The sequence below is a fragment of the Nyctereutes procyonoides genome, unplaced genomic scaffold (assembly GCF_905146905.1).
Source record: "Nyctereutes procyonoides isolate TBG_1078 unplaced genomic scaffold, NYPRO_anot_genome, whole genome shotgun sequence".
In the NCBI taxonomy this organism is placed as follows: Eukaryota; Metazoa; Chordata; class Mammalia; order Carnivora; family Canidae; genus Nyctereutes; species Nyctereutes procyonoides.
Window position 1 is genome coordinate 10,715,014 of NW_026575052.1, and position 141,106 is coordinate 10,856,119.

A 141,106-nucleotide genomic window follows, 5' to 3' on the forward strand; every position below is an offset into this window, starting at 1 on the left:
TGTCCTCTCCAATGGGGAAAGATGGGCTGAGGGTGGTCACCAGAGGGTGCAGGGACATGGATTTCCATCTTTCGATGGAAAGACCCTTTCAATGGACCCAGAGAGGCAGACACATCATTCTCAGAAGCAGAGAAAGGGCCATAAAGCCTTGTGTCCGTTCTGCTGCTGCTTTTTAAAAGAAAAGACCAAAAATTAAAAAATGATTTCTTTTTCCTTTCTTTTCCCCCCTCTGATGAGCAGTCTTGATGCCAGTATAAGCCGTGGGGACATACTCAGGTGTGCAGGAAATAGCATGTTTTCCCTGAAGCCAGTTCTGACTTTGAGTCTCCAATACCTTCAGCTGATGAGAAGCAAACAACCTTTTCAGGTGTGGCTCTGCCCTCATTAGGATTGGGAGGGATTTCTGTTCTTGGTCCTCAGTTTCCTCATCTGTAAAATGGGGATAGTGACAGGACACATCTCAACGAGCTGAGTTAAAAATGGCAAAATAGGGGATCCCTGGGTGGCTCAGCGGTTTGGCGCCCGCCTTCGGCCCAGGGCCCGATCCTGGAGCCCCGGGATCGAGTCCCGCGTCAGGCTCCCAGCATGGACCCTGCTTCTCCCTCTGCCTGTGTCTCTGCCTCTCTCTCTCTCTCTCTCACTCTCATAAATAAATAAAAATAAAATCTTTTAAAAAATGGCAAAATATTTACAATACTGTCTGGCTGGCAGTATTAGCTATTGTTGTTGTTGCTATTATTATTTCAAAGGTAGATGCACAGAGAAGCCACAAAACCTAGCAGGGGGTTATCAAGGAAGGTTTCCTGGAAGAGGTGATGCCTCTAATGTCAAAAAACATCCAACCAGATGATGTTATGCTGAACGAAATCAGTCAATCAGAGGAAGACATTTATATGATCTCACTCATAGGTGGAATTTAAGAATTCAAACAGAGGACCATAGGGGAAGAGAGGGAAAAATAAAACAAAATGAAATCAGAGAGGGAGACAAACCATAAGAGACTTTTTTTAAAGGTTTTATTTATTCATGAGAGACAGAGAGAGAGAGGCAGAGGCACAGGCAGAGGGAGAAGCAGACTCCCTGCGGGGAGCCTGACGCAGGATTTGATCCCAGGATCCCCGGACCACGCCCTGAGCCGAACGCAGATGCTCAACCGCTGAGCCACCCAGGTGTCCCAAGAGACTCTTAACCATAGCAAACAAACTGAGGGGTGCTGGAGGGGAGGGGTGGGGGTGGGTCGGGGGTAACTGAGGGATGGGCATTCAGGAGGGCACGTGATATAATGAGCAGTGGCTGTTATATAAGATTGATGAATCACTGATCTCTACCTCTGAAACCAATAATACTTTGTATATTAATTAATTGAATTTAAATTAAAAAATTGGTCCAGATCCAAACTCCTCTGCTTGTATATTTATCAAGGTCTAGAAGTTTAATATATGATCCCCTTGACAAATGTGCTCATTTTGGAGAACTTCAGAAAACACTAAAAAATATAAAGAACATGGAAAACAGTTATAACCCCAACTTCCAGTGATTTCTTTCTAGATTACTTTTATTTCTATCTTTAAAATGCATTAATTGATATACTGTTAAACAATGTATACTTGGCCAGAAAAATGTTTATTTCTAGAAAAGTATTTATGTGTTTATAGAAAATAGAGTTCTAAATGGGAAAAAAAAGCACTGAAAATACTAACAGTGGTTATCTTTGGAGGGGTGGGATTATAGATGCTTCTTCTTGTGTTCCTTTTTGGTGATCTGTATTATCTTTTTCTCCCACGACTATGTATTATTTTGTGTAATTTTTTATTTTACTTTATTGTTATTATTATTATTTTGCAAGAATCAACATCTTCAGCAGGCTCCATGCCCAGGGCAGAGTCCAACACAGGGCTCGATCTCACGACCCTGCGGTCATAACCTGAGCTGAAATCAAGAGTCATACGCTTAACCGACTGAGCCACTCAGGTGCCCCATTATAGTGTAATTTTAAAATGTGATTTTACATTTTAATACAACTTGGGAACCTCAAACTCAGGGTCTTCTCATTATTACATCTTTGGGCCATGGCGGAGAACGAGGTGGCTGGACCAGACTCTGAAGCCTGAATGCTGTAGTCTGAGAGGCTGTGTGTGGCCTTGGGTGTGGCGGTCAGGGGGTTGTCATGAGGCAGGACACCCTGTGGGGTGGGGGGTCAGGGAGACGGCAGGGCGGTTGTTTCTGCACAGCTGGCAATAACAAAAACTATTCTTGCAAACTCTTATTTGCAACTGTTTGTCCGGTGGTTCCATCAGATGCTGCAAATCCTGAGAAATGGAGAACAAAGCTGAGGTTCGGGGTGTGGGGTCCCTCCTGTGACTTCAGTGCTAGAGCTGCCTTAGGAATGCTTTGCTCCTCCTCCCACCATTTCACACAGGCTTTGCCCTCCTTTGCCCCGACTATTGCAGTGGCCTGGGAACAGGTCTGTGCACCTGCATGCAGCCCACATTTCACAACACCACAGCGATATCCCCTCCAACACGCACCTGTGTGAATGCTTTGCCGCACCTCAGCTTGGCTCCCCTGTGTCCGCAGAACCAAATCCCCTCCAGTTGGCCTCTGGCCCCTATGATCCGGGCCCACCTCTCTCCCCATCCTGTCGCTGTTATCCTTCCTTCCCCACTGCCACGCTCCTGTCCTTCGGGCCTGGGCACGTGCGGTGCCCTCTGCTTCGGGAGCCTAGCTGCCACATCTCTGCTGAATACCTGATCTTGCCATCTTGTCTCATCCAAACCATGTATCCCATGGGTCAGCTCACCTGTTTTCCTGCCAGCCCTATGCACTCCTCCAGAGCATGGCTCGGACTTATTTTTCTTTCTTTCTTTCTTTCTTTCTTTCTTTCTTTTCTTTTCTTTTCTTTCTTTTCTTTCTTTTCTTTCTTTCTTCTTCTAAAGATTGTATTTATTCATTAGAGAGAGAGCACGAGCTGGGGAGGTGCAGAGGGAGAGGGAAAAGCAGACTTCCCCTATGTGAGGAGCCTGATGGACGTGGGGCTTGATCCCGGGACTCTGGGATCGTGACCTGAGCCAAAGGCAGAAGCTTAACCGCCTGAGACACCCAGGAGCCCCTTATTTGTCTTTTCTTCTTGCTGTCTGGCAGCTGGTGGTACGGTGGGGCTTGGGTCTCTGTTTGGTGAATGGTGAACAAAGCCTGGCCAAGGCCTTGCTGACATCAGGCCGAAAGAGCAGAGTGGGGTGGTGTGGCCCAAACAGCTGCCACCCATTAGGACACCAACGAGGCCACAACCGTTTCCAGCAGTCGGCGTGGGCACAAAGGCCGGGTGGCTCCAGAAAGCTGGCTCTGGGGCTGTTCCACTCCCCTTCCCCTGAAGGCTTCCTCCTGGCTGGGCTCAGGGAAGGCTTTCTCTGCGGGTGAATATAAATATATAAAACAGCACGAGTTTAGCTGCAAAACTAAAAATAGGAAGCCTGGAATCCGGCCCCCCAGGCTCCTCTAGCCGCTGGACCACACAGGTATGGATGCGGATATTGGGGGGTGCGGCCCCTCCCCCTTGCAGCTCCCCGGCCCTCGTGGGGAGGAATGGGGGGCATTCTGGGTTTCCGCAAGGAACAGTTCATTCTTTCACTCTGGCTGCCCCCACCCCCATATGTTTGACAGCTCATTTCATTTACGACCCCCAAATGAACTGACCCACTGAGGTGCCATTCCCTGCTCACATGGCCAAGCGGGTGTCTGGTGCGGCTGAGAGCCGCCCCCAGACCATGCCAAGGGGACCTAGGTGCCTACGTTTATGGGGTCTGCATCCGGCCCTGCCCCCTCCCCAGAATACCCCCAGGTGGTCCCCAGGAGTCTTCTAAGAGCCTCACAATCTTCCCCTTGGGCACGTGTCACTATCTCAGGCCATGAAACCATGCCAGGATGTCCATCTCAGAATAAAGGCCAGAGCCATCCCCATGGCCTGAAGCCGTTGCAGGGCTGCTCTGAGGTGGGTGGTGCTCCGTCTGGGGGCCATGTCACCTCTCAGGAGGTGCCAAGCACAGCCCCGTGCCCAGGAGGCCACCTCTGGGAACCCCAAGGCCTGCACTGCCGCTCTCAGCCTATGGTCTGGCCAGCCACACACAGGCTGTGGGGCAGGCGTGGGGCTGGTGAGGCTGTGGGCACCGCCCAGCCCAGAGCAACCCCTGGAGCCTCCAAAACAGAATTCTGGAGGCCAAGGGGCTCCCAGACTCTGCGACAAAATGGCTCCTGTATCCTGGATGGGCTGCTTCATGTCCTCAGCTCCTGATGACTCTGGGGTTGCTGAACTGGGGAGGTCAACCTAGCCTTCAAGCCCCATACACGGCTGTCCCAAAGCAGGGCCTTCGGGGATCACGGGACCTGTGATTCCACTGTGCACACTCGCACACGGGGCTGGACACAGTGTGTGCTCAGGTACTACTTGAATAAAAAAGGAAGCTCGGAGAGGGACAGGGACCACCCACTGCCACACAGCTACAGGGGAAAGCAAAGCCTTCTTCCAACCAAGGCGTTCGAAGTTCCTCTGCACGACCACCTTGAGGGGCTCGCGCACGCGCCCCATCTGCTGCCACCTGCAGGCCTCCGTGGTTACGGCAGCGCTGTCCCCACGCCCGGAAGCTCCGAGACCCTGGATGGAGCCGGGGCCAAGTCAGGGACTGCTTCCCCCCTGGCCTGTCCCCTTGGCTGCGCTGGGCGCGCCCGTCTGTGCCTGCTGGGTGGAGGCTCTCGGCCGCAGCTCCTCTTCCATCGACTGTGGCACCGAAGCGTGGCCGGGGAGGGGCTCGAGCTGTGGTCCCCTCCCAATTTCCACCATTGCCTACAGTGTGACCCCGACGCATCTATGGAAGCAGAGTGTTGGCCTGGTGAGGACCAGCCCTGCTCACCCTGGCGGACGCCACCCAGGGCACACTCGGGGAGTTCTGCAGCTGTGTCTGGGGGCTCGCTGGGAGACAACCTGCCCGCCTGGGACCCTCGGGGTGCTGCCGGGCCGTGCGGGGCCTGGATCAAGGGTTTAGGCCGAGGAAATGGAAACTTCCTGTCGGTGTTGGGTTTCAGGCAGACCAGCCTAACGGAAAGGGGCAAAGTCTTGGGATTAGTTTTGAAGTATTTTCATTAGAGAATAAGGTTGTTCTGTGAAAATTCCCCTCCTCAAGTCCCACCTGGACAGGCAGGGAGGGGTGCGTGGGGCCAGGCCTCGTGGCTGGCAGTTCCCCACCAAGTCACACACACAGCTCCTGTCGCCAGCCACAAACAACTCCGGGGCGATGTGGGGCCAGATAACACCCCCACTTTGCACCTTCGCTGCCTCATCTGCAAACTGGGGGAGCTGATGTAGCTGCTAAACTACCCCTGTTCCAGCAAGCACAGGCCCCAGAGGGGCTCCGCCCGGGGGCCGGTCCGCCCCTACCCACCCCTACCCACCTCTGCCCCTGCCCCACTCCCAGCCTCGGCACCAGAGCTGGGTGGCGTACATCGCTCCTGTGTACGTGTAAAGAGTCACAGGCCGCTCGGGAGGGGTGGCGGCACCTCAGAGATCTGTCTGTTTGTCTGGGGTTTCGGCCACACCAGGAGGAGGCTCTGCGGGCTGCACTTGCCCAGAGTGGCCTCTGTGGTCACTACTGATGGAGCTGGATGCAGGGAGGCCAAAGGGCTGGAGTCTCTGAAGCAGTGGGTTTAGTCCTATTCCTGTCCCCAGGCCCTGCCCTGTTCCTCCTGGGCCATGGTGGGAGGTCCCCTCCGGCCCCCGCTCCCTTCCGCCCCCCACCCCTGCACACAGCCCTAGAAGTCTGGCATTGGGATCCTTCAACACATCTCAGTTATATTATTGTAACAAATCAGTCAAAATTCCATTTTACAGTTAAATATTACAGAAGACAGACAGTTTACTGTACAGCAAGTTGTGCATTGAAAACAAACACACCAAGCAAATTATAGTGCAAAGCAGTTTCCACCCCACCCCCTCCCTCTTGCCAGCTCTGGGCCGTTTTACTGAAAGATGTGTGCGTGGCAGGTATTAACACCTCGACGTGACAATATGTCACAGAGGATCCGAACCCGCCACCAACAGGCTTACAGTAAAATGGTTGTTTCCTTGTGCTTTCTAGATCAGTGTGGTCGCCTAGGACGACCTTAAAGCAGCCTTGTAAGTAAGGACCCACTTCCCAGCAGCCCAGGCCGTCTGTACCCACTGTGGGCCTTAACAGACGTGGCGTGGCTGTCATCACTTCTAGTTGGGGGTGGCGGTGGGGGGGCATTTCTCTCCTGACTCTGCCCCTACCAGGGCTCGGCTATCGGGCAGGGTGAACCGACTGGAGCTACAAAGTGCTGGGCCCTGGGAACCCCGGGGCACCTCCCACGCAGGCCTGGGGCCGGGCGGCGGCGGGCACAGAGGACAGGAGCGGAGAAGGGAGGACGGCAGTGGATCTGTAGCTGCTTCCTGAGAAGGGGTGGAGAGCCCCCCCGGCGCGGGGGCTCAGCAGGACACCCCAGCAGCTATCTTGACGAGATGGGAGACTGCTTTTTCCAGTGAGGACAGGACCAGAGAGACTGCAGCAGGAGGGGTTTGGGTAAGATCACCAGCAGGGCTTCCGAACTCGGGGTGGGGTTTGGGGGTGCATCATCTGGCCGCTGCTGCAGGCTGGGGGTGGCGCGGCAGGCCGGGAGCTAGCACAGAGGCGACGACGACGACGACCACGAAGATGAGGGAGGGCAGATTGTCACATCCACAGAGGATGTGGCTGAAACGATGACTGAAAACCACACGCCGTCTAGCCCTTACAGGTTTTCTGGTCCTTTTCCACTTATGCCTTTTTAGAACTAAATTCAGACACGAGAACCCATGTCGCCCGAACCCCTGGGCAAGTCCCGCTTTCCCATCTGCGGACCAAAGTGGGGGCCGCTCACCCGAGTACAGGGGTACAGCCGAGAGGAGGCTGGTGAGCCCTTCGCAGCTCTGTACCACCGCGCGGCCCTCTGCCTCTGCACTTCCTCCGGGGCGGCGGGCTGAGAGCCACAGATGTGAGTCCCGGCGTCGCCTGGGGTTCCCTGAGTCCCCACCAGCCCGCGCCTCCGGTGGGAGACGGTGGGGCGCCGGAGGGCCTGAGCACGCCACCTTCTCAGGAGGCAGAGGGGCTGCTGTTTGCTACTGCAGGGCTTCACCTCTAAGAGACTGTGTGTTTGAAAATGCTTCCCGCTCCTTATTCTAAAATCAGCTTTAAAACCTGGTTTTTGTTCAAGACTGCTTTCGGAGCACAGACTAGTTAAAGACAGAGCGGTCTGAGGCCCGAAGAGCCGCTGGGCCTGCCCGCAAGGCTGGGGGTGGGGGTGGGCACGGCTTGGCTGGACCCAGCTGGGACAGGGGTGCTGAAAGCTCCCCCCACGGCCTCTCACCCCAATGCCTTCTGCTAGGGCCTATCCGGTCCCTGGGGCTCTCTCCAAAAATGGCAATTCTGAGACCAGCCTAGGGGGCAGGGGATTCCCTGGCCCTCCACCCCGAGAACAGAGGGTGAACGCCTTGGGCTGGTAAAGTGCACGGAGGACCGGTCTGCGGGTGTCTTTCCTGGTTTTAGGGACCTGCTGCCATTGGCTAGTCTCCTCTGGGGCCTGGGACCCACAGACAGCTGGGACGGGGTGGGAGCTTTGAGCTGTTAGGAACTATAGGGAAGCAGAGCTGGGGCGGGGACTGGCGTGCGGGTGTTCTCATCCCATCTCTGGGGCCTCTGGATGGGTCCCGTCCCCATCTGTACAACGAGGGGAAACCCTCTCAGGGGTGGGGAGACCTTCCAGTTCTGACCCAATTTGTATAAATGCTGAGGGAGGGCTAGGCCCATGGGATACAGGGTCTCCAGGGAAGGTGAGGGGCTGGGGAGGTCTTGCCAGGGCCCCGGGGGGAGGAGGCCAAGCCACGTGGGCAAGTGCCACCTCTCTCTGGAACGGAGATGGTCTGTGCCCCAGGGGCCCTGGGCCCTGTGATGGCACCGGGCACGGCTGGGGACAGCCAGGTCATTCCAGGGGAGGCGGCAGGAGGATGCTTTCCCACAGGAACGTGGGATGAGATGACGAGGATCTGGGCTGGGGCAGTGTCCTGAGGGAGGTCCCTATCTGTACAACGACGTGGCTGGGCTAGACGCTCTCAGAGCCCCCCACCAGCTCCGGGCCCCAGGACTCGGGGTCCCTGGGCCCGTGATCGGCCTGGAGCTAAGTCCCACTGCTGCCTGGGCCTCAGAGCGGGGCCAGCCGCCTGCCGGGAAGGTCCGCGGGGTCCCCGCCTCCGTGGGGAGCCGTCCACCGTGCCCCGGGCGGTCAGTAGGGCCGCCACACGGCCTCGTCCATGCGGCCCGGCGTGCTCAGGGCAGTGGGCGAGTTGCTGTGGCTGCCGTCCGCCTCCACGCTGTCGCTCTGGCCGCCCAGGCTGGGGTTCATGAGGTTGCCGGCGGCTGCGGCGCTGCTGGTGCAGGAGGCCAGCATGCGCGTGGGGGAGCGCTCGCCTCCGCTGCTGCTGCCGGCCACCATGGAGAACTGGTAGGAGCCCGACGACGCGCCGTAGTACAGGTGGTAGGGGGACGGGTTGGCCTGGAAGGGGCCGCTCTGGTTCTGCGGGGCGCCCGGGTAGGGCGGCGGGAGGTAGGTGTGGTGGAAGCGGCTGGTGGCGGGCACGCTGGCCACGCTGAGGCCGCCCGACGGCGTGGCGCTGTAGGGGAAGGCGGCCGACATGGCCCCGGGGTAGTGCATCCTGGGGTCCGGGAAGCGGCTCTCCGTGAACGTCTGCAGCGCCGGGAAGGAGCGGTCAAACTGGCGGGGGTCGGAGAAGGGGTTCAGGTCCGAGGTGCCTGGGGGACGGCAAGGGGCACGGTCAGTCGCGGCCCGACACCGCCTCCGGGGGCTTCTCTAAGGACGACCTTGGCAGGGGCGCCCCCTCGGTGTGGGCTCAGGTCTGGGGTTGTGAGATCGCGCCCCGCGTGGGGCCCCGCGTTCAGCGGGGAGTCTGCTTGGGACCCTCTCAAATAAATAAATAAATAAATAGTGATTAAAAAGAACCGCCCAGGGCTCTGGTTCACAGGCCGTTTGCGGGAGTCCCTGCTTCTCTATCTGCCTCTGCTCTTGCTGCCCCGGGGCTGCTTGAGGCTGGAGCCTGCCGGGCTCAGAATCCGGCCCCACCTGGGAGGCAGGTGAGAGCAAGCGCCTGGGCCACAGGTGGCCATGGGACGTCCTTGGGCCGGTGGACAAGGGGGAGGACTTGTCTTTCTCCTCCTGGAGTCCTCTTCACAGCCTGGCAGTGCAGAGGCCTGTCCAGGGCACCAAGGTGGGCCCACCTGGGCTGCTGGGGGTACAAGGAGCAGCTTCTGCCTTCCCGCCTCCCCATTCATAGCGGGTAAGACCCTGGGGAGGAAGAGAGTCTCTGATGGTGCTCCGAGCTTCGGAGTCGGTGCTTGCTTTTACAGGTAAGGAAAATGAGGCCCAGCGAGAGAGATCCATTCTTCCTGATGTGGCACAGGAAGGGCTGGAGCTCTCACCAGGCCCCTGCCGTCTGCTCCCTGATGCTGGGTGTGCGCACCTCTCCTGCCCAGGTGGGGCTCAGGTAGCTCATATGAGCTCCTGCCGGTGCCGTGGGGACTGGTTCACAGCAGCCCCGTCTGTCCCCCAGCCTCCCATCCCTCACCCACGGCTGTCCTGTGGGCTGGAGCCCATTGGTGGCCAGACAGCCATGAGATGCCACCTTCACTTGTCTCAGCAGCAAAGTGAGATGGCAGCCGGAGGGGTTCAGTGGCCCAGACCCTGCCGTCACCCGGAGGGGCCCAGTGTCCAGCCCAGGCCCTGCCCCGGCTCCCTCATGTATGGCTCCTCACTGGACTCCGAGACAAGAGCATCTCAGCCTCTGCCCCCTACTCTTGTAGTCACAGACCCCCAAAACCTCAGCATTTAAAGGGGTTTCAGGATTGAGTCTAACCCCTTCAGTAGGAAAACTCAGGCCCAGAGAGGACTTGGCTAAGGGTCACACGGCACCCTGGACCTGGCACAAAATCCTAGGGTTCAGGTTCTGAGCCCTGACCTGTGCCTGATAGGTAGCTGTCCCATCTCTGAGGCAGCCCGGCGCAGCACTAATCCTAGGTCTGCACTTACTGGCTGTGTGTCCTTGGGCAAGTCACCTAACCTCTCTGTGCATCTGTCTTCCCACATGAAAAACAGATACAGTAACAGTTCCTAGGAATTAAATTAGTTAATACATGTGAGGTCCTTAGACGACAGACGGGAGGCTATTGAGGATTTGCAAGCTGCCCTGGCTCTGACACCTCTTGCTCTGAGCACCCAGGAGCACTGGCCCATTCAGGGCCCGGCAAAGATGAGTCCCTGATCCGGGCCCTCCTTGTACCCTGGCCAAGAGGCTGACTCTGGGCAGCAGTAGAGAGGTGGGCAAACCCCCAGCAGTGGTCCTGAGGGCAAGGCTGCTGGGCCCTAAGCCCTTTGTGCCACCCCACCGAACAGGACGCAGAGGGAGACCCGTCTGTCACATGGCCAGCTCTAGGCGGGCACGACCTCCTCGGACTGAGGCTGGGCTGAGGATGGGGGGCAGGTACCCTCAGGCCTCTTGTTTCCCCAGATGTGCCTGCGGTGCTGTGTGATCTCAGGGGAAACCTGTGACTTCTCAGGGCTTTGGGATCCTCCTGACTCCCCCAGGGTGGGGGTGGGGGGTTGCTTAGCAGTGGGCTCTGGTTCTGGTCCTGGCCGTGAATCAGAATGGAACAACGCTCCCAGGCTCAAGGTGGGTGGATGTGAGGACAAGGGGCTGGACGACTGGGGCCTTCTGGGACACGCAGCCTTCTCTCTAACAAGTCCCTTGGCTGGTCAGTGCTGCCCTGAAGCATAAGGGATCAGAGGTGCCCGGCTCCCCACCATCATCTCAGGACACCAGGGCAGAAGGCCTTGTTGGCAGTGCCTGGCACCCCGAGCAGAGCCAGGCATGAGGCTGACACCTCCACTCTGAGTGAAGCGAATTGAGCCCCATGCTCCAAACAAAGGAAACCCAAACTGGGCCCCCAGGATGTGACAGCAGGGCTGCAGCCCATGAAGCACAGGCCATGCATGGTGGGCCTGGGCCTGGGGTGTGTGGCCCTTGGAGTTCCCACGGGTTGTGGGCTCTGAGCTGGGCTAGCCGGGACAGCCACTGTCCTCTCCTGCCTCGCGGCCAGGGTGGGGGGGAAGCGTCTGCCTTGAGCACCCCTGTGGCAGCTGCCTGCCCCCCTCCGCCCCCCACCCCTAGCCCAGTAGCCCCAGGAAACCCGAGCTGGTCGGCTGAGGAGCAGCCAATCCCAACACTGGAAGGAAATGTTTATTTTCTTCTCGAAATTGCCTCAGCTGCTGCATGGTGGCTGAATGAGCCCTTTGAACGGTCAGAAGCCCCCACTGTGGGCAGCCACAGCTGAGGGGGCTGGGGGCTGGGGGCTGGAGGGGTCGGGGCCTCAGCACTGCTTACTAGTGACCAAAACTATGAAGGGGCATCAAGAGAAGTGACGGTGGGATGCCCCGAGGGGATCCCCAGGATAGAGCCTGAGAGCAGAGGCTCATCCTACCACGGTGGGAAGGCCAAGGAAGGGGGCCCAAACCCGGCCCTGCCCACACCCCCCTGCAGCAGGTACCTTCTTCCCACATTACAGATGAGAATACTGAGGTTCAGAGAGGTGGAGTAATCTGCCTGAGATCACAGCTGAAGGGGAAGGACTGGGTCAGCCACGCCCCATACAGATCCAACCTCCCCTCCTGGCTGCCCCAGAGTGGAGGGAGGGGCTCTGGCCCTTCAGGGCTGGACAGGGGGAGGCTTGCCTCAGGCTCCTGGGGGCACTGATTTCTAAGCCAAGTTCATGCAACTGTGCTTCCATGGGAGCTGTGGGGCAGGAAGCCACTGTTTACTTTCACCTTCTAGGTTTTGGGGCTCCCTGGCTGGGCCCCGATACCCACCGGGCCCCAGCTCTGCCCACGGCAGGGAAAGGCCTGGAGTGTTAGACTACTGTCCCTTGACAAGTGCTGGCCTGTGAGAGACTAAAGCATAGACAGCTTTTGGGCAGGAGTGGGCAGGACCCCCGGGAGCAGAGTACCTCCCACTGTCTCTGGGGGTCAGACCCTATGCTGCAGGCCCCGGGGCTCAAGAACCACCGAATGTCTCAAACTCACTAGCCCATGGGTCTCTCTCGACCCTGGGGGCTCAGCAAGGCCAAGAATGGAAGCTTCCCACACCAGAAAAGAAGGGACCCCCTCTTCATACTGAGGGGCCGTAACAAGTCCCCCCACCACTGGATCGTGCCTGGCACACACGGCAAGGGCTAAAGGCAAGGCCTCCCATAGCGGAGAGCCCCAGTGAGCCCCGAGCTCAGCCTGGAGTGTGAAGGGGAGAAGGGAGTCAGCTTGCACCCTCACCCTGGGCTCTTCCTGTTTGTGATGCCCTCATCTGCATTCTCAGAAGTGCAGGGACTAGGGGCTGGGGGGACATTGGACCTGGTCATCGATGGGCTCTGCGACCCAAGAGTGGCTCTTAATCTCTTAAGCCTCAATTCACTCATCTGCCAGATGGGTTGTAAGCAGGCCCTGCAGGACCGGGAAAGAGGGGCCACCCACCGTCCATGGCGGCAGCCGGCCCTGCTGCCTCTGTCCAGCACTCTGGACGAGAGCTCTGTGCCCCAGGGCCCGCCTCACCCCGGCTCCTGCGCCCCAACCCACCGGCTGAGAGGGCCCGGGGAACAGGGTAGATACTCCTCACCCGGCCATTCACGGGCCTGCCCTGTGCCAGGCGTGTCTCCGCAGCCCGGCCTCGCTGTGCCTGTCGTGTCCATCCAAGCAGGAGGGACAAGGACACCTAGAGGCCTCCCTTGTCTTTTCTGTTTGTAAGAAGTCTCTGGGCCAAGAGGGGACTTTTCCCAGGCGCCACTGTGTGTCTCCAGGGCCGTGACATCACTTTGCTGTTTACGAGGGTCACCTGGGGGCAGTTATGGCATCTGAATGTCTCCCCAGGGTTGGGCAGAGGCATCCACCCCTGCCCCTCTTTCGGAAACCACAGTTGAGGCTCAGGTGGGGGGCACAAGGTATCTCTGGCAGGGGGAGGTCTGTCACGCGCTCCTTAGACAAGTCACGCCCCAATTTTAACGGGTACACTATGGGATGAATGCCCACATCCCTCAGGAGACGGCGGGTTCCTGGACGCAGGGACTGTGTCATGCTGACCCCTGGGGCCAGGCACCTTGCGCGTGGCACATGGTGGGTGTCGGTGAGTGTTTGCTGAGTGAATGAATGGAGGAGCATCCCTAAGGACACATCCGTAGGAGCCAGTGGGCAGGAGCATCCTCCTTCACAAGGCGGCGCAGCGCCTGCTCCTCCAAGGGCGCCCTCATCTGGGGCCCCGTCCCGGTCCCCGCCCGCTCCCGCTGGGCCGTACCTTGGATGGGGGTCTGGGCCTGGCTGCTATAGTGGCTGGTGGTGCTGATGGAGCCGCGGGGGCTGGGCGTGCTCGGCGTCACCCGCATGCGCAGCCGTTCCAGCTCCCCGAAGCGGTCGGGGAACGCCTTGGTCTGGTCCTCCAGCTTCTGCCGGTGTCCTGCAGAGCATGGGGAGCCCGTCAGCAGCTGGTTCCCGAGAGTCTCAGGGGGACAGAAATGCCTCACTCTGCTGGGAGGTTCTCCCGGAGGTCCAGCCCGAGACCTCTCCAGGGCAATCCTCAGCTTACTCCCAACCTCCATCCTGAGTTCCCCAAAGACTTTCTGGACAGAGGATGGCCATGACGTGCTGCCTTGGGGCTGCCGTGATGGCCCGTCTCAGCCCTGCCTGCCTGAGTGGGAACAGACATCCTTCTACCTGAACTTCTACAACCCACTGTGCAGAAGGGGAAACTGAGGCAGTGGGCCTGTGAAGGTGGCTCATGGGGGCTCCCATGGTAGCGAGGGAGACAACCCAGGAGTGCTGCCACCCTCTGCCTCCAGGTGTCCCAGACGTCACACTCCCCACATCTACAAGAATAATAGGTGGTGCCGGAGTGGGACAAGTGGCTGCTCCAGCCCTGGGCCAGCCTGGGAACCCCCAGCACATGCTGCTTCTCTCCTGGCCTCAGACAGGGGAGGAAGATTCACCGAGACGTGCACAAGACGCATGGGGCACTTCAGGGAGGGGCTGAACTCGCACCTCTGACTGGAAGCTGGGGACAGAGGGCCAGTGCCCTGGCCTGGGGCGTCACCCCTGGAGAAACTGTTAGCATTTCCTATTACTTCCAAGCCATGGCCCACACAGGAGGGCCCCAGCTTTGTCTCCTGGTCCCCGAGGAGATGGGCAGGGGCGGGATGGTCATGCCCCTGCCTCTGTGCAGCTAGCTGAGGCTACCCTCACAGCTTCTGGAATGACATCAACTTGCGGGAACCACCCCCCACCTCCCACTTTTTCAATTATTCACTTTACATTTCACAAGCAACACACGAATCTCTATAAAAATAAAAGCATTACCGAACTATAGGTAAGGCCAATGGTTCCTCTGACCCGCTCTAAACCCCTCCCCAGAAGCCCCCACGTGGTCAGTTGGGTGGTCTCTCTTTCCAGCCTTTTTTGGTGTCACATGCATGGAAAACACAGAACCAGTTTCTCACGGAACTTCTTGAATGGTCTCAGGTTTATAATTCTCTAGCTCGCTTTTCCAGTAGCACATCCCAGAGTACCACCTCAGTCTCCTGATCTGTAAAATGGGGGGAGGAACCCAGCACCATAGAAACAATGAGCTCCCGCTACACCTGGGGAGCCCTCCCGGGTGGCACAGGCAGGGCTCAGCACTGGCCAGCAGCTGTCCCTCCTCCTGCCCTGGCACGGCCCCTGGAGGCCGCAGCTCACTCAGCCGGCCCTCTGGGACGGATGATTAGGTTGTTTTCACATTTCCTCCACTATTCACGGGCAGTACACCCAGGAGCAACGCTGTTCACACCTCATTGTGTCTGGGGATCTCTCCAGTGCAGACACCAGCCACGAGCCTAACACCCGAGGCTGGTGGCTGGTCCGTTCCACTCCACTGGACCCCACCCCAATCCCGATCCCGACAGAGGCAGGAGGCCAGACAGGCAGGGTGGCCGGGTTCTCTTTTTACAAAGAGAATTACAGCTCAGAGAGGTGAACAGGCTTGCCCTCAGTCACACAGCGAGGAAGAGCAGGATGTCCTCGGAGAAGAAGCAAGGGGAGCGGCTAAGGGCCTTGCCTGAGTCCTCGGATCTGCTGACCTGCCGAATTTTCTAGACTGGCAAGGAGAGAAGAGAGAAGTAGATGGGATGTAAAACAGAACCCCTCGCTGTTCTTCCTGAGGCCGCGACACGTGCTGGGGGCCTAGAAAAGTGTGAAATGACTAGTGAGGGTCCCTGGGAATGAGGAAACAGAGGTAGAGGCCTCAGAAAGGGTTGGATTTCTGATTTTCAAACTGGGGATGCAGTGGATCCTGGCACCCTAGATGCACCCAGGCTCCCTGCACACCCCTGCCTCAGATGGGCACCTGGAGGTTCTTAGAGATGAACAGGGAGTCCTGGGAGCCACAGTAGGCTCAGCAAGTCAGCAAGAAGCAGGGAACCCACTTTCTCCTCGGAGGAGGCCCCAGTCCTAGAGGCCAGGGGACACCGTCGGATACCGTCAGCTAAGATGAGACCACTCGGCTTCCAGCCAGGCCCCTGTGCTGCCTCCTAGGACCGTTGGTAAGGGGGCAAATGAAGGCTGGGGGTGACCTGAGCTGGAGCTGGGGCTACAGACTCTGACACCTGTGGGCACCAGGCAAGTCACGTCCATGCGGCACACGGGATGGGTGGGGAGTGGGGCAGAGTGGAGGGGGTGTGCTTTGCAGAAGGGCCAGTTGCCACGCAGTCCAGCTGGCCGGTGCCCTGATGAGGGTGGGCCCAGTGTTGCCAGAGCCTCCAGGTTACCAGGAGAACCCCACTTCTATGTGAACTCTTTATATGCCGGCCATTAATTCCAATACTGAAAACGAAAACAAAAACAAAAAGAAAACAAAACCCTCTAAAAACCCCAAACCAACCTGTAGGATGTGTCCTGCCTACCCGCTGCCAGTTGGCAACCTCAGAGTTCGAGATTTCATTTTCTGGTTGGTTGGGTAACCTTAGCCACTGAGGCCTGCTTAGCAGAGACCCTCAGGAGGTGGTCTCTAGGGGAGTGTCGCAGCGCAGCCCTCAAGGACCTGGGGAGAAACGCCTCGACGCAGCTGTTGCAGCCACCGAGGGTGGCAGGGTGACGTGTGGCCAAGCTGGACGACACATGAATTCAGGACGATCCCAACAGGGAGGAAGTCGGCCGCGTAGACGCGGGGCTGCAGCCTGACCTGACAGCAGCTGGGTGCAAAGATTCTGGGTGCCTCGGTCAACCACAAGTTTGAAGTGAGCCAATGGGGCCCACACAAAAACTGGTGCAGAACGTCAGGCCTTGTAATTATCGTCACCGCGGAACGAAGTCCTGTTTCTGAGTCACACTGTGTACGAGGTGTTTACGGTTACTCCTGCAGCCCAGCGGAAGGAGGGCAGAGTTCACAGCAGCCTGGGCTCAAGGATGGGCCTGCCACTTGTGCAGCCTGGTGGCCTCACTCGAGTCACACTCCCCTCCACCCCCCTGCCCCCGCCAAGCTGCAGCATCCCTGTCCTGGCCAAACAAGGTCTAGGAATGCGCTCCATCTACATGGGTCGCTGATATCTTGACTGTCACTTCTATACCGGCTCACACGGAGGGGGGCAGGATTAGCATCCTCACCCCGAAGCCGAAGCCACAATGGTTGAGTCTGAGACACAGAGCTGGGGTGGTGGTGGGGGGGGGGAGGGGGGGGAGCCTGCACTGGCAGGCAGACCCCTGAGGCCAAGTCCGGTGCGTGTTCTCTCTCCTGACACTTTCCGTTTTGCTCCCACTGTACAGGTGGGACTACTGAGGCTTCCAGAGGGGACCGACGCTGCGTGCTTGGCCTGGGACGGACACCAGGCGGTCAGGCCCGAGAGCACGTGCTCCACCATCTGCTGCTCTCTGCCTTCGCCAGGGCCACACTGGAGCAGGGCAGTTCTAACAGTACTTGGGGAGTCGCCTCCTTGCTGCCGCGGGACTCCGGAGCCGCTGCCAGGGAGGGGCGAGGGGAGGCTGAGGTGCCTCCGCGTGGCCCGGGCGCCAGAGAGTCTTGGAGCCACAGGGCCCGGCCGTCACATTTGGAGCAGAACGGAACTTCCTGTGCCTGAGGATAGATGGGCCTACAGAATAGACCTCTTTCATTTGGCCACCCACCGTGGGAGCTGGGTGGGGCGCGCTGGCCTCGCTTACTCGGTCACCTGGGGCCCGGCCCTGTCACGTTGTGCCTCAGTTTCCCCGCTGCGCCGCTTGCTCCCTGAGGCCCCTCTAGCTTTGAAAGTCTCTGGCATAAGATTACAAAGCTCAGCCTCTGGCCGTAGGAGGGCCTCCAGGAAGAAAGAAGGCAGGGCTGCTCACGCAGGGTTCACCCCCTACCACCCGCCTCCTCTTGATGCTGCTGTTCTCGGCCTTTCTCTAGCACTCTCCACCTCTCACACTTCAGAGCCCCAGCTCAGCTCCAGCGCAGCCCCTGCCAGGAGGCTTCCGGGTCCTTTCGGGCTCAGCCCAGAGCCCCTCCCCTTCAGGCGGACCCCGTCTCCGTGCCCAGCCCACCCGGCAGCACCCTGCAGGCTCAGAGCAGTAGGAGCACGAGCCGAGCCGAGCACAGAGTAAGAGCTGCAGCCAAAGCTTAGCTCGCTGAAAGCTTCCTCCACTCCAGCGTCTATGTCGTCACTGACATGCCCGCCTGGCTTCACCCCGCATCATCCCCACTGTCCCTATTTTACAGGTGAAGAAACGGAGGCTGGCTACGGGTCAATGACATGCTCGAGGTCACACAGACAGCTTGAGGCCACCTTCTCTTCCTGGAGGCCTTCCTGCAAGAAAGGGGCCTGGGTTTTGATCATCAGGGGGCCTCAGACAAGGGTGTTAGGGCCCGGCCCAGGCTCAGGGCCCAGACTGGCTCTCTGTGGGCCCAGGAGGGTGGGCCATGGGGAGGAGAGGGTCTCGGTGGACCCACCAGAAGCTCTGCCCTGCTCCGAAGCTAGAGCCTCACTTTGCTCTAACCTCCAAGTCCCTCTCCCGCTCTGGGCCTCAGCTGCTACTCCTGTAATGTGGTTTTTACACCGTCTAGCCCCCCGAGGTGAAGATGAGCTGCAGGACAGACCCCCCCATGGGTCTAAAGGTAAGGCACTTTGCTGGGAGGATGGGGGCCACCTGGGTAAGGCCCCACCTTGGCCCGCCACACCTGGCTCAGGCGACCTGTCAGCCTCCAGTAGCTGGGCTCAGGTCACTGACAGCCCCTGCAACACTGTCTCCCTTAGAGCTGCGACCCCATTTGTGGGAGGGCAGGTCCCAGTGGCCCAGGCCTGTAGGAGACAGCTCTCCCTGACTGGTGACGGGGGGGGGGGGGGGGGGGGGGCAGGTCCCTTTCTCCCCTGGGGCTTCAGCTGTCTCATCTGTAAAATGGAGATCACAATCTAACTCCCAAGGGCAGGAACAGGCTGCAGGAATGAAACCAGCAGTCTGGCCTGGAGCCTCAGGGAAGGCGTCCTGGGGTCCGCAGTTCTTCCTTAATGTGTCTACAAAGTGGGGGTGCCCAGCCTCGCAGACGTAGGAGAAGGGTCAGAAGGGGGGGAATGAACACTGGGGCCCAGCCAGACCGCTGATTCACCCAGGGTCATGCAGTGCTGGTGGCAGAGGACAGGGCTGGGTTCTGGGCTGGGGGCTCCCTTATCCGCAGTCCCAGGGCATCCTTCATCACTACCAGCTGGGCCAGCATGGGGCCCCCGCACCTACCAGGTACCTGGTACTTCTGGGGAAACCGTCGGAGCCATCGCCCTGCCTTCACGCTGGCCCAACGCAGGCCCCCATGATGAGAGTGCAACCACTTCTGTGGGCATAGACGATGGGCCACGCACTGTGCTAGGTGGGCCACGTGTGTCACCTACAAGGGCCACAGCCCTCTGTGAGGCTGCTACCGTTGTCCCCATTTTACAGACGGCAAAGTGGAGGCACAGGGTCAAGGTCACACCTGGAAATGGTCAGCACCTTGCATGAAGCGTGACAGCTAAGGTCTTGGCCTCCTGAGACCTCCGAGAGGGGAGTGCTGTGTTGACGGGCGGTGAGGCTCCACTGGCCAGAGGCCAGCTCATCATTCTGCCTCAGCTGGTGGGAGACAGGAGGCCACGGGGGCCGGGGGCCAGGGGCCAGGGGCCAGGGAGAAGCCGAGCTGGGCAGGGCTCAGGAACAGCATCGGCTGCCGGGAACAATGTGGGCCCCAGTGACGGGGCCTTCACCCATCTGAAGCCACTCGGCTGCCTCCTCGGCTGCCAGGCCCAGCCCTGGTGCGGTCACAACCCAGACACAGCCTCCACTGTCCGCCCAGCCGCGGGGTGGGGCACCCGGGCCCAAGGCCCGCTCTGTGGCCTGTCAGGAGATTTACACCCGACTCTTAACAACCGCGCGCGGAATCGCAGGCGGGTGCTGGGCCCCGGGTGGTCTGCCTTGAATCGGCCCCCTGTGAGCAGATGAAAGCTGGTCGGTGGCTGGGCAGGGAAATGGGCTGGCGGGGGGCCAGCGGGCAGGGAGGCAAGCTGCTCCCTCCCAGGGCTGCAAGTGGGGCTTCCAGCGGCCTGGGGTTGATTAGGGGAAGCCGGGAGGTCTGAGGTTAACCCCTTCCCTCCTGCTGGGTGCACTCCCCTGGGGATCTAGGGGATCCTGGGAGCCAGGGGCCAGGAGCAGTTGCCTCTCCTCAACCCAGGCACCCCTCTGCCTCCCCGTACCTGGAGCTGAAAGCGAAACTGTGGCACCTTGAGGACCCTTGAAGGTCCAGAGACAGGCTTAGGGTCACTTCTCCTGCCCATGCTGTCTGGGGGCCCCCAGCAGCCACAGTGGCTCTGTGCTTACTTCCTTCAGACCTCTCTGGCCAAATGTCACCTCTTCAACCGGCCCCCCTGGATCCACTCCCTGCCCACGTCCTATCCCTGTACTCCCTACCCCTTCACCCAGCTCTGTTTTTCTTCATTAAGACTTCTCGCTACCGGGGCACTTGGGTGGCTCAGGGATTGAGCGTCTGGCTTTGGCTCAGGTCATGATCCAGGGTTCTAGAATCGAGTCCCGCATTGGGCTCCCTGCAGGGAGCCTGCTTCTCGCTCTGCCTGTGTCTCTGCCCCTCTCTCTGTGTCTCTCTTGAATAAATAAATAAAATCTTAAAAAAAAAAGACTTCTCACTACCTGAAATTAAATCAGCTAATCATTTGTTTACTTCATTTACTCCACAAACATTTACTGAGCGCCTCCTAAGTGCTCACATCTGCATTTCGGGCTCTAGGCCAGTGCCTAGCAAAGCAGAGGAGAGAACCTCTGCCCCATGGAGCACAGACACTGGTGAGGAGAGATGAGAAATAAATGAAATAAATGTATGAACTCTATAGCATCTTGGAAAGTAACCAGGGCTCCAAGCAAAATCCAGGCTGGTAAGTATGGGTGGCGGTGGGTGAGTGTGTGATCTGAAGCAGCATGTCAGGGGAGGCGGCTCACTGAGAAGTTAGGGTAAAGACTTCAATTAGGGTGGAAAAGAGTCAGCCGTGATTCTAGGGGTGTCTGGGGAGGAGTGTTCCAGAGAGAGAGAATAGCAGTGCAAAGGCCCCGCGGCAGGGACGTGGCCGCCCAATTCGAGGACCAGCCAGGAGGCCGGTGTGGCCAGAGTGGGGTGAGTGAGGAGGAAGATGTCAGAGAAGAAGGCAGGGGTAAGGAGCACAGATCAGGGAGGGCAGTGTGGGCCACGGTGACAAGAGAACTATTTACCATCTTTCCCCACTGCTAGCGTGTAAGACCTGAAAGGGATGGAGCCTGTCTATTGGATTCACTGTGGCATCCTCAGCTTCTAGAACAGTGCCAGACACCTGAAAGGTGCCCAGGAAAATATTTGTTGAAATCATTCTGTGTGCATTTTTGGGAAGAAAGGGCCCACAGGCAAGATGCCAGAACCGCCCCCCTCTACCTCAGGCAGGATTAAGAACTTGGGTCCTACGCTTTCAGGTACCAGCACCTGCTAAGCTTGGAAGATGGGGCGAGCAGTTCTTAAACCATGGTCCATGCCAGAATTGCCAGGCACTGGACTGCCTCCTGCCTGAATCCTGGATTCTGCTCAGCCACCTGCTTTTTTAACCAGCCCCCGGTGACTATGAGGGACACCAGCATTGAGAACCTCAGAAACCAAGGCCACACAGGCAGGAAGCCACCAAGCCAGCCTTCAAACCCAGCCAGCCACCTGGCTGCAGATCGGGCATGCTCTGCAGGGCACCAGAGGGGAACGACCCAGCCACAGAACCCACAGCTGGGCCTCAGGGATCTGCAGACTCCCACTCCTTGGCTCCCAGGACCAGCCCCTACTCCCACCCCACCCAACCCCACAGAAGGCTCAGCCCTCACATGGGGCTGGGAGTCACAAAGCAGGAGAAAAGCCCAGAAAGGAAATCCTGTGATAATCCATGAGGGTTTGGGTACTTCCTGTGGGCTGGGCAGCTGCAAGCTCCTTTAATGCTCAGACAACTCCCCAGAGCAGAGGCTAATTATTAGCTAATATCATCCCCATTTTACAGATGAGCACAGTGAGGGAGGAAAGGCCCTTCTAAGTGGCCCCCACTTCCCTGAGTCCCAGATCAGAGCCCATGGGGTGCACTGAAGCTCACCCTCGGGCAAGTGGCTCTGCCTCCTGGCCTGTCTCCTCTTGGGCCGGCTGAGGACCCGTTAACGGGGACTCTGCACCAGGTATGTAGGAGACACCTGGTGACCAACAGCACTGAGCTGGTCCCTTCCTTCTTCTAGGAGGGGAAACAGAGGCCAAGAAAGGAAGACGATTTGACCAAGCTCACAGACTGAAGGCCAGGTTGAGGTCAGAAGCCCGGATGCTGGTCAGACCTGACTTGAGGGCTGGGTGGGCAGGGGCAGGAACAAGCAGGTCCTCGGGATGCGAGGCTGGAGAACTGCCCCCTCCCACAGCTGCTCTTCTCTATAAATAAGCTGCTGTTAAGATTATGTTTGAACAAGTCGCTTTAAAGCCACAGGTCTGGCCCATGCCAAGGCCCAGAGAGGGGTGCCGTCTGCCTCAGGTCCCAGGGCTAGATGGGCCTCTGACTCCAGCCTATTTCCTGGCCTCCAGCTCCTTCTCCTTCCTCTTCCTGCCTTGTCTCCCTCTGGCCTCTGTTGCCTTGTCCTGTGCCACCCCTTCCTCTGTCAGCTTCCCCCCCAGAAGGGCTGTCTCAGGTCTGTGGGACCCTGGGAGAGAAGAGCAACCAAGGGATTCTAACTGGGGGCGCCTAAAGCCAGGGCTGAGCCTCTACTGTCACCCAAGGGACTCCAGGGGGAAGGTGGGCAGCTCTGGGAGGAGCAGGGCTGGACAGAAAGGGCCCTGAGGGATTCCAGGCATTGCTGGGCCCTCGGAACGTTCCTAGCAAGCTCCAGGGCCCCTGCTCACATGCCTCCACGGACTGGGTGCTTTGTGGAGTGGTTCCTAAGTGCTTTCTCATCACACTGAGCCTGACTGTAGCTTTTGTCCATTCCCATCCTGCCCCTGGAGAACAGAGTGGCACATCACCTCCTTTATACCTCTATGGCCATGGTGTGGGTTTGTCAGCAGCCGCGTGGGTCACCAGAGAGGGTCACCATTCCCTAATGGTGGTGGTGGCGGTGGGAATGCATGGCAGTGGCCAGGTACTGGGGATAACAGAACACCACGGATCCAGTGACTCAGCAGGACCCTCCCACTGCCACAGCCAGATGCTATCCACATGCTGTCACTGATCTCTAGGCCTGCAGTGTGGGTGGTATCACCGCACTTCCGGGAGGAGGGGCTGAGGCCCGGAGAGGCTAGCAACTTGCCCAAGGTCCCTCTACCAGGCAGGCTGGCTCAGAATCTGTTCTCTGCACCATGGGGGCCTATGGTTCACAAGGGCTTCCCAACCATCACCACCTTGAGACTCTTGGGATCATTGACCCAGTTCACAGATGACAAACGGAGGCTAAAAAGAAGATACAACCTATCCGGGGCTGTGAAGCCCAAAGCCAGGGGCATGGACCCATCCAAGTCCAATCCCAACAGGAATCTGGCCAGAGCAGATGCCCACCTGTGGGCCTGATGGCCATGCGTGGGAGCTCAGGGGGGCTGGAGGAGGAGGCCCCGAGAGCCTGCAGGGAGGACTTCCCATGTGGCCAGACACTGGAGTGGGCCCAGGAACTGGACAGATGGGGAGCCAGGCCGGCCTGATTCCCAAGAAGGAAGGGGCCAGCCCAGAACCTGGTCTGGGTGGCCCTCACTAACGACACCCTGGCATAGCCAAGCCTTGTTCTGAGCCTCCCAGGCTCAAGTCTCCATTCTGTCTTCCTGTCCCAAGTCCACCCAGCTTGGAATGGAAATTGAAGACCGGTCTCTGGATGGCAAGGCAGCTCCCAGCAGACCGTGGGAGGCCCTGGCAGGTTCTCAACATCCCCTGGCCTGGATTCTCTTCTCACTGGGATGACCCTTTGGCTCCGCTGTCACAAGGATCCCATGAGATAATAAACACAAGAGGGTTTCTAAACGCAAAGGGCCACTATCACAAAGAGAAAGACAGGGCAGCTCTCCGTACCCCACACTTGCATGCTGCAAGTAGGGGTGGGGGGCTCCAGACAAGCACTCTGGGCAGGGTCCAGAAAGCAGCCAGTCCAGAGGTGGCCAGCTGGTTCTCAGTTCCATTAATTCATGAAAGCACAGTCATTCATTCATTTGGTGAACACAGGCCTCTGGCCCACCCTGTGGCAGCTGCCCCTCCCACCCCCCCTAATCTAAATCTGCAAACTCTGGGTCCTTTGGAAGACAGAAGCAATTAAACACAAATTCTCTCTGATGCTAAACTGCACACATCAGGACTCCCTGCACATAGTAGGTGCTCAATAAACATTTGCAGAATCCAATCTGCATTCCTGAGTATGGGTTTTGGGGTCAGATGGCCTGGGCTCTGTGTGACTTAAGTCATATACTGAGATCCAAAGAAAGTTTCCAAGGAGGGGATCTGGCCTCGTAGCCAGACCAGCTCCTGTTTTTGATGGCTCCCTCCCTCAGCCACTGGCAGAGGAAGCTGGGGTGGAGCAGAGCAAACCTGGCTCCACCCCGCCCCCCTCACAAATACCCTATCTGAAGCTTTTTCCATCCTATTCCTTTCCTTAACAAATGCAAATTGCAAATCCATACTCCTTTAGCTGCGCCCCGCCCCTTCGTGGGCAGTCATCCCACAGGGAAGGAGGTCAGGCCAGGGCTAAGCACCCAGGGTTTAGGGTTTGCGGGCAGGCACACAGTGTGTTGGGAGGTAGAGCCCAGGACTGGGATCCTCCACAGGGGCACTCCAGGGACCCAGTGCCATCTATCTGACCCTGGCTGCTGCCCCTCACGCCCCCCGCTGGACTCTTCTCCCCCACACCCAGGGGATCAGGGACTCTGGCACTTACGTCTGGGTTCCCGGGGTCCATCCACAGTCACCTTGATGGCTCGGTGGTAGGTGGCCACTTGGGTGGGGTTGGTGAACACGGTGATGGTCAGTGTAAAACTCTTCCCTGGGGGGAGTGGAGAATAAAGGCAGAAGGTTGGCACCTGGAGCTATTAACATAATTAGCTTCACCCTGTTCTCCCTTCCCGAAGGCACAGATCTCTCTCCTTTGAAACTGGGCAAAGGGGCTCTAATTCTAGGGTGAAGTTCTAATTGCTGGCCTTGGCATTCAAGGTCTCAGGAGATCTTGCACCAATTTTATCATCTAACCCCACCCCATGCTCTGGGCACCCTGCTATTTCCTCCTGCTCCCCGCAACCTTTGTGCCATTCCTTCTAACCAGAGACCCTCATGATTTTGGGGTGTGGAGCATCTCAAGTATATCTTTAAAATATGTATAAAAATACATATTTTGGGGCCACCTGGGTGGCTCAGTGGGTGAAGCATCTGCCTTTGGCTCTGGTCATGATGCCGGGGTTCTGGGATTGAGCCCTGCATTGGGCTCCCTGTTCAGCAGGGAGCCTGCTTCTCCCTCGCCCTCTGCCCCTCCCCCCAACTTGTGCTCTTTCTTCCTCAAATAAATAAATAAAATCTTTCCAAAAATACGTTATTTTTTTCCTGAAAGTAATTATGACCTTTGTAGAAAATTTGGGGAACACAGAAAAATCACCTGCAGTCCCACTAGCCAGAGAAAGTTCGGGTGTTGCCTTCCCTAATCCCTTTTGTGTGGGTACGTGTGTTTACAGAGTGGCAAGGATACCAGAATACGCATCTTCAGATTTTGTTTTTCTTCATTTAACTTCACATCGTAACCACTTTCTGATGTCATTAAAAATCCTTCATAAACTTCATTTTTAAAGGCTGCAAGAATGCTTCAATGCACAGAAGCCTCGTCTTTTCCTTCTCTGCCCCCTTACTCTGGGGGGCTGCCCCCCTGCGGCCCCCTCACTGCTGAGCGGAGGGGGCGCTGAGAGAGGGCTGACTGGGGAGCTGCCGACATTTCATTTGTAGACGCAACTGTTATTTCCAGAACTCTGTTCTATTTTTAGATAGACATTTGGCTCCAAAGTCTCCATTCAAAATTCCTAAGAGAGGAAAAACTTTTAAAATAATAATTTTTTTTTACCATTTAAAATAAAACGAAAATGACCTTTTGTTTATAAGAAATCTTTGTCTCCGTCTCTGCTTATTTCCTTAGAATGGGTTCCAAGAAGCGGTGAGTGATTTCATCGCATCAGAGGGTTGGGATGTATTCAGGGACATTGATCTCGAGTGAGAGGATGCTCCAGAGAGTCACCGTGACCGCTGCGAGGCTCCCCCACCCGGCGCAGGGCTGCCTGTCGAGGTGGGAGACGCTACTGGCTCCTGCCTCCATCCGCTCCCTGCCGCGCCCTGGGGAGACTGGAACTTTTCATAGGCTTATTGTCTGTCCTAACCCAACACAGATGATTGCTTCGTGGTCCTTATTAGCATCCTCTTGCCTTTTAGAAATCACCCAGTGATAACCTGCTAGCACTTTCCCTAACCTCTTTGTGGCGACCAGTTTCTCAGTTCAGTGGCCTTTACGTTTTGCCTTCTGACACCGAGCTGCTTTGCATTTTCAGTTCTTCCTCTTGTTGGGTGATTTCTCCTAGTGTTTTACGTTTAGGCACGTTTCCCCAGGTGACAAGCAGGTAAAGCTGACCTTCAGTGAACAGGGTCCTCTCTACCTCCTACCTTCAAGTCTTTGATTCTTCTGGGGGTTTAACTGGTGGGTGCAGTGAAAGGTAGAGTTTTTCCTCAAAGGGCAACCCAATTTTCCCATCACCTTCACTGAAGTAGGCGTCCTCCCTCTCCTGCCCTCCTCTCTGTTCGCATCAAAGCCCCCACGCTGTGAGACTGGGGAGGCTGTGGGAGGAGCTTCGCTGATATCCTAAGCTTGACCTCCTCCTTCTCTGCCTCTGAGCATCCCTATCTGCGGGACCCAGTTAGGATCCAGGGGCTCCCTAAGGGCAGGGCCCATGGCCTGGTGCACCTGTGTCTGCCAGGGCTGGCCCAGGGTGGGCAATTGAGAGAGACCACCTGTGTGGACCACTGTGCTGCCCTGTGCTCCCGGCATCTCTCCAAGGCAGCCGGGTGGTCTTGACGTCCCCCCTTCACAAGTGGGAGATGAAAACTCAGAGTGGGGGACGGTAGCTTGAGGTCCTCTTTGCACAGCCGGGTCCACTGTGATCAAATGAAAACTTGAGCCTCAGAAACAGGAGAGTCCAGAACCAAAGTAAACCAGCTCAGGCTCCCAGGGCCACACCAAGGAACCCTAGGGCGTCTGAGACACCAGGGGGTGGTTTTAAATTGAGGTGTGACTCAAACTGGGGCAGAGTGGGGGCCTCTCTGGAAGGATTTTCCTGAGCCAGCCCACTGGTGGCCGGGATGGAAATGCACACAGCACCTGTCCTTGGAGTCCCGTGTCAGAGGAAATCGAACCCCTTACCCAGACCACAGGGGCACTTTCCATGGTTTCTGGAAACCGAAAGTGCAGAAGGTCTAGGGAAATGCCAGGCAGATGGCCTCAGGCTCCCTGCCCACCTACCCCCCTTCCTGGGATTTGCTTTCCCATCCCTCTCTGGTCATTTTTGTCCTGGATTCCTCCCTCCCCTGCCAGCTGGGCACTTTCCCAAGGGGTGTGTGTGTGGGGGCTGTCCCTGGGCCTTAGCCGCTTCCATCACCTCCTTGACACTGCAGGGTGCCGGGCCAGATGGGTCTCAATTACAGAAGTGCTCCTGTGTCTCCCTCATTTCCTTCAGGTCTCTACTGAAAAGTCACCACCTCACTGAGGCCCCCTCTGGTCCCTTTATCCAGAACTGGGTGATGGGCACTAAGGAGGGCACTTGATCGGATGAGCCCCGGGTGTTATACTATATTTGGGAAATTGAACTTAAATAAAAAATAATAAATAAAAAATAAAGCAGGCATTTTAAACTCGGCATCTGGCAGGGCTCCTTTTTAGGATTAAGTGGGCCCATGAACAAGGACAGGAAAAAAAAGAGGACTGTATTGTGTCTAACCTCTAGCTGCAATTTAGCATCTCCCTCAAGTATGACCATGGGCAACAAACCACAGAGGTATTACAGAAGTCCCTGTGACCTTGTCACCAATAGACGTCACAGATATTTACATATCATATTACAGACGTTGCAAACTTCTCTAAATATCTTCTATGCTCGTCACAACTTCAAAATCATGGTCGTCATCAGACCCATTGCCACATCTTATTATTTAATATCCTAATAAAGCAGCACATTTATCCCAATTTTTTAGACATTTTGCTAACTATGTTTTATTATAATTGGTTTCCATTATAATCCTTTGTATTTTATTCTTTAAAACACATTATTCTCAAACTGTCAAGTGGCCCATGGGGTAAAAAAAGGTTAAGAAACTCAATTTGAAGCGTCAGACCCTCCTGCTCCCACCCTACCTGCTCAAACTTCCCCATGATGCTTACTACTTTTGGCAATTCATCTATTTATTTTCTCTTGTCTCCTTCTACTAGGTGGTAACCTCCCTGGGCACCAGAACTTTTGTCTTGTTCACTGCTATGTCCCCAGCCCCCCAGAACAGCATCCAGCACACGGCAGGTGCTCAAGAAATGTTTGTTAAATGTATTAAGGGAGAGATGACTGTTTCCATTTTACAGATGAGAAAACTGAGACCCATAGAGGGGCAATGAATGAGTCATTCAGGTCAACAGTTATCTAGGTAGGGCTAGAAAGGTTAGAATGTGCTGGAGCCTGCCCAAACCCCCACCCCATATTAAAGATCTGCTCCTGGGGAGTGAGAATCCCCCACTCTCACCAGGCAGCAAACCACAGGCTACCCCTGAGGTAGGTCAACAGCTTCCTCTCACTTTCCAAGCCCGGGACCACCCCTCCCAGGTACCCAAAGAGAGAAGGGAGGAAGGAGGACAAATGGGAGAGGCTGGGACCTGGCAGCAGGAGTGGAAGGGAGGGGCATGTGTCAGGTGCCATGGGAGGCAGGGGCCCCGGTCAACGAGGGGTCGGGAAAGCCGTCTCCCCGAGTGCCCCTCACTTCTCTCTCTCTGCCTCATGGCAAACCCATCTTTCCATCTCTCCCCGTCTCAGCACAGGAAGCAGAGATGAACGAGAAGGTGGACGATTTTGTGCAGGAACCTCAGGCAAACTTGCAACCAGTCATTAGTCCAAGGGCTGGCCTCGGCTGGAGGGCAGAAGTCCTAGTCTGGAAATGGCTGCCCCTCAGGGCCCTGAGCAACCCCAGGCAATCTTGGGGACCCGGGGCTCTGGACCAATCAACACGTCCAGCCAGCTCTGGTGGTGGTGTGGCTTTGGGCAAGTCCCTGTCCCTCTCAGCCTGGGCTCTTGTGTCATAAACCCCCATCACAGGGGCTTCACGGACATCAGGAGCGGACATGTCTCAGGGGACCTCTGGGTTTTCTAAACATCCACCTAGAAGCTTGTAAGCTGCACCCACACGTCTCATCCCAAATCTCTCTCCACCTACTCTCATTTCTTTTAAACCAGCTAATGACAGTTCAGGAACTCAGGCTTTTTTCATTTTCCCCTAGGCCTGTGGCCGCCTCCTAGAGGAGATTTTGGGAATTTGTGGTATGTGGTCCTGGAGAGGGGACGTGGAGGTGTGGTGGGGAAGGACACTTACATCCATCCGTTCCTCCATCAGGGCACTGCACAGGGTACTGAGGTAGTCATTCTTCCCGTGTGTGCGACACTTGTTACAAAGATTCTCTGAGCCATGAACCTAACTCAGTTTTACACGAAATAAAGCAAAGTTTTTTGCACACTTCATAACAACTGAATTTCCCAGAAGATAATCCATCTTTCCTTTCCTTTCCTTTTCCTTTCCTTTCTCCTTTCCTTTCCTTCCTTCTTTCCTTCCTCCCTCCCTCTTCTTTCCTTTCTTTCTTAAATTTTGTTCAGAATTGTTCACAACCCCAGAAAACCATGTCATTGACAGCAGAGGACTTGGAGTCCTGGGCTGCGTATGCCGTGGGCTGGCAGTCTGCCGTGGTGGTCCCAGGGCTTCTGCAAGCACCCACTCACCTCAGCATAGCCTTGTCCAACATTTACACATTCAAATGGATATTTTACCGTAAATCACTTGCCCATTTTTTCTCCGTTATAGCTATGGACTTATATAGATTCTGAAACTGCAGGTAAGTAGGTAGGTTCCATCAGCTACACGTTTCACTGTAGGACAATGAAGGGTGTGTTATGTAATATTTGTTGGAAGAAGGTCACTGCGTCTGGTGGGCTGGGATCCTCAGCCCTAATCACTGCAGGAGGCATCAGTGACTTGGTTTCTTTCTCTCCCTTTTCTTGGGTCCACCTTCAGGTTTATCATGAGGGCTCTGGGGTGGTGGTGTGTCTATGCATCCATGGAAACCTATCTTCCTAGAACTAAGACAGAATCAAGGACTAAAAGGTCAGGAAAACAAACAGGAGTTCCTACTTGGCTTCTCGGTCTTGGCAGAAGTCGGAGGGCCAGGGAAAGGCTCTGGGTCCCAAATTCCAACCTGCCCCAACTCCTCAAATGCCCTGTGGTTTGTGTCAATCACTGATGGGTCCTCTCAGTGGGACTTTCCCGATGGGCAGCATGGGCACAGCAGATGCGCTGCTGCATGCCACAGGACCCCGGAGCCCTCCTTCTCACTGCTACCCGCCTCCACTTCTCCCACTCAACAATTCACACCTTCTGGGTTTCCCCCACCCCCGCCCAAACCGCACCATAATCACAGAATCAGTGACTATACCACTCAAAGGGACTTCAAAGATCTCTTCCACTCGCAAGCATTTGAAGTAACAAAATCTGTAACGTGTATCCAACCCTCGATATGGGCCAAGTGATACACTGTGCCAATTTCCTTAATCCTTATAAAATCTCACCAGAGAGGTGTCATTATCTTCTCTAGTATACAGACGGGGAAACTGAGGCACAGAGTGGTCAAGCCATTTGCCCCATGTCATCAAGCCAGTCAGCGGGAGAGCTGGGGCTGAAATCCAGGTGGGGTGATTGTGGCACCCAGGCGGTTGGATATCATGAGCCTCTGAGGTCTGAAAGTCTTGTCAAGTCCCCAGGTACTGGAACTCCCACTCGGGCCCCTTCCTGCCCCCCCCCCCAGGATCAATGAGACTGATGGGAGAAGGGTGGTGAGAATGGTTTGTAAACTCAGCCTCCTGCATCTCTCAGAGCCACAACCCCAGCCTCGGCCTTGCCTGCTTCAAGAGCACCGGCTAAATGATGTTCCGCAAACCCACCTGTCTCCCCCCAGGCCCCGCAGGGTGAGGTACAGGTCCCTGGGCCTAAATGCCACAAAGAAATCACTTTTTGAGGCAGAATGGCCAGCCGGCCAGCCATGCTCTTGGTAACTCAGGGAATCACCGTGTCTTCTCTTTCTCGATCTCACCTGCTAGGACAAGGAGTAAGGTGCAACGCTCCTGACGCCTTGCTGGGCTCCCGGCATGGGCCTCCCCTTCTGCCTGCCTCACCAGGGCTTTGGCTACAGCGGGACCTCCCTGTGCCTCCCCTGCGCATCCTCACATCCTCATGCCACCGGGCCCTGCACACCTGGCCACCGCCCCAAAGGCAAGCTGCAATCCCAGTGAGCCGCCACCGGACCAGTGGCCAGTGGTTCTCCACTCAGGGCTGCAGCTGGGATTAAGCTGCAAAAGGCTTGAGAGATTGGGGATGACAAAAGGGGCTTGGAGACTAATTAGGAGCAGCAATGAAAGCTTAATTCATAAAAGCAAACATTTTCCATCCATCAACCTGCAACCAGTTAAGGGCAACGTTTGAAAAGAAATCTGTGCGTGGGGAAGGGAGCCAACAGGAACAGGAAATGTTTGAAAGAATGTAAACTATTTCGGTTTCATAAAAAGTAACAAGTAAACAGTTATTACATGCAAATAATGCCCTGGTTTTAATTAATGCTGAAAAGTCAAAATATGTTTGACATTTGTATGTATACACTGAACGGTTGGAGAGGAAAAAATGGTGCCCAGATGCCCGTTTCTGAGCAGGGCTGGCGGCTCAGAGGAATCTCAAACCTTGAGAAGGTCTTGTTTATTGGTGATGAAAAGTACAATGCTGCCTCCGCCTCTGTGGAGACTGGGGGCAGAGGGAACCTAGCTTACTTTCTTAACAAAGCTGGAGGGGCAGGCTGGGTCTGGGCAAGGGCACTCCCCACTTTTTAGCAGGCTAGTCTTAAAGGGCCAGTGAGTCCTCAAACCTCCATTTCGCTGGGGCAGGGTTTTCTAGGACTTCTCCACCCAGAAGTGATGATGGGTTTCAGGTCCCAGCAGCCTCCCACTCAAGAGCCCCGGGGCCGGCAGCCACAGCAGCGGCGGCTGGTCCTGCCTTCCTTCATGCTGCCAGAGGCAGCTCACACACAGGCAGGGGGTGCACTGGCCTTGGTTCTGGGGCGGGGGATGGCAGCCTTCAGGCTGTGCTTTCCAGCATTCGGCATCCTGCGAGGCATTCTTGTCTCTTCTAAACCACCTTAAGGCTCAGGGTGCCGGGGAAACAGGCTCGGGGAGACCACAACTGGGGAGAGGCAGCCTGGAAGCTTGAAGCTCAAGCTCCGGGAGATCCCAGCCCCCTGCGGAGAGTGGCTGGGGTGCCAACCGCCCCCCCCACCCGCAGACCAGCCGTTTGTCTAAGCCAGCCTAGCCACTAAACCCGCTTGCCACAAAAGACCTATGAGGTCCCCTTTAGAGCTCCTTAATCCATGATCTCCCCCCAGCATCTTTTATGAGGCCAGAATACTCCATCAGGAAAGAGGGGTGACACGGGCAGCTTCGAGAGTCAGTAAACCTCAGAAGCTGGGAGCAAACTGCTGTCTTGTACTGGCGAAGGACCCATATCCTCAAAGAGCTCTGTAACTCCCCCATGGGGCTCCAAGTGGCTGTTTGAGACCAAGCCAGGCCTAGGGACCTGTTTCTGGGGCTCCCACTGGGACCCCCCGGGCTTGCTCTCAGTTTCCTTCCCCGACCTTTGCCATTGCTGGTGTTAGGGTTCGCAGACTCCCTGCCGCTCACCTCGCCCACTGCGGCCCACGAAGCGGAGGTCATTGAACCTGGCCACCTGGTTCTTCATGACTGCCGAGGCATTCCGCAGTTCTGCAGAGTAATTCTCATCATTGCCGGCCATCACAGTCACCACCGTTCCATCGGGCACATCTCCCAGCGCCACCACCTGAGGGCACAGGGGCAGGGGAACAGCTTAGAATGGCAGGGGAGGCCAGGGAGAGGCAGGGAGGGGCCGCGCAGCTCCCCTAGGTCCCAGGCGCACTGCAGGATTTCTCAAAGGCAGAGCGGAGAAGAGGCTTAAGGGCAATGGACACCTTCCCCCCAGAGAACAAACACAAGAAGCCAAAATCGTTGCCTTCCACTCCCAAATCCTAGATTAGCTGGTGAAGCCATGTCCTGAGAAACTATCCTTTCAGGGAATCTAAGCGGGAGCTGTGAATGAGCTTCATCAGTGTGGTGTGGGGTGCAGTTTTCCTCTTTTCCTTCGGCCTGAGCAAAAGAGGAATCAACGTGCTCCTAGCAACCAAGTCTCTAAGTAAAAATAATATCAACAACAATAATAACGGGACTGCTCCCCACGCTCAATTAATGCAAGAGCCGTTTGGGGTATGAAATTTGGCCCTGAAATGCGGCGCGGGCCCAGTCTGCTGGGCTCTGCAGAGCCTGAATTCGTTATGCAGGGAAAATGCAAAAATGCAAAACAAGCCAGTGTTTTGAGAGGCGTTGTACAGAAAACCCCCTTTAAAGTGAGAGAGGGGCTTTCGATAGCAGGAGGATGCACCTGCTGGGAACTGCAGGATGGCGGTGGAGATGCCCCCCCTAATACGGTCTCCCCCACCCCTCACCCCAAGCAGCGCGCAGAAGCAGATGCCTTTTGAAAAGGAATCACGCTGCAAATGTAGTCACAGCCATTTAAACGTGGCCACCGCGTGCAGGGACTAGGGATCCAGATGGTAAAAATTTCAAGGAGAAAATGTTTGGGGTCTGATTAAAAAGGCCAGATTTCCTGTCAACATCCTGTCTTCTTTTAATTTCAAAGATTCCTTTTAAGCTCCAAGTGACAGTAAAACCTCCGATCTGAGGATTAAAGTCACACGGGCCTCCCCCTTCTCCCCCTCCCGGGGAGATTTTCCCCACTGGCATTTTAAGATGTCACCCCGGAGACCTCCAAGAGCCACTCATCCTTTTTTTTTTTTTTTTTTTTCCAATTTGGGAGTCATCTTAATGGGGGAGCAAGGACGGCCTCAGCTGCCAGAAGTCGCTGTTTCCAGGCACCTCGGGCACCCGCCACCCCCAGCCGCTGGCCCTTCCTGCCCTGCCCTTTCTCACGGCAGCTGTGAGAGGTTTAGGGGAAAACCAAGGCGTTTTCGTTTCATCTCGCTGCCCCCTTAAAAAAATGAAAATGAAACAGTCGCCTACTCCCTAGCAGAGAGAAAAAGATCCTCTGAATGACTGGGGGCTGCCAGGGGTGGGAGCGCCCCCCACTTGTGCCCGACGTTCGGGATTCCCGCTGCAAACGTTTAGGGTTCGGTGCACCCCCCCCCAAGCCCTAGAGTCGCCCGGTGTAAAATTTCAGAAGCCAGTGGCTGAGGGCGTGAGCAGGAAGTGTCTCTGAAGCGGTGCAGGAGGAGGGGTGCCGGCAGGGGGGAGGCCCTATGCATGCACCCCGCGCACCCCGCCGCCCGCGTCCTCGCCCTGCGCCCCGGGCTCTTCCGCCCCTCTGCCCGCCGGGCTGTGTCGGGGGGATGCGGAGCCCAGAGGCGCGGAGCCCGGGCGCCCGCCTCCTCATCAACGTCCCTCAGCAGGGCTCCCGGCCGCGGGGGGGCGAGCCCCTGGGAGCGCGGCGCGCCCGGTGCAGCGGGAGGGACGCCGGGGTCCCCGGGCGGGGCGCCCGGGGCCGGGCCGCGGGGTCGTCCCCTCCCTCCCCGCGCCGGGGCCCGCCCGACCCCGGGCCCCGCACTCACCTTGAAGGCGACGGGCAGCGTCTTGTTGCAGCGCCAGTGCGAGGGCAGCACGGAGCAGAGGAAGTTGGGGCTGTCGGTGCGCACGAGCTCGCCCGCGTGGTCCGCCAGCACGTCCACCATCGAGCGCACCTCCGGCCGGGCGCGCCCTCCCGGCCCCACGGCCGCCTGCGCGCTCAGCGCGCCGCTGTTCTCGCCCATCTTGCCGCCGCCGCCGCCGCCGCCGCCGCCGCCGCCGCCGCCGCCGCAGGGGAAGGCCGTGGAGGGAGGTGTGAAGCGGCGGCTGGTGCTCGGGTCTACAGGAATACGCATAACAGCGGCCGTCAGCGCGCCGGGCGGGCGGCGGCGGCGCGGCTCCCCGGGGGCGGCCGGCGCAGCGGGAAAGCAGAAGCGGCCGGGCCGGGGCCTCGCGGCGAGGGGGCGGCGCCCGGGGACGCCCCGCCGGGGCCCGCCCGCAGCGAGGCCTCGCTGCCCCGACGGCGGCGCGCAGCCCGGCCCGCTAGCCCCGCATCCTGCGCCCGCGACCCGCGCGGAGGGACGAGGGTCTCGGCCGCGGCGGGGCCCGTGCGCGCTGTGCCGCCGCCGCCGCCGCCGCCGCCGCCCCCGCAGCCCGCGCGCAGCCGCCCCGCCGACCGCGCGGCCGCAGCCCCGGAGCAAACCCTCGAGAATCAAGTGGCGGCGCCGCGCCGCGCCGCGCGGGGTTAGTACCCCGGGGCCCGCGGGGGCGGGGCCGGCCCGAGCGACGCGTCGCGCAGCCAATCGGAGCCCCCCTCGCCGGCACCCGGCCGCGCTCGTGGGGGAGGACCGGGGACCGCCGGGGGCCGCCCAGAGGGCTGGGGCGGCAGGCCCCGCCCCGGGAGGACGCCCGAGCGGGGGCCGGCGCGTGAGCCCGGGGCTCCTCGAAAGTTCGGGGGCGCGGGGCCGACGCTGACGATTTGGCTGAGCCGCCCAGGCCCTGCGGAGGGCTCCTTGGCCGCTGGCCCCGGGCCGCGCGGTGCCCCCACGCGGGGGCCGCCGCTCCCCTCGTCGCGCCCCTTCCCTGCAGCCCGTGGCCCGGCCTTCCCCGCCTCCAGCTCCCTCGGCCTCTGGTGCCTGCGCTCTGAGCTCGGGGACCCCGGGGGGAGCCTCCAAGGCCGGCGGCACGGAGCGGGGAGCGGCCCCGTGGAGGTTTTCCACCCTCCCCCGCTCCCCCCGCCCTGCGCGGTCCCACAAATTATTTTGGCCCAAGAGCTTCCACCGCACACGAGATTCCACGACCACCAGCCGCTTCCGCAGCTCCCGGCCCACGGCGGCTTTGGGCCCGGCCTCCTGGGCCCCGGTGCCAACCCGGGACCGACGGGTGTCCCCCGGGCCCCCGGAATCTGCCTTGGGGGCTGACAAGCGCCGTTCCTCTCCGCGCTCCCCGCAAAACAACTCTCAGGACCGGGCAGGCCTCGCTTCGTCGTACTTCGTTGCGGCGGCGGCCTGCGAGTCTGAGACACACGGCGGGGCCTGCAAACGGGCGTGTTTTCCCCCGGATTTTTGCCCGGCGCGCGGAGCCAGGGTCCGGCGTCGAGCAAGAGGACGCGGGTCCAGGGCAGGAGGACAAGCGTGCGGAGAACGCGGGTCGGGCTGCGCAGCTAAGGGCCCCGGCTTCGGGAGGAGGCAGCTTTCCTCCGCCGCGTGGCTGCAAACGGGCCCCACGAGGGCCTGTGCCCCCGCCTCCCCGGGCGCTGTGCTCCGGCCGCGGGCGTGCGGCTGCTCTGCGGAGGCGCCGCCGCTCTCACTCCGGCCCGCGCGGCCCAGCGACTCCCAGGGCTTCCCGGCGAACAGTCCTGGCCTCTCCCGCCGCGCAGGCCAAAGGGTCCGGCCTAGGGAAAGGCTACAGCGCGGAGGGGAAGTGCAGAGACCGAGCCCCCAGGCCTTCGGAATTATCGCCCCACATGGGCTCCCTGGAGCCTAGGGAGCGAACGAACGAACGGAGCGCGCGCCGACTCTCCCCGCCGCCGCCGTTTTGGAGACTGAGCCGAGTATTCGTTGTTCCCGGCTCGGCAGGTGCAACCTCACGAATTCCAAGGCTCGGACGCGAAGGAGCACAGGATCCGAAGGGGGCCGCGGGATCGCGCCCCGGATCTGACCCCGGCCCAGGGCGCGCCGCTTAAGTCGTTGCGGAACGAATTCAAGCGCCGCGTGCGCTCCAGGGCGGGCAGGCTTTGGCCCAGCCTCGGCCACCTGGAGAGCTGGTCCCTGCCTCTGCCGTAGCCTCACGTCAGCCCCTGGGGCCATTCGGAGGCGGGGACCGCGAGGGACCCTCCCGGGATCTTAGGGAGCCCGCGTCTCGGGGTTGCAGGGCCCCTGGGCCAAGGGCCTCGCGCTCCCGGGGGCGCGGGCAGTAGCGGCAGAACCAGAAGAAAGCGAGGGACCCGAGCTTAGGCGCCCCCAGCCTCTGGGAGCTTCCCGTCAAAAGGCCTTGCAAGTTGTGGCCAGTTAGGGCCCGGGGCCGGGGCGGGCGGGCGACGCGTGTGGCCCGGGAGCGGCCGTGGGGCCAGGACCCGCTGCGTCTGGGGTTTGTAAATTCGTTGCGTCTAGTGGTTTCGGTTTGCACCCGTGCCCTTTCTTGTCCCTCCGCCTGATTTCTCCCTCATTTTACGGCGGCTTCGCAAACGGACATCCTGAAAAGGCGGTTCCTGTGGGTCTCAGCACCCGGCACAGGACCCGGCTGCCTGCAGCCCTCGGGAGGGTGCTCGCTGCGCGTGGGCGCGGGAACCCGGGGACGCTTGGGTCTCCAGCCTGAGGTCGCCGGGGGCCCGCCGGCCCGGGAGCAGTTCCGGGAGCCACCGCTAGTTGGCGCCTGCACTCTGCCCGCCGCGGGGTTGCCCGGCCCGCCCTGCCCACAGATGTGAGCCAGCTGCGCCCGGGCCAGGCCCAGCGGCCCGCCTCCTACGAGCTGCACTTTCTGGACAGACGTCCCTACGATTCCTCACCATCTTTGCGGCCAGGCTCTGTGTCCGACCGGAGGCTTCCCTGCGCCCTGCCTGCCTCTGATGGGCGCAGATGCCTACTGACTGGGCCTATCTGGGACCCCACAGTCCCTGTGCCCTCCCACCTGCAGAACATTCTCCCTGCCTGAAATGAGTCCTCTCCTGTCCCATTCTGAGGGGCCAGAGGGTGAGGAGGACACGCAGAAGAAGGGGCCGGCTCATTCCCAGTTTTTCCCTGTGGCTGGCTAATCTACCTCCTCCCCATCCCTGACCAACAGAGATCTACAGTCGCCCCCTCCCTGTTTTCTTTTGTACTGTTTCGAGAGACAGTTGGACAGCTCCCACTCCCTTACATGGGACAAGTGGATACCCTCTCCCTTCCCCATTTTGTATGGCTAGCCACCTCCTTTCCCTCTTCCAGTGAGTGGACTGGTGTACAAGTCTCCTGCTTTCTCTTGAAGGACTCCACATAGGAGCACCCCAGATTGTCTGCAGCAGGGTGGGGAAGCCAGGAGGTCTGGGCCTACCTTGGCCCAGAGTTGGGGGTTGGCAAACCTGAAGCCCACAGAACTCAGGATCTGGGGGCCACTCCTCCCACCAGCATCCTTTGACCTTGGGAGTGGAATTCATGGCATCAAAATGACCCTGCGTCAGGGCACCCTCCTCCGGCCACCTGAGAGTGTCTAGGAGTGCGCTCTAAAGGCGTTGGTGGTAATGAGGTGCCTGCATGTGTCTCCCCACAAGCCAGAGAGCTTACAAGGGCAGGTCTGATTTCTCGAGAGTCTAGTAGCAGGGGAGGGTGAGGATCCCCCAAGGGTGCCACGACGCTGGACAGACCTGATGTGGAAAATCTTCCAGGATGTTCAGAAGGGACTGTGGAAGGGGCCTGGGCCTGCAGTCCCGCGGCTTCAGTTTGTCTTCTCCCACCACCTACCATGATCTAGGTAAAATTGCCTAAACGTTCTCTGACCCTTATCTATTTCATCTGTAAAGCAGGGCTGATAGTGGCCTCCTCACAGAGACGGGTGTAAGGTGCTTAGCACAGGCCTGGCACGTAGGGGGTGCTCCATCCATGCAAGCTGTCACTGTCATCACACTGAAAAAATAAGGCTTGATTGCCCCTTATTGGGGGCCTTTGGCAAGTCTCTTCCTCTTTGGGGGCCTCACATTTCCCATTGGTGAAATATGTTATGTTCAGAGCTTGTCAGGACTCAGAGCCTAGTCCATGGCTATCCTGTCCCTTGCTCCCCCACACCTTGGTTCGCCTAGGGGCTGCCTGGGGGAGGTAAGGAATGTCTCTAACCTGCTTCCAGGCAGAGGAGACTTGCAGGAGGGTTTTTCCAACAACCTTCACAGGGCTGCCTGAGTTAAGACTCACCTTCGTTCCCCTGAGCTCTTAGACCCTCACTCTGGAAACTCACTGGCCCCTACTCCCTATCCCCCTATAGGCAGACATTCTCTTGACTAGGAACTGGGTCTCAGCTGACACTGCTAGCCACCTCCCTGTCCCCAAGGAGGCTTGCGTTCCCAAGTCTCATAGGAGCCCCAGTCCCGTTACTAGCAGAGGACTGTCTTCTAGACGTTAATGATTTCTCCCAGCCTGGCGTCCACATTCCCCCTCTGGTGAAGCCCTCCTTCCTGGTGGCCTGGAACTTAAGGTAGGACACTTCTGTCCCTCAGCGAGCCTTGGTTTCCCCTTCAGTGAATGGAGGTGGTTCTCATCGCTCCATTTCACAATCCAGAGGATTAAAGACTCCCTCTAGGAGGGGAGGAGCATTGCGTTTCACCACATCTAAAATGCCATCACTGTTCCATGCGAAAGAAAGAGAAAGAAAATACTGCTAGTTAAACCAAGACTTGCCTGCATCCCAATTTCAAATATATATGTTTATGCATATATATTATTATACACACACATAAAAATCAGTGAGAAAGGGGCATGAAAAACAACAATAATATGGTCAACGGATTGTTGCTGGCAGGGTTGGGGGCCCTTACCCCAGAGAATTCTTTCTGGGCAGGCTCTCTGGAAGGCTCCCTAATGTGCAGAAGGACAAGTGTGCTTCTCAAATTACAGGGTGGCTTTTTTTTTTTTTTTGGAAAGGGCCAGACTGTGAGGGGAGGGAGAGGGAGCTGGAGAGAGCCCTGTGGTTAGGACGCAGCTACTGGCTCTGCCACTGACTGCCTGTGTCACTTTGGCACCCCCCTGAGCCATGGTCCCCTGGCAGGGGCGGGGAAGAGGGGAAAAGGCAATAGCGTGGATGGCTGAGGGATTACGGTGCCCAGGCCCCTGTGTTTGGGCTGCAAGTACATGCTTTCATTCCACTCCAGTAATGGTGTGGGGTAGGTGTCATGCCCATTTAAACAAAGAGAAACATTGCGCAATATTTTCTGGGTTAGGGAGAACCAGAGTGGGGTGAAAAGTCTGCCCTGACTCAGAATTTGGGGATCAGAGGCACCACCTGATTATGCACCCCCTCGCTGGTTGAATAAAATACTGGGAAGAGCCGGCATATAGATATTGGAAGCACTTGATAAACGTTAACTATCACCGTGGTGTTGGAATAGCCTTAGGGAAACAGCCATAGGTGTGGAACCAGCAGACCCTTCCAACCCCAACTCCCCTGTAGGTCCTCCTGAGAGGGCACTCAGCTTGGGAAATTAGAGAGACAAGAGGGAAAGATGGAGAGAGATGGTCTCAGCATGAGCCTGGCCAGGTGAGGGGAGGGAGGCCCCATCAGTAGCAGGGGACGTGGGCTCTGGTGTTGGCTCCTGTCAAGGGGTCTGGTCTTCCTACTGCCCTCCTTGTTCCTCGCTTTGGTCATCTGTGAAACAGGGAAATAATTCTGGTAAAGCCCTTGGGTGTATGACTAATAATTGCCCTACTTAGTTGGAATCCTGTGTGCTGGGAGTTTTACCTTGATTATTGCTAACCCTCACGATGCCTCTGCAGGGTATTTTATAGTCTCCATTTTACAGATGGGGAAGTTGAGGCTCAGGGAGTGAAGAGCTGCCCACCCTGGGCCCCAGAGCCAGAGGGTCCTTCTTTCAACAGCGCTTCTTGGTCCAGACTCTATCTCTGCTCAGCTGGCTGGTCAGAGCGCCTTAGACTCTCGATCCACATCAATGAGTGGGTGCAGAGCTCCCTGCTGGCAGAGTCATCAAACCAGAGGATTCTCCATGGAGTGCGGGGTGGGGGTGGGGTGGGGAACAGAGTCTGGTGAGAGGTTGACCTGGGTAACTCAGAGCCCAGGAGCGTTCTGGGAAGGGCATACTCTTTACCCAGCCCAGGATGGGGCTTCAGCTCTGGCAGTCAGGCAGGGAAAGAGCTCCTCTGAGCGGCTGTCATCTCTTGTACTCCCTATCACGGAGGAAAGACGGGAGGATTTTCAGGTTCAAAATGTCTCCAAACCTTAATCAGATGGCAAGAATGGGAGCCAGTCAGAAACCAAATTTTGGAATTGAATTGGAACCACGGGATTAGAATCTTGAGCTCTGCTAACCATTACTGACAACAACAGTTAAGCTCTTCCGGCATGCCGGGCATGATCCCACACTTTCTGCTCATTTGTGCCTCCCGGTACTCTTATCGGGGACATCCAGTCATCATCCACATTTTATAGGTGAGAGAAGGGAAGACGTAAACCTGCCCAAGGTCACTCAGCTGGGCAGCTAGGAGCTGGGATTCCAACCAGGCAGCCTGGCCCCACACTCTGTTCTCATCGACCAGAGTCCGATGCTTGAAGTTATGGTCGTGGAAAAGAATTAGAATCCTGGCATGAGAATTGTGGGCAGGATTCAGAATTTTATAATGTCAGATGATGCCCCTCAACTGGACTCTGCAATTTCATTTCCAAATCTCCCATTTGTCAGGCTGCAGAGCTGAGGCCCAGGGAAGGAAAGGGTCTTGTTCAGAGTCACAGCCTAGGCCAGGGGCAGAGTCTGGAACCCCCTCCCATCACTTACCCTTGACTCTGGTCCAAGGTGCCTTCCTCTCCGTGGCGGGCCCTGCTCACCCCACCGCCCACCCAGTGGCTCCCCAGCCCAGCCAGTCCCATTAGGGATTTTCCACCTCCCCAAAAAGATCCTAATGACAGTCAGTCCTTGTGAAGCCCTAATTAATCTCAGAGGCTGATGGCTCGGAGGAGACCGGGGGCTTTGGCCTTACGCAGATGAAGATTACGGCTCCATTTCATGTGGTGGTAAAGGAACGCCTCAGACATTCCTGCCAGCAATAAAAGCCACATGGCTTTCCAGCGTCGCCCTTGGAAAAGAAGAAAAGCGCGGCCCTTTGCGGAAAGAAATCAACTATGTGCTGTATGCATGGCATGAGATAAAAACGGGGCATAACGAGGTGGAGAACAGTTGGTCTTTTATGCTGCTTCCAGTGGCCACCGAGTGGCAGGGCTCAGCAGTCGTGATCCCAGCTGCGGCCCTGGGGAGAGGCGGTGGCCCTCAGCCCCTCCACCTGAGCTGGGTTTGAGCTGCCCTAGCCTGTCCCATTGGCAGGGCTGGCTTCCCGGGCCCGTGACCCGTGCGGTTGTATAGCGTCCCGCTTGCAGAAGCGCCCCCTGCTCACTCTCATGCTCTGCCCTCACTGCCACAAAATTATCTTGACTTTTCGAACAAAGGGCCTGCATTTTCATTTTGCTCTGGGCAACCCCCCCCCCCCCCGCCAATTATGTAACTGGTCCTGCCCACAAGCCACCCCATCAGCCAATTGCAACACCTCCCTTGGCCTGGGGAGGGGTGTTTTTCCGAGCACCTATTTTGCCCACATTATCTGAGATAGACTTCAAAACAATCCCGCGAATTGCACAGATGTGGAAGCTGGGGCTCAGAGAATCTTTTACGTGGCAAGGAAGCCTAGATTGAGAGTAAGGTCCCTCTTACTCCAAAGCAAATGGCTTAACCACTCCACATTCTGCGATATTTCATCTTCACATGCTCCAATGGAGGTGGCAATACAAGTGGTTAAGCTTTTTTTTTTTTTTTTAATTTTCATATAACAGAAGGAAAAACAGAGGCCAGAGAAGTGAGGGTGCTCACAGGTGTGCCCAGTGGCTAGTAGAACACTCAGTACCAGGCTGTACGGTAGTGATGGGGGCCTGGATCCACCCAGAGGGCCGGGGCCGGGGGCAGGGGGCGGTGCCCCGGGTTTTATGGTTATTTCTTCCACTCGTAAATATATTAGCTCTCAGTGGGTCACTGCCTCGAGTCTGGCCTGGGATGTAGCCGGAGTCCCGGCTTCCTCTACTCGTTTATGCTCCAGTCCTTCCTCTGCCACCCTTACTGGTTGGGGAAACAGTTGCACCTTGTAACTTGATCAACTCAAAGGAGTCCCAGTCCTCAATGAGTTCTAGAAAATTGGGGCTGAAAAGAGCCTAAAGACTGTCACGACCTATAACCTGGGTAAGGCCCAAGGCTCATGGACATGGCTGCTGGCTCCAGAGGAGTCGTCCCCTTATTTCTTGATGGGTGACCCTGGGTAAGTCCCTTCCCTATCTGGGCATCAGACACCTCATCAGGGAGATAAGTGCATTGGGCCACACTTGATCCTCAGGAGGATGGTCCATCATCAGTGTTCTAGAATTCCATGTTTTTTTTTTTTTTTTAAAGATTTTGTTTATTTATGAGAGACACAGAGAGAGAGTCAGAGGCACAGGCAGAGGGAGAAGCAGGCTCCATGCAGGGAGCCTGACGTGGGACTCGATCCCAGGACTCCAGGATCATGCCCTGGGCTGAAGGCAGCACTAAACCGCTGAGCCACTCGGGCTGCCTTAGAATTCCATGTTAATATATGACAGTTCTGGGGCTACTGACATCCAGGAGAGATCAGAGACTTGCTCAGGGTCACACAGGAGGCTCCCTGGCAGCTGGATTTGACTCTGAGGTCCCTGCCTGCCAGCCCAGCTCTCCCCTACACAAGTCTTGGTTTTGTACCCCTGTTCTCACTCCCTAGTCCACCTTAGCCTGTCAGGTACCCTGGGTGTCCTGGTCTGGAAGCCACAGCTACGGTGGCTTCTGTTCTATTATTTATTCTGGACGTCTGTTTATTATTATTCTTTAAACAATATATTTTATAGCCTCTTCCTTTACTATATTTTGCAATAAAACATCCTAAAAGAAAGGCAAAAGGTAAAAAATAGAAAAAGCTCTGCTCACCCAAAGTTTCTCTAAAAAAGAAACGGAGAAAAATGTCTACATTTGTATACAGTTGCAAAACTGCCCATGGTGTGTCAAAACTGAGCAGTGTTTATTCTCAGCCAGATCACTGTTTCAACCAGATTGTCCCATCTATCAGTTCAATCTCAGCCGAGTGATCTGCTGGACCTAGAAGCCATCCTCCTCATGGCAGTACCCCAAATGGGGCATTTCTGGGTACCCAGACCCTGCTGAGCACGCTCCCTACTAAGCTACTTAAATCTTACCGGTAGTCCTCCAGATGCGTGTCAGTGGGCCTACTTTATGGACGAGGAACTAGACTTCCCTGAGGAAGCCGCCTGGACCGAGCCAAGGAAGCAGCAGAGCTGGGATTTGAATCAAGATCTGTTGACTCTGAAATTGTGCTTTGCTCACCCCAGGAGCTTCATCCCAGGGCCTTGGGCCCCTCAATTATAGTAACTAATGCTATCTATGCTTTGCGTGCATTATATCATTTAATTCTCATGGCCACCTTATGTGTTCGGCCCCCATCATCATCCCCATTATAACACTAGAACAACTGAGGCACAGGATGGTTAGTAACTCACTCCAGTTCACACTGAGGGTAAACATGGGAGCTGAACTTGGCACCCAGCACCCGGTGCTGCCTGGCCTGGCTGCGTGGAAAGCAGACACCATGGAAGCAAGACAGAGCAGCAGCCTTGGGACTATAGGTGACCCCGAGAGACCAGAGGCCAGGAGGGCTGGATGGCTGGGGCTGGGGGGTGTGGCCTGGGAGATCAGCCTCCTGGTCTACCAGGCCCATGGCCCTCGGGGAGGTGCTGAGGATGTGGGCAGAGCCAAATAGAGACTTGCACAGGCTTATAAACCCCTACTGGCATGTCTAGGCCACAGGCTCAGACACTGAGCATTCTTTGTCATTTGCTGTTGGCCTGAGTTTGTCATTGGCAAGAATGTGGCATTTGTCACCTGTGTGTCTCTGGCTGCACCTGAGGGGGCTTCTACAAGGGGATTGTAGACGGTACAGAGATCTAGGGTCAGGGCTGGGCCCTCTTACTGCCCCATCTTCAGGCCACAGTTAAATCAGGGATGGGCCTGATGATGTGAAGCTCCTTTAGCTCACAGAGGCCTGGGCCCATCCCCAGGAGTGCAGGGGACGATGTTCCAGGTCCTATGCCCAGGGAGCCCTGTGCTCTATGGGGGGAGCTGGGATGGAAAGGAAGAGGAGGAATGAGCAGCAGACGGGGAAGAGGCATAGATTCGTTAGCTCAGCAAACACTCATTGAGCACCTACAGCCTATGCCCTAGTGGCTGTTTGGACAAGACCAGCATGGAGGTCCACGCAGCTCTGATTCCAGCAGGAAAGGCAGGAGATGAACAAGGAGGTAAACAAATAAATGCACCAATATTTGAGAGTGTCTTGGGATGTTGGAGAAAACAGACGAAGGCCAAGGTGCAAAAGATGACTGGGCTGGTGGGTAGGGCGAGGGGGTGGTCATCAGCACTTTAGAGCAGGTGCTTAGTAAAGGTCTGTCAGAGGAGGTGACATCTGAGCCGAGAGCTGGAGGCTGAGAGGGACCCAGACAGATGAAGGGAGAACTGGCTTCTCCTACCTGCTTTCTCCCCCCTCCTTTGTACTGGGCATGTCCACAGTTTTTAAAACATTTCCTGCCTCTGTCTCTTCTGCTTTGCTCACAATGGGCCCTGAAAACCAGGAGGGGTGAATTGAGGTAGCCCCAGGTGCAGCTGAGGAAACTGAGGCTGGGGGCGGAGGGGCTCATACGGCTTGATGCCCGAATGCCAGGAGCAGAGCCGGCCCCTGCCCCGGGCCTGGTGTTCCTCCGGCTGCCCCGTCGTCCAGCTTGTCCTTCCAATGCCCAGGTCTGGGCAGGCTGCAGCCAGGGGGAGTCAGGCAGTGGGCACCGTTTCTCAGGGGTCACGGGGCTGGAAACGTGGGCTGCTGGGCAGGGCTGGGGAGGGGCAGCAGCTCGGGGCTGGGCGGGGGGTCGGGGGGGAGTGGGGGGGTCCAGAGCGGAAGGCGCCCAGCCCTGATTGGAACAAGGTGGCTGCACTGGGAGCCCAGCCTGGTTCATTGATCTTGCCCGGTGTTCCAGCCACCAGGCGGGGCCAGCGCCGGGCAGGCTGCCGGTTTTCCCAGGTGTGGGGACACCCTGGGGGAATGGCTTTTCATGTGGTCCTGGGGTAGGCATGCCACCCAGCACGTGGGGGAGGCCAGGGCGTTGGGGGCACGCTGGCCGTCGGGGCGGGGGTGGGGTGTCCTGGAGACTTGAAATCCCATAGCCGGCAAATGTCAGGCTCCTGGCGACAGGGTCACAGACTTGAGCTCCAAGACTGACAACGTTAGAATCCTTGTCACTGGAGCTCACGTTAATCGGGTGCTCCCCGTGTGCTCGGCCTGGTCACTGTCACCATCACCCCGCCCGCAGAGGTAGGTTTTGCAGTTGTCCCCACCTCCAGTTGCCCAGACTGAGGCTCGGCAGGGGAAAGTAACCTGTCTGTGGCCACACAGTTATGAGGGCTTTGTCCTAGAATATACAATCCCTAGAATCAGAGGGCCTTAGGGTGCGGGGATCACAGCTGGTCAACACTGGGAGGACCTTGAAGATCCTGGAGTCCAACTCCCTTATGTGGGAGAAACAGGTCTGGGGAGGGGACGTGGCTTCCTGAGGTCACAGCATGGCCAGTGGCTGAGGTCAGGACTCACCACTCCCCTCAGGAGCTTGGCTGGTCCTCGAATGCAGGGTCCCTGGGGCCACCTGGGCCCTCTGACCCTCAGTTAAGACCTCTTCTCTCCTGTTTTCAACCTTTCTGGTAGGTAACCAACAGTTTCCTGGTAGCCCACAGGAGGTTATTTTAAATAGTTACTTGAATCCCTCATATTGCAGGGAAACTTTCCTTCTAATCTTGTAGGACTTCTGGGAGGAAGTCTGCTCTCGGATGCAGGTATTCTTGGAGCAACTGCCAGCTAGGCAGAACAGATGGCATTAGGGACAGGGCTTGGGGAATTGAGGGCCAGGAGGTGGGTCATCAATCAGCCCTTTGGGATTCTGCATGACCAGCACCATCCTCATCCCCTTCCACTTGCCCCCTCCAGCCACACTAGCTTCCTTGCTGGTCCTTAAATACCAATCGTACCCACACTGCAGGGCATTTGCACATACAGTTCCCTCTCCTCGGAGAGCAACTCACATTCTGTCTGCCTGGCTCCACTCACCACTTCATTCAGGTTCCTGCCACCCTGTGAAAGGCCTCCTCGGAGCCCCTGTGGGTCAATAACGGTCCTGCAAAATGTCCACATCTCAACCCCCATAATCTATGAATATTCGACCTTACACAGTAAAGTGGACTTTGCAGATGCGATGAGGGTTAAGGACTTCGAGATGGGGAGCTTACTCTGGGTTAGCTGGGTGGGCCTAGTTTTTCACAAGGGTCCTCGTGAAAGTGGAAGGAGGAGGCAGGAGATGATGGTCAGTGGATGATGTGATACGGAAAACTGACAGAGGAAAGCGGGTGACCTTTGGAAGCCAAACAAGGCGAGGAAATGGGTTGTCCCACGGCCTCCAGAAAGAAACGCGGCCCAACCTGCATCTGATCTTAGCCCGGTGAGTTGCACACAGGACTTGTGACCCCCAGAACTGTAAGATAATACATGCGCATTGTGTTAAGCCATGAAATTTGTGGTAATTTGGTTTAGCAGCACGAGGGAATCAATATATCCCTGTTCCTTGATTTATACTTCTTCGGCACCTTCATCATTGCCTGATAAATTATGCCTCTACTTATGAACTGTCTCTTTTCCCCTGTGGAATGTCAACTTTGGGAGGGTAGGGTTTTTGTTTTTTTTTTTTTTTACTTGATGCAGCACTCCCAGTTAGAGTTGCCAGATTTAGCAAATAAAAATACAGAGAAAAAAAAATACAGAGCATCCAGTTAAGTTGGAGTTCAGACCAACGACAGACAATTTTTTTTGGCATAAAGGTATCCCAAATATTGCAAAATTCAGATGAGGGTCTCAATAAGCATCTGTCGAATGAATGAAATGCATACAAGAATGAATTAACATTAATTTCTAGCTTAAGAATACTTTTGGTTTCCAGAATGCCTCCTGGGTAAAGTGTAAATAATAGCAAATAATCAAAGCAAAGTATGTTATGGCCCTGCCTACACACCTGGTGCTGCTCTGAGTACATTGCAGTTGTTGCCTTGCTGGGTTCTTGCAATGACCCGATGAGGTCATTAGCTCATTTTCCAGGAAACTGAGGCCCAGGAGGTTTTGCAGCTTGCTCAGAGTCCCATGACCATTGAGTGGCACAGCCAGGCTACTCAAAGCCCTTGAAGAACCTGGCTCGCAGAACATTCTAGTTTTATTTCCTGACACACTTCCCCACACACAGTAGATCCTCTCTAACAGCCCGTGATACCTTTGCAAGTGGTACCTGCCTCCATTCTGGGGCTCCAGAACTCCTCCTTGTGCTCCGAAGCCCTGTCCTAATTTCCCCTCATCGTGAAGGGAGTGATGATCAGACATGATGCTCCTGGGAGGCCTCGGCCCCTCTCTCTTCACTATTCCTGTGGCCCCTCGTCTGAAGGCATCATAAAGACTTACCATCATGCCCTTTTCTCCCCCAGACTGTGATGTCCCTGAGGTCAGAGACAGATCACTTTCAGCTCCGGCTGTGAGGCTTGGAGCCTGGCTCTAGGGAGGTATCTAGAAGCATTTGAGAATGAATGGATGCATGGATACACGGATGCATGGATGGGTGGTTGGATGAATGGGTGGATGGATAGATAAATGGATGGATGAATGAGTGAATGAGTGAGTGAGGGAATGAATGGATGGATGAGTGAATGAATGAATATCCATCTTTTTCACACTGGGCCTCAGTTTTAAAGTCTATGAAAGGACAAGAGCAATTTTTAATCCCCCTGCCCCATCTCTTAAAAACACATTTTTTTTATTATAAGAATAATACACATTCATTAAAGAAAAATTGGAAAATAATACAATTATGAAGAAGAAAATTAAAACCACCCATAATCCTGCCACCCAGAACAATTGTTAACATTTTGGTTTTTGGTCCTCTGGTACTCCTACTGTATGTACAGATTTAATTTTTTCTCACCTCCCCCCACCTCCTTCTTTTCTTTTCTAACATTGGAAACACATAATACATGCTGCTTTCAACCTGCTTTTGAAGCGCACCAACACATTGTGTGCGTTTCCTGCCCCGCTTGTTGAATCCTCTCCCCATCGGCAGGGCATGTGTCTGTGCTGTCCGGCATGGGGTGGCACGAGAGGTAGGGGGAGTGTGAAGACACCCCCACTCCCCCAGCTGGACCACCGTAGTGTTCCCTCCTGGCCAGCCTTCTCGGGTGTTTCTGCATTTGTTATGAAGACACTGCTGGGAACACCCCGGTATCCACTGCCTAGCCCCATCCTAGCTTCCTCCCTTAGGACCAGTTCTGAGCCAGTCTGTTCCACTGGGCTGAAATACCCATCTATTCAGCCATTTGTCTACATTATGGTCTAAGGCTTATGGTTTCCATCCCAGATAATCAGTTCCAACCAGAATAGCCTCACAGATGACCACGATCTGAGGGTGCTTGTGACCTCGGGCGTGTGTAGACCTCATGCTTGTTAATAATTCGCTACCTGAGCTCACCTTGTACCAGGCCTGTGCATCTCAGTGTGTCCTCACAATCACTCTCGAGGGCAGAGGATGGCTGTGTCTCCTCTTACAGATGAGGATCCTGAGGGTCTGAGAGCTAAGTGGCTTGGCTGAGGTCACAGAGCAGGGAAACAGGGCACCTGGGATCCGCTTGAGGTGAGCCTGACTGCCCCACCCGCCAGGAGCCACACTCATGTAGACTGCAGATTCTGCTCCAGGGAACTGTGGGCTTTGTAATCTGGGGATGTGAAGACCCTGCACCACTATTTCTGCTGCTTGCTCCCCGAGGGTGGCACAGTCCAGCATCACTGGGAAGCAAGCTGTGGCCTAAAAGCTGGTGGCCAGATCCTGTCCTATGTCCTGACTCCACTGTGCCTGGTCTCACTCCATCTGTAAAATGGGCGAGCAGAGACTCATATGACAGCCCCCTGGGCTTGAGGCTGCTTCAGCAGAGTGATGGTGATGCTCAGTGCTGAGTCAAAGGGAGAAAGAACTGGTCAGATGGGCCACCTCACCAGACAGCCAAGCCTAGTCTTGGGGATGGGGGGTGGTGTTGGAGTGAGCAGGTCTGAGTACTAGGCTGGGCTAGGGGGACCTGACAGGCCCAGATGGAGCCTGCCCCCCTAACCCCCCCAGCCCTGGCAGATGGGAGGCTATTTTTTAACTGACCCCACAGGAAGAACAGGCCAGAAATGAGTTCAGGGGGTTAACCCAGGTCCCTAGGGCCCCTTCCTATTTGCATCCTCTTTCCCCTACCACCCAGGGAGCTGTGTGGACTTCACCTGGAGCTCCCTGAAACCTTCCAGAGCTCCCAGAAGATCAGAGTGCTGGAGCTGTAAGATCCCCACATGGCCCTAGTGAGATGCGTGGGAAACTGAAATGCCCAGAGCCAGCCCTCCTTGTTGCTACCTCTGCTGTGTGCTTCCACAGAGCTGGGCCACCTCCTCCACTGCCACCTTCCTGGGGACCCTGGGCAGCACCTCTCTCTCTCAGCTTCAGTTTCCCCACCTGTCAATTAATGGGTCCCCTGTTGGCATCTCTGAGGCCTCTCCTAGGCGGGAAACCTTGTTCCGGGCCAGAGCCTGTACCCTGTCCCATCGGTCCCAGGTTCCGTGAGGCCTCATCCCTCAAGCACCAGCCCAGGGGACTGGGGCCATTGGCAGGTGTCTGGGGACTCCCAGGAAGAGGAGGGACTTCCTGGCCAGAGAAGCAAGACCAGTCTGGGTAGGGGTGAAGCAGCTTCCCCCTGCGGCCTCCCTCAGACCACATTACCAGGTGTCCCTTGGTCCCCATGGGCAAGGGTTCCTGAAAAGTCGGGGTGTCTGTTGTAGTGGGTGTGGCCCCTCTTGTATGTCTGCCTGTGTGAGCATGTGCATGTTCCTGTGTGCACAGTGGGGGTAAGCGAGGGTGGGGTGGGGGTCGGGCACACAGGCGTGGGTGCCTAAGGTGGAGGCGGGGCTTTGCTGAGCTGTGACAGGGGCCCCACCACACCCACGCGTCCGACCAGGAACCCATACCAGTGCTGGTCTGACCTGAAGGCTGAATGCCTGTGGGGGAGGGGGAGGGGCCCAGGGCAGGGCTGCATGCCCTGGAGGGCACAGGGCCCAAATGCTCTTAGGGCCTCTGTAGGCTGGGACCCCAGGGAATATTTGCCAGAAGCTGACTCTGACTTGCCTCCATTCATTTATTGTCTTTAAAACAGTGCTGTTCACACACAGCATTGATTGGATCCCTCATACAACACACCTCTACCCCCGTGATACAGCTGGTTTGACCCTTGAACAATGGTGAGGGGTGGGGGTGTTGACCCCTGTGCAGTACATAAAAATCTACGTATAAATTTTGACTCCCCCAAAATTCAGTTACTATCGACCGGAAGCCTTACTGATAGCATAAACTGTCAACTAACTTTTTATATGTCACGTGTATTCTATACGATAAAATAAGCTGGAGGAAAGAAAATGTTATCCAGAAAATCATAAGGAAGAGATAATATTTTTACAGTGCTGTATTGTGTCTATGGGAGAAAAAAATCCATATATAGGTGGATCGTCGAAGTTCCAACCTATGTTGTTCAAGGGCCAGCTATGACATGGCCACCCTGGAAACAATTAGGAAATATAGAAAAATACTCAAAAAATGTTGAAGCCTGAAATCTGAGAGCCAGAGGGAATACTTTGAGCATCTTTGAGGAGGTAGAGGTCTGCAGGCTTCTTAATAGAGTATTAATTCTCACACGCTGAGCGTTTCACATGGGCTGCAAGCAGAGCTGAGCACTTGAGATACTGTCTTAGTAAATTCTCTGTCCTGTCATTCTCCCCATTGAGCAGATGAAGAAACTGAGCAAGAGGGAGAGTAACTAGCCATAGGGTAGGGGAGTGAGCGGCGGAGCAAAGATGCCAGATCTGGCTGATTGGAAAGTGCAGGTCCTCTTAGGGTCCATGGTTCGGCTCCCTGAGCAGACTGTGTTTGCTCATTCATTCCTTCAGCTCTATTTCCTGAGCCCATCCTATGAGTTAGATCTAGGCCTAGCATGGGGGGCTCGTGGTGAACAAGACAGACAACGCCCTAATCTGAACCTCCTAAATGGTCCCAAACCGAGCCCCAACCATGATCAGAGCTTGATCACAAGTTCAGGTGGTCACTGACTAAGCCAGAGTCCTGCCTCCCCCAAGTCAGTAGGGGCCCTATGAGCTTTTATCAGCCACCATGTGTCTAAATGCCCAGGTGAGGTGCCTGTCTGACCAGCCCACTGTCCACTATTCTGGGCCAAGGGCTCGGGCTCGAGTGTCTCCTGGGGCCTCGGGCTGAGTATTGTCCTGGGGCCTGACCCAACCAGGGAGGGCATAGAAGCCCAGGTCTCCTCTTACACTTGGTTAGGAGGCAAGTCTCTGCTCAGGCAATGGGGCCACCCTGGGAGTCTGAGCTGGTGTGTACCTCTGAGCAGCCCCACGCGGCGTTTCCCAACTCAGGTCAGCCACTGGAGGGGCTTGCGTGTCCCCAGGCCCTTGAACTGGGTCTTCTCTTCCTGATAAAGCCCAGGACGCCCCAGGAGACACTATCATTCCTCCTCTCCCGTGGACAAAAAGCAACGTGGTAGGTCTAGTCTGGGCTCCCTTGCCACGTGTGCTCTATTTTTGGGGGCCCCACATGTCCCCCCAATCCTCAGGCAGGGCCAGCTACCTATTCTATGGCATTCAGTGGAAAATGAAAATATAGGGCCCCTGTTGAAAAAGCAGAAAAAAAAAAAAAACCTTTTGGCTTTCTTCCATGATGTCTCTGACTTGTCATGATGTCTGTATTTTCTATTTATTGTTGCAGTCCCTTGGACATGGGGACCCTCACAGACATCGGGTCCCCCCAAACCTTGATGTATGTATGGGTCATGTGCACCTGCCCTCCCCATACCCACATCACTGCCCACAGGGTGGGCAGCACTGAGCCTAGGTGCCAAGTCCCCACACGCACCTCTGTCTCATCCAACTTCACTTACAAAGCACAAATCCAAAGATAAAATTATTAAGAACTTCAAGATGGCAGCTGCAGAGCATTAACCCAAGTGTGGGGTCCCCTTCTGATCTTGGAGCCCTATGTCCCCGTCTTGGGTTGCAGCCTGAGAAGCTGGCCCTGCTTGCGGGAGGGACCCAGCTCAGACATGAGGGTTAGCCACTCACCAGCAACAAAGCCCCTGCCTGCAGGGGTGCAGAGGAAGTGTGGGGTGTGTAGTACATCACATGTATTCAGGAACTGCCTTTTCTGCCCCAGGCTGTGCCTGTGGAAGGGCTGGGCAGAGCCTGGGTTTGAACCTGAGCTATACCGCTTCTAAGATACGTGAATTTAGACAAGTGCCTTCACTTCTCTAGGCCTCGCGGTCCTCCTCCACAAAACACAGACGAACACTCTGAGTCCATAGCGTTGTGAACGTTTGCAGGGACGTATGTAAAGTGTCGAGCCCTGTTCTGGCACAGTCAATTTCAGAGGTGACTCAGGGCAGAGGAATGTACCACCAGGCAAGCGTGGGGGTCTGTAAACAGGGGAAGAGGCCTGTCTGTGTGCCTGTGCCCCCACCCCACCCCGCATGGGGCACCTGAGAGGGGAATTCCAGGGGACTTCTGCAAGATGCCCAGGCCAGTAGGCTTGGACATGATGCTGGATCAAGTGATGCTGCACTGGGTGGGAGGGACCCCTAGGAGGGCTAGGGGCCCAGGGAGAGGAACCCAGAGGGAGAGGCCCCCACCAAAGTGCTCGTAATGCCATTATGGGAAGGATAACCCAAGGCCCCGGCCAGATGAGAAAGAAGCCGTTTGCTTGGGCCATGTGTGGACTGGGCTAGCCACGTGACTTGGGCCTGGCTTGTTGGAGTGCTTTCCAAGCTCAGCTTCGGCCATCTGTGGGGAGCCAGAGTCCAGGCTCCCTCTGGGCCTCAGTTCCCCATCTATGCACTGGTGGGAGCCAGGGCCACCGTACATCAAGTGCTTTCTGAGTGGACTCCGCAACTGTGCTTTACGAACCTCCCCTCTTTGGTCCTCGCGTGACAACTGGCCCATTTCTCAGATGAGAAAACTGAAGCCCAGTTTTGACTCACCCAGCAAGAATGTGGCAGAGCTGGTTCTGATCAGCGGGGCTTGTGGAAGTGCCACCAGCCCTTCCCAGGAAGGGGACCAATGGAAACAAAGGAATGTTCCTCGATGGAGGAAACCTTGGTGAGCTCATAGCTATGGTGCTGTGGTGAGGTGCACTGGCTCTAGATGCCTGCGGGTGGAACCCCAGCTGGGTGAATCTGGGCAGGTGGTTTAACCTCTCTGGCCTTCAGTTTCTTCATCTATAAAGCTGACTTAATTATAGCATTTATCTCATAGGGTTGTGAGGATTTAATGAACAGAGATATGTAAAGCATGTCGTGCCCGGCATCAGGAAGAGCTGTGTGTAAGTGCTTGCTGCTAATATTCTAACTATTTAGGAGTTGAGAATTGTTATAATTCCATCTTCTAGACAATTATGCATTTATTAATTCCAATTTTGTACTTTTCTTTTTTGCATTGAGGACCCAGCTAATTTCTCTTTCAAGTCTTAAACAATTTCCTCTGTCCTTGAAAAAATAATCCCTGCCCCCCCCCCAGCCCGTGGGGCCTGTAGCCAGGGTAGATGCAAAATCTCCCTTGGAGCAGTTTACCCCAAAGTGGGCTCCTCAGCACACCAGACTGAGGAGGAGCCTGTGTTCATTAGCATATTAAAGGCTCTGAAAAGTCCTGCAAAATCCTCTGTTGAACATTGTTTGATACAGCCCAGTCTTGTTTGGTCACAGAGCCCCTTTATTTCTGCTCAACACCTGACAACATCTGCTGAACACACGGTGGGAGATGCCCCCCTCATTTCCTGGTTTCTAGGAAATGGCAGGCAGAGCCGAGCGAGAACTGTGAGTAATGCCCCTCACAGAGACGCGTGGTTACAGCCCTGCAGAAATCATCTGCACTAAAGCTCTTCCCTGATCCGCTGGTCCCCTGTGCCCTCACCTTCACTGCCCGATTCAGTCCCCACAGCAGCCAGGGGAGGTCAGAAGCATCAATATCCCCATCTTACAGACGAGGAAATTGAGGCTCAGGGAGGTTAAGTGGCCAGTAAGTGGCGGATCCCGGAGATAAGCCCACAGCTTCTGATTCTAAACCCCACGTTCTTTTTCTGAACATTGATAGGAAAAGTAAAAATAGATCTCATTCTGCCAGAATCAATCTTCCCCAGTGATTTGCTTTTAAAAATCTAAAGTGTTTCCCCCCCCCATACATTGAATGTATTACAAACTTAAAAATCTTTAGTAGCTTTTTTCTGATGACAAAAGCAATCCATGCTAGCGGAGTATAAGATTGTTCAAACATGTTGGGAAAAGAAAAAGTCCATAATCTGATTCCAAGAGATAAGCTGGGTTAGCAGTCGGGCATCCGCTCCTCTACATCTGCGTGGTCCAACAGGGTAGCTGCGGTCCCCACGGGGCTATTTAAACTAAAATGATTAAAGCGAAATAAGATTAAAAATTCAGTCCCTCAGTTGTGCTACTTGTGAACTAGGCGAGCACATTTTCAGTACGGCCTGTGCAGGCATTCATGCCGCAATGAGCGGCACACACATAGAACATTTCCAACATCAGAGAAAGTTCTGTTGGACAGAGCTACTCTAGACTCTTCCTAGACAGAGCCTGATGTACACGCATACTGATTATTAACATTCCTGATGAGGTTCCTGGATGTGTGGCATGGGTTTGCATGGCCTCAACCCATGGAGGGAAGAGAGACTCCAGAGGCAAAAACCAGACACAGGGAAAAATAGTCTGGAAGGAAGTAGACCAAATGAGAGTGGTTTTCTTTGGGTGTTGAGATTATAGTGTTTTTGTTTTTTTTTTTAATTTCCTAGGAGATATACAACATAAGAGGCAGGTGGGGTGGGGATGTTGATGAATTCATGTTTTCCCTAATGCTCTTGCTGCTTTTAAAATCTTTAAGGTATGGGGGCACCGGGGTGGCTCAGTGGTTGAGTGTCTGCCTTTGGCTCAGGTCGTGATCCTGGGGTCCTGGGATCGAGTCCCACATCAGGCTCCCCTCAGGGAGCCTGCTTCTCCCTCTGCCTGTGTCTCTGCCTCTCTTTCTGTGTCTCTTATGACAAATATAATCTTTAAAAAAAAATCTTTAAGGTATGATCTTACCCTAGGCTTAATTTATTATTGTTATTTCTGATAGTAGACTCATGAAGAGTGGAAGGCTGCACAAGTCCAAGGAATAAAAGACATAAGAAGAAAAGGCAGACAGAGGTTTATTCTTAGGCCCAGGGCCCTCCCAGCCTAGGACTGTTGTAGGCGGGACTGGCTTCTTGGGCCCATAAGCCATGCAGTCGCTCATCGAGCCTTGCTTAGGAGAACCCCACGCTGGGTTTAATGTTCTGTGATTGCCATCCTGAAATCCCTAATGAATTTTGCAAGGGGTCCTGCGTTTTCCTTTTGGGCCCGTGCCCTGCAAATTGTGTCGCCAGCATGAGTGCTGGGATTCTCCCCCAGATGGGTTGCATTTTGACTGCTCTGAACCATGGCCCTTGTCCTCATCAGACCACAGACATGCCCACCCATGGAGCACTCACGTTACGTGCCTGAGAACAAGCATGATTTGGTCTCTCAGATGTGTGTCTAGAGAGTGACAAAAATAGGGCTTATGAGTGGGTGCGGGAGGGCCCCTGTGGTCTCTGTTCACACACGTACATGGGCTCAAGGAGCACGTCTACACTGGCCTATTTCAGAGGCGGCCCAGTGCATCATGGGATGTCCTATCCCACATCACTGCCTAGCTTGGATCCTGCCTAAACTCCTTGCACGCCAAATGCCATACCCGACCTTTGGGCCCAGTCTACACCTCCCCTCTAGTCTCTTGTCCTACAACCTCTCCTCAAGACCCTAAGCACTCCCATCTCTAAGAAACCCTTTCTATGTGGTCCTTCTTCCATCCCTTAGCCTATACCATTAAGTCTGTCTGGACCACCAATGTTCCTTCCTTCTCAGACCTGCTCATCTCAGACTCCACCCATACTGCGAAGTATTCTAGAAGTATTTGAGAAGGACCTAGAGGTGCATTGGCTGCATAGAAGAGGATATGAATCACTGCCTGGGGTGTCAAGGAGGGCTCCATAGAGATGGTGAGTCCTTGCCTTGAGGAAGAATAGATGCCTGCCAGGTAGAAGGAAGAGCTTTGTTGGGCTGGCTTTGACGTCAGACGGAATCTACATGCATTTGAGCTTCACCAGCTACCAGCTACAGGTCCTTGGGTGAGTCCTGTCCCTTTCCTGGGCCTAGTTTTCCCATTTATAATAACAACCCCTACCACATGGATTATTGTAGAGATGAAGTGAAATGAGACACTCTTGCAAAGGAACCACCACAGTGCCTGGCACACAGTAAGTCATCAACAGATGTGGCTCCCATATCCCTTCCTCATTGCCTTCTCCTCCTAAATACTACTTTCAGCAGGCCATCGCTGAGTCTGTTCATTTACTCATTTTTGCAACAGAGGTGGGGATAGCTTTGATGAAGATTTAATGGTGTCATGGGACCATTTACGGAAATCCTAGGCTGACATTGATAGGAAGGGCATAGGCCAGAGGGGTGCTGGCCTATCTCACTGGGGCATTTTGCAGAGGCGAACTCTTTGCCCTCATCACTGGGACATTGGGTCCAGGAGGATAGGTATCTTTGCCTCTTTTTTTTTTTTTTTTTTTTTGGTATCTTTGCCTCTTATTGGCTCCTATATCCTCAGTTCCTAGAACAATATGTGGCATGCATGCAATCGATACTCAGTAAATGTCCATTGGGAGATCAACACCACCGACTGGTCCACATCCCATCCCAAGTCCTGGGCATTCCGGGAAAACTGCAGATTGGGACCACAACAAAGGCCACAAGCATTTCCTGAGCACCTGCTGTATGCACAGCTCTGCTCAGCCCAGGGCAGACCCTTCCTCTATACCCTATAGAGGTAGGACCCTGGAGTAAGATGACAGACACTGTGATTTTAGAGAGGAAGAGAGAAGGGGGGTGGCCAGTGAGGCCTTGGCTAGCAGGAGGCCCAGGTCAGTGTTTAAAGGTTTAGAAAACACGCAATCACCAAATGATTAGTGACAAAGGCTCCCTGCCATAATTGTGCCATGTAGCATTAACTATGACATTTTAGTGGTTTACTTCCAGTCTTTTTTTCTAAAAGCTGCCTGGTTCTCAGAGGTGGCTTCCTTTCCTCTTTGGAAGGAATTTGGCTGCTCTATAGGAGGAACCAGGCTCTCCCCGGGGCCCCCTACTGCCCCTAACGTGGGGCTCCTCTCTTGAACTTTCCTGGACCTGACACAGCTTCCTAAGATATGAGGGTGTGCAGAACCATGGGAAGGGCTTTGAAGGCCTCCCCTCCATGGGCAGGGACAGGACTCAGGTCCACTGAGGGAAATCCTCAGGGTGGCGGGACCTTCTTGGGGCTGTGGGATACTGGTGCTGAGCCACAGAGCACCCAAGCAAGTTGAGTTTCAGGCCACCAAAATGGACCTTTCTTCTCCCCACCACCTAACATTTCACCCTGTTTTCCATTTGCGTTCCCTTAATACTCTCCACTTGCTCTGCACCTGCCACCTCTCTCCTCTAAAGCAAAAGTGAGTACCTGGCTGGCTCAGGCAGTGGAGCATAACACTCTTGATGTCTGGGTTGTGAGTTCGAGCCCCACATTGGGTGCAGAGACTTTCTAAATAAATAAAAACATAAAAAATAAAGTACAATAAACAAAGGTGAGCAGACCAGGTGGACTCACTGCTGCTAAAGTATGGTGACTATAGGGACCCAGATGGGCACCCCGGCTGAGTGCTCAAGGTGGAATTTTAGTCACCAGGTCACACAGTGAAGGATGTTTTGAGGGGGGCCGACTTTGGTCACCCTGCAAATTGTAAGTTATGGGCATCCACCCTTTCCGCCCACACGTAAGTCTGAACCTTTTGCCAAAAACACTTCCCAGACGCAAAAGAAAACCCCAAAGAGGAACCTAAAACTTCACGCTGGGGTGCGATTGGACGGGAGTGCTCAGGCTCCCACCAAGCAAGCGTTTCAAAGAATGAGCCAGACGGCAAAGGGGGAAGTGAGGAGGCCCCTTGGAAACCTCCCAGGCTGGTCAGTCCTGGTTCATTCAATCACTTGCCCATTCATCCTCCCTTTCCTCCACCCATTTAGCAAGAAACGCTGGGTGGTCCTTCTCCGCAAGTGGGGGGTGAGTGAGGGTGGAGCAGGGTACTCCCAAGGCCTGGAGGGGACAGGGGAAGGACCCAGAGAGGCACCCCAGGGGGGCAGCCAGGAAGCTGAGCCTTGAGAGGAGACAAGCAGCTGTCTCACTTTCCCTATTCTGCTTAGAGTCAGACAGGCTCTCGCCCAGGATGGATAGGGGTGGGGAGTGGGGATTGAAGAGCAATAATTTCTAGCATTTATGGACGGCTTGATTCTGCACCAGACCCTGCGTTAAGCACGTAACATATGTTCTCATTGAATCCACCCAGCAAACTTTGAATTGGCTACTGCTTGCTCTCCCCATTTTAAAGATGAGGAAACTGAGCTTAGAGGGGTGAAGCACTTCGTCTAAGGCCACACAGCGAGGAAGTGGCAGTGCCTGGCTGCGGCCTGGGCTGGTCACCACATGTCATGTTGCCCTGTCCTGAAAGAACGTCCCCTTCCCACCACCTTCCCAGAGAGCCCTTGACAAGGGGCCTCATAGTCCTCTCCTCCTCCTTACCCCTCTCTAGCACTGAGAAAACCAGACGTCAGAACATCTACCTTGGAGGCGCAGCGAGTGGCCAAGCCCAGCCGGAGACAGACTCTAAGTGAGCCCTGCTGCCCACCAGCCGCACGCAGGGCTCCAGGGCCCGTCCCATTCACTCTGTGGAAGCCCCCCTGGAGGGCAGTGCTCCCAGCCCCAGCCCACAGAGGAGGAACCTGGGCTCAGAGAGGTGCGTTAACATGTTCCTTACAGAACAGCTCACACCTGGTCAGTCGGACTCCTCAGCTACGTGCCAGGCGGAAGGTTTGTCACTGGGTGGACAAGAAAACTTGGCTTCTTGCTGCTGAATCCGACCTTCCACAAGACCAGACGCCCCTTTGGACCTCAGTTCCCCCATCTATAAAATGAGGACGTGGCACTCTCTGTCTGTCAGCTCCAAAATCTGCCTGCATTGGCTCCTGTTTCTGGCTCTTGTGACTTCTCCGGGTACCACCGGAGCTCGCTCCCACCCCGGGCCCCCTATACCCAGCGTCCTCCCTGGCACAGGGTGGGCTGGGGGCTGCTCTGGGGCGGTGCTCAAGGCCAATGTCAGAGGGCCTGAGTTCTGCTGGGAGCTAAAGCTATCCCTCCCTCCCTCCCTCTTGCCTTCCCCTTACTTCCACCAAGGAGGGCAGGATGCTGGGCACCAAGGCTGACCCCGGGGCTGAAAGCTTGGAGGAGGCCAGGGCTCCTTGGTGGTTGCAGGTGGTCCCAGGCGAGACTCCTGGGAGAAGGGGTGTTTGAGCTCAGTTTCAAAGATGGGGTGAGACTCCCCAGTACCCGGGGGCGGGGCACACTCTGAAAGGTAGATTGAGAAGAGGGCCTGCAGACGAGGCATCTCCGGGAGATGGAGACGGGCATAGGGACTCATGTATCAGCTGCCTGCCCTGCTCCAGCCCCCAGGCAAACTCTGAGCCCAGGCCTCAGTTTCCCCACCTATTGAGTAGTCTGAGCTGGCTCAGGGGCCAGGTTGGGATCAGAGTTTGCTGCTCTCTTCTACCTCTCAGAGCCTTCTGGAAGGTCAGGTTTTCAGGGCCTGTTGTCCAGGGGCATCCTTCCCCCTGCTCCCCTCCTCTCCATACACTCCCCCCACTCCCTCAGGTAACCAAGCAAGCCTCAGCTTTGATGCGGCCACTTCAAGCCTCAAGGCCCAGGCGTCAATGGGCCCTCTATGTGACCGGTGGGGCCGCTGGGGGCCGCCCGCTGCCGTAGTGGGCGTGGGTAAGGCCTGGACACACAGTCCCACTGTGTGGGGCCGGCTCATGCCAGCCCAGACCCTGAGGCCGGTGGGGGGCTCCCAGGAATGTCTCCCTGGTGGGCACTTTGGACAGCCAGGGTGGTCTGGGGAGATGGGTGTGTGCAGGGCGGCCTCAGGAGCCACCGTCAAAGGGGCCTAGCAGACGTGGCGCCAGGTAAGCACCCTAGTGGGCGCGGGATGGCTGGCGGTCCGTCTGGTTACCCTGTTCATCTCCCAGGGTTGGGGGGGGCAGTGGGGGAGGCTGCCATGGGCACAGCACTCAGGGTGACCAACTGTCCTGCGGTGCCTGGGGTTTGGGGCTTTCAGTGCAAAAACCAGGAGAATCCCCTGTTGTTGGCTCCTGCCCAGAGCTTAGGAAAGGACGGCGACTGACCTCCCTGGTCTGGGCAGCTTCCTCCCTGTCCGGTGACCTCTGAGTCAGACCATCCGGGCTAGGTCTGCCCGGCGCCATTTTGTCCGCCCCTTGCCTCCACACGGGCCTGCCTCCTGCCCGAGAGGCCATTTTCCGTTTCTCCCAGGCGTCTTCAGGGGAGAAGCTACCCTCCGACTACCCAACCATTGCTAAGATAATCATGGCCAGACTGGAGGCCTGACAGACTGGAGGCCCAACAGACAGGTTGTCCGTCCACTTCAGCACTTCCGCTCGCTCTGGCCATTGGGTGGGTGGGTGGGTGGGGGTGCCCAGGGTCATCTCATTCCTGTCTCCACCTTTGGCCCAGGCTGTTCTCTCTCCTGGGATGTCTTCTCCCCCTTTGTTGTTTCTTCACCCAGCAAGACCCAGCCTGAGTGCCACTTCTCCGGGAGAATTGTGCTTCCTTTCCCCGGGGGTGGGCTAGACCCCTCGTCCCCCCCCCCTTAAAACATTGATCACACCCCAGTACAATTTACAGTTTACTTATCTCTTTCCACACCTTGACCTTGAGCTCTTCAAGGGCCGAGAGCCTGACCCAGTCTCTCTCTTGTATCCAAGATCCCAGCCAAGACCAGGCTCGTGGAACTTCTAAGAATGAGGACATTTATGGGGCGTGGACTCTGTGCCGGGCTCCCTGCTCATTTCATTCTCTCCAGAGCCCCGTGAGTTTGGTGGAATCATCATCCCCGCTTTACTGATGAGAAAACGGGCACAGAGAAGCGAAGGGACTTGCCTGAGGCTACAGAGGGCCAACTTCGGATTCCAGAGCCCCAGCTTGAATCTCCACCTCTACTCCTTGATAAGCCTTTGTGGAATTACCGGTGAATGCAAACCTTTGCCTCCCCAGGGTCTCCTAAATCCCGCATGTTACAGTTCAGGCCCATTTCCTCGGTCTCTTCCCCAGAAGGGAACGCTTCCTCAGTGTCCCCAAGGGGAGTGCTTTTGCCTGCGTGGGTAGGTCAAGGGATGTGCTGCGAGGGGGGTGCCCCAGAGAAGGGCCTCACAGGCAGTTTAGGACAAGGGTGCTGGCCTTCCATGGAGCTACGGATGGGCCCTTGGGCGTCCTCAAGGCCGTTGCCTGTGTTCGCCAGATGGGGAGACCGAGGCCCAAAGAGAGGAAGAGCCTTGCCCATGGTCGTGCCGTATGTCTGAGTCAGAGCCATGAGGCCTCAGAGTCTCCATTTGTCAAAGAGAGGAATAAATACCTTTTGTCCGGGGGCTAGTCCCAGCAGAGGAGGAGGGATGGAGGAGGAGGGATGGAGGAGGAGGAGGAGGAGGAGGAAGAAGAATGGAGAATTGCTGGGGGGCCGGGGGGGCCCCTTTTGTCCTCTTTCCTCCTCACCCTCTACTTCACGGTGGGAATGGAATGGCTCTCCACCCTCTGCCCAGACCTCTTCTCCAGAGTGAACTGAGGTGCGTTTTGGATTTGGGAATCCCTGTGCTTGAAAGCTCCAGGGGTGGGGGTGGCGACATCCTGAGCCCCCCTGCAGAGGGACTGGGGCAGTCGGCCTGGAGTTCCCGCTTGCACTGAATTCAGGACATCTGTGGCCTGGGGTGGGAACACATGACATTGTTCCCACAAGTCGCAGGTGTTCTTCGGTGTCGTTAGGGCTGTCACAGAGTATCTGGAAAAGCCATTTACGCTCCTCACCACTGTGTGGTGGCCGATACCGAGCACCCAAGGTCTCTGCGCTCCCTATGTCACGACAGAGGCACGTGGCCACAACCTCACCACTTGCTTTTTTTTAATAGTTGGATTCCCTCATTGCCATAGATTTGGTTGCCTGCATCATCCTCTGGATTTGGGTTTATGCATCTGAATGTGATTCTGAAAAGAAGTCTAGGGGCTTCCTGAGGCTCTAGAAAGATCTGTGGTTCAGAACAGGGTAAAGACCCTGTGTGGGGCAGTGGGGAGCCCAGTATTTTATCCAACCCAGAGGCTGGACCTCTTTGGGGATAGAATCGGCAGCTGCGGCCTGCAAATCTCGGCGGACAGGTTTGGGAGACAGATCCCCCAAAGCAAGTATGCTGCGAGCAGACACGGCAGACAGAGCGGGGCTGGAGAGAAGGGGTCAGTCAGACAGGGTGTGGACAGACGCCTCAGACCCCGGACCTGGAGCCATCCCTGAGGACCCTGGCTCACAAAGCATATCTGTGTCCCTGTTGGCCTGGAATCAGCCTGCTGTGCCCAGGAGCCTCCTGGCCCTGGGCACACACTGAGCCCAAAGCCACCCGCTCTCCTCTCGCTCCCCCTGTTGCTCCCTCTGCCATCTCTCCGGCCCTGTGGCCTCAGGAACCCATCTTAGGTGGCAGCTCCTTAGGCCCGTCTCCCCAAATTCCTTTGTTTTAAACACTACATTTCCCCATCTTGCTCACGGAGGGAGAAATACAGATTACAAAGACCCAGCAAATGGTTTTTATAAACTCTTATTTTCTTGCCACAGACTGCCTTTAATTAGCTCCGGGGACTACAAAGGGAATAGAGTTATAATAGGAGCAGCTTGAAGGAAGGAGCCACGGCTGTCAGCTCCCAGACCCGAGGCTGCTGCCTGTCACCAGCCACAACCAGGTTTGGCGGGAGTGCATCCGCCTCGGGGACGGCAGCCCCCCTTCCTCCCCCACTCAGTTCCCATCTGCCCCCCGACAGCCTGCCTCAGCTTCCCTCCAGGGAGGAGGAAGACGCCCCACCTCAGAGAAGCCCTCGCAGAAACCTTTAAACAACAAGCGCCTAAACGTGCTCCGGTCCCTGCCCATAGCTGGCCGCCCAAGGACTGGCTCGGAGTCACTCAGTTGGTCAGCGGTGGGACGGGCCGATGGGCAGAAAGGCAGACAGTCGGACCAACTTCTGTGTCTCAGCTGCACACCTCAGCTGAGACAAGGCGACACCAGCCCCCTAACCCTTGGGTTTTAGATCCCATTCGGCCCCTCTATTCTGGAAGAGACCCTGTCTCCGTGTATAACGCAGAGGCACTGCCTTCATACACAGCCCATCCCCAGCCTCAGACAACTCGAATGTCACAGCCTGGGGGGCCTCCGTTTGGAGCACAGAGAGGTGACATTACTTGCCTAAGGCCGCTGGCAAGGTAGCCACTGACCTGGGACTCAAGCTCAGGGCCTCCTGACTCCCAATTTCAGGTGCCACAGCCCCGTCTGGACTCCTGCTGGGGAGCAGGGTGGATGCAGGGGTTGCGGGGGGGAAGGAAGGCAGCAGGGGGTTGTCTGAGGCCAGGGCACATCAGCCCTAAAAGCCAGGCAGAGGCAGGAAAGTTCTCCCCCTGGGTTCCAGCCTCCATCAGAGGTTCCAAGTGGGGGATCCTGGAACCCTATTCTTGTTGAGGGACGTAGCCCAAACCTCTGGGTCACTCTAGGCCATGAATAGAGGCAAAAAAAAGCCACGCAGAAACACTTTCTTACCCCCACCCAAAACCCGTGGCCAAGTCTGTAAACCTTCTGCAGGCCTGCTCCCCCCGCCCCCGATGCTTACCCAGTTTCAGAGCACCCCAGAGCTATGCAAGTTGTCGACAAAAGCCTGTAGCCACCTTCTCCTCCCTCTGCCTCCCTTAGCCCAGGATGACTTTGGAAAGTCTGGGAGAAGTCCTCAGAAAGATCTGCAGATCCATGGCTCTTGACAGAAGCTGGCCTGGCTCTGGGAGAACTGAGCATGTCCCAGAGCCCCCGTCTGCCTGAGCTCAGGTGGAGGGTCTGAGCTCTCCGGGTGGGCCAGGGGCTGGGGCTGCAGGGCCCGAGGGCCCCGTCAGTTAGGCAGGAAGCCTCAGGTCACAGGAAGACTCTCCATGTCCTCTCCACCCCAGGAGCCTTCCAGGTAAGCCTCTGAGGTCTTAGGGCATCCATTCCCCCCCACCACTTACTGTCTCCACCACCTGAGGGTAAAAGTCCCACAAAAGTCCACCCCAGGAGACCACGGAGGCCACCAACCCCTCTTCCCACCTCAAGCTTTCAGGAGTCAGCAGATTTAGGTAGGCAGGCCACGCACTTGAAGGCAGCCAGGGTGGTCGGTGGAGGGACGCGGTCCGGAGCCTGGCCACAGCTCCCCACCCAAAAGGATCAGCCCAGGGCCCTGGGCAGTCATTACTCACCGCGGATGAAGGTTGGCGAGTAGGTCGGGAAGGAATCGAAGATGCTGTTCGATGCCATGCCCCTCTCTGAGGAAGGCGAGAAATCAGACCTTCAGGGGGTTGGCTTGGGATTGACTTGGTTGGCTGTTGTTTTATTTTTTCCTAGCTACTTTTGAAAATAAAAGTGGGGGGTGGGTAGTGGTGTCGCTTTTTGTTTTTTTGTTTTGTCTCTTTTTTTTCCCCTATTGCTACGAAAAAGAAAAAAGGAAAGAACGCGAGAGTGTGTGTGTGTGAGCGAGAGAGAGAGAGAAAAAAAAAATCCCCAAGGAAAGTAAGTTTCTGTTTGTACCCAAGAATTTGGATTCCCAGTCCCACAGGAATGTCTAGCCACAAATTTTCAACAGAAGCGTATGCAGAGTGTATCATTAGATGGCGGGAAGGGGCCTTCAGCAGCCAGGGCGGAGGAGCTCGCAGGGCAGCGAGAGCAGAGCCAGGCCCAACATCAGCGCCACGGGGAATGAATGAATGAGCCTCACCCCCAACAGAGCCCGGGCTCCAGTGGGTGCGAGGGCGGCCCGGGGGTGGGGAGGACCAAGAGCCAACCAGCTCCCGCGCAGGGCCCTGAAGGCGGCTGAGGGCCTGGCCTTGTGGTTCTGTGGTTGAGGGACCAGGCCTTCACAGTGTCAACCCAACCTCAGCTCACAGGATGCAAGAAGGCAGCTCGCGGCCTTGGCCCATTGGCTGGGCTGTGGTCACCTGGGCGTGACGTCATGGCCTCTTAGAAGATTTTGTGGCTGCCTCTCTCTTTTTGGAAAAGAGAAAAAAGAGAGAGAGAGAGAAAGAAAGAGAAAGAGGGGGGGGGAAAAGTGGTGGCTTTTATTTGTGGGGCTGGCCTCAGCACGCGGCCCGGGAGCAGAACTGAGAGAGTTGGAGGGGGTGGCCGGGCGGTGGTTTGGATCCTGTAGGAGACTCATTTTTAATTAAGGCCAGTGTTGGCCTGGGCGGGCTGGGAGCCCCGAGGGCCCTGGCCAGACCCACCAGCGGGTGGTGGGGGCTCCCCTCCACGCCCCCCCCGCCCCCGGGCTGCGGCTGACACTCTGCCGTGGTCCACCACCGCTGCTGCCAGGGAGAAGCGTCCACATGTGTGGCACTTCAGGGGGATTTTATGGCAGCTGGGATCAAGTACAAAGGGAAACACATGGAGTGGCATCACCCGTGCTCACGCCCCAGTGCAGCCTGCCCACCGAGGCCTACCCCGTGAAGGCTGGCAGCCAGGCCGTCTGTGCCAAGGAGCCCTCTGCAGAGCTCGGGTTCTGAGCCCTGAGCTTGGCATTCAAGGCCCTTTGCTCATTTGGGCCACTTTCATCTTGTTGGGGTTTTTCGTTTTAGCTTAGTGGGCCTGGGCTTCCCTTGCCTTCACGGCTGTCCCCCCACCTCCCTGAACACCCCCCTGTCTTATCCTTTATCAAGGCACTTTTGGAATCCTTTGTGTCCCAGAGGGTTCAAGGCTCAGAGAGACTTCGAAGCAGAAAAGACATGGAAAGTGATTCAATCCTATACTCTGTCCCCAGAAGCCCAGGCAGGTCGGGGGCGGGGGAGGGTGGTGGTTTCACCGTTTCCCTTGTAAGCTCTACTCACCCATCTCATAGGTCAGACACTGAGGCCAGGATGTTGAAGTCAGCTCGTACAAGGCCACAGAGTATTGTGAGTGGGATTAGCACGCCAGCCTCTGATTGACCAGCCTGGCTTCAGCTGTAATACCACAGCACCCTGCAGTGCCCTTGAGCTCAGTCCGGAGACTTCAGGAAGCCCTCTGCTTCCTGGGCACTGCCCCGGCCTCTCTCAGGAGGCCTCAGCTTGGAGCCGGGCCCCAGGAACCATCCTCGCACACGCGGTGGTCTCTGTAGGCCAACGCGAAGCAGGGGGGGCATCCAGGAGGAGGAGGAGGGGCCTGTTTGAGGCCCCACAGAGACTTGTTCCCACCCACAGCCACACTGGTCACCAGGGAGCAGTACGGCCCTTGGAAACTCAGCTGCTTGTGCCTCCTTTGGAACCCTGTGAAGGTTCAGTCTTTTTGTTCCTCAATGGCGAGTGGGTGGTGGTAGTGGTGGTGGGTTGTAATTTGTCCGGGGAGGAAGCAGGTTTATGGTAAAAGCCACAGGGTTCTAGAGGCAGATTTGAGTCCCACTCTCAGCTCTGCTGAATCCCAGTTGCAAGACCTGGGGCAAGACACTTCCCTTCTCTGGGCCTCAGTTTCCTTCCCTGTCAAATGGGGATAACACATTTCTCAGAGGGACAGGCAAGCGGGTGAGGGCACGGGAAGCATGGTTTCCTTGCCAGTCTCCGTGACGCAATTTGGGGTCTGTTATGAGTAGGCACAGGTAAAGAAGCATCCGTCACATGGGAGGACAGACGGCCCCCATTGTGAGCCAACCGGCTGGCCTGGCCCCGGCAGGGCTGTTTGGGTCTGTGGCACAGATGGAATCTGCCAAGGGGCCCTGGCCTCCTGGTTACATTTGGAGCATTTTGGAGGTGGCCACGTTGCAAAACAGATCAGAGACAGGCACAGTAAGAAAGACCCTCTTTAAGAGAAATGGAAACTGAGGTCCCCCAAAGGGCAGAGACTCCACCAAGCTCACCCTGTGAGTCAGTGGAAGCCTGGCCCCCTGCTTCCCAGCCCAGGAGCTGTTTCCGATCTAGCAACACCACCTCCAGTTTCTAATATCTCCCCTACTACACGCTTCGCTGTTTTTTCCATGGGTAAATTGTGTCCCCCCTAAACTAACCTGTGACTTGGTCACCCCGAGGGACTTCCCCTCCCCCAGAAAGCTGAGTCCTGGCCCAGGAACTGGAGGAGGCCCAGAAGGCTGTGTTGGGCCCCCGGGGGGCACATTTGCACGGCAGGTGGCTTAATGTGTTCCCCGGGGCATGGGCACCAGGTTTGGTCCTTCCCTCAAGAGGCTTATAATCTCCTCTTGCCCCCTCCAAGGTGTGTGTCAGCCTGAAGGACCCTCTGGAGGTGGCTGCGGAAGCAGAAAGAACATTCCTGAAGCCTGGCTTTGGAATGTTCGTGAAGCTATGAGACTGTGGGCCAGAGGCTTTATTTTTCTGAGCCCACTTCCTTGCCTGTAAGATGGGCCAATTGCAGCCCCCGCTTCTCACAATGGCAAAGATGATTAAATGAGAAAATATTGTGAGTGCGCCTGGCACGTAGGAGCTGCCCAGTTCCTGGAATTCCCTGCCTTTAGCTCAGACTGTATAGTCTCCCAGCATGCAGCGGACAGCCGGGTTTCCTTTTCTTTACCGAAAAGAATATCTGATACCATAGTGACCTCTGAACTGATCAGATCAGATTAAACAGTTTTTTGAGGAAAGGAATTATTAAAAAACAATATTTATGTTCTATAAACCCTTTATTTTAACTTTAAACTTATAAATGTACATGAAATGGTCTTCCTCTTGTTCTTCTGGCTTAAGCCAGCCCAGAAGGCATCTCCTACAATTTCCAATTTGGATTTTCTTCCTTCCTTCCTTCCTTCTTTCTTTTTTCTTTCTTTCTTTTTTGAAGATTTTATTTATTTGACAGAGAGAGCAAGAGAGCACAAGCTGGGGGAGCAGCAGAGAGAGAGGGAGAAGCAGGCTCCCCACTGAGCAGGGATCCTGATGCAGAACTCCATCCCAGGACCCTGGGATCATGACCTGAGCCAAAGGCAGACACTTGACCGACCGAGCCACCCAGGCACCCCTAGTTTGGATTCCTTTAAAGTGGAAAGTGAGTGTAAAGATGCCTCTGAAGCAATCCGCATCCAGTATCTAGATTTTACTATTTCCCCCAATTTTTTTACCATGTCCCACCCATACTGGATTCATTTTATTCTTAGCAACTTGCCTTCGTCACATCTTTCCAAGGTGTTCAACCTTGTTTCCTAGAAAGAGGCCTTCCTGTTTTGCATCATAGTGTTGATAACACTGCCTCCCTATCAGTTAGGGTACAATCAGGAAAACAGAAGCTGCTTTGAGTATTGAAAATTGGAAGTTGGAAATTGAGTAATTGGGGGGTTATTGGCAACGCAGGCATTGGAAGAGCTGAGAAGCCAAATGGTGGTGAGGAGCCCTGAGATTGGCCACAGCAGGAAGCCACTGCCATCCTTTGGCAAGAGAGATGCAGGGAGAGGCGGTGTTGCCAGCACACCCTGCCCCACCTGCAGCAGCAGAAGCGTGCTAGAACAGAGTCGCATTTGCTGGAGCCACAAAGGAGACTCAGCCACCAAGGCAATGCCTCTGAGACAAATAACAAAGGGATCTCTCTTCCTCCCATCCTTTAACCTCCTCCCAGTGCCTCCCATCAGTGGAGTGGAGCTGAAACCAGCTGACTTAATGGAATCAGAGCCCTGAATTATAGAGACTAATGAGGGAAGGGGATAGAATGGGCCTGAGGGCAAAATGGCCCTAGATTGGCATAATATCCAATGAAGTTTTGTAACCATAAAAACTCAACTGGCATCAATGGGTTTGAGAACAAACCCAACTGATGTTTGGCAAGTTGATGGCTCAATGGGTTGATAGGAGCAGAGGGTGTGGATTCCAGCAAGGGATCTGCTAGCCAAGGGGATCGAATGACGTATAACACCAGAAATGCCAGTGAACCCCATGAGCTGGTTACATGGAGATTAGTTAAGAAAGCACCTACTGTGAATGGTGATAAAATCTGTTTTCTCAACCTGTGTGCATAATTGATACTTTCACTATAACCTTGGGCTCCGGTGACTGGGGAGCTATGCCACCGATCATGAGCACTGGTTGCGGGGCCTCTCTAGGAACTGTACAGAGATGGTGTACCCCTGCGCCCATGGGGCCCTCCCAATCTCCTACAGGGCAGGGGTGGCTCTCTTCACCTTTCTGATGAGGAAAAGACAAATCCCAAGGATTCACCCCAAATTCTAGCCTCTGGGAATCAGCTTGGATGAAATGGGTGGCAGAATGGAGGCAGGCACTGGCCTTAGAGTTCGAATCCTGGCTTTGCACCAGCAAATCACAGTGCTGGGCTCAAGGAAGGTTCTGGGGTGATACCTACTGCAGGCTGCCCAGGGCTCTCCACGTTCAGCCCCCCACCCCCCCGAGACATCAAGATACGCTTCCTCTCCCCTCCCCTCCCCTGACACTCCATTCTCTCCAACCCCAGCCAGGTTCACATCGTGCTCTAGCATTAGGCCCATGTTCAGGGTAGAGGATGAGGCCTGCAGGCCACGCAGCCCACCCGGGAGCCAGGAGACCCAGGCCAAGCCAAAGGATCCATAGCTGAGGACCAACCATTCAGGATGCACATGCTGAGAGCTTTATGCGCAGTGTTTCCAATGGCGGGCTCTCAGAACGGCCACCCATGCCCGGTTTCTAGGGGGCAGTCAGAGAGGACCTGCCCAAGGTCACCCACTTTGCAGGTGGAGGAGGCAGGAGTCAAACCCAGCCTGCCCTCTGCCTGCTTTCTGGGCTCCTTCTCTCCTCCCCACACTCAGCCTCTCTCTTTCCTGTTGTTTGTTTCAAAAAAAAAAAAAAAAAAACTGCTCTCGGTGCCCCCTTCAGAACCGAACCCCTCCCTGTCCTCCTCCCCCTTCCTGCACCAGCCCCCTCCTCCAGGGCCCCCCTCTAGGTCTGCTGGGCCCCTCCCTGCACCAGGTTCAGTGGGCACTGAGGACTTTATGGCTGTCTTCAGCCACAGCATCTGCTTCACCAGGGACCCCAGCAGCTCCGCTCAAAGCTCTTCCTCCTGCCTGCAACCCCACCATTAGTGCACCTTTGGGTGGGGATACATTTCACTCATAAGCTCTGTGTTACAAAGGTCAATGCGACTGGGTGCAGAAGCAGTGGAGCCTGGCAGAGGGGTTGGCCATGGGGGGGGGGAGGCGGGGGGGGGGGGGAAGAACGGTGCAGGCTGAGAGCATCCCCGGCCTCCACTAGAGGATGTCTGCCACTCCCCTCTCCTGCCACCACCTACACACAAAGCCAACCAAGCAGACATGGTTCACCCCGTTTTACAGGCGGGGACACCCAGGCTCACCAAAGGAAGGACACCCAGGCTTACACACTGTTGTGAGATGAGAAGGGGACTCGCCCACAGGTGTGCTGCTGCCCTGTCCCCCAGCTCCTTGAGCCCCCTGCTCTCCCCCAGGTCTCCTCTGGGGAGGTCCAGGTGCTGGGGCCTCCGAGTCAGAAGAGCCAGGTTCAGATCCCAGCTTTGGCACTTCCAAGTCCTCAGGTGGGCTGTCGGTTGGCTCTACCAGCACCCCACCTGTAAAATGGGGAAAAAGCCCCTCTTTCCCAAGGTGTGCAGGTGAAGGGGGTACCCCTGGGGAGGGCCCGTGGCAGGACTTGGCAGGCTAAGCTGCTAACAGCCTGGGAGCCCCAGCGCAGCCACGGGGGCCGGGGGTGCTGGCGGCCGGAGGGGGCCTGTGGCTGATTCACAGCTTTCCCCCGGTCCTTGGTGCCCCCAGCAGATTCCCACCACCCCGTCCCACCGAGGCCCTGCTGGGAGAGCCCCTGACCCTCCCGGCTGCTGGAGGCGATCCCCAGCAGAGGGCCGCCTGAACCTGCGGCCCAGGCTGCAGGACGGGGCGCGCAGGAGAGGTCACTCTGGCCACAGCACGTCCTCCCCGAGATCCTGGTGTTCCTTTGAGACCTGGAAAATCTTGCCCATAAGACATTGCCCTCCCTCAGCGTCCTGGGCCCCTCAGAGGAAGAAAGAAAACCCCAAACTGCAGCCCCTTTTGGCTCATAAAACCATCTTTCTCTGAGTCTTTTGGTGGAATAATCTATTTTTAGCATCAAAGAGCTCTGCCAGGGGCCTAGACCTGCTGAGGGACAGCTTTGTGTGCCCACAAAGGGGCGGGAGGCGGGGGCACTCCTCTATGGGTGGGGTGGGGAGGGGGGGTGGGAAGGGTGCCCCCACCCGCAGGGCTGGCAGAGAGGGCCTGGGGGGGTACAGGTTGGGCACTCCTGCCGGCCGGGGCTCCTCCCTTCCCATTCAGGGACCTTGTCTGGGCCAGTCCCATGTCCCCCACCCCCAGTCCCCATTCCTTCTCGCACATTCTCCCCACAAACCTGATAATAACAACCATAGCGATAATCATAAACTAGCGTGCTTACCATGTGCCAGGCATTCTTCCAAGAAGCTTCTGTAAATTAATTCACTTAATCCTCATGGTAATCTGACCATTGAGCAGATAAGGATCCTGAGACTCTGAGTGGTTGGTTGGTTCAAGTTCAGCTCAGAGGGGTGGAACCAGAAATGAACCCGACAGTCCATTTTGCCATGATTTAGTCTCCTTTTGCAGCTGAAGAGGAGAGGGTCAGAGAAACTGATGAACTTGCTCCAAATAACCTGGACACCAAATGGTAAGGTCAGAGTTCATGACCAGGCTCTCCTTCCCCGGGGCCCCTGCCTCTGGGCACCTGGAACCTTAGTTACTCCTCCAATAAATGGGGTGTGTTGGGGGGTACTCCCTTTGTACTGAGAAAGAAACTGAGACCCAGGGGTGAAGGGACCCCTCTGTGCTTGCCTCCTCTGCACCCTCCTCCCACCCTACCCTCCTCCCCCTCCTGTCCCCCAACCCCCAGCCCCCGCTGCTGCTTTCCTAGAGGAGGTTGGGCCCCCAGGGAAGCCAGGATTGGGTCATAATGCTTAAAAACTGATTTGGTCTTAATGCTATTTCCCTCCCCCAGCCCCCCACATCTCGCTCCCTTCTTCTCTCCCTCTCTCGATCATAATGACCCCGTTTGCAGGGGTGTGCCGGCCAGCAAATTTGCTGACCCAGGCAAAAGGAAGGGGGGGTTGTCATTATGTGGTTGGGAAATGGTGGGGCATTTCGTATGCCACCGATCTAGCATCCCAGGAATTTCAGCAACCCTCAAGGAAATTAGAGAATTAGCTACCATCCAGGGCTGTGGCTTCCTTGTCGCTGTGTGTGTGCATTTTCTTGACTTTAAACTAGGGCGCTTTGAGCATTTGCACATACGGGGCGGCGTTGCAGGAAGAGGGGGCTTCTGAGGTAAGGAGAAAGCCCCTCTAGCCCATGAGGCTATAGGCTGAGGCTGACAACTGGGGGACCCGGGCTCAGAGACAGGCGGGAACTTGCCCTAGGCCACACGGCTAAGGCCAATATCTACATCAAGTGACTCACAGCCTGATGCTCTTCTATGATGTCAGACTCTGCAAGTAACTTACTGTATGAAATCAGACAAGTTCTTTTCCTTCTCTGGGTCATTTCTCCTCATCCATGGAAGGAGGGGGTGAGGTCATCGTCTTCGTTTCAGTTCCCTAAAGACAGACCTTGAGCCTCAGGAATAAGTGTAAGCAGTGTATCTGGGAAGTGATCCCAGGAAGCAGGGATTGGGGGTGGGGGAGGTGACACGGGGAAGGGAAGCCAGCCCATCCATACAAGGCATACAGCAAGCAGCCACGCTGGGCACCTGGAGCTCCACCCCCCCAGGGACCCTCTGTACACCTGGCTGGAACACCATGCAGAACTCCTATGTAGGCACGGGGGAGCTGGGGCATGAATCCACCAACTCTCATCTCTCATTAGTTGAGGGTTGTTGTAGGAATGAGGACTCTCCAACAATTCTTGCTTCTCCTCTTGGGCAAAGTTCACTCAAGGCCAGAAAACGTCCTCAGGATAACCTGTCCTGTAGGGGAACTATCCATTCAGACTGGAGAGATGATTTCTAGGGTGCTCATAGGCAAGGATTTACTGCTTCACATGCTGTACCTTCATCCGTATCCACTCTCAACCCTTCTAAGCCACCATGACATCAGGGAAACGATGTGTTAGCACCGTTGGTGGGGTTCAAAATCACTCTCTCACCTCTTGTCCCAGGGCCGGAGATTCCTTTATCCATGCTTCAGCTCTTAGCCATTAATTTTTAAAGTGTCTGGTGGAACCCCTGGTAGGCAATACCTCGGGGTGCCCCCGAGGAGGGATGTGCCAAAGATTAAGCTGAATGTGGGGAGGGGGACTCTGCTCTCTCCATCATGTCCACCAGAGAAGCCTGCCTTATCTGTCGTTTTATTATTTATTGTAGCTTTTATTTATTTATTTATTTTTATTTTTTTATTTTTTATTTTTTTTTATAAATTAATTTTTATTGGTGTTCAATTTACCAACATACAGAATAACACCCAGTGCTCATCCCGTCAAGTGTCCCCCTCCGTGCCCGTCACCCATTCAGCCCCACCCCCCTATTGTAGCTTTTATTTTTCTCTTCAAAGTTATAAATGTTTAAACAGTCAAATGTTTCTAAAAGACTTTCCTACCCACTCCTTTAGAGAAACCACTTCCAACTCCTTTAACTGTTTCTTTTAATATTTACTCTATTTCTCCAAAAATAAATAAATAAATAAATAATTAATTAATTAAAAACATGCTTACCAAGCTCATTGTGATCTTTCAGTTCTAGGAATTACCTGTTGACCTTCCAATATGGAAGAGGATTTGGCTCCCTTCTACCTGACCCTCTCCTTATCATGCACCCTTTCCATCTTCCCAGGATAGTTATTTTAGTTAGATTAATTGTTACTATTCGCTTTTTTTTACAACTGGTAAATGCTTTTTTCACAGCTGAGTCATCCATATGTTTTGACTACATTTCCTTGTTTGTACAGCTTTTTGTTTTCCCCGGAGTTGTAGTTTGTTTAGCTTTTCATTTGCATAATTTTCTGTGTACTTACACCAAATCATCCCCAAACTCTCCATGAGTTGTCCAAATCTCCTACTAGGAAATTCAGTAACAGAAGGTATTTTATTTATTTTAATTTTTGAGGTGCTCTTTCCTGGAACCCCCTACTTGCTCCAGTCTGGACTGGTTAATCTCTAGTCTTCTGCTCAGCTATCAACCTGGGATCTTTTTTTACTCTCATCTCATCTTCTTTCACTTTCATTCTCTTTGACCCTCTTACACTGGAGCCTTTGTTTTCTGGATTCTTTCTCTTTCTTGGTTTATTCCCTTTGATGGAGAACATCTTCTGGTAGCTTCCTGAGAAAGGGTACATGGGAGGTAGATTTATTTGTGAGCTTGTTACATTTGATGATAATTTCAGTCATACTTTATGGGTAGTTTGAAATCATGTTCAAAATAACTTTTCCTTTTCAGAGATATTTTTCCATTGCCTTTTTGCTTTTTGTGCTGCTATCCATAAGTCTGATGACATTCTAATCTCTGAAAAGAGCCAATTTTTTCTCTCTGAAAGCTTTGCAGATATTCTCTTTGTCCCAGGTGTTCTGAAATTGCCCATTGAGGGGCCTTTGTGTGGTTCTATTTTCACCCATTGTTCTGGACATTCAATTAGCCCTGTGTTCTGAACATTCACAGTGATCATTCCCAGGTAGTTTTGCATGGATTATTTCTTTGATCATTTTCTCACTTTCTCTTTCACTGTTCTTTTTGTTGAGATTTCTAAAATTCTAGGTTATTTAAGATTCTAATACCTTTTAAAATTCTTATTCTTTCTAATTCTCTTCTTTGGGTTGTGTTTTTTTAGTCTTTGAAGGGAAGATATCTCTGTTTGTTTCTTTTGGTGTTTCTACTGAATTTCTCATTGTTGTTATAGTCATTTGAATTTGTACCTTTTGGATTCTAATGATTACATTTCACAATTGTCTATTCTTACTGCATATATGTAGCGCCTTCTTTTAATTCTCTCAGGATACTAATGATAGAATTTTTTTAAAAAAGATTCAATCTCCCTGCCTAGTGTGCCTCCTTTAAGTTACTTTTTCTTTTTTTTTTTTTCATTTTATTTTGCCTTGTCTTTCCTAGTAGAGGCCTTCTTCATATGGCTGATGATCCTTGTCTATATGCTCTATTTAACAGTGGGGAAACTCTGGTGAGCAGCTCTGTATAATTGTGTGGGACTGCCTGACTCTGGATTTCATATAAAGGGAGTCCGGCTGGGTCAATTCCTTGTTTAGTATCTTTGGATCTTTCCATTTAGTCTTCTGAGATTCCCTGGGGTAGACACTTCTAATGTGTTTGTAGGATACTGAAGTGGCTACCAGTGTTCTGGGGCAAGAGGGTTCTAAACACATATATGTTATGTTCACTTGATCCTTCATTTTCAGTGTGGTAGTTTTTGCCTTTTATGTGGCTGGTTCCCTCCTGTCCAGAGACCCTCTGTTTTTTCTCTCTCCAAAAAACAAGCCTCAAATATTCATTCCACTGGGGTGAGGGAGAGGATCTGAAGGACTAACTACTTCCTACAGATTTTCAAATATTCCTCTTGCTCACAGTCCCTCCCTTACCCCGTTTCCAGACACAAGCTTCGTGCCCAATCTCTCGTTCTTTGGCTGTTTTGCCGTGTAAGAGACTCAGCTGCAGCTCTGTCTATGGGGAGGGAATTCAGCTCTCCTGAGTCTGCCAAGTCAGTGACTCCTCACACTAGATGCTCTTTAGGTTCCTACACTCTTTTGCTGTTATCTTTTTTCTTGTTCTCTTTGACCCAGTAGGCTCAGGTCTAAAAAACCCTTCAAAGCCAAAAAACACACTACCACCAACCAACTAACAATGACACTTTATAGATAGGAAGCAGAGGTAAATTCATGCTTTTAATCCACTCCTTTCTGTTTTCTAAGTTGTGGGGAGGATTTTGTTTGGAATATCTTGTTTGTGTTTAGGAAGACACAATTTTTAAAAGCTGCAAATACTCCCCTAATTAGGGGGCGCCTGGCTGGCTCAGTCGGTTGAATGTCTGCCTTCGGCTCAGGTCATGATCTCAGGGTCCTGAGGTTGAGCCCCACATCGGGCTCCCTGCTCAGCGAGGGGTCTGCTTCTCCCTCTCCCTCTGCCTGTTGCTCCCCCTGCTTGTGCCCTCTCTCTCTCTCTCTGTCAAATAAATAAATAAAATGTTTTTTAAAAAAACTCCCCAAATTAACTTATAAATTATATTAGCATATCGAATCTTTTGGAATCAAAAGATTTTTTTGTACAGAACTTAAAAAACTGTTTCTAGAGTTCAAGTAGAAGAATAAACGGCCAAGAAAGCTCAGTTGGTTCTGTAAAAGAGGAGCAAGGAGGAGAGGGTCGCTCTGACAAACTGCAGGATCTAGGATGGTATGGCCATGAAGTCAGAGAGGTGCCAGCACGAGACGGCACAACTAACCCATGAGTGCAAATAAAGAAGCCAGAAACCAGTGCCCCTGTAAGAGTGCATCAGTCAGGATCCTGCAGGGAAAGAGGTGGCCCTGCCCACACTTTTACTGACTTCCCACTTGCGACTGGAAACCCCAGTCTTCTGCTCCACAGGTGGAAGACTCCACTCCACTCCAGCCCCAGCCTTCCAGACCTTGCATGGTGTTTCCAGTGCTCCATGCTGCTTCCCATCTCCAAGACTCTGCCCCTGCCCCAAGCTCCCCTGGGAGGCCTACCCCCTCCCTGCTGTAGCTTCTTGTCCTCGGAGACGGAGACGTTGCTCCTCCATGAAACTGTGCCTCACCCGGACTCCTCGCCCTCTCCATGCTTCTAGCTGCATCTGCTTCTTGGGTCCAGCCCCCTCCACCAGTCTGAGGTTTGGAGGCCAGGGAATGTGTCCCCAGCTCCCAGCACAGGCATCCACGAATGTTTGTTGAATGAATATGTGATTGAATGAACGTCCCTGCTTTTCCAAAACACTGAAGAAGAGGGAGCTTGGGTAGTTGGGCCGGATGCTCATTTCATTTACTCAACAGCTACATCTCGTGCACCTAATATGTGCTACAGTCGAAGCTTGGTGCTGAGGAGACATCAGTTACCACAAATGCTACGATCTCTCCCCCATTGTGGGACTTAGAGTTTGATGGAGGAAACCCACGTTCAACAAGTAACTTCACAGAAAGTCATTTACTTTTAGCTACAAGGGCTTCAGGGGTGCAGTGAGAGTTATACTTCGTGGGTGGTGGTGGACCCACGAGGTCAGGGCTGAGTAGGCCTGGTGGGGAAAATGCATGGGCCCAGGACAGAGGAGAGCAAGAGGTAGGCCTGGTTCAGGAGGTGATGGAGGGTGCTGGACGGGAGGAGAGGACAGGCTGAACAGGCAGGCCAGGCCTGGCTTGGGGTAGGGGGCCGCGTGTGAAAGTAACTACAGGTAGGAGAGTGTTGACAAGTCTTGGGGCGAGAGTGCAACATGATCAGAGCTGCATCTGTAAAGTTTTCTCTGGAGGACTAGTTAACGGAGCATGGAGGGCTGGGGTCAGAGGTGCAGGGAATCTGCAGCCCCTGTCACTAGGGGCAGACTGGCACAGTGATCCCCACCTCTACTCCCTTCACCAGCCTCTGCTGGTGGCTTCCTGTCAAGGTCAGCCCTGGAGTTCCTGTTCCAACCACCTTTGAGATAAGCCCGTCTCCTCTGAATCTGCCCCCTGCTCCCCAGCACCCCTCACAAGGGCATCCCTGGAAGTCCCATGTCCTTGAAGAAACAGGCAACTTCCCAACGGCCCACCAGGCCAGCCTGGCTATTGTGCATTGGATTGCGATCCCCTCAAAAGATATGTCCACGTCCTAATCTCCAGAACCTGGGTTACTATCCTATATGGCAAAGCAGTGATTATTACCTTATGTGCTAACAGATGTGATTTAAATTAAGGATTTTGAGGGACGCCTGGGTGGCTCAGCAATTGAGTGTCTGCCTTCTTCAGCTCAGGGCATGATCCTGGGGTCCTGGGATCAAGTCCCACATCGGGCTCCCTGCATGGAGCCTGCTTCTCCCTCTGCTATGTCTCTGCCTCTCTGTGTCCGTCATGAATAAATAAATAAAACCTTAAAAACATTAAGTATTTTGAGATAGGCAATTACCTGAGGTCCTCCAGGTGGCCCTCACTGTTGTCATAAGATGTTATAAGGACAAAACAAGGGCAAGTAATGCAGAAAAGAAGAGGCAGAGACTGGAGGGACGTGGCCCCAAGTCAAGGGATGCTGTTGGCCCCCAGAAGCTGGCTGAGGCACAGGAGGCCCCTCCTCTAGAGCCTTTGGAGGGGCACGGCCCTGCCAACACTCGTCTTGGATTTTCAGCCTCCAGAACTGTGAGGGAATACATGTCCATTGTTTTAAGTCCCCAGCTTGCGGTCACTTTGGTAGCCCCAGAAAGCTGCCATGCAGCGGAGACCGCTTGCTGGAATCCTGGCCTGGCTACTCAGTGTTCTGTCCAGGGCCCACAGCTCCCTTCCAGAATGCCCAGCACGGAGCTTGCCACACCACAGCTGCTCAATACACGTTCGTTGAACTGAACCAAGGTGAATTCATCAGTAGAAAGGCACGGCCTTGCCAAGTCAGGTAAGCGCGTGCCCCACAGCGTGTGACACAACTCCCACACCTGTGAAGCGGAGGTGATGGCTCCTATCTCCCAGGGCAGTGTGGATTCAGGTGAGGCAGTGGATGAAAAGAGCCTGGGGCCCAAGGGGGCCACATGTGCTGTCGGGGTCAGATGGCCCTGTGGCATCTGATGGCACCGGGTTTAACCTGCAGCTCTGCCCTGGGCTCGCTGTGCACTTTGGGTCAGTGCCTTTACCTCTCTGAACTTTTATTACCAAGTGAGGGTCAGAAAGGTGCCAGGGAGTTGGGATTGGGACAACTAACTGACAGGCAGTTTTAGCAGGTCCCGTATGCCCCAGGGACCAGGCCCCCTGGAGATGCTGACCAAGGTGTCACCATCTGTCCCCATGTGATGGATGGAATAACAGAGGCTCAGGCTAGGCCACAGCCGAGCTGACTCCCTGCCCAGACCCAGGACTAAGTCCTCTTTCACCTGCTTTTCTCCCTCTAGTTATGCTCCCCTCTCCTCCCCGATGACAGAAGTCATCCGAGTTCAACACTGAGCAGTTGGAAAGACTCAAGAAAATAATCATTGCCCTAGTCCCAGTACCCAGAATTAAACAGTGTCGGGATTTGGGGGCACATCTTTTTCTTGAGTCAGTGTCTTTTCCTCTCTCCTTTCTGTTCCAAAATGCCATCACTATGCCTAAATGTTCACAAATCTTCTCCCATTTGGATAAATCCTATCTGACAACGGGGCTTCTTCCCCTGGGCACATCGGCTTCGGGGGAGTCTCTGGACCCCTGAGAACCACATTCAGAGTCATGGAAAATATGACTTTTCCATGGAGAGGGGCTCCAACTCTCATAAAATTTCCAGAGGAGCCTGGGGCCCAAAGAAAGGCTAAGAGGAGGATGGCTCAGGTCACAGCCAGGAGCTGTCCTATGAAAAGCTAACCATTTGGGCCTGAATTGGGGTATGATCGCCCTGGAAACGTGGTACCAGATGGGCTGGAGGTGCCCACACAGTAGGGTCTCAATACACGGGGGGGTTTTAGGCAGATGTCTGGGACCCACGTGCATCTTGGGTTTGTGGAAACACAGATCCCCAGATCTGTAGCCCCATTTCCCCCCATCCTTGTCACATCCTTGTGTGACAACCTTCTGAAGAGCCCTCCAGCTCCACCCCTCCTGTGCTACGAAATGTTTGGCAAGTGCCCACTGATCTCTGAGGTGCCTCTTAGCTTTGTGGAGCCCAGGGGGAGGCGTGGCTCCTGGGGGACAGTGAGCCAGATGGAAGGATGGACTGCTTCCTTCCACTCACAGATGTTTATTTAGACCTAGGAGGCACCAGGCACAAATCTCAGTTCTAAGATTCACGGGGGACAGTGAGCTGGGTCCTCGTCGGGGAGACAGCTGGTAAAGAGCAGCCAACGTCAGTGTGCTCTGGGCCAGGTGGAGTCCTGCTTCTGGGAAACCAGAGCAGGAAAAGGAACAGAGAGTGAGGGAGGGGCTAGTTTAGCTGGGTGGTCAGGGAGGTCACTCAGCAGGTGATATGTGGAAACGGGGGTGGAGGTGGGTGGGGAGGATGGGGAGGGTGCCAAATGCACGTGGGCACAGGGAAATGTGCTCCGGGCTGAGGCAGCAGCAAGGATGAGGCTGTACAGAGGAACAGCTGGAAGTCACCCCTCTGCCTGCCGGCCGGCGGGTAGTAGGTTGGCTCTGGCTCCCCGAGGGTTAACCTAGGCAGCCTTCAGACAAGGCCATTGGTAGGCAGGGGACCCAGCTTGAGCTGGCTCTGAAGCCGAGATCACCGGATTTGGCAAATAAAAATACAGGGTGCATAATATTGCACGGGCTATACTAAAAAAATGATTCATTGTTTATCTGAAATTCAAATTTAACTGGGCATCCTGTATTTTATCTGGCAATCCTCTCTGGGGCTGGACTGGGGACAAGTGGTCCTCACAGCAGCAAAGGTCAATTCTTTTTTAAATTTTTATTTTATTTGAGAGAGAGAGGGAGCAAGCGATGGAACAAGGGGGGGAAGGGGGGAGGGAGAGGGAGGAGCAGACTCCCCACTAAGCAGGGAGCCCAGAGTGGGGCTCCATCCCAGGACTCAGACCTGTGCCAAAGGCAGCCCACTGAGCCACTCGGGCACTCTAGCATGGGTCAATTCTAAAGGCACAGCTGGTGGGACGTCTGGGTGGCTCAGCGGTTGAGTGGCTGAGCATCTCCCTTCGGCTCAGGGGGTGATCCCGGGGTCCTGGATGGAGTCCCACATCGGGCTCCCTGCATGGAACCTACTTCTCCCTCTGCCTGTGTCTCTGCCCCTCTCTGTGTCTCTCATGAATAAAGAAAACTTAAAAAAAAAAAGGCACAGCTGGTGTTCCTGGGCCCCCCTTTGCAGTTAGCCCTGGGTGAGCAATGGGGAGCCCTGCAGGGTATTGAGCAGGGAGGGCAGGCTCTGATTTGCATTTGAGAAGAGTTATTGGGTGGGAGGAGAGATTTGGACTGGAGAGAAAGGGAGGCAGGGAGATGTCCAAGAGGGGGAGCCAAGACCAGAAACAGAACAATGGCTACATGGGAGGGGGTGGTGGGAGTCAGGAGGCATTAAGGAAGCTGGGCTGAATGAACCGAGAATGACTCTGAGTTTGTGGCCTGGTGCCTGGGTGGATGGTGGTCGGGGCACGAAGCGGAGCATGGAGTCCAGAATTGTGAGGGTCTGGGTTGGTGCCACCATGTCTGAGCAGGTCTCCGGCCGGGAGTGTCCAGCAGGCAGGTAGATGTATAGTTCTAGAACCCCCAAGAGAAGGCTGAGGACCTTGGTCATCACCCACCCGCACATGGCCACAGAGATGTTGGGTGTGAAGAGATCCAGACCGAGGGCAGGAAGCTGGGTGCTGGGGAACGGGGAGTGCGGGGAGATCAGAAAAGTGTCCGGAATGACAGAGGGGGGTCCAGGGGAGGGTGTGGAAGGAAGGAGTCATCAATGCTGGCAAGTGCTGTAGAGAGGATCGGAGATGTACTATTGGATTCCGGGGGGAGGGGGGCGGGCGTGGGATGTTGAGGACACATCAGCTAGGATTTCGGGTTGGGGGAGGTGGAAGGAGGGCTGGTGAGGCAGAAGAAGCCAGACCATATTCACTTATTCATTCACTCATCCATTCATGGATTCATTCATCCTTTCAGGCTTGGGGCAGAGAGGGAAATGGCCCTCCGGGAGCCAAGGGCTGGAAGGGCTGGAGGGTGTGACCAGGGGACCGGGACGGGGTACGAGGAGGGGATGAGCTAGAGGAGCAGAGGGTTTAACAGGAGACAAGGGGGGGGGTTGTCTGGGGCAGCATCTGGAAGCAGCCTTGCTAGTGAGGAGTAGATGGAGGGGCAGGCTCTCCTGGAGGGCTGCAGGGAGGTGGTGTCCTCTGGGGACAGCCAGATTCAAGGCAGGTGGGGACACCCAGATTCAAGATCTTGAATCTTCAGAGACCCAGTGGACCACGATCTGGGAGGCCCAGGGGCTCTGTGGCAAGGTCTGGCTGGTAGGGAGAGGGGTCATAAGCACAGGAAGCTCCAGTGACCAGCAGAGGACTCTGGGTCAAAGAAGGCAGAGATTGGCTTCCTACATCCCAGGGCCCCAGTCTTCCCCTTCCCCTGCCCACTTTCTCCTGACCCCCTCCCCTCGAATCCCTATGCTTTCTCATTCTCTCCCCAGGAGAATCTGCACCCAGTAAGCAACAGAAATGACTCCCCTCTGCGGCCTGGACCACAGATCGACCTTCCCAGCACCCCACCCCCTGCCCACCCTGGACTGCATGGCACGCCACCCCACATTCTGGGGAGTGGACAGAGCAGGCCACAGGGAGGCCGCTGAGGTGGCGGGATTTCAGGCAGTGGGGAGCGGAGGAGAGCAAGACCTTCCCAGCATCTCCGGGCCGGCTACTCTGACGGTGTGAGAGGACTGGGCTCCGCGTCATCCTGGGGCCTGCCCCCCCAGGTGGAATAATGACAGCCCCACATCCACCCCTACTTACTCCAGCCCCCAGTGAGGCTACAACAGTAGTCCAAGGCAGAGGAGCCAGAAGCAAGAGAGAAATCAAGACACTTCCCTCGCCTGCCCTGTCAACTCTGAACATTAAGGCACATCAGATAAGCTTCTCATCTTGTATGTGGTCGAGGTGTCAGACGGGCCGGCTGCTGTCTGCTTCCCTCCGTGGTTCTCACTGCTCAGCTGGGCCTCCGGGAAGCCTGGGGAGGGTGTGGGCAGAGGCCACTCACTCTCGGAGCCAGGGCCGGGGCGGGGGGGGGGGGGGCAATCCTCAGCCCCGTCGGGTGCAAGATTGCAAGATGCCTGGTCCTCTCTTGGTCTGCAATCTCCCATATCTCCCCAGGACCAGCAGCATCGCCTCCACACTCCTCAGCCTGGAGGTAGAGGCAGGCCTTCCAGGTCACCCTCTTGCTGTTTCTCATCACCCGTGGTGCACTGGCCAGGGCAAAATATGCTCTGCAGTCATTGAGGTCATTGTTCACAGGGATTTCCCCTCCTAGAGCTTTCTCTCTTCCTCCTGCGCGGCCTGACTCCTGCTCATCCTTCCTTCGTGGCCGGCTTCAAAGCCGCTCCTCCAGGAGGTCCTCAGCTGCCAGCCTCACCCTTCTACTCTTCTGTGCTTTTCATCTCTGTGGGGCCCCCTAGGCTGCACCGTGGTGTGTGGCATCCACGTGTCAGTAAACGCATCCAGTGGCTTTGCTACCTGGTTCAGATTGGGCTCACATGTATTAAGCGCTTGCTATATGCCTTAAGCTTCGCCTACTAGCCTCCTTAATATTTGCACGATAATGGGGTGTTTTCATCTTCCATGTCCCGAAACAGGGCCTCAGAGAGGCCACGGAGTAACCCGCAGTCACACAGCCACCAAGTATCGGAGTGGGCTTACGCTGAGCCGTTGCTGAGTTCAGAATCTCGATGTTTCTACTCCATGCTTTGCGCTTCCAGCTGGAACACCCCATGGCTCTTCCAAAGGGCTGTCGGAGGAAGCAGAGAGGAGTGGTTTGCTGTTTCCACACTGACTTTGTTTTCAACTTGCTCTTTCTTCTTCATTATTTATTTTTTTTCTTATAACAAAATAAATTTGTGTTCAGGTCTGGCTCTTCAATGCAGCGCTCTTTCCAAGACATTCCATTCATCGCGTCTGTTCCAGGCGGAGTGTCTGAGCTAGGGAAGCACAGAAAGGTCACCTGGTCCCCCTGCCTCCAGTCAGGACCCAGCTGTGATGGGGAATACGATGTGCCGATGTGCCGACACGGCTGGGCCGCAGGACCCAGATATGCGGCAAACAGCAGTTTAGATGTCGCTGGGGAGATAGTTTCCCGACGACACTAATATTTGAATGAGTAGCCTTTGAGTAAAGCAGATCACCTTCGGGGCACCTGGGTGGCTCGGTCAGGTAAGGCTCAGCCTTTGGCTCAGGTCATGATCCGGGAGTCCGGAGATCCAGCCCCTCGACGGGCTCCCTGCTCATCATCCTTGGGGAGTCTGCTTCTCCCTCTGCCTCTCCCCTCGCTCATGCTCTTTCCCTCACTCATTCTCTTAAATAAATAAATAAAATCTTAAAAAAAAAAAAAAGCAGATCACCTTCCATAATGTGGGTGGGCCTCATCCAATCAGTGGAAGGCCTTAAGAGAAAAGAGACCAACTTCCCCGAGGAAGAGAGAATACTGCCAGCGGTCTGCCTTTGAACTTGGAGCAGCAACGTCAACTCGTCCCTGGGTCTCAGCCTGCTGGCCCATCCTGCAGATCTGGGACTTGCCAGCCTTCACAATAGAGTGAACCGGTTCCTTGGCATCTCTCTCTCTCTCTCTCTCTGCTCTGCTTTCCGCTGTGTTGGCTTCATCCACCAGCAGGCTTGCCTCAGAAGATGCGAAGAAAGATGCCAGCCATTCTAACGTTGTCTGAGCTTAGCAAACCACAGAAAGGCAGGGCTTCTTTTTGAACAATTCCAGCAAAAGTTCTGGGGCTGACGTTCATTGGCTTGGCTCAGGTGATGTGACCATCCTGAGTCAACTGCGGAGGCTCTGACTGGGCCAGGTGTCCCTCCTTACTGTGGCCTGACAGAAATATGGTTCCTACATATTTGTTTGCTCCCTGCCTTGAGGCAGATCCAAGGAACTGAATCAGCCTGAAATTGGAACTGCAGATCTGAAGAAAAGGCAAGCTAGCGTGATGGAACCTAGGGATTCATTTGCAGAGGGTTGGAGGTGGAACCAAACTTTAAACATTCCCTTGGAGGGCAGTTTGGCTAAACCGAAGCCTGGCTCATGACTCCTCCTCACCCCTCATGGAGCTCAGGAGTCCTCTGCCCAATGCTTGAATCCCTTCTATAGCATTTCCAAGTGGTTGTATACCTGTAGTGACAGGGAGCTCATTACCTATCAGGGCAGCCCATGCCATTTTTAGCTACCTCTGACTAGGGAAAGTTCTTCATCATGTTGAGCTGAAGTCTCCTCTATACTTCCATCCGTCCACCCCCATTCTGCCCTCTAGCCACCCCCACCCCTTTCTGCCCCAATCCAGCTCTATGCTAATCCTTCATCCACTCCAAGGCCCTCCAGGCCTCTAAGTCAGCTCTCCTATCACCTGTTCTCTAGACGCTGAGTCGAGCACATTAGTCACGTTATCTTATGTTTGCCTCTTTGAGGTGGACACTGTTATTGTTCCCAGTTTACCGAGGAGGAGACTGAGCCTCAGAGATGTGAAGGGGCTTGCTTAGGGCTGCCTGAGCAATATGAGCCAAGTAGACCTGCACTGACCTCAACATCCACGTTCTTTGCTACCAGGTTACCTTACCTTCAAGTGTTCCTCAAATGACATGGTTTCGAGAAGAACCCCCTACTCTCCTTGGGTTTTTGTTTTGTTTTGTTTGGTTTGGTTTCGTTGTGATCCAGTTCTCCAAGTAGGTTGTCTGGGACTGAATTGTACTGGTAAAGGCTCTTGTAGTTCCATATTATGGAACTCCCTCTCAAACTGGCTTAATTATGGGCTCATATAACTGAAAAATTCCAGGGGGTTATGGCTGTTAGGGCTTCGGACACGGCTGGATCTAGAAGGTCAAGCAATATTATCAGGACTCAGGCTCGCTTATTCTCCTTCTGCAGCTCTCCATAATGCTATTCTCCGTCTTGGCCTCATTTTCAGGCGGGCCTTTTCCCTTAGGGGCCTTCCACAACCAAAGTTTTACATTTTGTCCATTTAGTAACCCCAGGGAAAAGACTTCCAGCTGCCTGAAACTCCCACATTCTCAAGTTCTCAACTTGAGAGTTCTAGGCAAAGTCCCAGGACTGATTCTCATTGGCTTGGCGTGGGTAATGTGCTCTCCCTTAAGCCAATGGCTAGTTGCAGGATCCAGGGCTCTGACTTGGGTCACAGGCTCACATCTAGAGCTGGGGAATGGTGTCATTTTCACCCAAATCACATGGACTGAAAGTATGTATGTATTTGTTGGGGGAGAGGGTGTTGGGGAATTCTCAAAAGAGAACAAAGGCGGAGTTTACGGAAGAAACAAGAGCCGGTGGCAGACACAGAGGTCTACTCATGAGCCAGACCTTTCCTATTGCTGCGGACTGGGGTGTGTATGAGCCTTATACTGGAGGTGACTCTCACCTCCTTCTTCTTGGTGCCCTACTCTTTAGTAACACAGCTAAGAATCTCAGTGTCAGTTTTAGCAGCCATGTCACCCAGTCAATGCATCTCCGAGGGCTGGGTCCCTGCCCTGTGCACCGCAGCTCAGACCAGCCTCTTCCTTCAGGACTTTGGACCCAAGTCCAGCACTTTCACATGCATCCCTCTGACATTTTGTCTTGTTACATGCAAATGAGAGCTCTGCAGAGGCGGGGGTCTTTGCCTCTCTTGTTTTCTGTTGTGTCCCCAGCACCCAGAACAGTGCCAGAACCCAGCCCAAAGAGATACTCGGTGACTGTTTGTTGAATGAATGTGTAAGAGCAGCCATGGCTCCAGCCTGCCGAGACACCATAACACCCCTAATCCAGCCACCTGGGGCATCTGTAAGCTTGGGCCCTCCCTGTTGGATCGTGCATCCCAGTTGACCATGGGCACCTACTACGTGCTGGGCATGGCCCACCTGCTTCATGTCCACCATCTCTCTTGACCTTCCATCCCGATGAGCCCTGTGAAGCAGGCGTTACTATCTTTTCTGGCAGGTGAGGGACACAGGGGCTCAGAGGGGTGACACGTCTCAACTTTCTTTTTGCTTTGTGGTTTATTATTTGTCTCTGACGCCTCCACTAGAGTGTTGTCTGGGAGGTCAGGGATCTTCATCTATTCTATTCGGCTGGATGACCAGTGCCTGACAGAGTCATCAGATGGGGGCCAGCTGGGACCTGGGACACTGCCCAGGGAGGTGGCTGTGAAGAACTCAGCAACAATCATACCTTCAGATCCCAGCTCAGCCACTTACTAGTGTGTGACCTTGGACATGTCACTTAACCTCCCTGCACCTCAGCTTTCTCACCAAATGGGATACAAGCGCCTGCACCCTGCAGAGTTGCTGTAAAGACTAAATGCAATGGGACGATACACGGAAAACCCTTAGTAGGATGCTTGATGCATGATGAGGGCTCAGTTCGTGTTTGTCGTGGTTATTACCGGCCGCTCCTTGGGATAGGGCTCCCGCCTTGTCCTCCTGTGTGGGTTCTTGTCTCCACTCTGCACTCCCTGGATATGTGATCTTGGGTGAGTTACGTGACCCCTCTGGGCCCCTGTGTTTCTCACCTGCCAGAGAAGGAAGTAACACCTTCCTCACAGGACTCTCATCGGGATGGAAAGTGCACAGTAAGCTGTGCCCTTATCACTTTTCAGGCAGAGGGACAGCACGTGCAAAGACCCTGAGGTGGGAGCAGGCTGGCACGATCCAGGAACAGCAAGAAGACCAGTGTGACAAGCTGGTGACTGGGGGCAGTGAGTGCGTAAGGGGCAGGTGGACACTAACACAGGCTAGACCACGGCGGGCCTGAAGCTCATTGTGGGGAGCTGGCCCTCTCTTGCCAGGGTGCTGGGAGCCACTGGAGGAATTTGAGCAGAGGAGTAACCTGGTCTGACTCATGATGAGGTGATGCAGAACCATCCGGAGGGAGCACAGAGGAAGGGTCATTCCCTGCAAGAAAGCCCAGATGTTGTTTTCAAAGGAAGGGAGGACAGATGCCGAGGACACCCATGCCCCGGGTATCCACTGCAGAGGGAGGGCAGCTCCCCAGCTCTGCAGAGGACGGCTGTCACGTAGGACAAGGCGCTGTCCACAAGGCAGTCTGGTTTAGGGGAGCCTGACCTCTGGTGATTCTCCTGCCCCCACTTCCTCTCCTTGTCCTGCCCATCCATCCGTCCATCCGTCAGTCTGTGGAGCCGCTCCTGCTAGACGGCACAAAGGTGTCCTGCCTCGGGCACTCCCTTTGCAGCTCCTGCACCCCCTGCAGCCACTGAGCCTCCTCACTACCTATGAATACCCTCTGCCTCATCTAACCTCCAGGCCTTTGCTCATTGGACCGTCCTCCTCAGCATCCCCACGGCTGCGATCCGACCAGCCACACTGCAAGGTGCGACCACACCACACTGCAAGGGGCTGCTGGTGGGCTTGTCTTCCCCACTTGCGTGTGGGCTCCTGCAAGGTGGGGGAGGGCATGCTGTCCTCCCCACCTAGCCTGGGTGGGGCGGGGCAGGATATTGGCTGAATAATGAATGATGGATGAATAAATTATAATTGAATAATGAAAGGGAAGGGTGAAGGATAGAGGAGATGGAAGGAAGGAAGGAAGGAAGGAAGGAAGGAAGGAAGGAAGGAAAGAAGGAGAAAGAGAGGGAGGGAGGGAAGGAAGGAAGGACCACCCAGTTCAAATGGGCCTTTCTTGGGAGCCTCCCCTGGTTTCCACGTTTCAAAGCCACATGTCATTCATTTCTTAGTGCCAGTCATCTCTGGACATGCCACCTCATCTCTCTTTCCTGTGACTCCAGAAAATATGGCTTAATCATCTCTATCTTTTCCTCCTGCCTCCCCATCCCCTTCCCGGGCCGCCCCTGACATGCTGCGCTCACAGAGAACTCAACAGCCGCACACTGAATTCTAACGACAAGGGCCTTAGAAACACAGCAGCATCCAGCCAGGAGGCTCAGTGCTTTCCCACGGAATGGGAGGGGGGAGGCTTAAATCCACTGCTCTCGGCAGGGAAGCCTCAGCCCGAAGAGGAGGCGAAGGGGCGAGGGGGGCAGGCTTCTGAGCTGTCCACGGGCAGAGGGGCTGCGTGCCGGTGTCCACGTCCAGCTGCGTGCATCATGCCCCAGCTCAGCTCCCCGACGGCCCTGTGGGAGGGGTACCCACCTTCTAATAGCACAGGCGGGGAAACTGAGGTCATGGAGTGCTACAAGGCCATGGTCATATGGTCACAGAGCTGTTAAGAGAGGCAGTTGGTTCACCCCCAGGGCAGTGGCGTGCTGGTGGTCACCTGGCTCTTCAGAAAAGAAAGAAAGAACAAGGAAAGGAAAGGGGAGAGAAGACAAAGAAGTCCCGACTTGTAGTGTTGGCCAGTTTCTGGGGTGGAAATGCTCCCACTGAGGGCAAGGGCGAGCTGCCAACACCGGGGCCTGCGAAATCCCCAAACGGGTCCCAAGTATCCCGGGTGCCTCCGGCGTGAGCCTAGCATGAACCGGCAAAGGTCTGTCTGGACGCCCTAGCCTGGGCCTGAGGTGGGGGTGAGGGGACCCCGCCAGCTGCAAGTCTCCCCCACGCTTCTCTGGGCCTTGCTGGCTCCCCTTACCTGCTCTGTGGCCGCTTGGGCTCTCGAAGCTTCCCACACCATTTCCCTCCCAGAAGCCCCCTCTGCCTGCCTCTCTCTTTCTCAATCCCTCTCTCTCTCTTTCTTTGTCCTTCTGACACAGTTTCCCTCCCGCCTCTATCTGCAGGGCTTTCTATCTCTCCTTTTCTACAAGCTCTCCCTCCCTCTTAGGAAACATTTCAAAGTCTGTTTAAAAAACAACACAGTGACTGACTTTACAGGTTTTTTTCCCCTCTTCTTGAGAACAGGACGTGAGAAGGCCAGGTTGAATTTCCTGTGTGAAATGATGTGTGGGGTTTCTGAGCAAAACAAGGGTCAGGCTGTGGACCTAGAGGAGCCCGTGCCAAGGTCAGCTGGAATCAAGCCTCAGACGGTGCGGCCCAAGGGGTGCCTGCCCCCCCTTCCCCCCGCCGCCCTCCCTGGGGACAGGTTTTCTGGACATGTGCTGGGAGAGAGCTGGGACGGGCACAGAACATTCCACCCCATACCGCAGTTGCGCCCCATTCATTCAGGCCCTCGCCACAGGGCGAGAGGGGCCCCCCCAGCTCCCGTCCAGCCGCCGCTCCACCTCTCCCCACAGTGGGCGGGATCCCGCACGAGTCAGGCTGCCTCTCTGGGCCTCAGTGTCTTCATCTGTAAAGCAAGAGTGATGAGGTGGCCATTGGGGGTCTGACGGGGGAGACTGGATGTGGGTGACACGCCCAGCAGAAGGCCTGGCGAGCGGGGGGCGGGGAGGTAACACCAGCTCACTGTCCAGCGGGGAGGAAGCGGAAGAGAGGTGTTCTGTGAAAGTACCAGCTGTAGTCTACCCTGTTATATGGCAAAACCGTGAATGGTTGAAGTTCTCCTGAGACTTCTAATAACTGGCTGTGGGGCTTTAAGCCCCTTGCTTAACCTATTCGTGCCTCAGTTTCCTAATCTGTAGAGTGGGGCTTATGATAGGACCGACCGTGCGGGGGGTCTTGCTTGGATTCAATAAGTTAATATGTAAAAAGTGCTTAAAACAATGCATACAGTAAGTGCCTAATCAGTGTCTGCTGTTATTATCAATTGACACCGCTCTAACAGCCATTGAACAGGAGAGCGTGGACATTTCTCGGTTAGATTCAGGGAAGCTCCTGATCGGGACACTCTCCATACGTGTCCTCCCAGGCATCATCAAGAGGCTCTTAACCTCTCTGTGTGGCCCTGGCGTCGTCATCTGAGACTTGGGGTCCTAACAATCCCCACCTGGTAGGCTGGGTGTGAGCACCCCTTGAGCTGTGCTCAGTGAAATGATTATCACTCGTTCTCTTCCTGGCGGCTCAGATTCTGTGCACTGTGGACATGAAGCGATTGCCTTTGTGCCACCTGGCGACTGGGGTGGTCCAGTTCCTGGGGCTCAGGTCAACCTGGCCACGCCCTCAGCAGCCCCCTCTCCGTCCCCCCATCCAGACCTAGCTACCCAGGACCTCCCTGATTGGTTTGGGGGTGGGCATGTGACCCAAGCTGGGCCAAGGGATCCCAGCAAGCATGACGTCTGCCATCTGTTGGGGGCTTGTCACTGTCCCAAGCAAGTTTGTGCATGAATTCCTTGACCCCTCTCAGCATCTTTCTCCTCCTTTTACAGAAGGAAACAAGGAGTTATGAAGCCTGGTTTTGGTCCTGGTTCTGCCTCCGACTCCCTCTGTGATCCTGGGGAGGTCCTCTGATTTATTTACTCAGCAGTTACTTAGTGTCAACGGCTGAGAAGTAATAATACTCGCTAACATTTACTGAGTCCTCATTATGCGCGGTGCCACTGTAAACACTCGGCATCCGAGAGAAATGCTAATATTTCCGTTTGACAGGTAGGAAAACAGGAGTCACCAAGGGTTCACACAGCTGATAAGTGGTAGAGCTGCGATTTGAACCCAAGTGTCTGATTCACTTGCCCGTAGACTAGTAGCTACACCACCTCTGTGGAGCCGGAGGGGAGAGCATCCCGGTTCTCATGGGGTGAGGATTTAGCTCATGGCCCCTCTTTATGGTTTCCTGGTTGGCTCTGGTTTTAAGGAAGCAGAATGGGCTGTGTCCCAGATCTGGGAGTCCCAGCTCCGACCTCACTGACGTGTGGCCCTGGGCGGATGGGCTCCACTCTGAGACTCAGTTTTCCTCTATCGATGAGGTATGTTCTCAAAGATGCTCCATGCTCTACCACCTTCTGGGAACAGCTAGGCTCCTAGGAGCCCTCCACACCCTACCCCCGTCCCATGCTGTCCATTCCTCTCGCTCCCAAGGCCTGGCCTCTCCTCTGGAGACTCACTCTGAGAGGCAGAGGGCTGTATACCTCCTGGAGTCCCTCCCCTAATGGTGGGAGGGAGGCAGACAGTTGGGGCAGCCGAGACCCAAAGGTTCTGGGTGGGTATGGATCCACGGCCCCCAGCCATACAAGCCTGTCTGGCCTGGCCAGGGGTGGGGCTGTTTTAATTGATCGGTGCTGTCAGCACAGGGAAAGCAGCTGTTTTCCTCCAAATCTGAAATCGATGGGACTCAGCCTAGCGGATGCGGGTGGAAGATACAGAGCCAGGAAGAAGTTCCCCTTGAGTTTCAGAAACACTTTGCTTGGAGGGTCAGCTGGGATGGCAGGACTGCGTGTGTGGGGAGGAAGAGGCCTGGGCCAGGGGGCACCTTCTGGCCTCAGGTCCAACCCTCGTGCTTTGACAACTTTGTGCTTTAACTCATTGCTGTCTCCCTCCGGTGAGTGGCCTGGTGGGCACAGGTCTGACAGTTCTGGGCTGGGGTCATCGGTCTGGTTCTACCCCCCTCTGACATTGACCTGCTGTGTGGCCAAGTCTCTGGGCTTCAGTTTCCCCAGGGATCAAAGGAGGAGGTCACTGAACAAATGATCAGTCACAACAGTCCAGCTTTGCCCTCAGTGATGGTGGTGACAATATTGCCTCCTGTCTGGGCACGTTGCACTCCCCAGGAAGGGCTCATGGGGTGGACATGGCCCTTGTGGAAATCCATAACTCGTCTGTTTCACACCCTGGCTCCTGCCATCCCAGAGTGTCAATTACTGTCCCCTGTCTACACATTCCTACCCTCTCCTGGAAACTTCCCTTCAAAAGGCCTCATAATACTCAACCCCCATCCCTGGCGCCTGCTCTTGTCTCTTAAGGAGGCTGCAGCTCCCCATAAGGTCAGGGACTGAGCCCTGAGTGATTGGCAATTTCTATGGGGGCAAGGTGGGCCCCCAGAAAGGGGACATCAGGAGCTGGGCCTTCAGATAGGTCCTTGTGATGCCTCCAGAACTGGGCTCTAGTGTTTGTTGGGCACAGGACACTGGGCTGATGAGCTGAGCTGGGTCCCAAGCCCTGGACACACTCTGGTTTCTGGCCTTCAGGGTCCCCATCTGCAAAAGGGGCGTGGTGAGCTGGGACAGCTTTAAGAGTCCTTCCAGGCTGATGTCCTCACACGTATGCTCTCTCTCAGTTCTGTCCACATTTCCTGGACTTCCCTCCCTCCCCTCCTCCTCTCTCCCCTCTCTGTGGCTGTTCCCTCTTCGGATCTCCTCCATTCCACCTGCAGCATCCTCAGGCCTCCTGACCCAGACTGGCCCTTCCTTCCCCCGTCCCCCTCCATCCTTTAAGAAGAACCTTCAGGGGTACCTGGCTGGCTCATTCAGTAGAGCATGTGACTCTTGTCTTGGGGTTGTGAGTTCCAGTCCCACATTGGGCTTGGAGCCTACTGAAAATTTTTTAAAAAGTAAAAAAGGAACTTTCCAAAGCACCTGTGTGATCAGACCCTACCCTGCTCAGCAGCCTCCCTATTGCCCAAGACCTAGAGATCCAATCCTCCAGGCAGCACTCGAGCTGCTCTGTGCTCTGCTCCCAGCCCACCCTTCCATTCCCATCTCCACCCTCCCCGCTTGGAGCAACCCAGTCACAACAGGCTGCTCTCATTCGTCAAGCAGGGCCCAGGGCTTCCTCGCCCCTTGGCCTTTGCTCTGGCCCTTCCATCTGCCCATAATGCCTCCCCCGCTTTTTCCTTCTGTCTAACCCTGCTTCTTCTTCAGGACTCGCACACAGGGCTTGTCAGCCAGAGTGCCTGGTGTTCAGAGTTCCCATGGCCCTGACTGCAGCCTCCTCCATGCTGCAGGCCTGGGTCAGACTTGAGGAGGCCCCACTACAGGAGGATCACTCCACAGCCTGGAGGCCTCTGACTCCTCTCAAATTCCAGGAGACCCTGGGGTCCCTGAGGACAGGGCCTAGGTGTTCTTCATGATATTTGCTCAATAAGGAAGAAAAACACCTGCTCTGCTATGCTGGACTGCCCTTCCATCAAGAGCAGGGGTAGTAATGTTTAGAATGGGGTGGGGTTAAGCATGAACGAGCTGGATTAGGAGGGTTTATTCTAATCCAGGTGGATTTGAGTTAGATAGTCCTGGCTACCCAGGTCAGATTCAGCTGGGTTTTCTGGGCTCTGTTGGATTAGTTAAACTGAGTTAACTGGATTGGTATAGTTAGCACAATTGGCTTAATTACATTGGATTGGTTAGGGACAATGGCTTGTTGAGTTGAATTGAGTTGGATTACTTGGATTGAGAGAGCTGGATTGGCTTGAGCTGGGTAAACCAGGTTGGATAGTGATAGCTGAGTTAGGATATCAGGCTGGCTTTATTTAGCTGGGTTTATTCAGCTGGGTTGGGTGAGTTGGGTTGGTTTGGGCTGGTTTAGATGGATTTGATTGGTTATTTGGCTTCAGCTAGGTTAGTTGTGTTAGGCTACTGAGTTGAGTGTTAGGCTGCTATAATAGAACGCCATAGACTGGGTTCTTAAACAAAATGCATTTATTTTGCACAGTGCTGGAGGCTGGAAGTCCTAGGTCAAGGTGTTGGCACAGAGAGGTTCTTAGTGGAGAACCTCTTCCTGATTCCCAGATGACCATCTCTTCCCCTCTCCAACCCCCAGATTTTATTTATTTATACATGAGAGACACACAGAGAGCCAGAGACACAGGCAGAGGGGGAAGCAGGCTCCCTGTGAGGAACCCAATGTGGGACTCAATTCCAGGACCCCAGGATCCTGACCTGAGCCAAAGGCAGATGCTTAACCACTGAGCCACCCAGGTGCCCCAGATGGCCATCTTCTTGTTATAGCCTCACAAGGGGAAGAGAGAATGCTCTGCTTTCTTCATCCCTTTATAAGGGCACTAATGCCACCTTAAAGCTCCACCCTCATGACCTAATTATGTCCCAAAGGCCCCACCTCCAAATTCCACCACATTGATGATTTAGGGTTCAACATATGAATTCAGAAGGGATGCAAATGTTCAGTCCATAGAAAGTTGGGGTGGCTGACTTGGGATGGGTCAGTTGAGTTTGGCAACTAAGTGGGCTGGACTAGGTAGGTGGGGTAGGGCTGCTTGACTCAGTCTGGTTGGTTGAATTAGGCTTGGTTAGATGGGTTGAGCTCATTACTGGGGTTGGGTTAGTTGGTTGGGTGATTGGTTTGGGTTGGCGTGAGCAGGGTTAGTTGGGTAGAGCTAGTGGGATGGGATAGGTCACTTGGGTTTGTAGAACTGGGCTAGCTTAGATAGGTTGGGTTGGTTGGCTTGTCTGGCTTAGGATAAGCTGGCTTGGTGGGCTGAGTTCCGGGCTGGCTTGGTCTGGTCTGGGTTCCGGCCTGGCTGGGGGATAGCCACAGTGCTCTGAGTTCTGCTCAATCTCCAGCTCTGAGCCAGGGCGGGTGGGGGGTGGTGGGCGCCTTGGCCACAAATAGCTGTGGGGAACACAAACAGTTTGGTCTTCAAAGACCTCAGTGGTGGTGGCTGTAACTTTCCACACGGCCCCAGTAAGCACATCTCTAAGCCCAGCTGCTGCTTCCTCTGCAAGCAAACCACAAGGTGGGGGGCGGGAGAGGTGGGGAGCATGGGGGCTCTGAGCCCCTCCTTGTCAGGCATCCCCTAGCTTAGACACCAGGTGTTCTCTACCAGAGAAAGAGACAGTGACCCCGTGGTACTGAGCAAAGCCTGCAGTGGCCCCCATGCAGTGGACCTAGCAGGGGAGGGTGAGACCATGGGGAGGCAGGAGCAGAGTGGGGGTGATGGCTAAACAAAAGGCCTGGGAAAGCTTGGGGGTCCCAGAGACTTTAGTTTCTGCACAGCTGTGGTGGGACCTGGGCTGGACATTCATTCACTCACTCATTCATCATTCGTTCATTCAAAACAGGATTTCTTGAGTACTCACCAAGGGCAAGGGGCTGGCTGGCAGGGGTCAAAGAGAGGAGTGATGATGATGGCTATGAAGACAGCTGTGTGACCCTGCCAGCTCCTGTCTTCTCACTTCTACTGCTCAGACCCCTCTGTTCTCCTCTGAAGGCACCCACTGGGAACAGCTCCAAGCCCCCCTGTGCCCAGATGAGATATGCCCTGTGTGCAGAGGCACCATGGTGGCCCAGGCCAGGTAGCAGGGCCTGGCACTCACCACCACCCAGGCCCCACCTCCAGCTTCCCTGCCTATGACTTGTGGGGTACCCCACCGCCCCACCCATGCCAGCTGAGCTGCCCCTACTGGTCCCTGGGAAAGCAGAGCCTCTAAACCCAAGGGGCCTCATAGATTGTCAGATTGCGCTTGCACTTTAGAGATGAGGAAATGGGGGCCCAGAGTTGAGGAGTGCCTTGTTTTTGACAGCGCAGCAGAGGTAGAGCAAGAGCTCTATCCAAAATGTCTTGATCCCCGTGCCAGGAGTAGCCACGTGGATGAGTGGAAAGTCCATGTATTTGTGATTCAAATAGCCCTAGGCTTGCTGTTTATGCCTCTGTGGGCTTGGATAAGTGCCATACAGCCTCAGTTTCCTCTCGGGTGATGGTTCTTATGCTGGACAATTTTACCCATCAGAGGAACATTTGGAAATACCTAGAGATGCTTTTGGTTGTCGCAAATGGGGGATGCCCCTGGCATGGAGTGGGTAGAGAACAGAGAGGCTTATAAACATGCCACAGAGCACAGGACCACCCCTCGAAACCAAGACGAGCTGGTCCCAAATGTCAGTAGTGCTGAGGTTGAGCACTTCTGTTCTATGATGACCAACTGTCCCAGTTTTCCCAAAACTGATGGGTTTCCTGGGACATGAGACTTCCCGTGCTAAAACTGGGACAGTCCCAGGAAACCAGGATGGTTGGGCACACCAGCCGCCTCCTCCGGAAAATGGGTCCATCACGAGCTGCCCCCCCTGCACTGTCATAAAGCTTCTGAGATTCTGTGTGCCGAGGGCATGGCACAGTGCTAGGCCGGGCTCCGCACCCCCTGAACCAAGTGGGTATCACATTCACCGCTCAGTGCTTCCCAGACTTCCCCCTCCTGACATGTTTGCTTCGAATATTCCCTCCTTTATACCTGGTCCTCCTCCCAAGACTCCCAGATGGCGCTCCTCCGAGAAGCTGTCTTTGACCGGCCCATCTGTAGAGAGACCTCTCCCTCCTGGGGCTTCCTGCCACCCCATGGTCTGTCCCTTCTGGAGATCCTGTTAGCTTCAGGTATTCTTAGGGCTAAGGTTTAAGGGTCTTTCTTCTTCCCAGGTAGTTCTACTCACTGTCCTGGAGTTACCTGACTCCCTGCTCATGCCCCAGCTTAACTGAGAGCTCCCCAGGGGCAGGTGCCATGCCAGGTGTCTGTGCCCTAGTGCCCAGCCCGGGGCCTGGCACAGAGGAGACAAGAGCAAACATCCACTGGATCAACATCCTAAGCCCTCACCAGGTGCCAGTGCTGCCGTCTGCAAGTCCTAGAGACCCTATCTTCTCCGCCAGCCGTCCCCCTCCCCCTAGCATGCCTGTCGCAGGACAGGGCACACAGCTGGGCCTCAGCCCAGACCTGGGTCTCAGCAGCCTCGATTAGTGTCAGGCCTGAAGTCAGTAAGCTGGTGTGAGGCTCACAGTGCACAGAGTGAAAAGCTGGTCATAGATAGGGATGTGGGCGTGAGCGCATCCCGGTAAATTACATGCATATGAAGGACATATTTTCTGGAAGTAAAAATGCACTTTGACCCTTGAGGGCAGAGTGACACCTAGACATGGGCAGGCCTGGGCGCTATCCTGCTGTGGAAGCTTGGGCAGTTTTTGTTTTGTTTTGTTTTTAACTTCTCTGGGCCTCAGTTTCCAGAGCTGTAACCTAGGGGTTATGCTAGGGCCTCCCTTCCAGGGGAGTTGAGAGGGTCCGATGAGCATCTTGCTGCAAAGGGCCTTCCATACGGCCAGTGCTCCGTGGATGCCAGCTGCTCTGGTCATTACAACCCCGAGGAGATGCTCAGAGGCCCTGACTCCCCTGTTTTCCTTTCCATCCTGCCCCTCGTCCTGCCCTCTGGCTCCCTTATCCCAGGACCCCCCCCTCCCCCCAACAACAAAGACAGCAAAGCTCCCGCAGCCTCGTCCCAGCAGAGACCCAGCTCTGCGCACCCGCGGGCCCCGGCACAGGCCGGGGGGCTGCGGGCTGGTGGCTGGCACCTCGGGGAGGCCGCACGGAACCCCCAGCCCTCGGCTCTGGTGGCCCCAGGCGGCCCCTCCCGCACAGGGCCCTGGGGCCGCTGCCCACCCTGCCCACCACAGACAGGGCGCAGGCTGGGAAGGGCGGATTTATTTACTCTTCGCCAATGCTGGGTTTTCTGTCCCTGAGGTGAGGGCTTGCTGGTTGCCCATGTTTCCTGCCTGGGTGTTCCCTGCCAGGTGCTGGGGGGACAAGTCTTCCAGCCGCCCCACCCGCGCCCCCTCCGCCCTTGCCACAAGCTCTCCCTCCCGTCCCCGGCCTGGCCACCGGAAGTGAGGCCCACGAGCCTCCGGGTCCCCTCAGGTCCCCCTGAGCAGGAAGCTGGGCCCCGCGGGCAGTGGGCTCGGGCCAGGTCGCCCTCGGGCCCGGCTGCGACGGCCGCAGACTACACACGGTGGCTCCAGAACAGCGCAGGGCCGCTGTCCTGCCAGGTCCAGCCCCGCACCCGGAGCCACAGAGACGCTTTCTGCTTCTCTGCCCCTGCCCATCGTTGAAGGAGAGTCTCCGAACTTGGCGGGCGGAGAGGGGGTGAGGCAGGGACCCGTCTTAAACTCCCTGACTTTGGGCTTGATGACTCAGGAAGAAACCCAGCCACACCCCGCAGTCTTGGGCGGCAGGCCACTCTGTGGTGAACTGGCCTCCCAGAGACGCTTCCCCCCCAAACTTCAGTCATTCCAGTAACAGCCTCACAATTTCTCTCGCTCTAAATTCACATCACACGAATATTCCTTATTTAATACACATTTTATACATATGAGTTCTTTTCATTTACATAAACTAAGCCTCATCCTCAGAAATCTTATGTCTGGCATCATAGCTTTGATTCACTAGAGATCCCCCCACCCCCCCCAAAAAAAACAGAAAATAACCATGAAACTAGCAACTGTTGTCCATGGACCATGTAGAGTGTGGCCATTGGGGGTGCAATGAGGAGGTTGCTCCTGTGGAGGAGCCCCAGGCCCACTTCTCAGAGCCCTGAGACGACACAGCCTGGTGCCCTCTGAGCCACGTCCAGCGACAGGAACACAGGAAGCTATTTAATGTCTTGAGAGCTGCACGGGAGCCGAGCTCCCTTCTGCCCAGCTGCTAGGCGCAGCCGGAGGAGTTCTGAAGTCTAGCTTGGCTCAGCTCAGGAGGCAGGCCAGATAATAATAACCCTAATATATTGGCACAGCACTCCACAGTTTGCAGAGCCCAGTCCCAAATCCTAGGCTCACTGTGAGCAGCCTAAGGTCACATGATCAGAGAGGATGGAGCTGAGAGTGATGGTCAAAGTCCCAGACTGTTACTGCTGGAGAGCCCTAAGTGTGTCTGGTCTGGTACTTCCCAGAGGTCGGTCAGTGAAGCAGCTCGAGCGGCCGTCAAAGGGGCATTGACTCACAGAGCAACGACAGACTGCACTTCCCTTTCTCTCCTGCTTCAGTGACCACCAGGGCAGGAGCCTCAGTTGGGTGCTAGAGGGTCTCTGACGCCACTCCTGTACTTGCTGGCCTCCCACCCAGACACAGCGTCTCAGAGCCACACAGGCTTTAGGAGAAGAGTCTCTAGCTGGGGCTTCGGAACGGTTGCAGTAGGTGGCATCCTAAGATGGCCCCAGGATTGCCAACCCTGGTGGACACATCCGTCCTCTTGAGTGAGGACACAGCCTGGGGAATGTGACTTAGTTAATCAAAGGCAGTTTATCCTGGGTGGGCCTGGACTAATCAGAGGAGCCTTTACAAGAAGATGAAGTGTCAAGACGCGCATTCCTGCTGGCCTGGAAGACACCAAACAGCCACCCTGTGAACTGCCTGTGGGCGTCCACATAGGAAGGAACTGTGGGCAGTTCGGAGTGCTGGGAGGTGAGGGTGGTCCCTGGCGGACAGCTAGCAAGAAAACAGACGCTGCCACACAGCTACCACGGGCTGAATTCTGCTAGCGCCAGGGAATTTGGAAGAGGAGCCTCAGCCCCAGGGAGGTTTCAGCTCTGCCAACACCTTGATTCCAGCCTGGTGAGGCACCGAGCAGAGGACCCAGCTAACCCGTGCCAGGACTCCTGACCTATGGGGGCCATGAGTTAATATATTTGTGTTGATTTAAGCTGATAAATTTGTTATGCAGCAATAGGAAAGCAATGCTGGGTTTTTGCTTTCCTTACATTTACTTTTGCAGTTACTTGATATTTGTTTTCTATTTAGGGTGGAGATATAAGGTTTCCTTAAATTTTTAAAAAAGGAAAATTAATTCGATTTTTAAAATCACTGCGGAAAATTAAAATCCCTTGACATTCATACTGTCCAAAGGCATATTATGTCTCCTCTCCTTGAATCTAGGGCTGGGGGGACTGTGTCTGCTTCCACCAATAGAGTAAGATGCAAGTGACAGGATGTGACTTTCGTGTTAGGTCATCAAAGACCATGCAGCTTCTGCTGGGTTCTCTTGGGACACCTGTGCTTGAGAAGCCAGCTTTCACAAGAGACCTCTGACGACCCCGAGGCCACCGGGCTAGAGAGCCACGTGTCAGCACTCCAGCCGTCAGCCCCGCTGAGCTCCCAGCTGCCAGCTGGCATCAGCTGCTTTGGGGTGAGCCAGCTTGGATGTCCGGCTCCATCAAGCCTTCAGATGAATGCACCTGCATATAAGGCACCAAACAAGAAGCACCCCACCAAGCCCTTCTTAAATTCCTGACCGCAGCATCGCAAAGAAAATCAAACAATTCTTTTAAGCTGTTGCATTTTAGGGTAATTTGTTATGCAGCAGTAGCAACTGGAACAATTAGTGACACATTTGTGTTGTTTGAAAATCAAACAGTCCAAGAGGTTGGGATCAGCTGGCCTCCCCGGAGACTGAGTTGATAGGATGCTGGAGGCTCTTCATTCACAGCCTCAACAGCAACAAAAGTTTGCCGAGTGCCTACTGCATGCCATGCCTCATGGGCAATAGTAGGTGTGCGTCCTATGGAGTAGGATGGGGGCATCGTGGAGGTGGGAGGGGAGGCCTAATTTGAAGGAGGGGACACAGATGAAGCTACCAAATCTCAGTCAATGTTTCTTTCTTTCTTTCTTTCTTTCTTTCTTTCTTTCTTTCTTTCTTTCTCTTTCTTTCTTTCTTTCTTTCTTTCTTTCTTTCTTTCTTTCTTTCTTTCTTTTTTTTTTAGATTTATTTATTTATTCATGAGACACACAGAGAGAGAGGCAGAGACTCAGGCAGAGGGAGAAGCAGGCTCCATGTAGGGAGCCCGACGTGGGACTCCATCCTGGGTCTCCAGGATCACACCCTGAGCTGAAGGCAGCGCTAAACCGCTGAGCCACCCGGGCTGCCCTCAGTCAATGTTTCTTGCAACAAACCATCCCCCCGCCCACCCCTAAGGCAGGCCATGTTGCATATTCATTCATTCATTCATTCATTCATTCATTCATTTACAGACACTGGCCGGGCACTGTGTGTCCCATGGCTGAGAGACCTGTTCCTGTCCCCATGGGACTTGCATCCTAGTGCCATATGGAGGGTCTTGTGGGAAGTGAGGTGGGAAGGAGACAGGAGCATCGCGGGCTGAGTTGTCAGCAAAGGCATGCTGGAGCATTTATGGACCTTAGCATTATTTAAACTTATGCACTTAATATATAGCACACAGCATTCTAAGCATTTTAGAATATTTACATCTATTTGAAGCCAATAGTGATATTGAGTGATATTCCTACTATCTCTTTTTTCAGATGGAATTTTGAAGCTCAGAGAGATGAGGTAACTTGCAAGAAAGAAGCAGAGTTAGGGCTGGAACCCATGCCTTTCCAAGCCCACACCCCGAATCCATCATCTGTCATGTCTCCCTGATGCACAGTAAGGCTGAGCCGACAGGATCATAGCAGGTGGGGAAAGTGCAGGAGCAAAGGCTTAGAGGCTGGAATCTGCTTCCGGGAGCATGGGGAAGGCGAAGACAAGTGGCCGGTGGAGCAGGCTTTGAAAGCCCACTCAGGACATCTGCACACATTTGTGTCGTTTACGGAGATGCCCAAATCATTAGAGTTCACTTCTCCTCTCTCCATCTCCTCCCCCTCTCTCTTTCTCTTTCTTTCAACCAGAGCCTCTCTTTCTTTGCGGGAATGTGCTTTTTTTTTTTTTTTAAATGAGTCTAAATACATACACACATATGTGTCTGCATATAAATTTTTTTTAACAAGGTAAATGTCTTTAATCAAAGCTGGCCCCCCTTAAAGGTATTTCAGTTTGCCAAGTGTATAGAGAAGATGGAGCCATCTTCTGGTTTCCAGCTCACAGATCACTTTGGTCCAGGAAGGGCTTCATGACAGTTGGGTTTATGAGAAACAGTCTCCCTGGCAGCCTGAGAAAACATGGCCCAGGAGGAGGGGGCTCGAGTGCTGGGCCAAGAGGCCAGGCCTTCAGGGCACAGAGTGGCTGGGACCCCTTCTCCACCCTCATGAGATAGTTCTAGGCCTCATTCTCTCCTGGGAGGCACGAGTGAGCATCACCTGCTAGAACTGGAGGGATCCTTTCATTTCCTGTGCAGGTGAGGTCCAGGCAGGATATCAGACTTGTCCAAGGTCATGCAGTCAGACCATGTGACAGACCCCCAGGGCAGGGCTCTTTCCTCTGCACTGGGCTCATTCATACTTAGGGATAAAGGATCATCAGAGCATCTTCAGGTGCCCACCTCCATTTAATTTACTCAGTGAGTATTTGCTAAGGATCCATACACCTGGCTCTGTGCTGGAAGAGGGGAGAGGGGGGAAAATGCAGCTGACTCGGTTAGTCCCAGGAGCTCACTGTTCAGCAGGGGAGAGAATACAGGGGAATATTGTTAATGGTGTACAGTTTGGTGGGGAGCAGGAGGGAAAATAGAAAGGGTGGGCTGTGAGGTCTGGGCTAGAAGTGGTGGTAGATAAAGCTGATGAGGGCATGGGAGGGAAGGGCATCCCAGGCATAGGCATAGCATGGACAAAAGCTTGGGGGTGGGGAATGCAGGGTGAATGCAGTCCTGCCCCGTTGGAACAGTCCTTGGGAGGGAAATAACATTTGGAAAGTGTGCTTGAAACCAGGTCAGGGTGGTTCTTGAAAAGCCAGGGAAAAAGATTTTGGACTTTATTCTTTTAGGCAGCAGGGTTTCAAGGGAGGACATGTCAACAAGCATGTGAAGCAAGAAGAATCACCTTTTGAAAGTTTAATGCCCCTTTACTTCCTCAGGGCTCAGCTTCTTTACCAGCAGGTTGAGGGAATTGGACTAGATCAGAGCTGGTGAGTGCCTGGCATACCTGTCACTGCTTCCCCAGCCTCCACAGCAGGCATCACTAGTCGATCCCTGCACTTTCTCCCACCCAGCTCTGTTTCAGCTGCACAGCACCCAGCCAGTGTCTACCATCACATGGAACCAGCCTGGTGGAGGGTGCCGATTGGCCATTTCTCAAAAAGGTGATGTTGGTGATCTAATTGCAATGAAGACAGCAGTACTTCTCACCTTACAGAAGAGCTTTTGTCCCATCTTGCCTTCTGATCCACTCACCACTCAGGGCTGCAGAGAGATAGAAAGGTCCAACAAAACCTTTCAGCAAAAGGCTTACATCTGAGCACCAAGGGCCTGACTCCATCTTTCAGCTAAATCCTACTGTCCTCCCAGTTGGGACGAAGGGGACTGATTTAGGGGTTACCTCCGGCCTTGCCACTGTCCCCAGGGCTGCTAGGGGCTCTCTCCCATCCCTGGCCACAGCCCTGGTGGTCCTAAACACAGAGCGCGAGGAGCTCCTGGTTTTGCTGGCACAGGACAGGCGCACAGTTAGTTAGAAAAACATGTGGCTTACTCTTCCCTCTCTGGGTCCTCCAGCCACCACCTTCTAATTCAATTTCCCTTGAAAAACAATGGTTTCAGTGGAGGGAGAAACAAGATTTTCCGAAACTTTGTAAAGCTTTGCAAAATAATTACCCCCTAAACTGGCAGACCCCCTCTCAGCTGGATTTGCCCCATGCTTCCCCCTGAAATTGTCCTCCCAGATCGGATCTTGGGCATCAGTTGGGCTTGGGGTCCCCGGAGGTAATTGCCCACCATCCTGGTTGCTCACCTCTTTGAGTGAGGACAGGTCTGGGAAGCAAGGAGGGAGGGGGAGGCGGTCCGTCTGTCCCCCACACCCGGCCAAGGCAGGAACCAAACCCCTGGTGGAAGCTCCCGGAGCTGGTTCCACCTTCATGGTGCCGTGGCTGCTCCCACAGATGGGACTGAGCCCCAGGGAGGCTGCATGAGTGCAGCCTCATGAAAGAGCCTGAGCCAGAAGGAGGCACTCAAGTGCTCCCCAATTCCTGACCCACGGAAATTGCAACATAATAAATGTTTATTGTTTTAAGCTATTAAATTTGGGGATAGTCTTTTACACAGCAAAAGATAATGTACGAGCCCAGCCCTCTGTCAGCAGAGCTTCCTGCAGTTTCTCACTGCAGCTGTTTGCCTGGCTTTGTTAAGAAAATCATCTAACACTTGGAAATAGACGAAGAGAAGGTGACGTGTCTCTTCACTGTCATATTGGAGCACTGTTTAAGAGGACTGCCACCGGTACTTAATTATCTGGACGGATGTACCTTTGGCTTAGTGTATGCTGTTAAAAGGCCTGACTTTATTTTTTTAAAAGATTTCATTTAGGGATCCCCGGGTGGCGCAGCGGTTTAGCGCCTGCCTTTGGCCCAGGGCGCGATCCTGGAGACCCGGGATCGAATCCCACGTCGGGCTCCCGGTGCATGGAGCCTGCTTCTCCCTCTGCCTATGTCTCTGCCTCTTTCTCTCTCTCTCTCTCTCTCTCTCTCTGTGTGACTATCATAAATAAATAAAAATTTAAAAAAAATTTAAAGATTTAAAAAAATAATAATAATAAAAAAAAATAAAAGATTTCATTTATTTATTGGAGGAGGGGAGAAAGAGAGAGAGAGAACGTGCACACATGCAAATGGGGGTAGGAACAGAGTGGGAGGGAGAGGGACAAGCAGACTCTGCCCTGAGTGTGGAGTCTGATGCAGGGCTCGATCCTAGGACCCTGAGATCGTGACCTGAGCCAAAACTAAGAATCTTGTGCTCAATCGACTGAGCTACGCAGGTGCCCCCAAAAGGCCTGACTTCAGAAGGTATATGTTCACTTATAGATTTCTGTCTAATAGAAAACCCCAAAAGGTTATGGATTGTTGGCCCTTTAAGACATTAACAGTTTTGTATGTAACTGAGCCATTTTATTCTAACATTCTTTCTCTAGTATTTTGTAACGGTTCCTCTAGTCTCCTTTGAAACAGCATTGCCATCTTACACTGCTCTCATTCATGAATTAAACAAATTTTTAAACATTTGTTCAATCTATATTTGAGTGGGAGTCATACTTTAAAATATATAAATATATCTGGATATACTTTGACAGCTTACATACCTCTGGGACTGGGGAACTCACTACCTATTGAGGACCCCAGGAGTCTTAGGACGACGCCTAGAATAGGCTTAGGAGTTCTTCCTTATTCTTCTAGCTACACCCTCTAGCTCTTGTTCTTCACTGAAGGAGAACCTCAGGAAGTAAGCTGAATCCCTAATTCCCATGGCATCAACTCATCACTCAGAGCACTATTACTGGCTGCGGAGAAATGAAGAGGCTTCCACAGGGCCAGTCAGCTTTCTGCAAAAAGACTTTCCCAGGCTTACATCCCACCATCAAGAGCTTTTCACTATAGAGTACACGGTTTGTAACCAGAAAAATAAGTTATTAAACAAACAAAAAGGAATGCTATCTAAATTTTGTGTCTGTGAGTAGATGGAGAACGGATATGGTGGGGGGTGGGGGTGGAAAGAGCTATTTATTGATGCTTCTCTGTGCCCAGGCCTGTGCAGTTCAAGGGACTGGAGACTGGCAGGGGTCCACTCGGACCCTCTACCTAATCTCTCTAGGCCTTGGAGAGATCTCACTAGGTAAGATCTCACTGGCTTCCTTTCTGGCCTTGTGGCTTTGGGGATGAAGGCCAGATCTCCACCACAACCCTCTCTGTATGGCCCACCCCTGAACCCAATTTTCCCTCGTCTCATGCCAAGCTGCCCTCTTGCCCCCTTCATTCCAGGCACACTTTCACTCACTTAGGCTCACTATGATCCCTTGCACCACCTGGCCTTTGCTCATGCTGTCCTCTCTCCCTGTGATGCATCCTCGCTTTGACCACTTCCTGCCTTTATAGAGACTCAGAGCACCTGTACCCTGCCCTCCCCCCCTGCACTCACTAGGTGGCAATTTAATATTTCTTTATGAATGATTTGATAGTGCTAATCTATGCTGCTGGACTACAGGTCATAGAAGGATGGGAGCCACCTCTGTCCTGTCCTGTCCCCCAAGGCTCACACTGGGCCTGGTGAGCAGTGGATACTCAGAGCCCGGGGGGTGCAGGGCCTAGCAGTGAAGAGGCATCCGGCCGAGTTTGCTGAGCAAATAAATGAAGGTTTCATGGCAAGTAACTGGCAGAACGGGAGGCTAGCAGCCAACTTGCTGGGCTCGAGGTCCAGTGCTCCCTCTGTGGCCACGTGTGCAGCGGCGGCAAATTCGTTTCTCATTAAACTGGATGGAAACGCCTTGGCCTTTCACATACCCACAAGCTGTGACTCAGGCTGTATGAAGTACAATCAAATGCACCCTCTTTTTTTTCTCTAAAGACAGCAGGTTACTAGCCGCAAGAGACCTCTTGACGCCTACTCACACATCTCAGCTCAGCCAGAGGGTTTTCTTTATTTAAAAAAAAAAAAAGGATATCACAATAGAGGTAAATGCTCATTGAAAAAAATGCAAAATGCTACCCAAGTGTGGTGAGAACAAAGTGGAAGGCCTCCTGCCATCGCACTCCCAGAAGTAACCACTGTACCATCGACACTGTAAAATAACCATAGCAATGATCACAGCTGACTTTTACACGGGGGCTTGGTCTCAGCCAAGCTACTTTACAGATGAAGCATCATGAGAGCCCAGGAGGTGGACACTTGATTTTCATTCCCATTTCATTGATGGAGAAACTGAAATGTGCAGAGAGATTGAACAAGTCGCCCAAAGTCACAAAGCCAGAAAGGGGCAGAGCTGGGAGGGGCTTCCAGGGAACAGTCTGGTGCGTCCAGGTGTTTCATTTAGAGACCTCTTTTATGCAGCTGTCTATGTTTAACATCTTAGAGCACAGTTGTTCAAGGATGGAGCCCGGGAGGACCGCTTCTTCCCAGCTCTGTGACCTCGGGCCGCTTACTAAACGTCTCGGTGCCTCAGCTTCTTCATCCGTGAAGCAGAGAGCAGGGCAGTTCCACTCTTGGATGCTGGCGACTGGTGTGGATGGAAAGTGGCCGGAGCGCACCTGGCCAGGCAGCAGTATGGTGCTCAGGCTATGCTGCAGGTGTCACCGCCCCCACACCAGGTGCGAGCTGTCCTCCGGGCCCTGGGATGCACACTCCTCGCTCCCCAGCAGCGAGCCTCATCCAGGGCCCGCAATGACGCCGGAGCCCGGGCTTTCTGAATTCTAGCAGACGTTACCGAGCCACACGACAACAGCTGCCTGCCACTGTGTGCCACCCGCCGCCAGCCAGGAGCCCTGGGAGCCCTGGGAGCCCTGGGAGCCTACCGGTCCTGAGTTCAAGTCTCTCCCCTGGCACTGCGCTTTGCGCCAGTGGCTTGGCCACTTGGCCTTGAGGTGGGCACAGAGCAGGTGCCCAGCGAGGGCCTGGAGAGCAGAGGTAGAAATGACCAAATGACGACATGACGCACGCGCACCTCCTGCCCTGGGAGGCGGCCGTCATGGGCGTGACGTCACGGCTCATCTCTGCTGTGTCACAGTTAGACCTGAGCAGCCGCAGGTGAGGGAGGCAGCGGCTTGTCCGGAGCCACACTTCTGGATGTAAATGAGCTCTGTTGGCCAGCAGCCTCCCCCGCACCCGGCCCTCCTGCTCCCGTGGCGCCCGGCCGCAGCTGTCACACCGCTGGCCCACGGGGCACAGGCTGGGGGGGCGGTGGACACGAGGGGGGTGGCCAGAGGCTGCAGCTGCCAGAGGGAGAGGCCGAGAGCCGGGTCTGGAATGAGAGCAGCACAGTCTCAGGACGTCGGGCCCCGTGTCCGGCCGCCCCTCCCGGCCTGGGCCCGAAGCAGCTTGTCCCCGTCTGCCCAGCCGCCCGCCGGCCTCGGCTTGCCCCCACCGTGGGGAGCCCGCTGCCTGGCTCTGGGGAGCACACTCGGAGGAGGGCAGGGCCTGGGCGGCCTGGTGGCGAAGCCTCTGCTCTGAGAAGGCCGGGGACAAAGCTCACTGCGGCCTCCTCCCTACTCGGGGCCATGTGACCCACTGAGGCCCCTTCCCGGGCCTGTCGCCCCACTTCTTCCACGCCAGCTCGTCCAGTCCTTCCTCTGGGTGTGGCGGAACCTCACACAACCAGGTTAGTTAATCCTCCCAGTTGCCTCCTGCAGGGAAGGCTGGGACTGGCCACGGACGGCGGCGCAGAGCGCACCGGGCAGTAAGTGGCAGAGCTGGACACTGTCCCTCCGCTCTGGTAAGATGTTAGAGCCAGAAAGCCCCTGACACAGCTTCTGTTCGGGGACCTTCATCTGGCTGCTCAGCTGAATCACCTGCCCACCCCAGACCTTAACTATGGGTTTAAAAAGATCCCCAGGGTAGCCAGGGTCAGGAATCACTGATGGCCCCAAGCCCCTCATTGAGGCAACAAAGGCCCAGAGAGGCCAAGTCACTTGTGCAGGGTCACATAGCAACACTAGAACTGGGTCTTGGGGCCCCTCAACCCAGCAGGACTCTGACGCTCTTCAAGGTTGATGCTAAATAATTGCATTTGGTTGGTCAACATACTGCCCACCCCCCCAACCCAGTCCATACCCACCCCTGGCCATGGCTGCCCAGCCCCCCAGCCTGATTTCTCCTCCAGATTGGCTGGCCCCTCTGCATTTAGAAGCATAGGGAAAATCCACCAAGGGAAACAGTGGCAGGCGTGGGGGTCCTTTTGCCTGTGTCTGTGGGTTTGTCTTCCTCTTACCTCTTATGAGATGGGCTTGAAGGCCAACAGAGCAGTGTTCCTTGTGGAATGAAGAGGGGCCATACTTCTGCAAAGATGCTGGGGTTAGGGGGCTGGACATGAGGGGGACCACTCAGGGGGTCCCCTTGAGATGCGCTACTATAAGTGAGGCTGACAGCGCAGTGAGGACCCACGGCTCAGTGCCCAGGAGCCAGGCTCCTCTCACCCCTTCCATTTGCTGATAGGTGAATATAGCCTTAACTGCCCTTGAGGGGACACCCCTCAGCAAGATGGGGCCAGTGGTTGTATGGCCTGGCAAGATTAGATGAGAGATGAGATTAGATGTGCCGGAGGCTTCCCACAGGCAAGCATAAGCGCCTGTTGCTATCACAAGGCACCCCTCCTGAGGCCGGGCATGAGCTTGTACCTCACTGTCCAGCCCTGGCTAAGTCCCTTCTTACCCAGAAGCTTCAGTTGTCTCTTCTGTAAAATAGGAGGAGGGTGATTTCTGGGGTCCCTTCCTGCCCAGCTGTTCAGAGTTGAGTTTTTACTGCTTTCAGAGCATGTGGTAGTCACACGTCTGGAGCAGACAAGGTCAAGAGCAACACCTGCATCTGTCCCTGATCCTTTCAGTAGAGTCAAGGCAGGCAGTGTTGACTATCCTCCAAGCAGGATGGGCTGGAGGGGGCACTGTCCCTTAGGACAGAACCCGGAGGCCCAGGTTGGCTCTCCTGCCCCAGCTGTGCAGTGTCTTCTTGGCCTGGAGCGTGGTTCTAAAGACCTACCATTTGTCCACACCTTCTGAAGTTCCTGTTTGTTGACCGCTTGCTATGTGTCAGGCCCTGTGATGTGATGTGACTTGCTCAAAGTCTCAGTGGCAAGAATGAGCCTGCCAATGAGGCCTGTGTGGCTCTGAGTTTCTTTCTTTTCTTTCTTTCTTTCTTTCTTTCTTTCTTTCTTTCTTTCTTTCTTTCTTTTTTTTTAAGATTTTCATTTATTTATTCATGAGATAGAGAGAGAGAGAGAGGCACAGAGAGAAGCAGGCTCCATGCAGGGAGCCCAACGCAGGACTCAATCCCGGGTCTCCAGGATCAGGCCCTGGGCTGAAGGTGGTGCTAAACCGCTGAGCCACCCGGGCTGCCCAGGCTCTGAGTTTCTGAGCTTTGTCCTACACTGCCCTATTTTGCTAAAATAGTGCTAATGCTACCTTTCTTTTTTTTTTTTTTAAGATTTTATTTATTTATTTATTTATTTGAGAGAGTGAGAGAGAGAGAGAGAGAGAGAGAGCATACGTGAGGAGAGGCACAGAGGGAGCAGCAGGCTCCCCACTGAGCAGGGAGCCCAGTGTGGGTCTTGATCCTGGGACTCTGGGATCATGACCTGAGCCTAAAGCAGACAACTAACTGAGCCACCCAAGTGCCCCTAATGCCACTTTTTATAATTGTCTTGTTATCCTCCTAGGGGTTTATGGCATATGGTTAGAAGCATGGCCCCAGAAGCCAAACTGCCATCATTCAAATCCTGGATCTTACCTTTGCTGTGTGACCTGGAGCAAATTACTTAACCTCTCTGTGCCTCAGATTTTACACCTGTAAAATAAGTTACTGACTTCCTTCCAAGGAGAACAGTGTAGAAAGGGAGGAGTCGGAGAGCGGGGAGAGTAACTTGACAGTTGAGAGACCTGACAAACGCTACTGTCAGCTAGTGGTCTAGGTCAGGGTCAACAATGATGGGCCATGGGGATAGTATGTGTCTTTTACATGATGTGATGAAAAGGCACTTTACCTCTATGATCTTCCTCCTTAAATCCTATAACACCAGGGGGAATATCATGGGGAAAACACTAGAGAAATTCCAACAGAAGGACATTCTACACACACTTGACCAGCACTTCCCCAAACTGTCAAGGTCATTAAAAAAAAAAAAGAAAAGTCAAAGAATCTGTCAGAGCCAAGAGGAGCCTAAGGAGACATGACAGCTAAGTGCAGTGTGGTATCCTGGGTGGGATCCTGGACCAGAAAAAGGACATCAGGTAAAAACTACAGACATTTGAATAAAGTATGGATGTTAGTTAACCTCAACTCATTAATTATAACAAATACTCCATACAAAGGTCAGATATTAATAATAGGGGGACCTGGGTATGTGTGGGGTGTATGAGAACTCTGTGCTATCTTTTTTTTTTTTTAATTTTAAAAGGGAATAATGAATCCCGCATAGGGTAGTTGGAAGGGTAAGTTGAGCAAATACATGGAAATTGCTTCGAACAGAATCTGGTACATAGTAGGCACTTGAGGACAGTTTGCCATCATTGGTATCATTGAGTTAGGGTGGGCCACCCCGTGCACACGCCGGGGGGCTGGTGGGTCAGCAGGTCACGTGGTGGCAGCCAAGGTTCTCTCCCCACTGCAGGGAAACCATTTCTCCCACAATTCTGATGTTTCCCACGGCTGGATTTTCTCAACCGCCCTGTGGCAGTCAGCCTGTGTAAAGTTCCCTGGGACAGAGGCCGTGCAAGGTGTGGGTATGGCTCCAGTCTCAGGCTGGCGAGCCTGGGGTGAACCCAATCCCCACTGGCTGGTGACCTGGAGCACATGAAGGTGCTGGTTTGAGCCTCCATTTCCTCTCTCATAAAGTGCGGGAATTGGCCTCAACCTCATATGGCCTGGCTCGGGGTAAGTGCTCAGTAATAGGAATAGTTCCGGATGGGGCACAGGGATGGGTTTAGCATTTCAAAGAGTGCCCTGAGTTGAAATGATGCCCATGACAGACCATTGCTTGGCACCCTCATACCCAGCCCTACAGAACGGCCTTTCTCCTGGCCTCCAGATGGTTCCTCTCCTACTCATGTGGGGCAAGATTGGGCTCTGAGCACAGGTGGACCTAGAACCAGGGGGCAGATGGCTCTTCTGGTCCCACAAGAGGCAAGTCAGGGAGAGGCAGGGCCTGACTGCCAGCTGCTTCTCCCCAGAGGAGAGGGGTGTGGTCGTCCTGGGGGAAGGGGAGGCTAGCCGGGGGTGGCCACTATCCAGCCACACTGGAGCCAGGCCTTGGGGTGTGAAGGAGGGCTGCATGGTGTGGAGAGCCCCCATCTCCTGCCTCCAGAGACTCCAGAGCCCTGTTCTGGAGACTTGCAGCCCTACCCCTGTCCTAGCCTGCCCGAGCTCCCACAGCCACACCACTGCAACCCCGGTCTCAAGGCTTGAAGTCTCTTTGGTCCTCCATAGTCTGATCATTGCCTCGGAGTCCCTGGCCTTGACCCCAGCCACAGACCAAGTCCTGATTCATCCTGGCACATTGCCCTGGCCGCACTGAGCCCTGACCCTGCTCTGACATGGACCCATAACAATAGCCACGGTGTCCTGACCTTAAGCAGCCATGTCAGAGATGTAGATATGGCTTCTGGAAGAGCCCAGGCCTTGCACTCCCTGGGGCTGGCCTGCTGGGCCAACGGTATCACCCCCAAATGTGAAAACCATCCACACAGCCCTAGAACAATCTGGAACATCCACTACAAATCCTTGGCTGACCCTTGGGAGACACGGGCCCTGCACCACCCCTTGTGACCTTGACACGTCCCACCCTCTTTGGCTTCAGTACCCCTTCTGGCCTCTGAAGGATGAATGGATGACCTTTGAGGACCTTGCCAGTTCTGAGTGTTGGTGATTCAGGAGACGTGCAATGTTCTTGTGAGCGTGTTTCCAGACTTTTCCTAGCTCTGACTTCCCTCGTCTGAATCCCCTCCACTCTGCTCTCCTGGCCTCAGGCTCACAACCCAGTGGTTAGAAACAGTTCTTGGCACCACAGAGACCTGGCCTCAAGACCCAGGGTGGATCTCAGCAGGCTTCTTAGCCTCTCAGAGCCTCAGTCTGCTCATCTGTGAAGTGGGGATTTTAAACATTGGGAAGTCTCATGCAGGTGATGAGACCAAAAGATGCAGGCTTTTGGCACAGAGCCTGGCATGAGCAAAGGGTCAATATGTCAGAGCCGAACATACGACCTTGTGTGGGGTTCCTGGGCTTTATGTGGCTCCAGTGGTGATTTAAGATGCCCTAACACCTTTTCTTTCCTTCCCTTTCTCAGTGGGGAATCTGAGTCCTAGAGAGGTCAAGCTCTGTGCTGACAGAGTGGGACCAGCAGGTCCCATGGCCCGGCCCCTACCCCTCTTCCTCTGCACTCCATGGAAGCTGTCGCAGCCCTGGGCAGGTTGCTGCCCCTCTCTGAGACTCAGTGTCCTTCCCTGTGAGAGAAGAGTGTGGGACCAGTGGGACCTCCCCCTCCAGCTCCCAGAGCTTCTCTGGCTCAGCTACTGAAGAGGACAGGAGCGTGCCGGGGTAGGAGGTTATGGCTGGATGGCAGGCCTTGAGAAACCTCTGGAATGTGGGTCTGAAAGTTTGGGGCCCGTTTTTGCTACAACGGTCCCCTCTTCTCCCCTCCTTTCTTTTCATGACTTTTCACCAACTGTTTCTTCCCTTAATCCAAACCATTGTTTTTCCAGGGTGAAATTTAAATCAAAGCCACATGGTTCCCCCAACACACACACACCCTTGCCAAATGGAAGCGTGTTCTGGGGGGGAAAATAACAGCCCTGTTGGAGGGGACTCTGATCTCTTTGTGGGGATCACCAGGCATTGGGAAGATTTGGGGGGCTTTGAGTTGGCTTGACGGCTGTGGGCTCAGAAGTTCCTAGGCCCTAATGTGCCTCAGGCTAGGAGCAGGGGATGGGCCACAATTCCTCCATGGCTCCGGCAAGAGCCCCTTTCCTGAGCCTAGGGTCTCCATCTCATAAGCCAGGGGCACATGGGATGGTGCCCAGACCCCTGAGCTCCATCTAGGGGTGGATGGGTTCATAAGGTCAGCCCACAAGGCTTGGCCATTCAGGTGACTTGAGGCAGGGCAGGAACGCAGTCCTTGGTTTGCCTCTGACTCTCACTTGCTGTGTGTCTGGGCAAATTCCTTAACTTCTTCGAGCTTCAGTTTCCTCCTCGGTAAAATGGGAAGCTCTTGCCAGACCTCTCTCTTGGGGCCGTGGGGAGAGGATGTGGGCAGATGGTCAGCATGAAGTAGCTGAAGCACTAAACACTTGCTGCACACAGTGCGGCTCACACGAGCAGCTTTTAGGAACATACAGAAGTGAGGAGGGTCTTGGAGAGGAAGGAGGGAGGTGCCAGGCACAGTACCAGGAGGGAAGATGGAGAGCAGGAGGGGCAGGGGCATGTGGATACATGAGAGCCCTGGAGTGGAGGACCACAGGGCCCCGAAGGGGTCAGGCTGCCCTACTGCAGGGAGTGGAGGTAGAGGGAGCTGGGGGTGGGGCATGTGGGGGGGAGGGGGGGGAGGAGCCCTGGCCAATCCTCAGGGAGGGCTCTCCAGGGGCTTCCCCAGGCCTGGTGTCTGCTTTGCATAGTCTAGCACCCCCAGGTGTGCCCATAACTTGGAGCCCCTGGGGAAGGGTGAGGTCAGGAGAGCAGGGGCAACCTCACCCCCCCACCCCCCCGAAAGAGTTAACCACCTGCCCCCAGGCATATGTCTACAGAAGGCCTGGACACCTGTGGGGTGAGCACACTCATACACATAAGTCCCTGCGTCCAGGCACACAAACTGAGACATACATGCAAATTCACACACACTAGACTCATATGCAAAATACAGATCCAGACAGGCCCATGCCCAGAGCCACGTTTCCACACGGGGTCAGACCCCCCTACGGGAGTGTGCATGCGTGGAAACACACACTCGTGTACAGCAAGAGCCGAGGCGGCCTTCGACAGCACGGGCTCGGAGAGGACAGCCTTTCTTCTCCTTCTCCTCTCCACGAACACAAACGGCCCCTCCCAAGTGTCATCAGGCCCTGTGTCAGGCCCCGGACACAAAACAGACACAGTTCCCACTCCTGGAACTGAACGTTCTAGTGAGAAATAAAAATCGATAAAGCTTGTTGACATCATTCTTCTTTTTCACATAATCACGTGATTTTGTTCCTTTAATCCTCACAAGGACCTTCTGGAGTTCGGGGTATCTGTGTGACAGACTAGGAAACGGGGCCCTGGAAATGGGGGCCCCAGAGCCGACAGGAGGCGGCCTCACTCAGAGCCATTGGGACAGGACTTTGCTTCCCTGCAGCGACCACCACGCAGGCCAGAGAGGCTCTGGGACGTACCTGACCTGGGGGCTGGTCTGGGCCTACAGAAGGGTCGGCCGCTGCTGTGAGCTCACCTGTGACTCTAGACCAGCCACTGTCCTTCCACATGGTCACATCTACTGGAAGAAATCATTCCGTCCATCATACAGAGGAGGACACAGCGTCTCTGAGAGGACTGGTGGCCTTATGAAGTGGACACTGCATGCAGGACCAAGGGCCTCCTCGGCCATAGGGTCAGAGAGACCTGGCTCTGGCACCCCCACCCCCGCCCCCGATCAATCAGTCAAGGTCTCCCTGACCCTGGTTTCAGCTGGACACCGTGCTGGGCACAAGGCCAGGTTAAGTGGCAGAGCTCAGCCTGTCCCAGGGGCCGGCCCCATTTGCTCCAGGCTCAACCCCTAAAATCCAGCCGGCCCAGCCTGCGGGCTCCACATTGCTTCCCAGGTTACCCGGAGAGTCACCACCAAGCACTGCAGGCTGAGGGAACCATGTTCTGTGAGTGCCGGGGCAAGAGGGAACAAACATTTGGTGCTGCAGGCACTGCTCCCACTTTCCCTGCAGCCGGGAGGTGTGGGGGGCCTCACTCATTCGACCCTTCCCTAAGTGCTCATCATTTCTGGGGAGTCTCTTGGCAATCACCCTCTCCTGGGGGCAGCACCGGCTCACAAACCACTCACAGTCTGTCCCAAAGCTTTGTCACCTGGTCAAAATGAGGTGCTTTATAAAATACACATTCCTGGGCCCCTTTCCAATCTACTGAATTGTGGTCTCAGGGCTGGAGTCTCAGAATCTGTATTTTTTCAGAGCCCAGAGATCTAGAGACTTGGAGAAGCCAGCACCAAGAGCCCCTGGCCCAGGGCCCTGACTGACTACAGTCTCCTGACTTCTTAGTCAAAATTGTTAGGCTTGTTTAATGCTGGGCCGCTCCTCAAAGGATCTAGTAGATGCTCAAGAAATGTTTACTAGAGATACTGGTGGGCTGGCCAGGGCTGTGCAGCAGAGAGGTGCTGGATTGCCATTGGCTGCTGTGTGACCGTGGGCGAGTCACTGCCCTCTCTGGGCCTTGGCTCAGTTTCTAAGGGCTGACAGTGAGCCGCTGCTGGCCCCTAAAGGCTGCTTAGTCCCAGCCTGGGAAGGAAATAGACTGTTCTCCTAGGTGTCTCTGGGGGTTCCCCAGGTTACCCTCTGAAAAATGGGCCCAGGACATTAAGTCACCCCGAACTAAACTGGGCACAGCCTGGATATAGAGGGTGTTATTCCACACCTAAGGGGAAGCAACCTTGGCCAGTCCCTGAACCCCAGCCTGGGCGGGAGGTCTGAACTTGAGAGAAGTGAGGACCCCCACCCCTTCCCCAACCCCCCACTCCAGGCCTCACCCCACTGTGGGGAGGCCGAGTTGGTGGGCGAAGAGCAGGTGCTTGGGCTTCTACTTCTTAGAATCCCTGTGAGGCCTGGGTGGGTGAGCTCATTTACGGGAAAGGGGGATGGGGGCTCGCTCTTCTCACCTGGCCCTCCTCGGGGGGCAGCAAGTGCGTCAGCAGCCCCGGGTCCCGCCTGCCTCCGGAAACGCCGCCCAGGGCTCAGTCACGAACCCAGGCGGGCAGGGGGGGAGCCAGAGCATTGAGGGGAGTCAGGTGACCTGCGAGGAAGCTTGGCTGGGGGCCTGGAGTCTGTGCCGGGGTGCAGAGTGAGGTCAACTTCCCCCTTCCTGGGCTTGTGCCCCTACACCCAGCTGCCCGACTGGATGTCTCTTCAGCTGTCTGTCTGGCCTCTGGCCTCTGGTCCACCAAGGGCTCAGGACCTCTGCTGGGTCCCTGGTGCCTGTGAGGCCTGGGTTCCCATCGGCAGCCAGCCTCCAGGGGCCTTCGGGTCAGAGTCCCGCGTGGGGCGGGGTGTAGACCCCAGCCAGGGCCTGGTGGGGAGAGCCCTGCCTCCCCCAGCCCTCCCTCTCTCTCCCTCCTCCACTTCTCTGCAGCTATTTAAAGCAAGTGGTGGCCGTGGGAAACTTCTTCAGATGTGTGGTTTCGTCTTCTTCAGCACAGGGACTAGGCGTCTGCTCTCTCTCGGTCTGGTGACTCATCCAGAGTGAGAAAAGCCTTTTTGTTGCTTGACGCTCGCTCGAGGCTCTGTGGTCTGAGAACCTGGCCTGATGGGGCCTTCCCTCGCTGGGACTCCTGGAAGGCCTTGGAAGCGCCCGGAGCGGCCCCTTGGTCCTGTCACCAGACCCGGGGAGGCCAGGGGTTGAAACGCTCTGCTGGGAGGGTGCCCGTCTTCAAACCTTGCCACAGCCACCATCTTCTTCAAGAGGGTGCCCCCGATTCTTCCAGAACCTCAGTTCATCTCCACCTGAGCAACTCGGTCCTCTGCCCTTAGTCTTCCCATCTGTAGAGGGGGGGCAGTGAGTCCGAACTTACAGGAATGTCCCGCACGGTGTCTGACACACAGTAGGTGCCCAGTGGGTGTGGTTTATCACCAGTGAGAGTTGCCAGCATTTCCTGAGCACTTATTTTGTGTCAAGCCCTTTGCATGAATGATCCCATTTGCTTCTAACAGCTCTAGGAAGTGCTTGTTAGTATCACTCCCATTTTACAGATGAGGAAACTGAGGCACAGGGAGACAAGTAACGTGTGTGTTGTCTCATAACTAGTAAGTGCAAAGCAAGATTCAAACCCATGCGATGAGGCTGCAGAGCCTGAGCCATTAACACAGTGGTGCCAGCGTGTCCCAGGAGCTTGGCACATGGTAGCTGAGAAAAGTTTGGATTCTGAGAGCCATGAAGAGCATGCTCCTTCCGCCCAGAGCCTTGTACATGCTGTTCCCTCTGCTTGGAGACCGACTCCATTCCGCTTGCCTGGCCATATCCTCCTCAAGCTTGAGACCTCAACTGAAAGGCCACTTACTCCTGGAACCTTCCAAGATTGCCTGTTAGGTGCCCTCACGGCACAAGGCCCCTCTCTGCCTGCTTACTCTAATTGCCTTTGGATCACGACCAGTGCAGTTGTCTGCCTGGGTTCCTACCCAGGCTGCGAGTGTCCTCAGTGCAGGGGTGGGTCTGGCCCCTCATTGCCGCATCCCCGGGGCAAGCACACTTCCTGCCACACGATGGGTTCTCAAGGTTGTGGACTGAGTAAGTGCCCCCAAGGCGTCCAGTGACTGAGCAAAGCACGGAGAAGCATTCACCAGGAAAGTTTTCCAGGAATTTCTTTCTCATAATACAGAAATCCCTTTGGTAACCTTTGGGAGAAGCAAGCCCTTGGTTTTAGGGGAGGCAGGACAGTCTCAGAGGGTTTTGCAGAAAACCCGGTTTTTCAGGACAGCAGGTAGCCACCCCTCCACAGACGTGGGCATCCCCGGTCAGAGGCTTATGGCCCTGGAACATCGTGGGAGTAAGATGGAGGGAGCGTGTCCTGTGCCCCCACCACTCTCTGCCACCCCAAGGAGCACTCAGCTCTGTCCTTGGGGGTCCAGAGGTCACCAGGGTCAGGCCAGGTGGTACTCACCACAGGGTAGGCTTGGGGTCAGAGAGAAGTTGCAGGGAAGAGGTGAGCACACAGCTTTGGGTCTCCAGGGTCTGAGGGGAGCCGGACGCCCTGAGTGATGGGGTGGGAGTGAGGCTGGGTGGCCCCGCCGGCAGGAGCAGTAGCTACTGTCTGGGGATGTCTGGTGGGTGCCTCAAGAAGTGCCAGGAACACAGAAAGTTGTGGCCCTACACGTGGATGGGGGTACAGGCTGCACAGTAGCCATACGAGTCGGGCAGGGGGCAGCCTGCCTGCCACGGGAGCAGCTGTGCCAGCGAAGGGGCCACCCTTTCTGGCCGCGGAAGGGGCCGTAGCCACAGCAGCCACACTGACGGGGGCAATGCGGCGGTCAGGGGCCGCAGCCGTACCAGCGGCCCTGCAAGTGGGAGCCCTGCAGAGGACCGGAGTAGCCACATGAGCAAGAGTAGCACAGCCGACCGCAGAAGCAGATGTTCCCCTTTGACACCAAAGGCTCGGTGTTGTGAGCAGGCCGGGGGCTTTGGCCACGGCTGTTCCCTCCTTCCTGGGGCCCTGGCTGCCTTGCAGGCCCTGCAAGAGGCAGTGCAGGCCCGTGGAGCTGAGGACGGTGGACACGAGGGGAAACTGTGGGCAGGACCCTGGAGGTGGCAGCAGAGAGGCCCAGGCCACAGGTCAGGCCCTGGGGTAGGGGGAGGCTCAGGTATTGGCGGGGTCCTTCCCAGCCCCCCAAGTGCTTCTTGCAGGCCCTCCTGCCTTGGGTCCTCCCCCCTGCCCGAAACACCCCCTGATGCACAGATGAGAACACACGGGCTTGGCAAGTCGGCGAATTTGAAAGTTGGGGAGCCAGGACCCCGAAACCCCAGCCGCCGGCCTGTCACAAGGGTGAGATCCACTTCATCGCTCAGAAGCTCCTGGAAGAGGAAGGAAGAAGGGAGCATGGACAGCGGGAAGGACCGCTGCAAAGAGAAGCAGGGCACGAGGAGTTGGAGACGGGGGGCCCTGAGCAGCCTCTCCTCTCTGGGGGTCTCAGTGCCTGACATCTGGAAAACCACTCGGCCTTGCCATCCCCAAGGGCTCTCCCGGCTGGCGGCTCTACAAAAGGGGGGATGGCATGTGGCCGAAGGAAGGGGAGTGGGTGGCCAGGGCAGGCTGCTCCTCGCTGGGACCTTTGCACCCCCACTACCCCAAAGACGGCGGCCAGAGATGTAGAGCGACTTGGCCAAGGTCGCACAGCAACTCAGGAGGGCAGGGGAGGGGAACGTCACTTGACCAGGGGCGGGGGTGGGGGGGACAAGTCCTGGGGGTTCAGGCACGTGGAGATGAACAAAAGCTGTGCAGTTGAGCCCCCCCCCTCGCCCCCGCCACCCCAGCCTCTCCTCTTGCCGAAACGCCCCGACACAGGAAGAGCAGTCTTCACCCTGGCCGCAGCTGCCTACCTCACTCGGAAAGCCACAGATTCACTGAAAACCCAGACCGTGCTCTGCCCATTTCCAACTCTCTGTGCTGGCCTCGGAGTTATAGGTGTCTCCCCATTATACAGAGGGGGAGGCTGAGGCCAGCAAGAGCAAAGGACTTGTCTGAGGCCCCCCAGGAGGCCATGTCAGAGCAGGGTCCAGATCCTCAGTGTCCTAACTGGTGGTTCCTGCCCTGTGTCCCCCAACCACCACCACCACCGAAACTAAAGATTTATCAAGGGCCCCAGAAATTAATCCTGGTCTGTCAGGGACTGCCCAGATATGTGCCCAGCCAGGTCTGATTCCTGTGGCAACCCCAGCCTCACCTTTGAGCTCAGCCCTGCCAGCCCCAGGTCCCAGGTCCTACCTGCTGCCCTGCCACCCAAGCAGCGTCCAGGAGAGCCCTGGAGAGGACAGGCCAGAGCTGAGCACCAAAGCTCTGCTAGGCCTTAGCGGGATCAACCTAAGGAGGAGTCCTCTGCAGTTTACCCAGCCCTTGACAGTTTGCAGAGCCAGGATTTCTCCTCCCCGAGCTCCCTGCCTCACACCAGCCCATGGACAGACGGGAAGCCAGGGGGCACCTGCTTGGCTAAAACCCCACTCTCGTCCTCAGCTCTTTTCCTCTTTGGTGCTGAGTTCAGGAGGCTGGGTCCCTTAGAGGCAGAAACGCTTCTGAGAAAGTTCCCTGTGAATCCCAGAAGGGAAGTTTGCAAAGGATTCTGAGGCAGTGGGGAGCTGGGGGTCAGGGGATGAGACACCCCACCAGGGTCACACAGTGAGTTTGGGCAGAGCTGGCAGGGGAAGTCCGTCTGCCATCCCCGCCCCAGCACCTGGCTCTCATCAGACAGCTGAGCTGAGCGAGGCCGGGCTCGTGCATGCTCCCAGCATGGTCTGGGCAGGCGAGGCGGGGAGCCCCCCGCCACCACAGCTTGGAAGCCACCCGCTTCACAGCACCCCCACCATGTGAGGGAAATCCTAAAGCCCAGACAGTTGTGGAAATGAAGGGTCCCCCTCCTCACCCCACTTATATACCCCCTGCCCTTTGCACATGACTAGAAACGTCTGACCTGGGGCCCTGGCCGGATTCTAGTCCAGCCCAGACAAAAAAATTTCCACTGTGGTTTGGAATGGACCATGGCCATCACTTCCTGGGCCCCAGGGGAGGTGAGGGTCAGGCAAAAGACTAGAAAAGAGGGTGACCCCACTGTCGGGCTCACAGAGACATGAGTGCAGGGGGAGGGGCATTGGCACAAGAGTCTACCCATCGAGGGTCCACCCTGGTGGGACCATGGACTCACTGTGTGACTTCCAGCAAATTCCTCTCCTGTCTACTCCTCTAGAAAGAATGTTGCCTCACGGACCTTCTTGTCAGGGCATCTTGAGTACTCTCCTAAGGGAGTAGAAGGGACACAAGGGAAACTGAGGCTGCAGGAGTTGAGAAGGAGTGGGGCTTTGAGCCACAGAGATCTGAGATCAAATTCTGGCTCTGCCAGTTACTTGCTGTGTGGCCTTGGGCAAGTGACTTGGCCTCTCCGAACCCCCGTCTCTGTACCAGTCACACTAATAATCACATGATTTAACCCCTTCCTCTCTGCCACTGCTCCAAGCGATTCCTCACAAGACACCCCCAACCACCGGTGGGGTAGGGGCTCTGACTACCCCTGTGGGAGACGAGGGATTGAATGAATCTTGGTGGCCTGGGATCTGAACCCCGACGGCCTGACTCCAAATGCATGGTCCTTAGCACCTGCTGTACAAGAGGGGCCATCGTGAAGGTTAAATGAGATCTTCTGAGCAAAGTTCCTCGCTCACTGTGCTTAGCACTGGAAGTTACTGTCGGATAATTATTACTGTTCTTCATCTCGCTCCGCTTTCCCTGGTACATGCTGGCCCCACTTCCTAAGATCAGGTGACCTTCCATTGCTTCTCTGTGAAGTGCCCACCCGCCCTGGGTCTAGGGAAGTCCCCCTGGCCTCTCCGCCCTCCAGCCCCTGGGGCCATGCCCCTCACTGGGGGCTGGGGGGGCTGGGAGGGCCTGTTGGAGGACAGGCCACCTGCCCCAGACCCCATGGTGGCTCTCAGTATGAGGAGCCCCCAGCCCCATTCCTACTACACATGGGCTGCCTCCCAATACTGGGTAGTTGGGGGTACTGGGGACTGCTGGGGAGACTCACTGCTTTGACACATCTGAGATGGGCTTTGTTTGCAAGTGGAGCCGTTGGTTGCATACGAGATTCTGCATCCCAGATTCTCTGGGACATCTACCCTCGGTGCCAGAAAGTCCAGCATTCGCCGGCCATCCTCTGGGGTCAAGTACTTCTGGGGATGGGCTAGATCCTTAAGTGGGTGTGGGGAATGAGCAGAGTCCAGGGCAGGGTGCAGAGGGGGGTCTGAGGATGAGTGCAGCCACCAGCCAGGTGGGTTTGCACCTCACCTATCTGCTGGGTGCTTTAGGTACCCCTCAGCTCTATGGCGAGTGCTGGGGTTTGAAATTTCGACAGAGACAAGGAAGGTTTTTTCCCAGATTCTTCCCATTACCCGCTCCCTCGGCTGGCTCGTTTACGTGTCCATTTGCTCATTCAGGCACCAGTTATTTTTTGAGCACCTACCCACTGGCTGTTGGCACCCGTGAGCCCACCTGATGTTGGCATGTCACCCAGATGAGCATGACCCATGTGTGTCCCCTGCTCTTCCCCCTCTCTCGACTCTCCCAGGTCTCACCCTCATGGGTCCAGGGGGTGGCGAAGCTGGGGTGGAACTCAGAGGGGTCGCGGTTGTCACCAAGAGGGAGACTGGCTGGTGGTCTTCAGCTGTGAAGTCGGCTTTGGTTTTTCGGTTGAGAATCACACCCACACTCGCAACCTGTGGGAAGGAAGGTGATTGGGGCCAGATTCTGTGTTTTCTGGAAACACCACAGGGCGGTGAAAGGTTTTCCAGGCCCTAACCTCAAGCCAAACAGGCAAGATTTTAATCACTGAACGGTCTTTCGGCGTCTCCCATGACCTGGATCTGGCTTTACAACCTAAGAACACCAGGAAGAGAGAAACCCTCAACACAGAGGCCCCGTCACCTACAGAGAGCACAACAGAACATTTGTCAAGCACTGACTCTGTGCCAAACACTTTCCATGCGTTTGCCCATTTAGTTCTCAAACCTGTCCCATGACAGGTGGGATTCTCACTTACTGGATTGGGTTGCTGAGGCTCAGAGATGTCAAGTGACACCATTTCTGAATTGCCAGGCCCTACACCCCCATGCTCCTGGTGCCTACCTCATTCCACACCTGCAGTGCCTCAGGAGCACCGCATGGCCGGGCAGCACCTGGTGAGGAGCCAAGAAGAGGACCCTGTGGACCAGGAGGCCCAGGCACAGCCCCTGCTCAGGAAATGTCTGTTGACACACAATCCTGTTTTTGTAAAAACAAACCGGGGTCACAAGTGGATGAAATAGAACTGGTATAAAATATGCCAAATGTTAATATTCTAGTAGAGAGGATAAGGAACGACTTTTCGTTTTGTCTTCTGTGTGTATCCGTATTCTCCAAATTTGCTATAAGAAGGAAAGAGAGGAGGAAGGAAAGGAGGCAGGAAGGGAGGGAGGGAGGGAGGAAGGGGGGGAGGAGACGGAGATAGGAAAAGAAGAAGAAAGGAAGAGAAAGGGAGAAAGAAAGAAGAAAGAAAGAAAGAAAGAAAGAAAGAAAGAAAGAAAGAAAGAAAGAAAGACAAGACAAGACAAGACAATAAAATGGAGCTCCGATGCTGATCCCAGAGCTGCCCACCCAACTTGGAGCTCGGGGGGTTCGGGGAAGGGTGGCCCGACATGGCTGTGGTTGGCAGGACAGGCTTCCTGGTGAGTGGCCACTGGGCTCCAGACACAAGAGAGCACATGGACCGCTGGCCCCGGCTGGCCTCCGAAGTTCTCTCTCAGGGTCAGAAGACAGCAACTTTGAGCATCTTGGGGCACAGGTAGGTGGGGAAGGCATAGTGGCTCTGGGGGCTAGTGGTCAAGGGTGAGGACCTTGGGGTCAGGCAGATCTGGGGGGCCCAGCGCCCCTTTTAGTTGGAATACCACCTGGAGGAAGTCATTGGCTCTGTGAGCCTCAGTTTCCCCATCTGCAAACAGGGCTCCAGAAGGCTATTCTGAGCACTACGTGAGCTCATGCACGCAGAGGATCGGCCAGTCCCTGGCACGTAGTACGGAGGTGCTCACACCATGGCAGCTCTTGCTCCTTGGTTTTGGCTTCCAGGCCCCAGTGGCCTTTGGCCAAAGCCCTGGCATTCAGGCTGGGAGTTGGTGGGAGGGGAATTGGGTCTAACCCCCTCGCTTAAGGGGAAGAACCTGAGGCTCAGGGAGGAGAGAAGGTAAAGTACAGGAGAGGACCTCCGGCTGCTTCCCCCAGGCCTCAAGGCACCTGCACAGAAAGTGTGGGGCTTGGCTGCTCCAGGAGATCTGGGACCTGTGTCAGTGCTCCCTAGGTGTGGTCTGAACACCTTCCTTGTGATGGGCATCTCCCCTCCTCCCACCCACCCCCAGGGTGGGTTCAGGACCCAAGGACCAACAAAGTTCTCCTTCTTGCTCTCCTTCTGAGTCAGCCCCACCGCACCACGGAGGTGACTCAGAGAAGACACGGCCCCAAGCCACACCCTATCCATCCCTGGAGAGGGGAGCTTCACCTCAGGGCTGGGGTTCCCAGAGTCTGCCCTGCCCCACCTCCACCTCTCAGGCCTGGGAAGAAGAGGGATGGAAGGATGGAGAAGGAGGAAAAGGAGCAGGAGGGGGCTGGACACCAGGCCAGGCCAAGTGTTCCAGACCTGTCTCCACTATAGCCCCAGCTAGAAAGTCTACCGTGGAGATAGCGAGAAACCCAGGGCACCCCATTATTCACATTTGTGCAGTGGCTCATTTGTGCAGCAAACATTGGTGAAGCTCCCACTCTGTGCTAGGCGCTGGGCTGGGCCCCGGGGTATGAGATGAATCAGACCCGGTGCCCACACCCCGGGGGCTCCCAGTCTGCTGGAGGAGACAGACATGGAAACAAATCATTAAAGACATGAATGAAACTCTTTGAGATAAAAATACACGGGATCTGCGAACACAGAGGGGCCACTGAGATGATAAACTTAGCGTTTTACGCAAATTTAACTGGAGGGAGAACTCATGTACCAGCCCTGAGTGGGGCGGCAGGGGGGCGGGGCGGGGTGGGGTGGGCGGGGAGAGGCCAGGGTGGGGGCCGAGATCTTGAGGGATACCAGAGGCTCCACCCACTGCGAGTGATCTTCCCACCTGCCACCAGCATTTCAGGGGCCCTCTGGGAAGCGTTACCCCTCTTAGATTCGGGACTGGGGGTTGGCCTTGCAGAATGCAGGAATCAGGTTCAGATTCCACTGGACCTTGATCTGCAAGCCACTTAATCTGTGACCCTACAAGTTACTCAGCGCCGAAACCTTAGTTTTCTCATCTGCCAAGCGGGGGCCCGGATTGAAATATAATTCTAATAGCCAGTATTTGCAGAACATTTGCTGTGTACCAGGCATGGGGCCAAATGCTTTGCATACGTTACGTGTGCAGTCCTTACATCCGCCCTGTGAGGTAAATGCTATTAATAGAAGACGTCTCTTATCCAATGAGAGCAAAACCAGTGGTTGGTTAATAGAAAAAGTATTTAAAGCAGGACATCTTATGATACATAAAATAAGCATTTATTGAATGTAACACGTGTGCGTGTACGTTTATTAGACGATCTTCTGATGCAGGGCCAAGGCTCTTTGAGACCCGAGGCCTCTGGCCAAAGTCCTACCTTGTTTTTCTTGCACAAAACAAACCTATACAGCAGCGGTCATGGTTCCCATGTGGGTTCCTTTAAAGCGGCAGGAGACCTTAGCGGCGCTTGTGAAGCGATTGGGAAGCAGAAGACGTCTGGATTTTTAACAACCTCTCCCCAGTTCTAACCCACATCTAAATCAACTGAACTTTTTGGTGGATTTTAAGCAATTGTTTCCTCCCCACTCTTTTGTCCTTTGTCTTGCCCACACATAAATTCAGCAGAATTTTGTTTTCCTTTTTTTTTTTTTTTTTTTGACAACTCTCCTTTATTGGATCTTTCTGAGGTTTTTTCTTAGTTTCCAGAGCCACAAGAACTCTCTGTCCTGCTCTCATTCGGGTCCTGCTCAGTGGTTTAGCAGTGGCATCTGGCAACTCCGGGTTTGGGGACAGACCTCGCTGCGCCAACACCAGCACCTTGAGGGCGCTAGGCCGTGGCCGCCCAGCCTGGAACATCCAGAACCCTGTGACATCCACTGATCTGTCGTTCAAAGGAGAATGCTTATAAATCTAGGGAATCTGTTCACGGGAGGCCAGCGAAGGCAGCCTGTACTGTTTTGTCCTCATTTTACAGGTGGGGAAATTGAGATCCCTGATGTCATTCCCCCCCACGACCACCCGAGGCTTGGCAGAGCTAGGATTTGAACCCTGCCCTGTCATGTGGCTCCGTGTTCTTTATTCTCATATTCTGCTGCCTCTTTAACCCTCTGAGACCCTGTGAGCCCCTGGCTTCCCTGTAGAAAGACTAAAGGATATTGTGATGTCCCATGTGGGATTTGAGGCTTGTTTAAAAAAAATCCAAGCACCGTGCACATGCAAGGATGATGATCCCTGCCCTCAGGGTAGGGGCTGTGTCTCTGTCAGGTCTGTGTCCCCAAGCCCAGGGCTTATGAGTGTCTGTGGAGTTGGATGGGAGTGTTGGGTTATCTTCGGTCTTTGTGTTGAGGGTCCGAAGTCCCTCACTCAGGCACTGGGCTGGGTGCTAGGATATAACAGGGAGGGGAAGCAGACGTGGTCACTGCCTTCATTGAGCTCGTGGTCCGGGGGATCCTTCCAGTACCTCTCACATCCAAGTCTCCTCCGGCTCAGACTCCCTCTGGGGGGACCCAGGGGACAGTGAATGTGCAAAGCACAGAGCTTAAGGGGTCAGATAGATCTGAGTTCCAATTTTGATTTGGCCGCTTACTGGCTGTGTAACCCTGGGCCAGCGGTGACCTCTCTGAGCCTCAGAGGGGATGCTAACGTCTCATTAGAGGCTCTCAGTGGGCAGACATCTGTGAGTGCCCAGCACGCAGTAGGGCCGGGAAGGAGAAGCTCCTGCAAGCCTCTGGAACAGGAGCCCCACTGGCAGGGAGGTGCTCGGCTGTGGTCAGGGGACTGGGCAGGCAGCCCTGAGCAGCTTCCGACAGTTGGTGGCTGCGGAGAGGGACACGGTGAACGGGGGAAATGAAAAGAGGCCAGACGCTGTCCAGGCCACAGCACGCAAGGGGCGCCTCACTCAGCCACCCGTCCCTCCCAGGCTCAGAAAGGGGAAGACGGCCCAGACCGGGAAGTGGGCGACTTCTGATGACCACCTCATGGGGACCGCGCCAGCCCGAGCAGGAAGTGGTCGGCCCCTTCCCACCCCCTACGCCAAGCCAGGCCCTGCCTGAGCTCACACTTGGGAAACAGCTGGGCCCGAAAGTCCCTTTCTCTGGTCTGTTCTGGGAGCAGCGCTTTGTTCTTAGAAAACCATGGCTGGGGCCCCTGACTTTGCGGCCGGGGGTCCGCAGACCTGGGCTCTCCTCCTAGCTCTGCTACTTCCTTGGGCTGAGGTCCTCGCTGAGCTGGTTCCCTGTCTGGACCTGTTCCCCATCTGTCAGATGGGGTGATAATCCCCCACCTGCAACCTCAGAGAGACCATGAAAATTGAGAGTCCTGAAAGGTCAGAGCTGGAAAGTCCCCGGCGACTTATGGATGAGGAGACTGAGGCTGGAGAGGGAAGGACACACATGAGCAGTCTCAAGGATCTCACCTAGCAGTGACATTTGAGGTTTTGGGAAGAGCACTGGATTGGGAGCATTCCTTGCAGTGGGACATTGGTCAAGTCACCCATCCTTTCTGAGCCTTTCTCTGCAACAAGAGACCAAGCCTTATCTCTCAGGGTTGTTTTGGAGCTCACCAAAGATGATGCATACGGGAGGTGCCTTGTAAACTGTAATTTGCTCAACAGTGAATGGCTTCTGAGCCAAGGTGGGGCTGGACTGGAACTCAGATGTCCTAGGTCCTGCTCTTTGCAGGCCTGTCCTCAGACTCCACGTACAGGGAGTGGGATCTGGGCCTCCAGAACTGCCTGGTGGGGAGGATTGCTCTTGCTTTTCTCCATCTTCTTGGGTGAGAGGTGACAAATCTCTCTTCCCTGAATCCACTGAGTCACTGGAGGCTGTGCTTCTGGGTGTGAAGAATTCATCGCACCCACGTCAGTAGCTAGAGATGCTTATCAGCACTGACGCCCACCCCATAGCTTGTTCTGCCCGCCAACTCCACCCTTCCTGCAGGCTCCCAGGGCCCTCCTAGGACCCCAGAGCCCGAGCAACCTGGGTGCTGCGGGCTGCAGGAGTGAAGAGGCTGGACCGGCCCTTCTAGGCCAGGCCTCCCCTCTGCTGCCTGGCACTGGCCACTCAGGCCTCGGGCTTCAGGAGAGAAGGCCTCAGCCAAGGGAGTCCTGGATGGTAGAGTTGGCAGGGGAGTAAGAGATTAGCCCACCCAGGGGGCACAAAGGGGGTCCGTGGGTCTGAAGGACAGCTGGAAACCCCCCAGCCACACGCAGACTTGTGGATGTATATGATGCATATGGTTGTGTGCCTGTGCGGTTGCGTGTACATGTGACTGTGTGTATGTCTACATTTCCTGAGGAGTGTGTCCAGATTTCATTATATTTTGAAAGCAAAATTAAAAATTTAGGACTACTGTGCTTTCTCCATTTTCCCATTTGGTAAATGAAGAAACTGAGGCACAGAGAGGTGAAGTGACTCACAGTCTTATAGGGAGGATATGGGGAGGTGGGTACTTGGTGCTCCAATTATAACTTCCTTTTTCTGGTTCAAAAATAGTCTCTGGAAAGTTCAAAGGAAATCTCTATCCCAACCCCCATCCCAGGACATTGAGGGGGGCTGGAGCTGGGGAGACTAAGCTTACCCAGGAGAGAGGAAGGTTAGGTTAGGTCCCCTGAGCCAGTCCCCAGAGCTCCTACCATGACCATGGCCACTACCATCAGCATTGTCACCACCGTGACCACCAGCAACATGGGATCGTCCCTACAGTCTGAACCAATGACCTTGCTTCCACCAAAGTCAACGTTGGGATGCCTGGCTCAGGTTTCATCTAGAATGCTGTGAGGTCAGCCCAAGGGTGGGATGAAAACCAGCCTCTGGTTCTAACGTGACTAGAGCTTTCTGAACTGAAAATGCCCATTATGAGATGAGCTCGACCGACCTGACCCTCATCTAAGATCCCCTTAAAGCTAGGTAGGACAGGTAAGGCCTCATCTGATTAAGACTGGGAAAAAGTGCAGGTGGTTCCTTCCATCTTTCCACAAATACATATTTATTATCATTTTAGCTGACCCCTCTCCAGCACCGACGGGACACTGCTCTAAGTATTTTAGGTAAATGAACTAACTCAGTCTTTGCTGCAACTCTGAGATACGTAGTATTATTATCCCCAGTTTGTAGTTGCACAGAGGTCAAATAACTTGCCCGAGCAAGGGTGGTGCGGGCTGCAGGAGCCACCTAGTAGATGCCTGGGCAAAGGTTGGAACCCATCCTCCAGTCAGAGTCTACGCTCTGAACCATTACACGACACTTGGATTAGAGGAGTACGGCAGGCCCCAGAAAACCCCAGATGCACAACCCCAGCAAATGACTGTGATTTCTTTGAAGGCATGGGCTATATAGCATTTGCATTGCTGTGTTCTCAGGGCCTAGCACTAGGTCTGGTACACAGAAGGGGCTCAATAAATGCTGGCTGAGTCAGTGAATCAATTGATTACACTGGCCTGAGCCACACCTGAGTACAATCACTGAAGCTACGATTCTTCTTCCAGCCAACAGGGGGCAGCATGTATAAGATGAGACCTCCTCTAGCAGCCAGGAAGAAGGAATTAGGAGAAAAGGAGGAAATACTGTGTGGCAGGCATGAACAGCTGTTGATGAAAAACAACTTGAAAGAAGCCCTGGGTCCCAGCATGATAGGATATCATGGCTGGTGTTCTTAATCTGACAGCTGAGGAAATTGAGGTCCAGAGATGGGGGAGGTTCTTGCCCAAGGTCACACAAGTGAGTGGCAGAGCCAGGCTTGGGACCCAAGTCTCCTGGGCTCTTGCCTCACCAGAATGGTATAAACAGCTGACAGGTTAAAATATGGACCAGGCCACCCGTTGTCCATCAGGGCAAGGTAGGCCCTGACATGGCAGGTGCTAGAAGTTACCAATCAGGGGCAGCCCTTTGTGCACATGGCCAGGTTGCCCCCTGGTGGCAGTAACTGGCAGGTACCCAGAAACATAGTCCAGATTTTGTTGCCAATAGGACGCATTTCCGCCTTACCGGTCCAGGTTTGGCCTCAGGCTATGGAAAGACAAGGGAAGAGGTTGCAATCCTTCCCAGGTCTTGCAGTCCAATGGATGAGGCAGGATGGCCCCTGGAACAGGACAGAGAGCATGTGTGCCTGAATCCCCAGGATCACAGCCAGTGGCCACCCTGTGCCCCCACACCATGTTTGGCACTGCAGACGCCCCATGTCTTTCAGGCCTACAGGATCCTGTGGGGTAGCTACTCATACTTTCCCCATGGACTGTTAGGAAGCTGAGGCTCAGAAATGGGACACAATTTTGCTCAAAGTCGCACAGTTAGGAAACAGTTGCTGGGGATTGAACCCCAGCCCAGCAGATCCCAGGTCTAGGGCTTGTTCAAGTGTCCCACGTGATCACCACCACAGCTTTGAGTGAGCGTGGTCAGCTTGGACTGGGGTGGTCTTGGAAGGCTCCTGGGGGAAAGCAGGGCTGCACCATCTCAAAGGCTAAGCCAACTCCTTATGGTGACATTACCCATTGACGATGATGACAGCCACCACCACAGCAAATACCATCAATAAGTCTTTAGTGCCACATGTGGTGGTTTAAATACTTTCTGTGGGTCATTTATTCATTCATCATATTGATAAATATTGACAAATATGTATCAAGCATCTCCTCTGCTCCTATGTTTTAGGTGTGGAGGTCTGTGAACACAACAGCCAAAAGTTCCTGCCCTCATGAAACTTATATGCTGGACAAATGGATATGATGGATAATGAACAAAATTAATAATCCACGCTCATAGTGTGTAGAGTGGTAATAACTTTTGAAGGAAAAGTAGGGGAAAAGGATGGAGAGAGGGGCTTGGGGAGTATTTTAAACTATGTGGTCAGAGAAGTTTCCCCTGAGATAACATGTGAACAGAAAACTGAAGGAGAAGGAAGTGAGCCATGTGGGGATCTGAAGGAAGAGTATTCTGGACAGAGGGAACAGAGAGTGCAAAGGCTCTGAGACAACTGTTTCATTGATTCTTCTTGGTCAACCTTGAGTTATTACCACCATTGTTCCCATTTCATAGATCCTCCAGGTTAGGGTGCACTTTCTGTGTTTGGTAGGAAGAGGCAGGGTGGATGGAGAGCTGAGGCCCAGAAAGATCATGCCCAAATTCATGACCCTTAGAGAGAAGGGGCTCTCCTACTTAGAGGGGCTTGTACCTCAACCCACTGCCAGGGAGGGTGACTGAGGGACATCAGTGACTAATCTTAGCCTGACCAGCCACTGCCCACGAACCATAGGTCAATCTGTGGTTGGGGTCAGAGGTCAGCTTGGGGTCTGAGGTTTGTGGCTGGATCAGGGGTCAGTCTGTGGCTAGGATCAAGAGTCAGTCTGTGGCCAGGTCAAGAGTCAGTATATGGTTTGGTTCAGGGGTCAGTCTGTGACAAGGAACACAGCCAGTCTGTCTTCGAATCAGGACTCTGTCCATCACTAGGGTCAAAGACCAGAGGGGCCAAGGCCAAAGCTCAGCAGATTTGGGGTGTATGTCTGTGAAATAAAGGCTGCCAACTAAGCTGCATCAGGCCAAAGTCTGATCTCAGAGCCAGGCCGGGGCAGATCATCAGGTGCCCTAACCAATGAGCCTCGGTCCTGTCAAGCACAAATGCTGGGCAGAGGGGACACACCAGTTCCCTCCATCCCCCCCATGTCAGCTTTTAAAAGTCTGGGCAAACCATCCCAAAGCCTCCCGATTCCTCCAACAGCCTGGCAAACTCGGTTGATCTAAAACCCACCTACTCCCATGTAACAGATGGAGAAACTAAGCCCAGAGAGGGCCAGGACCTGCCCAATGTCATACTGAAGATGAGGGCCTAGCCTGAACCAGAGCACAACACTCCTGACACCCATAATTTTCCTAGTCTCAGCCTAGAGCCAGGCCCACCACCTGCTCAGTCACTGCTTGGGGGAGGGAGGTTCGAGGAAGCCAAGGCCCCTGTGAGGAGGAGGGCACAAAAGGGAAAACGAAAGCCTCAAGTAGGAATCGGGGGCTCTGGGATTCTGGTTCTTATTGGCTGACATCATTCAAGACTCCCAAGAGGCTTGCTCATCTGTTTGTTCACTGAGTCATTGATTCAACACATGTCTTCGTGGGTAACTTCTCTAGCCCTCAGTCTTCTTATCTGTAAAGTGGGCAGATTCCCTTTCCAGGATTGTTGTGGGAGTCACATGAGAAAACAGGTGGGCAGCTCACGGTCCTTGAGCACATAGCGGGTGTGGCGGTGGCAAATGACGCCTGTGCCCCACCCACCTCCTCGCACTTGCCCTTCCGGGCACAGGCCACCCGGGCAGTTTCCACCCGCAGTGCCTGCAGCCGCCACCTGACAGCTCTCCCTGGTCACAAGTGTGGCCCAGCCACAGTGTCTGGGAATTGGCACTTCCCTGGACAGGGCACTCGACCAGGATTGACAGGAACTGGGAAATAGATATCCAGCTTGCTCGCCTTGCCTCGCTGGATGGATCTGAGTGCTCCGCCCATCCCCTTCCTGCAGCAATAACTTGCCCCATGTCACACTCTTCGCAGGCTCCTTCCCTCCCTCTCACTTCCCCAGTCCCCTGCAGGAGCTCCCTGGGGTCATGGCTCAAATGAACCTACAACTCAAGTCCTAACTTTAGGGTCTACTTTTGGATCAGGCCAGCCTCAGGCATGAGCACCTCACACGAGGCATCTCATTGAGTCATCTACCTGAGAAGTAGGTCTCACTGGCCCATTCCACAGAATCCAAGGTTCAGAAGGCTGAAGACCCGTGTGCAGGGTCACACGGTAAGTAAAGTGGCAGATCTCGAGCTCCTCCCCAGGACCTTCCATCTCCAGAGCCGACCCCCCTCAACGGTGATGTTATTCAGCCCTCCTCAGGGATCTCCCTCATAGGGGAAGGACAAGCCAGGACCGAGGGGAGAAGGAGGTAGGTGCTGGTGGCAGTGTTGCCATACAGGCGATGATCCCTCAGCAAGCCAAGAACACTTCATGGGGACATGAGACTTGACCTGAGTGTTGAAGGATGCAGAGTTGTCCAGGTGGTGGAAAACAGGAATGCACGCCAGGTAGAAGGAAGGGTGTGTGTAAAGGCTCAGAGGCACGAAAGCGGCTGTCACGTTTACAGAATGCCAAAGAGCAATGGGACTGTGCGCAATGTGATGTATTCAGGGGAGTGGTGGGAACCTTTGCTGCAGTGTCAGGCCCTTAGTGACAGGTGGTGGCCTGGGTGCCACAGAGTGCAAGGAGGCACCAGAAGGCCAGCAGAGGCTTGAGCCAGCAGCATGATGTGGTCAGATGGGGTGGCCCTGGTAGCAATATGGGGGGAGGATAGTGCTTGATGCATTGTATACGCTCAACACGTATGTAAGTCTTAACTATTAATCCTTGATTTTATGATTTGAGCTCTTGCATATTGCTATGAAAACCTCTACCCCAATGTAAGGAATAAGTATTCTCTTCTAGAAATGTCAAATTTTGTTCTTTCTCACGGCAGGGCTTTAAATCATCTGAAATTGATGTTTGGTGTGAGGTAGGGATCTCATTTTACCTTTTCTATCTGGGGAACCAGTTAACCTAGCACCATTTCTTTAATAACTAGGTCACTTTGCAAATGCTGATTTCTGCCCTACACTATGTCCCATGTGTAAGAGGATATATTTATAAGCTCTCTCTCTCTCTCACTATTGAACCGCTCTCCCTTAGTTACTATACCTTTCTAATAAGTCACAGTATCTGAAAAGACAAGTTCTTTATTTGTTCAAAGTTGTGTTAGTGTATTAGTCTCCTATCACCGATATAACAAATCACCATAAATGCAGTGGCTGTGAACAACACAAGCTTCTACTCCTACAGTTCTGGAGGTCAGAAGTCTGAAATCAGTTTCCCTAGGCTGAAGTCAAGATGTCAGCAAGACTGCATTCCTTTCTGGAGGTTCCAACAGAGAATCCATTTCCCAGCCTTTTCCAGAATCTAGCGGCCACCTGTGTCCCTTGACTTGGTGTGCCTTCCTGCGATTTCAACATGTGTCACCTCTCTCCACCTGGTGATCTGTGAAACTAGAAACAAGCTCTCTGGTTCCCAGAGACAAATGTGGGACAGGCACAAGGTTCAGGTTACAGACATTCCCATTTGAAGAGGGAAAAAGTGAAAGGGGGAAAAGAACCCAGTCATCAGCCCAACCCAATTTCAAAACCCAACAGGGCAAACTCCATTGCGTCTCAAGGCCTGGGAAAAGCCCTCCATGGCTTGCAGCTCTGCACTCCATGTGCAAAACAGCAACACAGCTGCAAACACTCCCAACCCTACCTCATGCCGTAGGTAAAAGTAAACTCAAAATGAACTATAGACCGAAGCAAGCATTACATTAAGTGAAAAGGTCAGACCAAAAGAGTGCATAGTGTCTAAGTCAACGTATATGAAATTCTAGAAAAAACTGAGCTACAGTGACAGAAAGTAGATCAATGATTGCCAGGGGCCAAGGGGTGGGGGGAAGGATCTGACTGACCACAAGGGTGTGAGGCAATTTGGGGGGGGGGAATAGGAATGGTCTATGTAGTGGTTCACAACTGTGGAAAGAAGTAAAGAGAAAAAGAAAGTAGGGGGGAGTGAAGCAGGAGGAGTGGCGGGGGGAGAGGTGGGGGCGGGGGGTGGGGAGGACAGGAGGCCTGGGGTAATGAGGAGGGAAGAGCCAAGGGGAGCAGGCCCAGGGTGGGGGGTGGCCTCTGTCAATCAGGAGGGTCTGGCCGATGCAGGCTTCAGGCTGCCAGGCCCCCTGACAGGTCTACCGGAGTTCTGGCCCCAGGACCTCTGGGAAAGGCATCTTCTGCTCCCACTTTTCCAGAACAGAAAAACAATGAGAACACCTGGATTTTTCTTAGCATGCTGTCGTGCCTCAGTTTCCTCTTGAGGGGAGGGATTTTAGGCTGTTCCACTTATTACTGTGCCCAACTCAAAAGGCGTCTGGCGCGTAGTTGCATAGTACACACTCAGTTAAGTGTAGGCTGTTTGTGTTATTCTCATTGTATCCCTGAGCAAACTAAGGGTAGGGAGCCTATGCCACCTCCCATGGCAGAGAGGAGACCCCCTGCCCCCTCCTCACCAGCCCCATGCCATCTGGCTCCGAAGCCCAGCTGTAATCAGCATACTAACTGCTCCGTGCAGGACCCCTGGGGCTGAGCTCAGGCCTCCCCCTACGGAGACAGGCCTTCCGGTGGACAGGAAGCCACGTTAGCCTCGGGGGTCTGCTGATTCTCTGGTCCAGGAGCAGCCTCTGCCCGCCCGAGGAGAGGCCTCTAGTGGGTCCTGCAGCCTGAGTTCAAGTGCTGGCTCTGCAATCGCCTCTCTGTGTGACCTTGGGTAGATTGCCCAACCCATGCCTCAGTCTCCTCACCTGTAAAGTAGGGAGAATGGTATTACCTACTCCAAGGACTGAGGACGAAAGAAGTGAACCTCAGTGGAGTGCTTAGAGCAGAGCAGGGGCCTCATGAATATCGGTCACTGTCAAGGGACATCTGGCTCATGCTTCCCTGTCCTAGAGGCCCTGCCTCCTGCCCAGGTGGCCGGTGGGGCTGAGCAGAGACCATCTGCTTTCTGAGAGGGATGGCCCAGCCCCTCCTGCCCCATCTCAGAGCCCTGTCCATGCAGGGGGCCACGGTAAGGTCCTCAATCAATAGGCCCTACTGATGGTGGCTTTAGGGTCTCAACCACCAGCCACTGCAGTCCAGCTGGCCCAGACCACCAGTCCAGCAGGGGCTGGGAGCCAGTGGGAGCCATAGCAATGGGGAGAGAGGGAGGCAGGTTTCCAGGCAGCCTAGGGCCACTGCTGAGGATTTGGAGGGGTCCTCACTTTGCTGACACCAGCCCCCCGGTAGGTATGGGTGGGGATGGGGCAAGGCTGCCAACACCTTGCTGGGTGATCTTTCCAAACCACTTCTCTCTGAGTATCCTTTCCTTCTGTCAAATGGGGGGGATGAGGGTGGGGGGGTCCCTGCGTGCTCTGCCTCAAGCGCTATTACAGAGGCTCCATCCAGTACCTAGGGCCGGGGCCTGTGCTATGGGCTTTACATGCATTGTCTCAGCACAGTTTGCAAATGAGGAAACTGAGGCTTATATGGTCCTAAGAGCTTTCTCCTTGGGGAGCTCATTTCACAAATGGGGACACTGAGGCTCAAGGAGGTGACCAGTCTGTCCTAGAGGCTTCTTGAAGGAAGCCAAGTCTCAGGTTCAAGAAGAAATTCTCCTCTTCTCAGCCCAAATGTGAGCAAACACCTTGCCCTGCCCCTCCCAGGCCCCTTTGTTCACCTGGAAGTCAATGTGAGGACTATTTTTTTTTTTTACTTCCTGTTTTTCAAGCCTGACAGCAAAGGGCCAGCCCAGGACCTTTCTTAGAGACTACAGCTCCCACCACAAGCCCACCTCTGCTGCAGCAGCTTGGACCCTACTGTCCTCTGCCCAGCCCCTCTGCCCCCCGCCACGGCACCAGGGAGGCATTTATAGAAACCTTTGCTCAGATCTCGCATCCCTCAGACCAGCAGCCTCTCAGCAAAGTCACCACCCCGGCAGATCCTCCAGGGATGCAGCTGTTGAGCCCCTCACCCCGGGCTGGAGCAGGAGCTGCAAAGCTCACTGCCTCAGTCCAGAGCAAAGATGGCCCTTACCCCATCATCCAGCTGCTTCCTGCAGACCTGCTCCTGTGCACACCCCCAAACCACATCCAGGGTGAGGCTGGCAGTGCCCAGGCCCAAACCCACACCACCGCAGGCTTCCTGGGGGAGGCAGCATGTTCTGGGCACTGGCTCTCTGGGGGACACTTTTCAAGTCCCCATCCAGTCCCCTCCCAGCATGAAACACTGTGGCCCCAGCCTAGCCCTCTGTGTGGCCAGGCATCTCTGAGACCCTGAACCCATAATATCAATATGAATAAGGGGTGGGGGGACAGTCACTGCTATTTATTCAACCCTTCATAAATGTCAGGAGCTGCATTCAGCACTTTAAATATATCTCATTTTCACCCCAAACAAGCCTATGAGAAAGGTATTGTGATGGTCCCCATTCTATAGATGATGGAAATTGAGACTCAGAAAGGTTAATGAACCCAATGTTACCCACCTAGAAAGTGGGGGCTGGGGCCAGGATTAGAACCCACTTTCTATAATTCACTGGCCTCCCATACCCTCCGCACTCCCTGCTGCTCCCTCCCTGATGTTTCCCTGGACACAGACCATCCTAGCCCAGGGAGATGCTATCCTGAGCAGCAAAGTGGCCGCCTTAGGCCAGGCAGGTGGCACAAATTGTGCTGCCCTCCCTAACCCTGCGAGCCCTTCCCTACTCCCCTTGCCCTGCTCAGACCAGGACTCCCCAGTCCTAGAGTAGGGCTACTTAGATCCCCTCTTGACCCTCGCATACCCAGCACCCACCCTGCCATTCAGAGCTGGGCAGTCAGCCCAAAGTTCCCCTCGGGATTCTGTTTGCTTCCCATTCCCCAGGCCACCAGCAGATCTATTACTCATCTCGTTTCTATTATTCATTTATTCAGTGGGTTTAGGGGCAATCAGGAGGCCCTAGGGACTCAGGACCAGATCGGCTGAGGGCCAGGCCCAGCCTCTGTGTGAACACTAATGCCTTATCAAGGCTCTGGAAAGGTCATCATCGTGGAGGCCTTGGGCTGCTGTACGTGGCTGCTGTGGTCAGTGCTGGGGCAGGAGCCAGTGTCCAAGGCCACGCTGGTCTGCCCTGGCATCAGCCCCTGCTTGCCAGAAAAGGCTGGAAGGAGAGAAGGAATGGGGGCGGGCAGGCAGGCCTGTTGGGGGTCCCCTGGTTATGCAGCAACCACAGAGGCAGGCAGGGCCAACCCTCTGGAGAAGCCTTCACATCATCCCCCAACCTCACCACATTCACACAGTTTCCTTTCATCCCCTCCACCCCCCTTTACTGGCCTCTAAGTCAGAAGACAGCAGGAGGACCTCAGATATGAGGTTTAAATATGAATAGTCAGACCCAAGCATCCCTCCCCATGATGACCATGACTGTCACTGAAGTGCATGGGGACCCACACTCCTCCTTGTTGCCCATTTGTCTCCATTTGCCACTCATCACCCCGGGTGATGTCCTGAAAGCACCCTGAGCCTTGGGAGTTCAAAGCGGCCCTCTTCCCTCTTCCCTGCAATTCCTTGCTCCTTTTTGGAGGTGAGCCCTTAATAGCCTGATATCTACTCTACAGATCCTTCTCTGTGCATTTAAAAAACCTACATATATATTATTTAGATCTTCACATGCAAGATTTACTTTACCTAAATAGGACCATGCTATACCTGCTTTTCTCTAAATTGTCTTTTCTATTTTTTTAATATTTTATTTATTTATTCATGAGAGACACAGAGAGAGGCAGAGACACAGGCAGAGGGAGGAGCAGGCTCCATGCAGGGACCCCGCTGCGGCACCCGATCCCAGGACTCCGGGATCATGACCTGAGCTGAAGGCAGATGCTCAACTGCTGAGCCACCCAGGAGCCCCTAAATTGCCTTTTTAAAAAGTGGTGTGAATATTTTTCCGTATTTGCATCTACAGATCTATCATCACGACTGTTAGCTGTTGCAGATTTTATACTGAAAGCAAACAAAGCAGAAAGCCCAAATCATCCAGATGCTATAGCTTTTTTTTCCTTAGCTATGTAAATCAAGAAGTAAAAAGCCCCAGATATGGTATCTTTTGTATCATTTTCCCAAGACTACGGAGACAAAACTGTATAGAAGCTATACACTCATTCAGCCATACACACACACACACACACACACACACACACACACACACACATTTTCTTACAAAGCGGAATTGTGCTATTTACACTGCTCTATAATTAGCTTTTTAATTTAGCAGCCAGTCTCGCAGATTTCTCCAGATGAGTGCATTTTGATGTTACTTGATTCTCCCTCTGCTGCATGGATATGCCCTAACATAGCCACATTCCCCCTTTGAGGGACCTCGGAGTTAGTTCCAGGCCTTGGCTATGCTGAAATGAAGGGCCTTCCACAGCCGTCCCTGCGCCTTCCTTCTGCAGTCGCGACCCTGCAGGGATGGGGGGACATTCGGTGAGCGTGTGCGTTGCGGGGACGGTGGTCAGAGCGTGTGGCTAGATCCCTCACCCCAGCCGTACCCCTAGCCCTGCCTCCTCTGGGCAGCCGAACCGTTAGCCTGCCAGGGACTCAGCAAGCCTCGGGGACTAAAAATACACCAGCGAGCTCCGATGGCCCCGTCGAGCAGGCCCGTTCAGACTTGCGCTGCCCGCGGTGACCGCAGGCCCGTCCTGTTCCTCCCACCTGCCCTCGTCCCAGCCGCCCTCGCCGTTCTTCCCCCTGCAGTGCGGGCATGTGGGGCTCCCAGGTCAGTCGCACAAGCTGTGGGGCTCCTGGGCACTCTCTCTGGGGCCCCGGGCTGCCGCTCAGCTGCTCCTCTGTCCAATTGCGCCAAACCTATGCGAAGCTTAAAAGCTCTAAAATTGAAGCAGGAAAATTGGATCCGCTATTGATGCTCGTC

General features: G+C 54.8%; 1 protein-coding gene across 1 annotated transcript; it reads right to left on the reverse strand.

Moving 5' to 3' along the window:
* Positions 1-5,826: 5,826 nt before the first annotated feature.
* Positions 5,827-65,587, reverse strand: RUNX3 (RUNX family transcription factor 3). The gene is made up of 6 exons (XM_055332809.1): positions 65,513-65,587; positions 34,624-34,916; positions 32,669-32,825; positions 24,562-24,666; positions 13,442-13,600; positions 5,827-8,849 (listed from the first exon to the last, which is right to left on the reverse strand). Exons 1-6 carry the CDS (start codon positions 65,568-65,570, stop codon positions 8,323-8,325), a joined length of 1,299 nt encoding a protein of 432 aa, XP_055188784.1. The 5' UTR covers positions 65,571-65,587; the 3' UTR covers positions 5,827-8,322.
* Positions 65,588-141,106: the final 75,519 nt, after the last annotated feature.

Bases quoted from the DNA above. Each gene is read 5' to 3' on its own strand.
- RUNX3 (XM_055332809.1), bottom strand. From the start codon at position 65,570: ATGGCATCGAACAGCATCTTCGATTCCTTCCCGACCTACTCGCCAACC. The intron at 32,826-34,623 runs GTGAGTGCGGGG...CTGTGCCCTCAG, and splicing joins CGCTGCCCGTCGCCTTCAAG to GTGGTGGCGCTGGGAGATGT. The intron at 8,850-13,441 runs GTACGGCCCAGC...GCCGTCCCCCAG, and splicing joins GGCCCAGACCCCCATCCAAG to GCACCTCGGACCTGAACCCC.